Below are 121,183 nucleotides of genomic sequence, written 5' to 3'. Positions count from 1 at the left end.
TCCTACTTTTTCCTCCTCGTCGTGACCATTTTGGGGTACCCAGAGGCCTCCTGTTTACATTTCAAAAAGGTTTTAACATATTCCCGAAATAACGTGTTAGTCTTTTTCGGAAAATGCCACACTTCATCAGTGCTCACAAGCCGGTAGCCCTTCTCAATTGCTTTTTCAAGCTCAAAGGACACCCACGTCCCCGTGAGCTGTCTCTCACAGTCGGTGTGACTGCAGACGGTGTCCTGATTCAGCTCCTCGCAACACGTGCGACAGAGGGGGAACATGAGCTTGTGATGGGACCTGTATGGCAAAACAGGACGGTACAGACCTCTAGGGGGCAAAACAGTACACTTGACAAAGCCAAAATAATTTTCAATGCTGTCAAAATTACCTACAATTATCTCGGGATGGCCAATTGGATAATCTTTCTTAGCCTGGATGGTAGGAGGCTACCGTTAGGGTACAGGCTTGTGAAATCATAGTAATGCACTTTTTCTCCCTCTGCACACTCTGTCACATGCAAGAGCTTCATAGCATTTGTCCTCCCGCCGAATAGTGCATCCCTAGGATTCAGATGCTCAGGCTTCTTGTAGTCTGCAAGAAAGGCCCTGACGTCTGGATCTGTCTGCTTTATCAGATTCCACTCACACTCCCACATCACAACCACACTGACACCGTGACGGAGCCATAGAGCTTCAACTTTGTTGTTAAACTGTGCGTAGAGCCCTACATTATTCTCGGCAGCGGATTCTGGGAAGCATTTTATACACCTGTGATAATAGCAGCCTGAAAATTCAAAGCAAGTGTTTGAGGCAGCATCAAATCCATCAATACAGTAGGACCCAATCTTGTGTTCACTACCTCTCAGAGCATGTCTGATCACCCTCTTTTCAGAATAGGCCACGTATTCGACCCATTGCACAGACACATCTGAGAATACTTTATTACATTCCAGATACATCCCATCATAGGTGAGCGGCAGTGTGTCCTGAGGCTTCCTGCTCAAAAACACCCATACAACTTGATGCCAGAGTCGTGAACGCAAAAGGGTCAGTCTCTGTACACTGCATGAATGCTGTGCGGTAAATCTTGCAGGCCTTGAGCAATACCGCAACATCATTTCGACAATAATAAGCCAGCTCAGCCTGCATTTTAAAAGTAGCATCTTTAACTCCATTATACCACTGCATGAATTTCACCTGCGCACTCTGAGGCATCTTGTCATACCCATAATGCCTTCATAAAACTCATTTTCAACAGTGTTGAATTTGTGAGGAAAGTACCCTTTGGCCATGTCTTCAAAGCCTAAGGCGGCAGGTGTTTTAGCCAGACTCATAGGCAGAAAGCTGTATGAATCGATCCAGCGCTGTTTGTAGTCCTCGTCATACATCATAATGACTCGAATACCTTTCATGATGACTAGGGGAGTAATGCGTTGTCTCACGAGATACTCGAGCACAACATAACTGTCAAAACCTGCTGCATTATGGGCTATGAATGTGTACCCCTTGTACCTGTTGCATCTAAACTGCCTGATAAATGCTGCCACACAACCAGCACCGGTGTAACAAAACAGGTAGGGGTCAGCCTTTTCATCCATCTCCATGGCACAGACATAATTTGCTTCATGTCTCCCATCACACTATCTGGTTTCAAAGTCATACAGGATGTATTTTTCAGGGGGTTCCTCCTCTTCCTCTTTAGGCGGCAGCGGCTGGATATAGCACTGATGCACCATGTCCCCCCTAAGAGCACCGCAGTGTCTGCACCGCGGGGCTGCACATTTGTGTCTAGGGTTCTCTCTACATATCCTGTAAATTTTTCCACACCCCTCACAATATTTAACTGTAGCGCAGGGAATCATATTGTGTATAGGGTCAGGTAATTTGTGATTCTGGAAGCACAGCATTGATTTACAAATGCGCTTGCATACACCACATTTGATTGTGGGGCCAGGTTGCTGTTCACATGTGGTGAAGCAAACATTACACCTGTGTAAGCAATTATGCAGCAAGGGTGTCTCGTATGTGTTATAACAAAGTTCACAGACATACGAGCCACCAAAAAAACCTTTAGGGTTGGTTATCAGGTAATAGTGCTCAGCATGTAGATAAAGCCAGATGGTGCGGGGCTGTGGGGTTCCATGTGTCTGGAAACAGATTGGCCGTTTTCTAACAGCACCCGCCGTGATGAAAAATGATTATCTTTGCTTCTATTTCCCTCTCAAATCTAGTGACATCACTAAAACCCACCTGCTGTTTGGTGGAAAGACCTACAGATTCCTGTAGTTCTTTAGCTCTGTGTAATATTTCCAGAGCCCCCATTGAGGGATTTTCGGCTCTGATAATACACATACTGAAACATAAATTGTTGTCTGAGGTGTCATTATCAGGATCATACAAATGCTTTCCCTTCCTAGACAGAATTTCACTATAAGGCACCCTCCCAAGCTTGAGCCGTGTGCCTCCACCCCAGCCTTCTTGCGCCACGCTGACCACAAACTCCAGGTCCCTGTCTGACAATGAATCGTCATTGCTCTGGATCGCTTGAGCCACTTCATCAATGAAAGTGTCGACGTCATAGCCATTACTGGACCTCAAAACCACCTGCACATCGCTAACCAGGGAGAGCCCCCTCAACACCACATTCAGCACACTACCAGCCCGTGATACTTCAATAGCCCTATCTATAACACTGGTTAGACGTTCACTAACAAGCGCTGGAATCTGTTCAGGGTGAGTATCAATGTTAATGTTTCTAAAGTGTATAGGCTTACTCAACTCTAAAGCATCAAATGCCGGGATATCCCTGATTGTAATTAAACCGGCACCATGCTGAAGACTATTAGGACTGGAGGGAGTGTTAACAGTAGGCCCATCTGTCAGAGGAGGGTCTGAAATCAGTGAACCAGCCACAGAGGCCTGCTGCCCCTGCCCCCTGGTGGAGAGTGTGACGCCGATTTTTATGGTTTTATTATTTTTATGACTGTCATAAACAACGATCATAAAAAAGTGACCCCCCCGCCTGTACCCCCCGCTCCTTGAACAATTCCTATACTACTTATGTGTTAATAAGCTTGACTTGAGCCTTTATATTTGTTCTTGTAGCAACTTGATTTGTTATAATTGCTAGCCTGTTCAGTGCTGTTGTAATGTGTTACATACACGATAGAAAATAAATGTCTTTGAGATGATCACAGTGTATCATATCATTTATCAAGGTATTAGCTTGTTAAACCTTAAGTGGACTTGATTTAGTTATTAAATACAAATCAAACCAAGACTCAGATCAATTGAAATTAAAGTGTTAATATTTGAATGGGCCCCGGGCCACTTTGTACTGGGAAAATTGGGCCCCGGGGTCAAAATGGTTAAGAACCCCTGGTCTAGAGGAAACTAGAGGTGTGCTAAATATTTATCTAAAAATAGTTGTTATGTCTCAATAGGTGCTAAAATTATCCAAATTGGCCAGAAGGGGTTAGGCACGAGAAATAGTACCATATTGGTCATTTAATCCATCATCAGTGGGATTGTATAGTAGTTTTGTGCTCGACACTGTAGCCACCGAAACTACAGGAGATGAGACTACAAGTGGAATTTCTGGAGATGACTTGACTAAATCCTCCCATGCAATACGCTCTTTGATGTGCCATGTTGATGTGGCGTACATGTGTTTTCGTCTTTTCATCTGGGATACGGATTACATATTCAGTGTCACGTAGTTTACACTCAACTTCATAAGGGCCAAAAAATTTAGCGTGCAACCCAGATCAAACAATCGGCAGCAATACAGGCACGCGGTCACCCGGCTTGAACTGTTGTAGAACAGCCTTTTTGTTGTATTTTTCTTCCATTTTTGACTGAACGGCTGAAAGTGACTCATGCTGCTTCACAAGCATCCCGTAGTCTCTTTCTAAAGGAACTAAGATACTTCAGCATATTTTCCCCAGGACTTGATTTATTCTGTATTCTGTTTTCTGTAAGCCAACTTTCACGTAGCAGTGCAGTGGCCTGGTCCAACATTGGTCCAACAATGTGACCAAAAACTTGATTGGTTGTACTGAAAGGTCTCCAGGTCTCCTCTGTCCCCTGTGCCCCCCTTTCCATTTACTGGACATCACCTGTGTGATTCAGGTGAGAACAGTACAAGGAAACAGTTTAGGCTGAGGCCACACCTTTGTCAGAAGACAAGACACACACGCACACACACACTGATGCAACTTTTTCTTTGCATTTCCCACCAGGATCTCAATGTTATATACAGAGAACTTGTTTAACAAAAACCACAGCTATGTTTCATATTTGACTGGTTAGAAAAGGCTCTAGTGTCCAAATATAATTGGCCACATGTACAAAGTCTATGGAATAAATCAAGCCAAGCTTTGCATAAATTAATACAGTCAAAGACTGACAACACAGTTGTTTTCTTTCTAACTGATAAAAAGACCACAGCAGAAACAATAACACTCTGTCACAGGCCAATGTTGCATATAATGACATAAGCACAGGTTCTCATATATGTGAGAGAGTTGGGACTAGAGATCACACTCTACACTGCTTTGTTTGGCTAAAATGAGGATTATTCTCCAAAGTTCAGCTTCAGAATATATCACATCGAAAGTGTCTATTTATTGAATGTCATTCAAATGTGTTTATCTGTGGGTATGAGGAGCCCAGAGTCCATAGAGCTGCTGCTGGAAACTGTCTAATCATCAGGACTGGATTAACCAGGGACCTGAGAGTTCAGGGGACCTTGGGCCTGTGTCTCTGTATGAAGAGACAGACTAGTTTGAAAGTCACAGAACTCAGGTCAAAACCACAAAAGATGCAAAACTATTCAAGTCAGTTTTATTTGTATAGCGCCAAATCACAGTTCAATCATCTCAAGGCACTTTGCAAAACGAAAAAATCCAACAATCCCTTATGAGCAGCAGTTAGTGACAGTGGAGAGGAAAAACTCCCTTTAACATAAGAGCTCCAGGATCAGGGACACTTGCAGAAGGTACAGAGAGAGAGAGGGGGGAGAGAGAGCACAAGGTTAGTGACATTCAATGGTGAAATATACAAGTGTTCTATTGGGATAATATGGTACTATGAGGTCTTTAAGGCAGGCAGGCAGGCAGGCAGGAACAAAAACGCCACTCGTCGTAAAAACAAACAAGTACCCAACTAAAAACTCTCCTCGAACATTGGACCACAAACGTTCATGCTCCGACAAGGAACAAAGGAACATAGGAAGTATAACTAGCTTCAGGACAAAACTAATTTAACACAGGTGAAAGTAATCTAGCTAATAAACAAAGCTACCTCTGATAAACAGGAAAAAACAGGAAACCTACCAAAACAAAAGTCCAAAACCGGAACTCAAAAATCCATCCCCATAACAGGCTGCAGCATTTTGGATTAAATGGAGGCTTTTTCTGGAGTTACTGGGACATCCTGATCCTGATAGTAATTAGTTACAGTAATCTAGCCTTGAAGTAACAAATGCTTGGACTATTTTTTCTGCCTCATTTTGAGCTAGGATGCTCATTATTTTGGCAATGTGGCGTAAGTAAAAGAAGGCGGTGCTAGAGATTTGTTTTATGTGTGAATTAAAGGACATATCCTGGTCAAAAATAACTCCAAGGTTTTTCACAGTAGTTCTGGAGGCCAGGGCTATGCCATCTGAAGTAGGTATATTGCTAGAAAAGAAATAAGCCCAAATCCAATAACTTCTGTTTTCTCTGAGTTTAAAAGTAGAAAGTTACTGGTCATCCAGGCCTTTATGTCCTTTAGATACACCTGAAGTCTGGCTAACTGGCTAAATCATGAATTGTCACTAGAAAAGACCTTTAAAAATTATTGGGAAGTCCTTATTTTATCTTTGAAACTCAGTCTTTGTTGGAATCATGGATTTTCTTTAATTTCTTCTTCATTTGCAAACTTACAGACAAAATGATATTGTACAGTGCAAAAAGAAAAACAGAGTTGATGTATATTTAATAAAAGTGAATCTTCCATATTGTATTATTCTGCATTATGAGTTCTGAGTGTCTGTGCATCAGGAGCTGTGGCAAGCCCGTACCAACATGGTGCAGAGTTTGTCACAATCAATGTTCTATTTTCTTGATGTGGGACTTTTATTTTTGTTTTTTTATTTCATGTGTCGTCTGTGTTAGTCTCAGGTAGTTTTATGTTAATCCTTTTTAATTAGTTTCACCTGTGTCTGCCTCGTTCACTGGGTTTTCTCCGCCCTCTGGTTTCTCTTCCTTGTGTGTGTGTGTGTTCCCCCAGGCAACTTGGTGATCAGCCACAAAAGCAGTATTTATACCAGCTTTCCACTTCACCTATTTGTCAGATCGTACTATGAAAACCATGACATCAGACATCAGGCTACTGGCCGATTTCTGCCATACTGCATGACTGTGAGATTACTGTAAGTACTGAGAGCTTTCTGTGACCTGCCTGGGTCCCTGCATGTGGCTATACTCTCCTTTATCTCCTTGGCTTTATCCTGGTTCCCAAGTCCGGTATTTCCTGGTTGGGCTTCTAATTGAGAGAGCACACTCTCCATCAGCCTCTTTGTCCCTATTTTCCGTGTCTCCCGGCTCCATTTTCCCTGTGAGTAGGACTCACTCTCCTGAGTCTCCTCTACCTCTCTCTCTAGCGCTGAGCTCTATATCCCCGGACTCCAGCTTTCTTGGTTCCTGTTCCCATGGCTCCTGTTTCCCTAATCCAGTTTTTCCGGCTCCATGATTTCTCGATTCCTATGTCCCCCAGTCCAGCTTCTGAAAACCTGAATTAAATTTTTTTTTTCTTTTTTTTTGGCTTCAAAAACATCTTTTTATCTGCAACCTTGGGTCTAAAACAAAAATTTATTTAAACAATATCATATCAATATTAGCTATAATCACTTTTTGGCAAGGAGAATACTGAATTTTACAGGTTATACTGGGTTTTTACATGTACTTAGACTGTACAAAGGCACCGGATGGTTTATAGTCTACAGCAAAAAATTCAGAATGATTTCTAAAGCTTTCCTTTTTATTTATTTAATTTAATAATTTAATTTATTCTTATCTAACTCCATCATTATACAAAATGCATAAACTATAGACAGGTTTTACATGCTAGATGTTTGGCTTATGAAACTGGCTGAAACCTGTAAAAGCATAAAGAAGTTGACCTATGTCACAGGTAAATGTTGCATATAATCACCTCAGTGCAGACTACCACTTCCTTTGGCCACAATTATGATTATTCAGTAACAGTTTCCTCAGAAATGCAAGTTTTTCAAGGACATGTCTTTGTGCTACCACAGATACACACAGTGTCTATTTTCTAACTTTACTGCGGTTTGATTTAGACAAAATCAGCTGAATGCGGAAAAAAAACGGGCCAGTGTCTCATTTAACAGGCTGTCCATGCTCCTGCAAGCCGTAATCACTTTCTGACAGAGTCATGTTTCAGCAAAGAGGCCTCCGTTTTAAAGTATGATTAATTAAAATGATTAAAAACAATATTAATTTAATGTATTCTCCACAGATGACATTAACATAATTATGGCTAAATATTAATAGTCTAGAAATAAATGTATTTATTTTGCTCTAAATAGCAATGATAAGTGTTGATACATTGGTTTACTCCCGTAAACTCCCGTAACTTCCAGCTAGCGAATGCGAATGTTTCTGGGTACAAATCACGCAGTGACGGATTCAGCCATACTGTCAACGTTACTCTGAGCAAGCAGACTTAATTAATTGATAGTTTTTAAACTAGATAGTGGAAAAAAATAAATAAAAACATAACACTCTATGTAAAATAATACTCAACTTCATTACAAAAAAAGTAGTGAATCATGAAAATGAACTATATGAAATAAATATGAATATATTAATAAATACTGATGTAAATTAAAGACATGCATTCAAATTAAAACAAAAAGGGAGCATCAGAGCCACCATCCAAGATGAAACAGCAAAGATCCATGAGTACATCAGGAAGATGGCCCCAAGCGATGGAATACTTAGTGAATATCTCAGGCAACAGAAGCCCGATGCAGAGGACGAAGAGCGAGAACCATCATGGCTGGACAAACCCCTGCACGGCATGTACCACCGACAGATACAAGAAGTGGCTGATATCGAAAAGTCCTACCGGTGGCTGGAAAAAGCTGGACTGAAAGACAGCACAGAGGCACTGATCGTAGCAGCACAAGAACAGGCCCTGAGCACAAGATCGATAGAGGCCGGGGTCTACCACACCAGGCATGACCCCAGGTGCAGGCTGTGCAAAGATGCCCCTGAGACAATCCAGCACAGCAGGTTGTAAGATGCTAGCAGGCAGAGCATACATGGAACGCCATAACCAAGTGACCTGCATAGTGTACAGGAACATCTGTGCCGAGTATGGGCTGAACATCTGTGCCGAGTATGGGCTGGAGGTCTCATGGTCTAAATGGGACACACCTCCAAAGGTGAGGGAGAATGACTGAGCTAAGATCCTGTGGGACTTCCAGATACAGACCGACAAACAGGTGATGGCTAACCAACCAGACATAGTAGTGGTGGACAAACAACAGAAGAAAGCCGTAGTGGTAGATGTAGCGATCCCAAGTGACAGCAACATCAGAAAGAAGGAACATTAGAAGCTGGAGAAATACCAAGTGCTGAAAGAAGAGCTAGAAAAGATGTGGAAGGTGAAGGCAACAGTGGTCCCCGTGGTAAACGGCACCCTCGGGGCTGTGACCCCCAAACTGGGAGAGTGGCTCCAACAGATCCCAGGAACAACATCAGAGATCTCAGTCCAGAAGAGCGCAGTGCTAGGAACAGCTAAGATACTGCAAAGAACCCTCAAACTCCCAGGCCTGTGGTAGAGGACCCAAGATTGAGGAAGACACACACACACACACACACCACCCTGAAATCTGTCTCAGCTCCTGTGACTGTATCCACTCTGTACACTAGCCCCATAGCACCACAGGCTGGTCTGCTTAACAGAGGCTGTACTAGCCCTGACACAAGGTAGATCATCTTTGAAGTGCTGTGTCCTTTTGCCACCATATGTGCTTCAAAACAGCCTTTCACTTTAAGTGGATAACTACCTGGTCTTAGCAGTTTCTTTCTTGGTTTCTGCAGCTTACCATCACGTTCTGATTTATATAGCTTCTCAGGGATAGATGTAACATCTGTCCCTGTGTCAAGCATAAAATCAACCATTTCCCCATTTAGCTCAACTCTTTCTACCCATGGTTCTGACCTCTCTGTTCCTATTTCCCCTAGAAACACACATCCCTCATAGTCTCTATCCTCTTGGTTTTCTATGACCTCACGTATGCCTGCAGCTTCGCCAGACCTGCAAACTGCAGCAAAATGGCCCTTTCTGTTACACTTTCGACATTGTGCATCTCTGGCTGGGCAGTCTTTCCACGAGTGCATCTTCTTTTTCCCACAGCGACCACACTCTTTGTCACTGTGCTTGTCTGTCCTCTATCCTTTCTTTGTCTGTTGCAATGTCTGTGCCTTTATTTTCTTCTTATTTGTCATCATGGCATCCATGTGAGATGTTTCACCTTCTGCTGTACTAATGTGTAATATTGTTTGTTGTTTCTTCACAGTTTCACTCTGTCTAACCTTTTGTATGGCTTTTACGTGTGATAACTGAGTCCAGTTGCAGTTGTTCTGGTAGCTTTTTGTCTTTTATTCCAACCACAATTCTGTCCCTTATGAGTTCATCTTTGAGCACTCCAAAAACCACAATTTTCTGCAAGTTTGTGCACTGCTGTGATGAATGCCTCCGCACTCTCACCTTCATGTTGACATCTGGAATTAAAATGTGCTCTCTCAAATATTACAATGTGTTTTCCCACAAAATGTTGTTGAAATGCTGCTTTAACAGCTTCATATTTCTTTTTATCTGCAGCAGTCATTGGTAAAACAGGTAAAACAGAATTCAACTGATATTCCTGTTTTTCCCTCCAAAGCTGTTGCAATACGAAACCTTTCAAATTGTCTGATCCATCTTGGCCACTCTGCAGGACATGAAAAGTCAAACGGCTATGGTCAAGTTATCTGTACAGTCGTCACCATTGCTGTCGGCAAATCCCTCGTTTCTCCATGTTCAGGATCTGAATATTCAGCTGCGTCGTCACTCTGTACCTCTTCAGCCGACATGCGCCAAGTGGGGCCGTATACTAACACTCTCTAGCCGGCGGCTAGCAGCTAACTAGCATGCTCTTTTTACCGGGCGATCCGCCATCATGTTTTCCGTCTAAACTCCGCGAACACTTCTTCCGCAAGTTATCTACACTCGACTGTATCTGAGAACAGTGCGGAGACTTGCAGTTCGCCACTTCTGACACCATGTATAATCAGGACATGGGAGACTGTCTGCGTTCATGCACGTCTTGTCTTTTACCCCCCAACCGGAAACCCCATGACACCCTAGCCCTAACCCTCAGTTTGGGCGGCCATCTGCCTTGACCGGTTGAGGTGAGTGGATAGAGGAGAGAGAAAAGAACAGCAACAATAAACAACAAATAGACACTGCAGGTTGGTGGGGCCAGTAATTGCACATCAGCTCCAGGACCAGGGACACCTGCAGAAGGTTCAGAGAGAGAGCTCCCTCTCTCTCTGTACAAACTAGAGGAGAGAGAGAGCACAAAGTTAGTGACATTCAGTGGTGGAATATACATGTGAGGGGGGAGGAGAGGAAGAGAGGGGAAGGGAAGGGGGGGGGGGGGGGGGGGGATTAGGGTAGGGGAGCTCAGTGCACCGATGGTCCTTGGGCAGTCTAGACCTATAGCAGCATAACTAACGGATGGTTCAGGGTTGCCTGAAGCCAGCCCTAACTATATGCTTTGACAAAGAGGAAGGTTTTAAGTCTAGCATTAAAAGTACTGAGAGTGTCTGCCTCCTGAACCCAGGCTGGGAGCTGGTTCCACAGGAGAGGAGCTTGATAGCTAAAGGCTCTGCCTCCCATTCTGCTTTTGGAAACTCTGGGAACCACAAGTAGATCTGCTCTCTGAGAGCGAAGTGTTCTATTGGGATAATATAGTCTATGAGGTCTTTAAGGTATGAAGGAGCTTGATCATGAAGGGATTTGTATGTGAGGAGAAGGAATTTAAATTCTATTCCGTATTTTACAGGGAGCCAATGAAGAGAAGCTAATATAGGTGAAATATGATCTCTCTTGCTAGTTCCTGTCAGGACTCTGGCGGCAGCATTCTGAATAGCATATAAATGGTTTGGTTTGTGGGCTATTAAGGAGGGTCAGTTTTATGACAGTCATAAATCAATAAAACCATAAAAACGACGCCACGCTCTCCTCCCACCGGGCAGCGCTATTTCCTATTGGATGTGACGTTGTTTGTGGGATGTGGCGCGATATACTGTATAAATGTGGTTGTGTGTTGTCCCTGCAGTGTGATTTTATCTAAGGATGACTTCAGTAACCATGAGTCACAGCAGTGTGTCTAGCAGGATCGTTATCGGGAGCAGAAGCGGAAGCGGCGTTGGTCGTGTCGGCAGAAAAGGCGGCAACGGATGCGCGGAGTGCAGCTTAGGTATGTGTCGTTCTGTTGTTCCTAAAGCGCCACGTAAGCCGCGTAGAAGGCGTGCTTCTAGCGGGGCTGCAGGTCCCTGCGAGTTGCTGTATGAGGGCGCTACAGGTTACGTTTACAAGTTTAAATATAGTGAGGCGCGGGTGATGTTGTGTGTTGAAAACGTAGCCAGCGGTGATCAGTGGGATCTGGGAGGGACGCCTAGCATGCGCGTAAAGGATTGGGCGTTATTTCGCGATGTGGTATGTCCTGACCTCAACCAGCGGGGTGTTGAGAACGAGGCTTATGTCACCCAGTGGGCCAGTTCTGATGGTCTAGAGTTATACAGGGTGCTCGCCAATCATTTTGGCATGTATGCTAGAGATTTATTTTGATAAGAGTGTGCGAGAACAGAGAGAAAATTGTGGCGTGTCCTAATTATGCCGCCTGGGTCGCGCACCCATATCCGGTGTGGCACAGCGACTGTGTCCCATGGTTTAAGGAGTTGTTTTTCATGCAGTGGGCAGACTGATATGGGCTGCAACATGTGTTTGCCGAGATCGACAAAGCGATCGAGGAGGACAAGGGTATCACAGATCTTGAAGGGGTTAGGAGATGCTTGTTTTATGATAACATGGAAAATGATGGGTAAATGTGTCACTTGGCTGCTGAGAAAGTGGCCACTCTGAACCTGTGAGACAGGACGGTAAGTTTCATCCTTATCCTTATCCTCATCCTTATGCCTGTGCGAAGTATGATAGTTGGGGAGTGTGTGTGTGTGTGTTTAACTGTGTTCAATGGTGTTTCTTATATTTCTAAGTAGAGATTGATGGTCCCCGGTCCCTGGCGGAATTGTCTCGCGGCATTTACCCATCAGCATCGCCGCAATCCGAACATGGAGAGCAGTCAGTGGTCTTTGTGAAGACAATGGAATTGGCCGTGGAGCACCTGCTGAGGAAGGGAGTTCAAAAGGTTTTTGACCTTTTTTCCTCCCTCCACACCATGCTGGAGATATGTAGGGATCTGCCAGTGTCCTTCTCCGTGGCAAGACAGCTGTGCCTTTCCCAGCTCCAGGCCTCCCCGCCGCCCGATTCCTGGTTCCTTGCATCCCAACCACCAGAGTCTCCAGTCCGGCTGCCTCAGCCTCGCCGTCCTGAGCAGCAGGAGCCGGAACCTCAGGGGCCAGACGATCACGTCCCTGCCGAGGCACCCCTCCGGCTTTACTCCGTGACTCTCCACACCGCACCGCCGACCATGCTGCCTTCAACACCGGTTCCGCAGTCGCTGACGCCAGCGGAGGCGCGTGCAATCTGGCGGGAGTTGAAGGCAAAGCTCCTGGCTCCCTGGGATTTGGCTCCCATAGCTGCTGCCCAGCCCGAGTCCCTCCTTACTGCTGCCCAGCCACCTGAACCTCTTACCCGTATGCCTCTACGCCGGCGTCGCCACCGCCCTAAGAGGCAGAAGCCAGAGCCTCAGTGCGCCAACGACGACGTCCCCGCTGAGGCATCCGTCCAGGTTACTGAGCCTCAGTGCGCCGATGACGACGTCCCCGCTGAGGCCTCCGTCCAGGTTACCGAGCCTCAGTGTGCCGACGACAACGTCTCCGCTGAGGTTCCACCGCAGCAGCCCGAACCTCAGTGCGCCCCCGTCCCCGTCCCCGCTGAGGGCCAGTCCCTGTCTCCAGGGCGCCAGTTCCAGTCCCGGTCCCGGTCGCTGTCTCCAGGGCACCAGTCCCAGTCCCGATCCCAGTTCCAGTAACAATCGCTGTCTCCAGGGCGCCAGTCCGGGTCCCGGTCCCGTCTGAGAGGCGTCCTCCCGAATGGCTTCGGAGCCACGTCTGCCGGAGAGGCCGTGTTTTCTTTTGGTCATTAGTAAGATTATGTTCACCTGTGTTAATTAGTCTTGAGTCCTGTGTGTATATATGTATATGTGTCCCCCGGCTTCCTTTGTTCCCTGCTGGAATGATAAGTATAGCGTCTGTGTGTCATAGGTACGACAGCATGTGTTTTCCCGTTCCTGTTTCTGTCATGTCTGTCTGTCCGCCGACTGGCGGAGATTATTTTGTGTATGCCTGAGCCCTGGACAATCCAGGGAGAATTAAAGCCCGTTGAGTTCCGCACTTGGGTCCTCACTTCTTTCCTCCTTCACCGACACCACACAATATCATAACAGCTTGTATAACAGTATAAATTTGCTGTCCCCTCAAAATAACTCAACACACAGCCATTAATGTCTAAACCGCTGGCAACAAAAGTGAGTACACCCCTAAATGAAAACGTCTAAACTGTGCCCAATTAGCCATTTACCCTCCCTGGTGTCATGTGACTCGTTAGTGTTACAAGGGCTCAGGTGTGAATGGGGAGCAAGTGTGTTAAATTTGGTGTTATTGCTCTCAGTCTCTCATACTGGTCACTGGAAGTTCAACATGGCACCTCATGGCGAAGAACTCTCAGAGGATCTGAAAAAAAGAATTGTTGCTCTACATAAAGATGGCCTAGGCTATAAGAAGATTGCCAAGACCCGGAAACTGAGCTGCAGCACGGTGTCCAAGACCATACAGCGGTTTAACAGGACAGGTTCCGCTCAGAACAGGCCTCGCCATGGTCGACCAAAGAGGTTGAGTGCACGTGCTCAGCGTCATATCCAGAGGTTGTCTTTGGGAAATAGACGTATGAGTGCTGCCAGCATTGTTGCAGAGGTTCAAGGGGTGGGGGGTCAGCCTGTCAGTGCTCAGACCATACGCCGCACACTGCATCAAATTGGTCTGAATGGCTGTCATCCCAGAAGGAAGCCTCTTCTAAAGATGATGCACAAGAAAGCCCGCAAACAGTTTGCTGAAGACAAGCAGACTAAGGACATAGATTACTGGAACCGTGCCCTGTGGTCTGATGAGACCAAGATAAACTTATTTGGTTCAGATGGTGTCAAGCGTGTCTGGCGGAAACCAGGTGAGGAGTACAAAGAAAAGTGTGTCTTGCCTACGGTCAAGCATGGTGGTGGGAGTGTCATGGTCTGGGGCTGCATGAATGCTGGGGAGCTACAGTTCATTGAGGGACCCATGAATGCCAACATGTACTGTGACATACTGAAGCAGAGCATGATCCCCTCCCTTCAGAGACTGGGCCACAGAGCAGTATTCCAGCATGATAACGACGCCAAACACACCTCCAAGATGACCACTGCCTTGCTAAAGAAGCTGAGGGTAAAGATGATGGACTGGCCAAGCATGTCTCCAGACCTAAACCCTATTGAGCATCTGTGGGGCATCCTCAAACGGAAGGTGGAGGAGTGCAAGGTCTCTAACATCCACCAGCTCTGTGATGTCATCATGGAGGAGTGGAAGAGGATTCCAGTGGCAACCTGTGAAGCTCTGGTGAACTCCATGCCCAAGAGGGTTATGGCAGTGCTGGAAAATAATGGTGGTCACACAAAATATTGACACTTTGGGCCCAATTTGGACATTTTCACTTAGGTGTGTACTCACTTTTGTTGCCAGCGGTTTAGACATTAATGGCTGTGTGTTGAGTTATTTTGAGGGGACAGCAAATTTGCACTGTTATTCAAGCTGTACACTCACTACTTTACATTGTAGCAAAGTGTCATTTCTTCAGTGTTGTCACATGAAAAGATATAATAAATTGTTTACAAAAATGTGAGGGGTGTACTCACTTCTGTGAGATACTGTACCTGATAAATACTTCTAATCAAAGTATTGTCATGAGCTGGTGTGTGTGTGTAGGTGCGGGAGATAAGGTAGGACCCAAACGCAGACAAATCCGGCTTTATTCCTCCTGGGGCTTCCAGGGCAACGAATACAAACACAAAGGAACCGAGTGAGACAGTAGGAACAAAAGAAAGACCGGGTGGGATGGTCGGCACAAAAACTAACACAACAGCATCGACTATAACTGTGACAATAACAAATGCTTCGGCAGGGAACAAAGGAAAGAGGGAGGTATAAATAGGGAGAAACACAACAGGTGACTAAACACAAGGTGAACGGGATAAACAATAAACCACAGGTGAAACTAATGAACAGAAATTGCAAACGTGAAGCTGCCGGGGACCAGTGCACAGGGAAAAGGAAGTCTCTAAACAATAAAGGTCCCCGGCAGGAAGTCCCAAACGGGGACTCATGACAAGTATATTGACCCTAGACCACTAATGTTGGGGGTTTTTTTTTGTTAACCATTCTCAAAATTTTCATTCATTTTATTATTGTATAGGAGGAAAAAGAGTCCTTCAATTTGCCATGTATTCTAGTACTTTAATATATCTTGATGAGTATTTTTTATCTGGTATATTAGGCGATATTGGGTAAAATATACCCGACATTAATGAGGGTGTTACTAAATGGTAAGTTAATGTTCTAGGGTTAAAGTACAACAATACATGGCAAATTGAAGTAGTTTTCTTTTATTTCCCCCTATACAATGTCTCATAAAACAAAAAAAGGTATCATGGGGGACCATATAAAAAGTGTAAATTAGTGAAACCTTAGAAAACCGCTAATGAACAATTATTAAAATGGTAATAATAATAATAATAATAATAATAATAACAATAGTAATAGGAGAGGTGTTCCGGGCATGTTCCACCGGGAGGAGGTCCCGGGGAAGACCCAGGACACGCTGGAGGGACTATGTCTCCTGGCTGGCCTGGGAACGCCTCGGTGTCCCCCCAGAAGAGCTGAAGGCAGTGTCTAGGGAAAAGGAAGTCTGGGTATCCCTGCTTAGGCTACTGCCCACGCGACCCGGTCCCGGAAGAAGATGGATGGATAGATAGATGGATAATAATAGTGGAGCCCGTCCACCCATTCCTCGGACATAGGTGGGTGGAAATCACCCAACATTAGTGTTCTAGGGTTAACTACAGAATAATGTTTTCAAACAGTCCAAGTTGAACATTATAGATAATCGGCCCCGAAATTCATCATATCAGAGCAGCAGTGATCCAGCTCTGATATTGCTACAGAGCCAACAACATGGTGGAGTTTGTATGTACTCTGACGAAAACATAAGGTATGAGGTCACAGTACCAGACTTTGATTTGGAATGTTTGGTCTATTCTGTTGTTGCACACAAAATATTAGCTTTTGGTTGTTTACCATCCACCATCATACCCCATGTCTCTTTTATATACAATTTGTAAAAGGTATTGAATTGGCTCCACTTACACAGTGACACTGTAACTGTGATGGGAGATATTAATGACAACATATTGAAATCTTCAACTGTTTGTAACATGATGATGAAAAAAGGATACATTCAATATGTCACATCTCTCACAACAGAGAGGGGGGCGTTAACTGATCACATCTATGTCAAATTCACACTATTTGACATAGACTGTGTTGTGGTGCCAACCTACTAAAGTGACCATAAAGGGATTTTATGTTTTTTTAAATGAAATCAATATTTAAATATACCAATATTTGGCATTACATGTTTAGTTTATGATGGCTTATTGATCCTCGTCTATAGAGGATCAATTTGGTCATAAATTTTAATATTATTATTTATACTTACCTAATTTCAATGACTAATTCATCAGCTTTACTGATTAACTTTATTATGTAACCCCTATTTTCATGTTTATCAAATATTTATGCTCCAGAAGATAGGTAGGGTGTTAGGATTAGTGTGCTGTACAATCAGTGGCTATGTTGTAAAAACCTTTATCAACTATTTTCAATTCAATTCAATTCAATTCAATTCAATTTATTTGTATAGCGCCAAATCACAATACAAATCATCTCAAGGCACTTTACAAAAACTAAAACTAAAAACCCAACAATTTCATTATGAGCAAGCACTTGGCGACAGTGGAGAGGAAAAACTCCCTTTAATGGAAGAAAAAACCTCCAGCAGAACCGGGCACAGTTTGGGCGGCCATCTGCCTAGACCGGTTGGGGTGAGTGGATAGAGCAGAGAGAAAAGAACAGCAACAATTAATTAATTAATTGTCGGACTCCGTAGTTTTCTCTGGACCCCTCCCCAATCTGACCAGCGATGACATGTTTAGCCGCATGTCGTCGTTCCGTCGCTGGCTGTCTAGGTGGTGTCCAGCCAACGATGTGGGATTCATAGACAATTGGGCCACTTTCTGGGGAAAACCCGGTCTGATAGCGAGAGACGGCATCCATCCCACTTTGAATGGTGCAGCTCTCATCTCTAGAAATTTGGCCGAGTTTATTAGCCAACCTAAAGCCTGACAATCCAGGGTGGGGACCGGGACGCAGAGACTCAGTCTAAAACGCTTCTCTGCAGTTTCCTTAGAGCCGCCGCCCCCTTCAAACCACATAGAGACTGTGTCTGCCCCTCGAACATATAAATCAAACAAATCAGAAGTTAACAGAAGAGGAGTTATTCATAAAAACTTAATAAAAATTAAGACCACTCCTCTTATTGAACAGAAAAACAGAACTGTCAAATGTGGATTATTAAATATTAGGTCCCTTTCTTCTAAATCTCTGTTAGTAAATGATTTGATAACTGATCACCAAATTGACCTACTTTATCTTACTGAAACCTGGTTACAGCAGGATGAATATGTCAGTCTGAATGAATCAACCCCCCTCAGTCATAAAAATTATCATGTTCCTCGAAGCACAGGTCGAGGTGGAGGAGTAGCTGCAATCTTCCAGTCAAACTTATTATTAAACTTTCATCCTCAGAACAGTTATAACTCATTTGAGAGCCTCACTCTTAGTCTCTCACATACAAACTGGAAAACACAAAAACCAGTTCTACTTGTCATTTTGTACCGTCCACCTGTTCCTTACTCAGAGTTTTTAACTGAATTCCCTGACTTCCTGTCTGATTTAGTGCTTAGATCAGATAAAGTCATTATAGTGGGAGATTTTAACATTCATGTAGATGTTGAAAATAACAGCCTCAGCATTGCATTTAATTCTATATTAGATTCAATTGGTTTCATTCAAAACGTTAATAAACCCACCCACTGTTTTAATCACACCCTTGATCTTGTTCTGACCTATGGCATCGAAATTGAACATCTAATAATTTTCCCCCCAAATCCTGTTTTGTCAGATCATTCTTTAATAACTTTCGAATTTAAAATGATGGATCATGCAGCGTCTGGAAGAAAATTCCACTACAGCAGATGTTTATCTGACAACGCTGTTAATAAATTTAAGAAAATGATTCCATCTTTATTTACATCTATGCCAAGTATAAACATAATGGAGGGCAGCTGCCTTAATCCTACTCCCTACCAAATTGATCATGTTGTTGACAGCGCTGTAACCTCACTGCGTGAAACGCTTGATTCTGTAGCCCCTCTGAAAAAGAAGTTAGTGATTCAGAGAAGACTAGCCCCATGGTATAATTTACATGTTCGTACCTTAAAGCAGGCATCACGAAGGCTGGAAAGGAAGTGGCGTTCCACAAACTTAGAGGAAATTTTTCTAGCCTGGAAAAACAGTCTACTAACATATAAAAAAGCTCTCCGTAAAGCCAGAACTGCATACTATTCATCACTAATAGAGGAAAATAAGAACAATCCCAGGTTTCTTTTCAGCACTGTAGCCAGGCTGACAAAAAGTCACAGCTCCGTTGAGCCCAGTGTTCCCTTAGCTCTCAGCAGTGATGAATTTATGAGTTTCTTTACAAATAAAATCACAACTATTAGAGATAAAATTCAGCAGGTGCTTCCTATACCTGCAACAAATGAATCTTCTACTACAGTAGCTCTTGAATCATCTGTAGGACCTCAGTTATGTTTAGACTGCTTCTCTCCTATAGATCTCTCTGAATTTACATCAGTAGTTGCTTCATCGAAATCATCAACGTGTCTCTTGGACCCCATCCCGACTAGACTGCTTAAAGGCACCCTGCCATTAATGAACTCATCTTTATTGGACTTGGTAAATTTATCTCTAGTATCAGGCTACGTACCACAGGCCTTTAAGACTGCAGTAATCAAACCTTTACTCAAAAAGCCTAGTCTTGATCCAGGAGTCTTGGCTAATTATAGACCAATATCCAACCTGCCATTTATTTCTAAAATCCTAGAAAAAGCTGTTGCTAAGCAGCTATCAGACCACTTACACAGGAATGAACTATTTGAAGATTTCCAATCAGGATTTAGAGCACATCATAGTACAGAAACAGCACTGTTGAAAGTTACCAACGATCTTCTCTTAGCCTCAGATAATGGACTTGTTTCGATACTTGTCCTCCTAGACCTTAGTGCAGCATTCGACACCATTGACCACAACATCTTATTACAGAGACTGGAGCATGTGATTGGTATCAGAGGAACAGCGTTAAAGTGGTTCCAATCCTATTTATCGGACAGATTCCAGTTTGTTCATGTCCATGATGAACCTTCCACACGAACAAAAGTTAGTTATGGAGTTCCACAAGGTTCTGTGCTAGGACCGATTCTGTTCACCCTGTACATGCTTCCTTTAGGATATATCATTAGGAAGCACTCTATTAATTACCACTGCTATGCGGATGACACTCAGTTATATCTATCTATTAAACCTGTTAACACAAACCAGTTAACCAGACTTCAAGCCTGTCTAACTGACATAAAGGCTTGGATGACCAGTAACTTTTTACTTTTAAACTCGGAGAAAACAGAAGTCATTATATTTGGGCCTAAAAATCTCAGAAATAACTTTTCTAAAATTATAGCTACTCTAGATGGCATAGCCCTGGCCTCCAGCACTACTGTAAAAAACCTTGGAGTTATTTTTGACCAGGACATGTCCTTTAACTCACACATAAAACAAATTTCTAGAACTGCATTCTTTCACCTGCGCAACATTTCCAAAATTAGGAACATCCTGTCTCAAAATGATGCAGAAAAAACTAGTCCATGCGTTTGTTTCCTCAAGGCTAGATTACTGTAACTCATTACTATCTGGATGTCCTAATATCTTAATAAAAAGCCTCCAATTAATCCAGAATGCCGCAGCCAGAGTCCTGACAGGAACTAGCAAGAGAGATCATATTTCTCCTATATTGGCTTCTCTTCATTGGCTCCCTGTAAAATATAGAATAGAATTTAAAATCCTTCTTCTCACATACAAATCCCTTCATAATCAAGCTCCTTCATACCTTAAAGACCTCATAGTACCATATTATCCCAATAGACCACTTCGCTCTCAGAGTGCAGGCCTACTTGTGGTTCCCAGAGTTCTCAAAAGCAGAATGGGAGGCAGAGCCTTTAGCTATCAAGCTCCTCTCCTGTGGAACCAGCTCTCAGCCTGGGTTCAGGAGGCAGACACTCTCTGTACTTTTAAGGCTAGACTTAAAACCTTCCTCTTTGACAAAGCATATAGTTAGGGCTGGCTTCAGGCAACCCTGAACCATCCCTTAGTTAGTTATGCTGCTATAGGCCTAGACTGCCCGTGGACCATCGGTGCACTGAGCTCCCCTACCCTAACCCCCTTCTCTCCCACCTCATGTATATTCCACCATTGAATGTTACTAACCTTGTGCTCTCTCTCTCCCCTAGTTTGTGCTCTTTCCCTCCCTCTCTCTCTCTCTCTCTCTCTCTGTACCTTCTGCAGGTGTCCCTGGTCCTGGAGCTGTTTATCGCTGATGTGCAGTTACTGGCCCCACCAACTTGCAGTGTCTATTTAGGCCCGAGCAGGGACCAAGGTCCCAGCGCAGGGACTATTGTTATCGCTCAACGTGCAAGGGACGACTTCGCAAGGGGGCGGCTTCAGGCATCATCTAGTGTCTCCCCACACCCCACCATGACGTTACTGGGCATTAGACCTTTCAGAAAATGTATAGTGTGCCGGTGTCGCGCGGCCGTGGCCCTGGAAATTGTTAGGATTCTTTTTTTTTTTTTTTTTTTTTTTTTTTTTTTCTTATTCTATTTTTACCGATTCAACCTCAAATTTGACCCCCTGAACGTGTGTGAAAACTCACCAAAATTTGCAGGCCCCTCAGAATCGCGTGAAAATTTGATATTTTATGGGTTTCATAAACAGACTCAAAAGAATGGCTCTTCACCGCCCCCGACAAAGGTCAAAATACATTGGGCCTATGGGAGGTCATGTGACACTTTTTTCATCGTACAGTCGGAAAAACCTGGCACACATCTTCCTCATGTAAGGCCAAGCAAAAAAGCTTATCGTGTCCAGGCCGTGTGACCGACAGGAAGTCCACCAGCTGGGGGTTTATCTGGAGGTCATTGAGTTCGTTGATTTTGCTCACCTCGTATTCTTTCGAACTGCTCCTTGGGCTTTTGTCCGATCGAGCTCATCTTTGGCCGGCGTCACCGAGACCCATGGGACTGCAAAAGTTATCCAAATTCTTTGAATAAGTATTACGGTTTTCCTTTGGCGGGCGCTGCAAGTTGGCCCGGGTTTTTGGCTCGCCGCCAGTTCTTCAACGTGTAATAACTCTCACACGCATGGTCGGATTGGAATCGGACCAATTGATGAATTGTAGACCCCGGGGGCCTGAGTCCAGGTGATTGAACAAAATCACTGTAGGCCCTATAGCGCCCCCTATATAACAATGTGAATATTTTTACACATTTGTATTGAGAAATACACATTTAGTTTGTCAGAAATGGACCAAAGTTTGCACACAAATCCTTTAGGCCATTCTGAGCAAAAAGCCAATGAGAGCCATGCTCTATTTTCCATGCTGTTGCCTTGGAGATGACACACACCCACCATTCATTTCCTAAGGCTGTTTTACACTTAAAGATGCAAATGCTGCAGCAAGATCTGCAGCTGCTGTGTTGTCACATTTGAATCAATTACACTCCCCGCAGGCCTGAACCCACGTGACCGATCAAAGTCACAGCGGCAGTGGCGCTGCCTTTGTAAGGGCCTTCAAGTTTGAATGTGTGTCTGTATGTGCCTGTATCACTGTGGCCACAGAGATGTGACCTTTGCAGCAGTGAAAATCCCACACACACCTCACCTTTCCAGGAGACTGCTGCCTTCCTGCATTTCTGTGTGTCTGTATGTGTGTCTGTATGTGTCTGTATCACTGTTGCCGTAGAGATGTGACCTCTGCAGTGGTTAAAATCCCACGCACCTCACCTTTCCGGGTGCAAATTGTCCTCTCACTTAAAAGGCTCCCAGTGGATCCACAGTTTGACTTTGGCATTGAATAAATCTTGTGTTTTCTGAGAGACAATACTCTTTTCACTGTGATGTTGTGACATGTGAGCTTTTCATTTGTACTGTGGCCTTGGGATTATTCTGTTAATGTCTTAATATGTGTGTCAGTGTGTTTTTGTGTCTCAGGACATCTGGAAATGTGTGTTTACAACTGTTTAACTGTAAGTTTCAGTGCAGCGGTTTCACTGTTTTGAACAACAGACTTTTGACTTGAGTGTTGTTTGGGAGCACGTCCTCTGTTTTGCCAAAAGATGGCAGTAGAGCTCCATGTACCACATTCTTTCTGTGACAATGAATCAACAGACTTGACTTGAGTGTTGTTTGGGAGCACATCCTCAGTTCTGCCACCAGATGGCAGCAGAGCTCTATTTTCCACACTTTCTGTGACATCCAGCATTGCTTTTCAAAGGGAGTTTTAAACCAATGGACCACATTTGGCACAGACATCCTTTAGGGCATCCTAATCATAAAAGCCAATCGGACCCATGCCTTCTGAAATCAGCCATTGGCCACTCAGAATCACAGTTTGGTCTTGCTATTAAATAAATCTTGTGGTTTCATAAGAGACAAGACTCTTTTCACTGTGATGAGGTGAAACATTTCACTTTTTCATCTGAACTGTGGCCTCTGCATCCTGTGACTTAAAGTGACACAGTAGAAGGCAATACGGCCAATATGCAACATTGTAAAATATCAAAATGATTTCATGTTAAAAATGACAGACTCCACAACAAGTTCAACTGTTTCACTAACTCAACTTTATTATGTACAAAATACAGAAACAAAAGTAACTCATTTATTCCTTCAGCAGAGACTACTGGTGTAGAGGAAAAACTCCCTTTTACAGAAGAAGATCTCTGAGAAACCCAGGCTCAGGAGATGGGCACTATATGCCTCAACAAGACAAAGAAAAACACTGTAAATGACAGAGTCCACAGCAATTTCAACTATTTCATGAAGTCAACTTCATTATGTACAAAATACAGAAACTAAAGTAACCAATTCATTCCTTGAGCACTGACTATTGGTGTAGAGGAAAAACTCCCTTTAATGGAAGAAAACCTCTGACAAAGTAGAGGAAAACCTCCCTTTAACGGAAGAAAACCTCTTGACAAAGTACAGGAAAAACTCCCTTTAACGGAAGAAAACCTCTGACAAACCCAGGCTCAGGAGATGGGCTCTGATGCTGTGTTGTCACATTTGAATCAATTACACTCCCCGCGGGCCTGAACCCACGTGACCGATCAAAGTCACGATAGGCTGCCTTTGTAAGGGCAATCAAGTTTGAATGTGTGTCTGTATGTGCCTGTATCACTGATGTGACCTCTGCAGCGGTTAAGATCCCACACACCTCGCCTCTGTGTCTCGGTACGTCTGGAAATGTGCAACTGTGCTTTCAACTGCTGCTGTTTCAGGTCGGCCGCGCGGTTTGAGCTCGGCTTCGGCCGCGGGTCGCTCGCGGGGGCGGCGGGCCGGGGGAGGCGTTTCGTTCGGGGAGGCCGTTCGCCGGGGGAGGCGGTTCGTTCGTGGACGCGGCTCGCTGGGGGACGCGGTTCGCTCGCGGGGGCGGCGCGCCGGGGGGGGCGGTCCGCTCGAGGCGAGGGCCGATCATCGCCGCTTGCGGCTATATTTGTTGTTTATTGTTGCTGTTCTTTTCTCTCTGCTCTATCCACTCACCCCAACCGGTCGAGGCAGATGGCCGCCCAAACTGATCCCGGTTCTGCTGGAGGTTTTTTTCTTCCGTTAAAGGGAGTTTTTTCCTCTCCACTGTCGCCAAGTGCTTGCTCATAAGGGAATTGTTGGGTTTTTAGTTTTAGTTTTTGTAAAGTGCCTTGAGATGATTTGTATTGTGATTTGGCGCTATACAAATAAAACTGAATTGAATTGAATTGAACTTGACCCCCGCATAGGTCTGCAGATTCTTACCGTCCTGTCTCACAGGCTCGCACCTTGCTCAGCAGGCGAGAGACACATTTCCTCAGGAAATTCCATGTCATCATAAAGCAAGCATCTCCTAACCCCATCAGCATCTGAGATACCCTCGTCCTCTCTGATTGCATTGTCAATCTTGGCGAACACATCTTGCAGTCCCCACCAGTCAGCCCACTGGATAAAGTAAAAATCTTTGAACCATGAGATATTGTCGCCAGACCACACCGGATAGGGGTGAATGTTCCACTCTGTATGATCACGCCGCGATACGATTTGGTCTCTATCATCACACACTCTTATCAGAATGAAATCTGAAGTGTGCGCATCAAAACGATTGGCGAATACCCTGAATAACTGCTGACTGTCAGGACTGGCCCACTGTATGATATAAGTATTGTTCTCATCACCACACTGGTTGAGATCAGAACATATCTCAGTGTGAAATATCAACCAGTCCTCTACAGCCATACTTTGTGTCCCTCCATGCCCCCACTGCTCCCCGGTACACACATTTTCCCCGAGAAACACGACCCTCCCCTCACTATATTTAAACTCGTAAACGTACCCTAGCGCGCCCTCGTACAGCCATACGCGGGGACCTGCAGCATTGCCAGACATTGCATGCAGCACTCTACGGCGCTTGCGCAGCGCGTCAGGAACAGCCGCGGCACACGTACCTAGGTCACACGACGCATGTGCGTTGTCACTGTTTCCGCCGACGCGCTCACCACCGCATCCGCCCCTGATAACGACGTCGCTAGAGATTCCGTTGCTGCCCATGGCTGCTTGAAGTCGTACTTAGATAAAAATCATACTGAATGACCCACATACACCAACATTTATACACCATAACAGACACAGCCCACGAGTAACGTCATGACCAATAGGAAAATTGCGCCGCCCGGTGGGGGGAGAGCGTGACGGCGATTTTATGGTTTTATTATTTTTATGACTGTCATAAATAATGATCATAAAAAAGTGACCCCGCCCGCCTGTACCCCCCACTCCGTGAACCATTCCTATACTACTCACATAAATCAGAATTCCAAAAATATTTAGATAGATTTAGAGAAATTCTGATAAATAAAATTCTGTGGTAATAAAATACATTTAAAATAAAAGTTTTATATTAAATAAATAAACTGTAAATGAAATTTAAATAAAGTGCAAATTAAATATTGCCTTATAACCTGGTGATGAATTTGACAATTTAGCAGTCTTAATTTTTGCATGGCAGAACTAGAAGTTACTCTCTAAATCTGTGACAAATGAACAATAACAGTCACAACAGTGACTGTGTCATTTTTTTTAACATGCTACAACTTCCAATTTATGTTCGCCTTTTAATGAGACACTTGGGCCTGCCTCTCAGACATGATCAGATCCAGTCTGGGTGGAATGGGGGAAAGGCTCACTCTCAGGGTAGCCTCCAGTGATGCTCTGAGTCTGTTGCGAGCTTTGGTCTTAGTTGTGGCCACAATGGAGAACCCTGATTCACACAGGTATGTAGTCGTGAATGGGAGAAGGAGTTTCACAGCCCGCAGTGCTAGACGTGGGTACTCATTTGACACAACAATCCAGAAGGAACCTAGGTCCAGTTTTCCCCACTGCCCCTTTAACCCTCTGGGGTCTGAGGGGGTTTTTGGGGCCTGGACAAATTTTGACATGTCCTGACATTTGTGCTTTAAGTCTAATAACACTGTAATCAGCACAAAATTGGCTACAATAATATGTGAGCTTCAAGTTTATACATTATTGTGTTTTTGAGAAAAAAGTGTTTATGCATGGCTAGTGAAAAACTACAATTTTTTACTCACTGAAATAAGACCATAAAACACAAACAGAACATTGGTTCACAAGACTTTGGAGACCTGCATGTTGTAGGCTAAAGTGTTTACTTCAGAGTGCTGTGAACGTCATCTTGTTCACACATTCACAGAAAACAATACACTGATTTAAATTTTCTAAGACACTTTTTGTCCAGAAAGGCCATATGCAAGAGGGTGTGTCTGAGGATGAATAGTCATGTGATTTACCTGAGAACACAAAAGACGCACTGAACGTCCAGACAAAGCCGCGCATAATGAGCCTTTCAGTCAATGTAGATGGGACGGATTAGTGCTGTACAATACAACACAATGAGGAGCAAACGATCCTCATTTGAGTTAAAATCAGTGTTTTTACTCTGAGGACAAACTAAACTATTTGTCTCTGTGTGGAATGTAAGGAGCGCCGCTTCACGTGCGTAACGCGCCATCATCGTTTTAACACAAACCAGTTAACCAGACTTCAAGTGTGTCTAACTGACATAAAGACCTGGATGACCAGTAACTTTCTACTTTTAAATTCAGAAAAAACAGAAGTTATTGTATTTGGGCCTAAAAACCTCTAAAATTATAGCTACTCTAGATGGCATAACCCTGGCCTCTAAGCACTACTGTGAAAAACCTTGGAGTTATTTTTGACCAGGACATGTCCTTTAACTCACACATAAAACAAATCTCTAGAACTGCCTTCTTTCACCTTTCGCCAAAATTAGGAACATCCTGTCTCAAAATGATGCAGAAAAACTAGTCCATGCATTTGTTACCTCAAGGCTAGATTATTGTAACTCATTACTATCTGGGTGTCCCAGTATCTCCATAAAAATCCTCCAGCTAATTCAGAATGCTGCAGCCAGAGTTCTGACAGGAACTAGCAAGAGAGAGCATATTTCTCCTATATTGGCTTCTCTTCATTGGCTCCCTGTAAAATACAGAATAGAATTTAAAATCCTTCTTCTCACATACAAATCCCTTCATGATCAAGCTCCTTCATACCTTAAAGACCTCATAGTACCATATTATTCCAATAGAGCACTTCGCTCTCAGAGTGCAGGTCTACTTGTGGTTCCGAGTTTCCAAAAGCAGAATGGGAGGCAGAGCCTTTAGCTATCAAGCTCACATTAAAATCATTTGGGCACATATTCACCTCCTTCCCTGGACACAAAAGACCAGCCTCCCTTTGTTCAGCTCCAAGACCAGTTCCTGTGCTGGGGTAAAGTCCTACATTGGTGGACTACCCCTATGCCAGATTTATAGGCCTTTTTTTAACCTGCTAAAATCAGTACTAGTCATAAAATATCAGACACTTTGTGTTCCCCTCATTTATTACCAACAATCAAGTCACTTTCCAAATGTTCTTGATTTTGATTTGCTGCCATGTCTGTTTTTGGCTAGATGTGTTAGCTCAATAAAGTCAGCCCGATATTCACAGATTGGACCTTCTTGGTTCTGGGATGGTTGTAATAAAACCAGTGTCACTTTAATACAGATCTGAGAAGAAGGTTGATCATCAAAATGTCTGAATGTTTTTAACTTCAATAAATAGTTTAAATTTAGGTCATTTTGTGTCAGGGATACACCCAATAGGACAGTGGTAACTAAAATCAAGAGGAAAGACACCACTTGCTATGAAATGATCTGGTCTCCTCCAGTGGGGATAGAACCAGAACAAGAACGTGTCAGATCAGCTTGGCTGAGTGAAGCCGAGCACAACAGCAATTCGTATTTTTAGCAATGAATTCCTGCCTCAGTCTGTTGACATCATCTTGCAGTTGTGAATCAGCCTGTTTGCAGCTTTCACAGCCAGTCATGGTGAAGAAACTCTGGGCTACCTCTCAAGCCAAAAACAAACTAACATAAGCTGGTAGCTAAGCTAGCCAGTGGCCCATCCTCTCTTTGTCCAAATGTGTTTCTAAGGCAATGTCAATAAGTGTCAAGGTAAAAAATGATTCTACCGTATCTAAGTGGAGCAGGGTCAGTCCAACAAAGACACTGGGAACAGGAACAGGATGTTTCAAGAGGAACAGTCGCTTCACTGGTTTTAAATGACGCCAAATGATGGTGGAAACATGGAAACAGTTTGTTGGGTCTCTTTAGAAAAACCAAAGAAAAGTTCAGAGTGAAGCCTGAAGGCTTTTTGTCAACTTTCCATTTCCTTCCAGGCATCTGGAAACACTGAGCTTTAACCTGGATTTACACTTGATATCAATATTTCTACACTTCCTGCTGTTGGCCTGCTCTTTGATAAAAGGGGAGTCTTGACATTGCAGTACTTGTTGCGAGGGCCTGTACCATCCACAGTTGTTTTCCTTAGTGGGTCACAGAGAGTTTCATAGTCATAAATTGTGAAAGGATATCACTCCTGCCTCAATCAGGAATGTGAACATGTTCTGCTGTTTTAGGTTCGCTACACAAACTAAAATGTTTTTATTCAATAGCTTTAAAGATATGACATTGTAAACTACGAAAAAGTAAAGCGGAAACAATGGTGACAGAAAATTCAACTCTTCAGGGAAATTACTAAACTATTCATAGAGGGTGTGTTATATTTGAGGTTGCTAGTTCTCTGCCAATGTTAGGTGTGATGAATCTAATCTGCCAGCATTGAGAAGAAGACTGTTGTCTGACAAGCATCTGCAAACTCCATTCATTTCTACTTCACAGGGATCCCATCGACAGATAGTTCAAGAAAATATATACAGTGAACATCCCAATGTTATTCACTTATATAATTTCCAACTACTCTATTCATAATATAAACTGTCTGACTAGTGATTGAGAAAACCGTAACATTAATTATCAATCTAACACACCTAACACCTAAGAGCCAATGTTTAATTTCTCCCAAATCATTTTTGGATTCCTGTGAAGAATTATTGTATTAATGTATTTTACTTTAAATAACGGCTATTGTTTAAAAATGTCAAAATGAGTTAATTATGAAGGTACACAATCGAGATAATCCACAAAGTTTCAATTTTTAAACCTTTATTCACTTAAATTCTCAATTATTAAAGCAAGAACAAAACATTTATATTTACATTTCATCAACCTTTTATATGTAAACAGATTCTTTGATGCAATTGTGTTGCCAATATAAAAGAAAATAAACTGCACAGTTAAAATAATTTAACTGTAAGGAACAAACAAATATAATGCATTTGTATGTCTTGAAGTTATATTTTTTTGAGTCAAAGTCAGCAAAGAAACAAAAACATTTGCTTACATTAGCCTCCTCTTTTGTTTGCTGAGGCAAGAAAAGAAATTACAGATACACCTGTGTTTCCATGTTTCCATGTACAGGTGAAATCTATCTTCCAACCATGGTCTCAGGCAGCGTGGTGGCTGTCAAACATAAAGCTTTTATTTGAGATTCTTTTGGGAAAAAAGGCCAGAAAAGTCTTTCTAATACCTGTGCATCACTCAAATCAGACAAAAGTTTCTTTCAACCGTCATGTGTTTACACATCACACAGGGGAAATGAAGAAAAGTGACGGCGAGACCTCAAAGGAGAAACAGAAAGCTGTAGGGCAGGGGTCTCTAACCCTGGTCCTTGAGCACTGCTGTCCTGTATGTTTTCCAGATATCCCTGCCCACTGCTGATTACCTGGATCAGGTGTGTTCAGCCAATCAGAAACTGGAAGGGCAGGGATAGTAGGAGAACCTGTAGGACAGTAGCGCTTGAGGACCAGGGTTCCCTGTTGTAGCAGGATTAACATGGGCAACGTTTTTGTGTCCCTCCATCCACAATGGGCTAACGGCAAACAGTGACAGTTTCAGAGGCAAACATTTCCTATTCAGCATCTGTCCAGCCTATGTTAAGTTCCATAGGCATCCTATGTGCAGCCAGTGTTGACTCATGCAGGAGGTGATTGGTAGCCGCTTCTGTTGTGGCAATAAGAAAGGAAGTGAATGGGTCTGTCATCTTTGATTTTTGTGAAAGCAGTGAAAGGAGGTGTAATATCTGGTGTGGCTTAGATGGAGAGGGAGACTTACAGTTCGTTGCACATATTCTTAGTAGAATATTCTTTACAGTGCACTAGCAGAAGTTCTCTTTCAGCAGTGCTGAGCCCATCAGCAGCATCAGTATGAGAGAGAACGAAGGTGTCACGGAGACCTGGCCCAAATTAGAATTCCTGCAGCCCCCTAGATCAGACTCGCAGCGGACCTTCTCACACAGCAGGCCTGTGTAGGATGAGGGACAGCTGCAACGGCTGTTGCTGATACACACTCCACCATTTTGGCAGTGCAGGAATTCGTTGTCACACACCTGGGCTGCAATGTAAAGATGGGAGAAAAGTGAGATTGACAAATGCAAGAGAGCTTTGGGTGACACTCAAATAGTTTATTTGAATTATTGTAAGTTACTTATTTGCTAGGATGATACTCAAATCACTGTGAGGAATTAGGACAGTGGTAATTCTCACTGATCCTGATCAGAAGTGTCCACATTTTATTCCTCCTACAGGAGCAGCTCAGCATAATAGGAAATCCACTTAGTGACCACACTCGTATGAGTCAGATGATCACCACTATCTGACCTGTAGCTGTAGCTAACAGCTGGTTACCTTAGCTTAGTAAAGAAGGCAAAAAGCAATAAATGGTGAGAACAACTAGCGTTGTAACCCAATGTGCCAGCACCTTTAAAGTTCACTCTAAATCATTTGTTTGATTTTTACATAAACCACAGTACCAACAATTTGCTGACCAGGACATGACATCTGTAAAACTGCACTTCATAAAGATTTTTCTACTTTAAAAGACCAAACAACAAATGTCATGTTAATAAGAGAGAGCAAGTGTTGATAGCAGCAGTGTGACATGGAAGCCAAGACATTATGAGGGACATAATGTTAAACTTGTACAGCCACTGTAACTAGATAAAGTATTAGCTCATCTGCCTCATTTACACTGAACTATATCAGGACTTGCTGCTTCGCTGAGACACGTGCACACACATATATTCTAGCAAACACCTGCATTTATTATCTCTATCTCTCTTTACCACACAAACACACACACTGTACAGAAATACATGGTCCTATGCATGTGTAGCAGCATGCCATAGTTACGTGGCATCTACGGCTATCAGGTAAAGAGGCAAGGGGATAAAAAGAGGCTGTGTCCTGTTTTGGATTTCAGCACACTTAAAACAGTTTCTGACAATGTTTTCGATTGCAGCGCTCATGCCTGGACAGTGTAACACTTCGCATGATCACTGTTTGCTTTTCACCATCACAAGGTGAGACTATTGTATGAGGCAGGTGTTTTCACATGATGGGAGGCACTACAGTGCACATCCCTTTGTACACTATGCCATCTGATACAGCTAGTTGACTCCTTGAGGGATGTGCACCTCCTTCCTATTGTCTGGCCTGTCACTCACTGACAGGGAGTTGAGCATGGAGAGACACTCTACACTGCCTTTCTCAGCATGCTGTCTGACAGTTGTGTTCTGGACAGTGTATTGGAAAGCTTCATGTCTGTCCCTCCAAGCACATTCTCTGGATGCACACTGGAGCAGACAGCAGCGGCTTCTTGTAGATGTCCTGTAGCAGCATGTGGTCATTGTACATCATGATATTCAGAAAGAATATGTAGTAAAACCTAAGTGCAGTCATAAACAATAGAGAGCATGTCCTCAATTTACGCATAGTAGTCTCTGCATCAGTCATTGATCTGGATGTGCTGCTGGCATCTCAGTATATTTCTACGGGTCTGCTTTCAGATGATCAGCTGTTGTCAGATGGCCCATATTGCACTGCTGACTGCTGGATGTAACTCTTATTGAAATTAAGCCTCAGGTAGTAGCTGCTGGCTCTCTCAACCACTTTGCGGAGTATTTCATCATGCTCCCTCATTGTGGGTGCTGCTATGAGAATGTCATCCATTATTCCAATGGCTCCACTGATGTCCTTAAGCAACTGGTCCATAATGCGCTGAAATATCTTAGGGGCACATTTTATACCAAAAGGCAGTCTCAGTCACCTGAATCTCCCACTCAGGGTATTAAATGTTGTAAGGAAAGATGAAGCTCCAGCTGCTATAGCATCAATCAGAATGTCATCTGGGTCAGCATACTCACAGTCCATTAGAAGCAGCTTCAAGTTCCTCACAAAGTGGTCTAGACTCTCTGATGTACAACTGATGATGCAAACTTATCCAAGACTTTAGTGGGACTGTCCTTTTCACCATCTCATTTCAGTGTCTTGTATATCTCCCTGCCTTGCTCACCTATCCACGTTCCTAACCAGCCAGCTTCCTGTTTGGGTTGAAGCGTAGAGAGTGGACCAGCAAAAAAACCCAATTGCAGCAGAATGTCTCGAATTCCTGATACAAATCCAAAGCGTCCCAATCAATCTTTCTGTGGTCTAATTGTGTGGTCATGGCTGTGTGTTTATTCTTGATAGCTTTCTCCACCCGTTTAGAATGTTGTCATACAAATAACCCATTTGGGCTTCCCTTCAGATTATAGTTATGGTTCAGTAGGTCCCTACTGAGCTACTGGACCCTACTGGATGGTTCATTAGGTTATCATCCCACAGATCTTCATTGTCATCATTATGTACATTACATAAGTGACGTCCTTAGGTTTAAACAAACTATTCAGTTCTATTTAGCCATTATAAGATATTCGTTAGGTTTAGGCATTTACAAATGTCTTGGTTAGGTTTAGGCATTTACAAACGTCTTGGTTAGGTTTAGGCATTTAAAAAAAAACATTTATTTATTTCCTAATGCTAATCGACTCTAATTGCCTCCAGTTGGTGTAATAAGCTACTACTGACCTATATAAATGGGACTGATGTACGCTGATAACGCCTATTCAATAGAGGCAACAGTGGCATCGGCTGGTTTCTGACGTCTTGTACTTATATTGAACAGACACAGTTTGGAGACATTACTGAGGCAGGGAGCAACTTGAGACTCATGTGTCTTTATTTCCAACCCAGAAGTTACAACAGTTACAGGCAGCAATGGGGGCCATACAAGGCAAGTGCAACAAACATAATAGTGCAAAAAGCCACTATTGATGAGAGTGTAGGTATGTGTATAATGCTCACCTTCAACCATCTCTCATTTGCATGTATGCTGAAAACAGCTATCCGCTTGTATTCATCGAATCCTGGTTGCACTTCTGGTGCATGATTACTGCTTCCTGCTACAGTGAACAAGCATGGTTCTCCTTGCTCCTCTCTTTGCTGAGGAAGACGCCAGCTGGTCTGGACACTTGGCTGGAACTTGTTAATTAAAGATAATTATAGAAACACTGCTGCTTCGCTAACCCACAGTGTGGGTTCGCCTGGGTCTGTCAACTGCTTTGCAGACCTGTTACTGCTGGTGCTTGCTGTTGCTGCTTTGCTTGTCTTCTGTTGCTGTGTTCACCCCCCTGTCTTACCAAGGGGAGCACCTGGCTCCTGGCCTGCCGGCTGCCAACACTCCCTGGTGAACAAATGTCATTGACAGTCGTTCTTTCGGACTGTGTGAGTGTGGTGTGTGTGAGGAGCAATGTTGGTGTGCTTGTTTTAACTCTGTTTGTCTGTTTTAGTTTTTGGTTGTTCATTTATCCTTCAATGATGTTATGTTTGACCTGTTAAACCCTGGACCATTTTTCAGCTTTGTTTATATAAAAACAACTTATGATCAAAACAGGTAAGACAAAATTAATAATCATTTTCCCCATGGTAAATGGCACTCTCGGGGCTGTGACAAACTGAGAGAGTGGCTCCAACAGATCCCAGGAACAACACCAGAGCTCTCAGTTCAGAAGAGCGCAGTGCTAGGAACAGCTAAGATACTGCGAAAAACCCTCAAACTCCCAGGCCTCTGGTAGAGGGCTTGAGATTGAGGAACACACACACACACACACACACACACACACACACACACACACACACCACCTGTAGAGGTGAGAAGGGAATTTTCATTGACATTCATTTGTGCTTTTTAACGCTACTCACCTTAATGATGACCTGTTAACTGCTGTGTGCAACAGCCTTAGCCAGCTAATTGAATGTCGAATATGAATTCACTCAAGGTAGTTTTGAAATAAATGCTGGCCATTAATAGCTAGGTGACATAGCTAACTGCTAGCAGCTATTCTCAGTAGCATGCAGGTTTCATTTGCCTTCATCCTCAACTTAGAATTGAAATGAAATCTTTAGGAAAGCTGAGTCTAAATAGATAGAATGAAATGGCTAATACACTTAATTAATTGAAGAGACACTTGGATCTTTTTAAAGGCTCAGGTCATGTAGACTTGGAAATGTCATGGAAATTGTCATCAAATCTCATTAAGGTTTAAGTAAGGGAAAGCACTCTTAGCTTGATGTGTGCTATATTCCCCTTTAAAATATGAGAATGACATTTTTATTTGAAATTCCCTATGAAAATTAATTCTGCATGCAAAATTAAAGGAAAGCTTAAGTAAAAACCAAGTCACCCACATATAGCAATCGTTTGGGGGCCTCAAATGAATCAGAAATATGATTTAAAAAGAAGAATCAATAAGTTTGATGATTGATGTAGCACTTTAAACCGTCATGCAAACCTTCTAGGCTCAGGTTTAGGACTGAAAACATGCTTCTAATACTTTGAAGATCAGTTTACAGAAGCAAGTGGAAAAACAGACTTAAAAAAATCGGCACTTCCCTCTCAGGGTGTTTGTACAAGTGTTTTAATAGTGAAGAATTGCACTGAAAGAATTATTCTCAACACCCTGTGCAGGTAAATAGAGCCTCCACTAGCAGTAAATGATAAGATTTGCTGTGTTTGCTTTTGATATGCAATAATATTTAGAGAGATGGGCTAGGTGTGCCTGTCTGGGCCGGGGTTTGTTTTCAGTTTTGATTGCATTTTTCAGTATGCATACAGATAGAGTCCTTGGGAGCATGTAAATACAGCAGCAGGCCAGTGAAGGTCAAGACTACAAAGTTTTTAAACTTTGTCAGTCATGAAGTAACTTAGCAGTGAAATCTCTTAGACCAGGAATGACAGTGGCAGGTCTGGTCCAGAGCTACCAAAAGCGCAGGCTTGAAGTCTTTGTTGTCAAAGGGGGTTCAACCAGCTATGAACTATACCACTTTGAGGGTTTAATGGGTGTGTTCAATAAAGACACAAGAAATTAGAATTGTCTGTGTGTGGGAAAGGCAGCACAATGGTTATCATTGTTGCCTAACAGCAAGAAGGTTTTTTGGTTTGAAACCCATCAGAGTGTGTGGAGTTTGCATGTTCTCCCTATGCTTGCGTGGGTTTTCTCCAGGTACTCCGGTTTCCTCCCACAGTCCAAAAACATGTATGTCAGGTTGATTGGTGACTTTTAAATTGCCCATAGGAGTGAATGTGAGTGTGTGAGGTTGTTTGTCTCTATGTGGCTCTGTGATGGATTGGTGACCTGTCCAGGGTGTACCCCTAAATTGACGACAAAAATAGAGTGTGATCAGGATGCTTTTATGTCTACAGAGTTATCAACGGATTTCTTTAACTGTCAGAGAGGTAAAAACTTCATCATGAGGTATGCACTTAGTTACTTACATTTACATTTACATTTTACAAATTACATTTGGTAAATAAGCAGCATGCTCAATATCAAAATGACTTCACTTCCCCTTGTTCCCATCCGGGACATTGTCCTAGGCTAAAAAGGATTCCTCAAATGGTACTGACTTAACTGCTGTGTTGTTAATGTCAGACATGGCTAGATAGCTGAGTTACTAAGCAGCATGCATCCTGCCATGTCAATGCTTTTTCCCTGACATAGAGGGTACCTGCTGATAGTACATTGTTACAGCAGAAATCAGAGGGTCTGAGCTGACGAGACAGAATAAGGGAAGCTGTGTAGGCAGGGTTGTGGTTCTACTTACATTTACAGCCATCGTCCCAAAAATATCCGGGTAGACACTCCTGACACTGAGGCCCAGTAGTGCCCTCCTTACATGTACAGAATCCTGTGTCATTACATCGATCACTGACTGAGCCAAAGGGATTACAATTACAGTCTGTAAAAACAAGACATAGACAATCAGGCTGGAAATAGGGTTGTACAATGATTCCCATGTTTCACAGTATGGACCACAAGCCCTGAGCTCATTAGAAGGCCAACAAGATGCTTTAATGTTATAACTGGTAAAAGCATGAATATACAGTACCAGGTTTGGACACACTTTCTCATTCAATGCAATGGTTATCTGTGTCACACTTTTAACTTGTAGTGTATTTTAATGCTTTTATATAAAAAAATGCTTCCATATTAACCATAAGCTAAACAAAATGAGAAAGAATAAGCTTGATTTTAACACTATGTCAGCTTATTTGTAAATACTATATAATGTATCTTAGAGTTAGATATGCCTGTACAATAAACAAATATGCAAAGCAAACATGCACTGCTAAAATCAGATTCAATTGTACAGTTGGAGATAAAAAGACAAAGAAGAGACAAGAAATGTGATGAGCACATCCTGGATGGATCATGGCACAAAACAAAAACAAATGTTAAATCTTAAGATGTTAGAAGAATGGATATTAAATTGTTGTATGCTTGCAATTTTATATTTTTAAATAGAACTAATGATTAATGTTATAACTTCCTCATAAGTTTTCTTATGTAAATTGGTACTACAGTGGTTGCAATTCAAAACATTATACTTTTTCAACATGTTATGTTTGTGGTGGTATTACACCAGGAATGCAGTGGTTTTAGCCTCACCAGGCAAAAAATTTCCAACATGCAGTTCTCTTTTCTGCCACCAGGTGTTGCAAAACTTCTTAGCCTGTGTGTAGATGCACAAACCTACACATACAATAGATAAATAAAATCTAATACACTGGGTCTATTAAACATGGAAGACCATAAGTTACTAAAAGAGTATGTACAGTTTGGTAGAAGGAAGACAAGTTTAGAGTCATACTGTGCTAGAAAACAGCAGCAGCTCCCTTCAACACACAACATTTTCACAGTTTTAAAGTCAGTAAGGCTAACCCTAACAGAAACTTAAAACGTTTTCAGTCCTGTCCACCAAAACCTAAATGGTCCTCAGACCATAAACTTAAAAATAAAGACGAACACAACTGCATGTAGTACATACAGTAGGCTACAGTAAAGAAACTCATCTTTTTAATGGACTAAGTGTACACACAACACACCCTACAGCAGGGGACTCCAGCCCTGGTCTGCTATTGCCCAGGTTCTCCAACTATCCCTGCCCTTCCAGTTTCTGATTGGCTGAACACACCTGATCCAGGTAATCAGCAGGGATATCTGGAAAACAAGTAGGACAGTGGCCCTCAAAGGTGTGAACTCCTTTTCATGACTGCATTTAAATGTAAGTGCCTTAAGTGCCTTATACAGCTTCGTTTAGTTTCTGACGGGGACTACATTACTGACCTAGTCTTACATCCCTGCCCAACAAAACTGCCCCTTTAGCTTCCAGTGTCCACATAGAAACACTTTTTGGTGTTGATTTAACATTTTTGCTGTGCATATGTGTACAAACTACAGCTACACATACATTGACACATCAGTAAAGTGTTTCCAGCCAATAGATTTTTACTGTGATCTTCCAGCATTAAAGTCAGTTTTCTGTCGATAGCTTAAATTTGATTTGCTTAGAGTGAAGCTTCATGTGGTATCAAACTCTTGAATGACAACTGCACGTTGTTCACCTCTGGCAAACCTTCCCTGGGCATTATGGTTAAGGAAACAGCAGAACATCATTCATTCAAAAGGCATGTTATGTCATGCCTTATGTATGTATGTATGCATGTGTATTAAATATATATACAAATATATATATATATATATATCCATACACATTCCATACAAAAACATATCTGTTTGCAGTTTAGTTGCACAGGGATGTTTTAGGAAAGAGGGTTGGCTGTCCTTGTGATGACTGTGAAAATGTCCAAAAAGTCACTCTTAGCCTCAGATGAGGGACTCGTTTCTATACTAGACCTTAGTGCTGCATTTGACATTATTGACCACAGCATCTTATTACAGAGGCTGGAGCATGTGACTGGTATCAGAGGAACAGCATTAAAATGGTTCCAATCCTATTTATCGGACAGATTCCAGGTTGTTCATGTCCATGATGAACCTTCCACGTGCACAAAAGTTAGTTATGGAGTTCCACAAGGTTCTGTGCAAAGACAGATTCTGTTCAATTCAATTCAATTCAATTCAATTTTATTTGTATAGCGCCAAATCACAATACAAATCATCTCAAGGCACTTTACAAAAACTAAAACTAAAAACCCAACAAATCCCTTATGAGCAAGCACTTGGAGACAGTGGAGAGGAAAAACTCCCTTTAACGGAAGAAAAAACCTCCAGCAGAACCGGGCTCAGTTTGGGTGGCCATCTGCCTTGACCGGTTGGGGTGAGTGGATAGAGCAGAGAGAAAAGAACAGCAACAATAAACAACAAATAGACACTGCAGGTTGGTGGGGCCAGAAACTGCACATCAGCAATATACAGCTCCAGGACCAGGGACACCTGCAGAAGGTACAGAGAGAGAGAACAGCGAGAGAGGGAGAGAGCACAAACTAGGGGAGAGAGAGAGAGCACAAGGTTAGTGACATTCAATGGTGGAATATACATGTGAGGTGGGAGGAGAGGAAGAGAGGTGAAGGGAAGGGAAACGGGGGGGTTAGGGTAGAGGAGCTCAGTTCAACGATGGTCCCCGGGCGGTCTAGGCCTATAGCAGCATAACTAAGGGATGGTTCAGGGTTGCCTGAAGCCAGCCCTAACTATATGCTTTGTCAAAGAGGAAGGTTTTAAGTCTAGCCTTAAAAGTACAGAGAGTGTCTGCCTCCTGAACCCAGTCTGAGAGAGATCATATTTCTCCTATATTAGCTTCTCTTCATTGGTTCCCTGTAAAATCCAGAATAGAATTTAAAATCCTTCTTCTCACATAGAAATCCCTTCATGATCAAGCTCCTTCATACCTTAAAGACGCCATAGTACCATATTATCCCAATAGAGCACTTTGCTCTCAGGGTGCAGGTCTACTTGTGGTTCCCAGAGTTTCCAAAAGGAGAATAGGAGGCAGAGCCTTTAGCTATCAAGCTCCTCTCCTGTGGAACCAGCTCCCAGACTGGGTTCAGTCTGGGTACAGACACTCTCTGTACTTTTGAGGCTAGATTTAAAACCTTCCTTTTTGACAAAGCGTATATTTAGGGCTGGCTTCAGGTAACCGTGAACCATCCCTTAGTTATGCTGCTATAGGCCTAGACTGCCCGAGGACCATCGGTGCACTGAGCTCTCCTACCGTAACCCTCCCTTCCCTTCCCTTCCCCTCTCCTCCCTCCTCACATGTATATTTCACCATTTAATGTCACTAACTTTGTGCTCTCTCTCTCCCCTAGTTTGTGCTCTCTCCCTCTCTCTCTGTACCTCCTGCAGGTGTCCCTGGTCCTGGAGCTGTATATCGCTGATGTGCAGTTACTGGCCCCACCAACCTGCAGTGTCTATTTGCTGTTTATTGTTACTGTTCTTTTCTCTCTCCACTATCCACTCACCCCAACCGGTCGAGGCAGATGGCCGCCCAAACTGAGCCCGGTTCTGCTGGAGGTTTTTCTGCAGTTAAAGGGAGTTTTTCCTCTCCACTGTCACCAAGTGCTGCTCATATGGGACTTGTTGAGTTTTATTGTTTTTTGTAAAGTGCCTTGGGATGATTACATTGTGATTTGGCGCTATACAAATAAAATTCTGAGGTATTTTTAATTTAATTTCTGATGGGTTGTGTGATTTCCATGTAACATTTCCTTTTTCTGGGTTGTCACATCAGGTTACGAGCAAAATAGTAACATTACCTGTGACCAAGTGTCAATATATGAGGCCCTGGCAATGCTCTGCTTTAAGTGGATATTCTACCATGCTATTTCAAGTACTAAACGTCTGTGATGACCTCAGGCCTACAGTAAATCATTGGGGCGTGTCCCTTATTTTTTCACATTGAAGGTTTGTGGTTGTGCTCTGCTTATCTAACTTTTAGGAATAAGGCAAATAAGTGTATTGCCCAAGATGGTGAAATATTCCTTTCAGGTCAAAATTAATATCATCTAAACTAACTTGCAAGATGCCAAATTATGTCATTAATGTAGCAAGGTAATTTGTATAGAAAATCATATTAGGTACTAAAAATAAAAATGCAAAAGAAGATGTTGAGACCAGACATGAAGGACATGGAGGGTGTCCAAATGATGAAGCACTGTAGAGCATGAAACACATGACACTTTTCACATGATGAGCTAAAGACAGAAGGTGGGGGGGGACTAACCTATGCACACATTTTCATCGTCCAGTTCTGCTGAGGCATTACGGTAGTAACCCAGCTTGCACAACTGGCAGTGCTGACCTCTAGTGTTGTGCTTACATCTCACGCAAATAACGGTGTTCAGCAGCTCGATGTAGCTGCAGCGATTGGAGTGGCTGAAACATTCGCAGTCTTGCAATGAATGACAGTAGTTGAAGAGAACAGAGATAAAGGAAGGTAGATGTAGTGGAGAGTGTAGGAAGAGCTGCTGTTGATGTGAGTGCACAGTGGGATTAGCAAGAAGCACCATAGCATGCAAGGTTAAAAATGGAGACTGTGTTGTGGAGATGTTGGCCGCTAATTTAGAAAAACACAGCATTAGTGGGACTCACAAATGACATATCACTTCAAGCACACCACAGCATGAAATAAGGAAGGCACTGAAATGATGGCACAGAGACAGTCACATCAAACCAAGAATTAAATGGAACTTTCAATCCAGGCAATGGCAAAAGGTAATTCTGAATTTTTCTGTGTGAGTTCTTAAATTTCTGGTCAGAACAGACTAATGTGAGAATTAGATAAACCTTCAGAATCTAATGAAATGACATAGATTCTAAAGTCAAGAAATAAGTATTTCTAAAGGCTATTTTTGTCATGATCCGCGTCTTGTGACTTCCTGTTGGTCTTTTATTTTGGCGGGTCATGACCAGAACTGGTTTTTGTTTTATTCTGTTCTCTTTACTTTGCCCCAATTAGTTAACGTTTTCACCTGTGCCTTGTTTTGTCCCTCACTTTATATACCTTTGTTTAGCCACAGTGTGTTGTCGGGTTGTCTGCTCACAACTGCCGAAGCCTTCTCTGACTAAAGAGTTTTTGTTTGCCACGCTTGCCATGCTTTTTTCCCTTTTGGATTTATGTTCATGGATCACCTCGTTTAGTTAAGTAGCCTTTGTTCTTGTATTTGTTTTCCAAGCTTTTTCCAGTCCCAGACTGGGCGCATCATTGGTCCAACTTTAATATTATAACCCGACACATGACAATTTTTATAGACCAAAAGTGACTGAGTCATTTTAAAGACTAAAAGTGATCGAGTGGCTCATTTTAAAGACTACAAGTGTTTTGGAGTGAGGTTTAGTTCCGGTTCTGGACTTTTATTTTGGGTAATTTCCTGTTTTTTCCTGTGTTGATCTTGGTTAGCTTTGTGTCTCGTTAGTTCATTAGTTTCACCTGTTGGTCATTAGTCTCAGTTTTGTCCATATATACCCCTGTATTTCCTTTGTTCTCTGTCGGAGCATTGTTGATGATAAAGTGATAGATGTTATGTTTGTCCAAGGAGAGCTTTTTGCCCGTCTCCAGTTTTGTCTGTGCCCGGTGAGTCCAGGCTAATAAAGAACTGTTTTGTGTCCTGCATTTGGGTCCTCACCTCTCCTCCTTCACCACCACACCACTTGCATTGTGACAGATCGAGTGGCTCTTTTTAAGGACAAAAAGTGACAGTCACTCATTTTAAAGCCTAAACATGACTAAGTAGCTGTTTTTTAAAAACTAAAAGTGATTGAGGGGCTCTTTTTAAAGACCAAAAGTGATTGCCTCATTTTAAAGATTAAAAGTGACTTTTTACAGACTCACTCATTTTAAAGTCTAAACATTATTGAGTGGCTCTTTATAGACTAAAGTGACAGACTGTTTTTAAAGACTAAACATGATGGAGTGGCTCTTTTTAAAGACTAAACATGATGGAGTGGCTCTTTTTAAAGACTAAAAGCGACAGTCACTCATTTTAAAGCCTAAACATGATTGAGTGGTTCATTTTAAAGACTAAAAATGTTTGCCTCATTTTAAAACCTAAACATGATGGAGTGGCTCTTTTTAAAGACTAAAAATGATCGAGTGGCGCCTTTTAAAGACTAAACGTGACAGCCCCTCATTTTGAAGCCTAAACATGATTGAGTGGCTCTTTTTAAAGACTAAAAATGACAGCCTCATTTTAAAGACTAAAAGTGACTGTGTCTTTTTAAAGACTAAAAGTGACTGACTCATTTTAAAGACTAAAAGTGACTGAGTGACTTTTTAAAAACTACAAGTGATTGAGTGGCTCTTTTTAAAGACTAAAAGTGATTGACTCATTTTAAAGACTTGCTACAACCCACATTTTTCAGAAAGTATTGCGAATGCAAGTAAGGGTGGTGAGTTGTAGATTGGATAGTACTGTATGTCAGTGCCTGCAATATGCATTGACAATGCTATGCTAATATGGAGCTGGACTGCAAAATCTCCTATTGCAGACTATTATAAGTCACTGACTGCCTTGCGCAAAGGGGTGCAGGGTCAGTCTGATATTTTGGTTGACCACTGAAACCATATGGCTAATCCACTGGTTAGTGCTCCAGGATTATTGAGGCTACACTTCAGAAGAAATATTGGTTCACACAGTGGGCTTGGGTGTCACCTAGTGGGGTGGAGTTCATTGTATTACAAACCTCCTATCTTACCTTTAAAAAGAAAAAGAACAAAAGAAAATCATGACTTCCAATTAAAGACCAGCCTGTCAAAAATAAAGAACACAGCACAATCTAATTTCTAATAAAAAACAAAAAAAAGAAAAACAATAGATGGGAATGAGTGGCATTGGTGCTTTGTATAATTCAGTTCTGTCTTTTTCTGCAGACAAAACCCATCCCCTAAGTCCTCTTTCCCTGCAGGTGTCCCTGGTCCTGGAGCTGTATAGTATGGCCTATGTGGTGGGAGAGAGAGCTCTCTGTTCATTAAACACTTCTGCCAGATCTAAATACACAAAAGGGACTCCTGACAGATCAGGAGATTTGTGGTCCAGCCAAGAAGGTACTGATCGTGCATTGGGTAAGGCAGAGAGAAGACAATGACAGTGACAATGAGGACTCCAGCTAATAATGGAGGTCAGAGATGAGTCAATATGTAGATTATGTGTGGTTAACTAAGAATAACCCAAGATCAGAGGAGAAATAATCATGATTCTCTGTGATTTCCTGAAAGAATGACTTGAAATTCTTGTGTCCTTTGTTTTATGTCAGTCAATGCTTGGCCATTAAGGGCTTTAACCAAAAGAGGGGTAAGACCTCACATTTAGTATGAGCAATCAAGACCTCATCAAAAATTCCCCTTAGCCCCAGAATGAGTAAGAGCTGAAGTGGACAGGGATGATTTTTAATGACTAGCTTCTAGCTTCTAACAATGTTTTAGTGGGTGAGGCATTTGACTTCACATAATTCCCCAGTATCCTCACCATTACTGGGAAACTGGGGGTCCTACTGGTTTATTACACCCTGCCACATAGTAAATATACTGTTAGGGTTTCATGTTCGGTTTTGTCTGATGTCCTAATAAATTAGAAGATAGAGATCTAAAGATCTCTATCTTCTTACCCATGAGTGAATGAATGTGGGTGGTTCCCTCTCTTAGCAGGTTAATCGGGATAACCGGCAGCACCTGGGACTCCCGAGCGACCCTGCAGGCCTGCTGGTCACCTGTCAGTCTATTTATAGCTCGGCACGATAGAGAGTGGATGTCGGAAGATTTCTTGGGCCACCAGAGACAGCAAGCGACACTGGGATCCTGCCTTAGATTAGCCACTTACCTTATTGATGTTTACTTTTGTTCGTCCCCAGTGAGAAGCTGTGTTGTTTTCCTGATTTGTGTTATTAAATACTTCTCGAACCTGCTTCCCGACTTCCCAGTCTACTCCATTCTGCACTTGGGTCTAGAATTAAGACAAGCGTAACAGAATCTTCCGACCAGCACAGATGGACCCAGCGGAATTGGAACAACTACGGGCCACACTTTCCGCCCAAGGCACAGCGATCCAACAACAGGGTCGAACTTTGCAAACACTCATGGATCAACAACAGAGTCTTCATGACATGGTATCCCACCGCGCCACCCAGGTTGCTCAGTCGGGGACACCGCCTTCCCTAGCTTTGGCCGCCGCACCTCTAGCCCGGGAACCCTACATCCCCACACCTCCACGATATGTAGGGGAGATCGGGAAGTGTGACAAGTTTATTCATGCCTGTACCTTGGTTTTTAAGCAACAGCCACTCATGTACAGTACGGAATCCGCCAAGGTATCCTTTGTCGCAAGCCTGTTAGCGGACCGAGCATTGGCGTGGGCGGTGGCGATGTTGAAGAACAAACCCTCATTATATGAGGACTACGGGGCCTTCATTATTGAGATGCGCCGGGTTTTTGATCATCCCCGAAGAGGTAGGGAGATTGAGGCTTCAACAGGGAGATAGTTCCGCAGCTGACTACCCCATCTCCTTCCGTATTCTGGCCGCGGAGCTGGGCTGGGACAACCGCGCCTTGCAGGCGATTTTTCGGCGGGGACTACGAAGTGAACTCCGGGCTGAGCTCGCCGTTCGGGATGATTCTCCGTCCTTGGATAGTCTCGTCACCCTCGCCATAGCCGTCGATGACCAACTGACAGCCTCTCGCCGCCACCTGCTTCCGGATAGGGCGGAGCCAGATGGGGTATCGGCATCAGCTGAGGTGGCTCTTGCTCCGGAGGAGGCCATGCAGCTAGGCAGGGCCCGGCTTTCCGCCCAGGTAAAAAGACACCGTATCTCGGCAGGCCTCTACTGTGGTAAACCTGGTCATTTCCGCAGCTCTTGCCCAACACGACCAAAAGATCAGGCCCCTCGGAGTTAGAGGGAATCCGAGTGGGCCAAGCTAATATTCCTCCCTCTACGACGGAGCAGTCCACGGTGGAGGCGTCGGTGAGTTGGGCAAATTGTCACATAAACACATATGCCTTAATAGACTCGGGTGCTGATGGTAGTTTCATCAGTTCGGTTATTGTAAATAAGCACCACGTTCCACTAGAATAACTTCCTGCACCTCGGGAAATTAGGGGTTTGGATGGCACTGTTCTGGCTATAATAACACATCGCACGCTCCCTCTCACTTTAAGGGTGTCAGGAAATCACAGTGAACTTCTAGTTTTTTGTTATGGATGCTGCCGTCACGCCGTTTCTACTAGGTCTGCCGTGGCTGAAAACACACAATCCCATCATAGATTGGCGCACCAGGCTAATCACTTCGTGGAACACCTTCTGTTATGCCCATTGTTTAGCTTCCGCGCCCACAAGCCCTGATAATTCCATTTCGGACTTGTCTACTGAGAATATTGACTTGTCCTCGGTTCATCAGCAGTACCATGATCTGAAGCTGGTTTTTAGTAAGGACCGAGCTAGAGCCCTACCTCCGCATCGGCCTTACTACTGTACTATAGACATTATACCCGGTTCCACGCTTCCGTCCAGCAGATTATATAAATTGTCTAGACCCGAAAAAGAATACTTAGAACGATACATCAATGAATCCCTGACATCCGGCTGTTGCCCGGGTTGCTCTCCGGGTAAGCGAATCATTTTTGTCTTGCAAGCGTATCGTGTTGTGTGTGTTGCATAGTTCGTCTACAGATTAGCAACAGACTAGCTATAGTTTAATACCCCTAAAAACTAACTAAACTCTAAACAATTCATTAACTGCTACATTCCGGTACTAGTCAAGTACCTTTCTATTTTGACCGGTATTTATTGCTATTTCCTGACTTAGCGCTCGTTAGCCTACCGGTTAGCTTAGCTAGCTAGTTAGCTGAGCTAACATGGCCTCTCCCTCTCTCTCTCTTTCTCTCTTAGCCTAGTCCCGTTAGCTGGTGTGGAGCCACCGAGCTCAGGGTCTGTTAGCGGTCCAAGGGCAGCTCCGGAGCAGCCCGGAGAATTAGCCTGGGCGACGGTCCGACGGAAACGTACTCCTAAGCAGAAGCCCACGGCTCATCACCTGCCTGTTCACGTTTCTAATAGATTTTCCCCGCTCAGCGACACACCCGCTGAGAAACCGACTCTGATAATTGGCGATTCCATAGTCAGGAACGTGAAAATAGAGACACCAGCGACCATAGTCAAATGTATTCCTGGGGCCAGAGCGGGCGACATCGAGTCAAATCTGAAGCTGCTGGCTAAGGCTAATCGTAAATATGGGAAAATTATTATTCACGTCGGCAGCAATGACACCCGATTACGCCAATCGGAGGTCACTAAAATTAATGTTGAGTCGGTGTGTAACTTTGCTAAATTAATGTCGGACTCCGTAGTTTTCTCTGGACCCCTCCCCAATCTGACCAGCGATGACATGTTTAGCGGCATGTCGTCGTTCCGTCGCTGGCTGTCTAGGTGGTGTCCAGCAAACGATGTGGGCTTCATAGACAATTGGACCACTTTCTGGGGAAAACCCGGTCTGGTAGCGACCCGGTCTGGTGGCATCCATCCCACTTTGAATGGTGCAGCTCTCATCTCTAGAAATTTGGCCGAGTTTATTAGCCGACCTAAAGCCTGACAATCCAGGGTGGGGACCGGGATGCAGAGACTCAGTCTAAAACGCCTCTCTGCAGTTTCCTTAGAGCCGCCGCCACCCTCAAATCACATAGAGACTGTGTCTGCCCCTCGAACATATAAATCAACTAAATCAGAAGTTAACAGAAGAGGAGTTATTCATAAAAACTTAATAAAAATTAAGACCACTCCTCTTATTGAACAGAAAAACAGAACTGTCAAATGTGGACTATTAAATATTAGGTCCCTTTCATCTAAATCTTTGTTAGTAAATGATTTGATAACTGATCACCAAATTGACCTACTTTACCTTACTGAAACCTGGTTACAGCAGGATGAATATGTCAGTCTGAATGAATCAACCCCCCTCAGTCACAAAAGTGATCATGTTCCTCAAAGCACAGGTCGAGGTGGAGGAGTAGCTACAATCTTCCACTCAAACTTATTATTAAACTTTCATCCTGAGAACAATTTTAACTCACTCTTAGTCTCTCACATCCAAACTGGAAAACACAAAAACCAGTTCTACTTGTCACTGTGTACCGTCCACCTGTCCCTTACTCAGAGATTTTAACTGAATTCCTTGACTTCCTGTCTGATTTAGTGCTTAGATCAGATAAAGTTATTATAGTGGGAGATTTTAACATTCATGTAGATGTTGAAAATAACGGCCTCAGCATTGCATTTAATTCTATGTTAGATTCAATTGGTTTCATTCAAAATGTTAATAAACCCACCCAGTGTTTCAATCACACCCTTGATCTTGTTCTGACCTATGGCATCGAAATTGAACATCTAATAGTTTTCCCCCCAAATCCTGTTTTGTCAGATCATTCTTTAATAACTTTTGAATTTAAAATGATGGATCATGCAGCGTTTGGAAGAAAATTCCACTACAGCAGATGTGTATCCGACAACACTGTTAATAAATTTAAGAAAATGATTCCATCTTTATTTACATCTATGCCAAGTATAAACATAGTGGAGGGCAGCTGCTTCAATCCCACTCCCTACCAAATTGATCATATTGTTGACAGCGCTGTAACCTCACTGCATGAAATGCTTGATTCTGTAGCCCCTCTGAAAAAGAAGTTAGTGAATCAGAGAAGACTAGCCCCATGGTATAATTTACATATTCGTACCTTAAAGCAGGCATCACGAAGGCTGGAAAGGAAGTGGCGTTCCACAAACTTAGAGGAATTTTTCTAGCCTGGAAAAACAATCTACTAACATATAAAAAAGCTCTCCGTAAAGCCAGAACTGCATACTATTCATCACTAATAGAGGAAAATAAGAACAATCCCAGGTTTCTTTTCAGCACTGTAGCCAGGCTGACAAAAAGTCACAGCTCTGTTGAGCCCAGTGTTCCCTTAGCTCTCAGCAGTGATGAATTTGAGTTTGTTTACAAATAAAATCACAACTATTAGAGATAAAATTCAGCAGATGCTTCCTATACCTGCAATAAATGAATCTTCTACTACAGTAGCTCTTGAATCATCTGTAGGACCTCAGTTATGTTTAGACTGCTTCTCTCCCATAGATCTCTCTGAATTTACATCAGTAGTTGCTTTATCGAAATCATCAAAGTGTCTCTTAGACCCCACCCCGACTAGACTGCTTAAAGGCACCCTGCCATTAATGAACTCATCTTTATTGGACTTGGTAAATTTATCTCTAGTATCAGGCTACGTACCACAGGCCTTTAACACTGCAGTAATCAAACCTTTACTCAAATAATTGACTTGTTTCAATACTTGTCCTCCTAGACCTTAGTGCAGCATTCGACACCATTGACCACATCTTATTACAGAGACTGGAGCATGTGACTGGTATCAGAGGAACAGCGTTGAAGTGGTTCCAATCCTATTTATCGGACAGATTCCAGTTTGTTCATGTCCATGATGAACCTTCCACACAAACAAAAGTTAGTTATGGAGTTCAATTCAATTCAATTCAATTTTATTTGTATAGCGCCAAATCACAACACAAATCATCTCAAGGCACTTTACAAAAACTAAAACAAAAACCCAACAATTCCCTTATGAGCAAGCACTTGGCGACAGTGGAGAGGAAAAAACTCCCTTTAACGGAAGAAAAAAACCTCCAGCAGAACCGGGCTCAGTTTGGGCGGCCATCTGCCTCGACCGGTTGGGGTGAGTGGATAGAGCAGAGAGAAAAGAACAGCAACAATAAACAACAAATAGACACTGCAAGTTGGTGGGGCCAGTAACTGCACATCAGCGATAAACAGCTCCAGGACCAGGGACACCTGCAGAAGGTACAGAGAGAGAGAGAGAGGGAGGGAAAGAGCACAAACTAGGGGAGAGAGAGAGCACAAGGTTAGTAACATTCAATGGTGGATTATACATGAGGTGGGAGAGAAGAGGGGGGGGGGGGTTAGGGTAGGGGAGCTCAGTGCACCGATGGTCCTCGGGCAGTCTAGGCCTATAGCAGCATAACTAACTAAGGGATGGTTCAGGGTTGCCTGAAGCCAGCCCTAACTATATGCTTTGTCAAAGAGGAAGGTTTTAAGTCTAGCCTTAAAAGTACAGAGAGTGTCTGCCTCCTGAACCCAGGCTGAGAGCTGGTTCCACAGGAGAGGAGCTTGATAGCTAAAGGCTCTGCCTCCCATTCTGCTTTTGAGAACTCTGGGAACCACAAGTAGGCCTGCACTCTGAGAGCGAAGTGGTCTATTGGGATAATATGGTACTATGAGGTCTTTAAGGTATGAAGGAGCTTGATTATGAAGGGATTTGTATGTGAGAAGAAGGATTTTAAATTCTATTCTATATTTTACAGGGAGCCAATGAAGAGAAGCAAATATAGGAGAAATATGATCTCTCTTGCTAGTTCCTGTCAGCACTCTGAACGTGCTGTTCAGTATGTCCGATTAGTCCTGAAGAGACTTTTAGAAAATAGGCTCTTCGTAAAGACGGAGAAGTGTGACTTCCACAGGACCTCCATCAGTTTCCTGGGTTACGTGGTGGAGGAAGGCCAGATTAAAATGGATCCTGCCAAGGTCCAGGCTGTGGTCGACTGGCCTACTCCTACAACAAGAAAACAACTGCAGCGCTTCCTGGGGTTTGCTAATTTTTACCGCAGGTTTGTGCGCATTTACAGTTCGGTTGTCACACCTCTAACGGTGCTTACCTCGCCCAAGGTACCATTTGCCTGGTCATCGGCAGCGGACCAGGCTTTTCAGGACCTGAAGCGACGGTTCTCGTCTGCCCCGGTGTTGATACATCCGGACCCAGATGCGCAGTTTGTGGTAGAAGTGGATGCTTCCGATGTTGGGGTGGGGGCAGTATTATCCCAGCACACCAAGAAGGACGGAAAATTACATCCGAACGGAATTACGACGTGGGCAACTGCGAGCTGCTGGGCCTTGTCCTGGCTCTTCAAGAGTGGAGACACCATCTGGAGGGGGCGACTCACCCATTCTTGGTTTGGACTGATCACAAAAAAAGACTGAGCCCACGCCAAGCTCGGTGGGCCTTATTTCTGACCCGATTCAGGTTCCAACTGACCTATCGACCAGGAACTCAAAACCAGAAGCCGGATGCTCTTTCCCGGATTTTTGACTCAGACCATTCAGAGTCAGGTACCCCAGTTCCAGTTCTAGATCCAGGCTGTATTGTCCGGCACATTGAGTGGTGGATAGAGACGGAGGTCCGGCGGGCTTCAGAGGGATTTCCGATCCCAGACAATGTGCCAGAGGGAAGAATCTTCGTTCCACCAACCGTGTGAGCCTCTGTGTTGGCTTGGGGACATCAAGCACGGGTGGCCTGCCATCCTGGGGCACGACGCACCCTACATCTTCTTCAGCAGCGCTTCTGGTGGCCTGGGATGAAGGGGGACACAGAGGAGTTTGTTGCAGCCTGCTCCGTCTGTGCCCGAAATAAATCTTCCCACCGATCTCCGTCTGGACTTCTGCAGGAAGGTCTGCAGGAAGGGTTTCTGTAAGGCACTGGGGGCCATCACCAGCCTTTCCTCAGGGCATCATCCCCAGTCCAATGGCCAGACGGAGCGGGCCAACCAGAGTTTGGAGGCAACTCTGTGTTGCGTCACGGGGAAATACCCCACCTCATGGTCACAGCATCTACCGTGGGTGGAATACGCTCACAACTCTCTGGTATCAGCAGCAACTGGTGTTTCTCCTTTTGAGGCAGCCATGGGGTACCAACCGTCCTTATTCCCATCTGCGGAGAACCATGTGGCCATCCCTTCAGTCATGGATCACATCCGTCGTGCCCGCCGGACATGGGTGGAGACCCGGAGAGCGCTGAGCCGATCGGCGGAAAGGAATAGATACATTGCTGACCGTCGGCGCATTCCAGCCCCTGCTTATTGTCCTGGCCAGAAAGTATGGTTCAGTACTAAGGATTTGCCCCTCAATGCCGCTAACTCTAAACTGTCGCCCCGCTTCGTTGGTCCTTTTGCGATCGAGAAGGTCATCAGTCCTGTGGCAGTCCAACTGAAGTTACCAGCTACCATGAAAGTGCATCCTACATTCCATGTTTCTCTGCTCAAGCCCGTGGTTATCAGCCCACTTGCTCCGACTGGGGAGCCCCCACCCCCCCCACCACGCCTGGTGGATGGGGTACCGGTCTACGCTGTGCATCGACTTCTAAAGGTTTGAAGCCGGGGCAGAGGGTACCAGTTCCTGGTGGATTGGGAGGGGTATGGACCGGAGGAGAGGAGTTGGGTTCCAAAGTCCGCCATCATGGACCCGGAGCTCATCCGTGACTTCTACGCCCGTAACTCAGGTCAGCCGGGGCAACCCGGCAGACCGCCCTGTGGCGGTCATTGAGGGAGGGGTACTGTTAGGGTTTCATGTTCGGTTTTGTCTGATGTGCTAATTTAGATCTCTATCTTCTTACCCATGAGTGAATGAATGTGGGTGGTTCCCTCTCTTAGCAGGTTAATCGGGATAACCAGCAGCACCTGGGACTCCTGAGCGACCCTGCAGGCCTGCTGGTCACCTGTCAGTCTATTTATAGCTCGGCACGATAGAGAGTGGATGTCGGAAGATTTCTTGGGCCACCAGAGACAGCAAGCGACACTGGGATCCTGCCTTAGATTAGCCACTTACCTTATTGATGTTTACTTTTGTTAGTCCCCAGTGAGAAGCTGTGTTGTTTTCCTGATTTGTGTTATTAAATACTTCTCGAACCTGCTTCCCGACTTCCCAGTCTACTCCATTCTGCACTTGGGTCTAGAATTAAGACAAGCGTAACATATACTGGTTTACTATGTGGCAGGGTGTCTAAATCACATAAGTCCAGACTGCCGCTGAAAAACAAATGAGCATTGATGCAGTAGTTGGACAGGAGAATTGTTGGTTGCAAGTGGATGACAGTGACTTGCAGCTTCTGGGAAAAGAGTAGAACATGGGGTTACTAAGAGTTCACTGAGACAGCAATGTCAAAGTTGGCCAATGATTGCTACCACAGATGGCAGAAGTATTATCTGGCATCGAGGTGCTGTAGAACAGAGTTATTCATATGTGATGCATTTTACAAATGGGGAGAGTCTGGGAAGAGACTTCTTGGTAGGGAATACACACAACTGTAGAAATAAAGATGTTCCACATGACTTAAGGCAGTAAGTCAGGAAACAACAAATACACTGGGGCAAGACTGACATGGTGAGCAAAGTGAATGCATCCAAAGAATCATTAATATGACCTTAGAGAGACTATGTATGTGCTTACTGTGACTTGCTGTTTTATGTGTATGTTTTGGCAATAGTAATGACTGAATGGAAGAAAAAAGGATAATACCCTCTTAAACTTTGTATTCAAATCATGATTTAGCAAGCCAAGCTAACCACAAATTCTGTTCATCTTATCTCCTAGGTAATCAATATCTAATTACAGTGTTTTTTGATGGAGGAATAACAATGAATAAATAATGACAGTGTTGGGACTTGGAATAACAAACCTCTATGGGTAGCATAACCTCCTAATTACATACAAGTCAGTATTTCTGTCACTGATGTACTTTGCTGTTGAAAATGGAGAGAACTGGAGGGAGGAATTCAGATCCTTGTCATGTCTTTGTTTCTTCGTTTGAGCATTATTTCCAGTGATACTGACCCTATTAATCATGCAGTCATGGCTAACTACCATCCAGTGGTGTCTTGGCAGGAGTACCTTGACTTGTGTGAACAGAACATGTGACCCCTGTTCATGAGGTTGAGAAATGCACTACATCCTTTTTTCTCTGCCTTGGAGAATAATAATGTGTGGATGGGATGGATGTAAAACACTTGTGGGCCCATTAGGGGTTAAATTCCTTCTTGACTATTCTCAATTCTATTTCAAGTTCATTAAGCCAGACAGATTTGGTTTATGCCAACCAGTAAAGAAAAAATCTATTCTGGCTCTGCAAGATAGCATTTCTTTAGGGGCATTTCACTGATTTAAATCAATCACCTCCCATTTTGCTCAACCTACCTGAATATTCTCTAACTTTAATTAGCTTGAATAACAACAGAGAAAGTGTTGTACTTCTTTTCCATGTCAGCTTTGCCTGTAGTCAAATTTAACAACCTCAGTTTTGATTAGTCTTCATTATTCTTGCTTTAAGTGATGCACATAAACTTGGGTTGTGCTGCAAACAGCCTCACCATTTTCATTGAGTTTTACAAAACCAAGTCAGTCAGTGTTTTGTGTTTGGGGTGCATACTGCTGTCACTTGCCCTTCAACATACATTACCATATACATAAGGCATGCATGCAATGTTCCAGGACAGTCAGGCCTCGCATTTTGTATATGACAGAGAGAACTGATGTGAATATACATGTAGATACAGCATATATGAAGAGCATGCACACACACTAAGGTCTAGGCAGACTGCATGGGATAGAAGCATCATTTCTAAGGTTTGAGAAGGTGAACGTGGAGGCAAGCAATGGAAGATTAGTAGGCAGAGGAGGATGGATGTGGTTTTGTCTTTGTAGCCATGTGTCCATTTCTGACTTATTGCATATCAGACTTTATATTCATTGCTCATGACCAGTCTAAGCTATGCTTCAAAAACTGACCACCTGGGATCAGTGTGCTTCCTCCCTGCATCCCTCACAGCAGGTTTGTGAAATTTGGACTTTTTTGGGAAAGACTGTATAAAAGTCAGCATGAAGCAAAAGAATTCCTATTCATTTTAACTGTAAAATGCATTATGTCTGTAATTATGACTGTAATGTCTTAGTTACAGGCTTGACCATTTAATGAACATGGTGTGGCTTTATCTTTCCCTAAAAAAATCAATTATTGACAAGGAATATTGTAATAAAAAATGAACAAATGGCATGAAGTTCAGGAATCTATGGAGAACCAAGCAAAACATCAAGCATTCCAGTTTGTAAATGTTTACTTACTAACTGGACCAATGCTATTAGCAATACCTGCAAGTGAAAGACAAAAGAACAACTTAAATTAAGACAGAAAATGGACTTTAGAGCAGTAACTACATAAATTCTTCCTGGGACTTATAGTCTGTTTATGATTTGACTATCTGTAAATTATCTGCATATTTATTGTTTTCCTTCTTCCTCCTTTTTGCTTCAAAATGATATAAAAATCATCTTGTTCACTCATTCACAGAAAACAATACACTGATTAGACTTTTGTAAGGCCCTTTATTGTAGTAAAGGCATTGATTTAACTTTTCTAAGACACTTTTGATTTAGAAAGGGCATATGCAAGAAGGCATTCCTGATCATGAATAATCATGTGATTCACCTGAGAAGACAAAGACCTGCATAATGAACGTATCAGTCAGGAATGTGGCTGAGACGGAATTACTCGTCAGGAATTATATCCTCCGCTAGAACTCAAATATAAATGTTTGTCATCTGAGTTGCATTTTTCAGGAAGACAAAGTAAACTCTTTGTCGCTGCCCAAAACCATCCAAAGTGCTTCTTCACCTGCGTAGTGTGCCATCATCCAAACGCACAGAAAAAGTGAGTAAATTCTATGATGAAGCTTGATGTTTCATGCCATTTCTCGGGGGTGTGTACAGAACTACCTGGTTCACCTCAGATTATTTCAATTGAATTCAACTCAATTCAATTTTATTTGTATAGAGCCAAATCACAATACAAATAATCTCAAGGCACTTTACAAAACAGAAAACCCAACAAATCCCTTATGAGCAAGCACTTGGCGACAGTGGAAAGGAAAAACTCCCTTTAACGGAAGAAAAAACCTCCAGCAGAACCGGGCTCAGTTTGGGCGGCCATCTGCCTCGACCGGTTGGGGTGAGTGGATAGAGGAGAGAAACAAGAACAGTAACAATAAACAACAAATAAACATTGAAGGTTGGTGGGGCCAGTAACTGCACTTCAGCGATATATAGCTCCAGGACCGGGGACACCTGCAGAAGGTACAAGAGAGGGGAGAGAGAGAGTGCAAGGTTAGTTACATTCAATGGTGGAATACACATGTGAGGTGGGAGGAGAGGAAGAGAGGGGAGGGGAAGGGAAGGGAAGGGAAGGTGTGTGTGTGGGGGGGGTTAGGGTAGGGGACTTCAGTGCACCAATGGTCCTCGGGCAGTCTTGGCCTATAGCAGCATAACTAAGGGATGATTCGGGGTTACCTGAAGCCAGCCCTAACTATAGGCTTTCCATATGAACAGTGCACTCAGTGCAAGGTGGGATCACATTAGCTATAACAATGTGAGACAGGTCTCCTGTCTCACCGTACCTCTCCTTACTTTCCTACAGATTACATAAAAAGAGATTGTTTTTTTTACTTTAATTGTGTCATTTAAAGGACATTTCAAGCTTTCTATAATGTATATTTTTCATGTCATTGAGGCAAGTATTCACTAAGATTCTGTTTTTTTTAGTTACGTGTCAGTGAAGAGAGGCAACAGAGGCAGAGAAGACAAAGAGCGCACCCTTTCTTTATTTTACAAAAGCACAGTTTTGTTATTATGAGTGTATATAAATAAAACTAGATCCTTTACAGATTAAAATGATGTATTGCTCTTATCTTTACGATCAAAACTGATGAGTAATTTAAGTTCTTTTCAGCGTTATCAGGAGAAGATGCCACAGACTGCTCCAATTTCTCCCTCTACAAGCCATCCCTTGTTCCAGACAGCCATTGCGCAGTATGTTTCATCTACAGATCTGTCCCAAACCTGGACTTCACCAGCTGTTTAATTGAGGGGATTGAGACATTACCAGCCTGATTATTTCAACATCTGAACCAATCACCAGTATCTTGGTTTTGGTAATAATTAGGTTTGTACAAATGAATGAATGGCACAAACATTCAAATTTGTGGCATCTTCAGGGAACACTAGAAAGCACTCTATTTAATTTGAGTCTTCCAAGGCATATGATTACACTTTCTGTGTATTTTGGTTAGCATTTGTTTTCAGATGAATTTGCTTTCAGGACAATGATCTCAGCTCCACTTTTCCTAATCATCTGTTTCAGTGTGGGCCCTGCCTCCCATTCATTGTGCTTCCTATCCTGAATAAGAGTCTCTAGAAGTGAGTCGCCTGACCAATCTCTGCCACTTTGGGTTTGATGGTCTAGACTCACATGTTGTGTAGATATCATCTGCTGAGTGATGGCTTTGTTTATCCCATGCCATCAAGTTCTTTCACTGGTGAGCAATATGAAGTATCTGTTGACTACAAGCCACATATAATAGCAAAGGTTTGGGTAGGGGAGCTCAGACCCAATGGTCCTCGGGCAGTCTAGGCCTATACCAGCATAACTAAGGGATGGTTCAGGGTTGCCTGAAGCCAGCCCTAACTATACGCTTGGTCAAAGAGAAAGGTTTTAGGTCTTGCCTTAAAAGTACAGAGAGTGTCTGCCTCCTGAACCCAGGCTATGAGCTGGTTCCACAGGAGAGGAGCTTGATAGCTAAAGGCTCTGCCTCCCATTCTGCTTTTGGAAACTCTGGAACCACAAGTAGACCTGTACTCTGAGAGTGAAATGCTCTATTGGGATAATATGATACTATGAGGTCTTTGAGGTATGAAGGAGCTTGATCATGAAGGGATTTGTATGTGAGAAGAAGGATTTTAAATTCTATTCTATATTTTACAGGGAGCCAATGAAGAGAAGCCAATATAGGAGAAATATGATCTCTCTTGATAGTTCCTGTCAGGACTCTGGCTGCGGCATTCTGGATTAATTGGAGGCTTTTTATGGAAATATTGGGACATCCAGATAGTAATGAGTTACAGTAATCTAGCCTTGAGGTAACAAATGCATAGACTAGTTTTTCTGCATCATTTTGAGACAGGATGTTCCTAATTTTGGCAATGTTGCACAGATGAGAGAAGGCAGTTCTAGAAATTTGTTTTATGTGTGAGTTAAAGGACATGTCCTGGTCAAAAATAACTCCAAGGTTTTTCACAGTAGTGCTGGAGGCCAGGGCTATGCCATCTAAAGTAGCTATAATTTGAGAAAAATAATTTCTGAGGCCCAAATCCAATAACTTCTGTTTTCTCTGAATTTCAAAGTAGAAAGTTACTGGTCATCCAGGCCTTCATGTCAGTTAGACAGGCTTGAAGTCTGGTTAACTGGTTTGTGTTAACAGGTTTAATAGATAGATACAACTTAGTGTCATCTGCATAGCAGTGGTAATTAATAGAGCACTTCCTAATAACATAGCCTAAAAGAAGCACGTACAGGGTGAACAGAATCGGTCCTACCACAGAGCCTTGTGGAACTCCATAACTAACTTTTGTTCGTGTCGAAGGTTCATCATGGACATGAACGAACTGGAATCTGTCCGATAAATAGGATTGGAACCATTTTAATGCTGTTCCTCTGATACCAATCACATGCTCCAGTCTCTGTAATAAGATGTTGTGGTCAATAGTGTCGAATGCAGCACTAAGGTGTAGGAGGACAAGTATAGAAACAAGTCCATTATCTGAGAGAAGATTGTTGGTGACTTTTAACAGTGCTGTTTCTGTACTATGATGTGCTCTAAATCCTGATTGAAAATCTTCAAATAGTTCATTCCTGTGTAAGTAGTCTGATAGCTGCTTAGCAACAGCTTTTTCTAGGATTTTAGAAATAAATGGTAGATTGGATATTGGTCTATAATTAGCCAAGACTCCTGGGTCAAGACTAGGCTTTTTGAGTAAGGGTTTGATTACTGCAGTCTTAAAGGCCTGTGGTACATAGCCTGATACTAGAGATAAATTTACTAAGTCTAGTAAAGATAAGTTAATTAATAATGGCCCACCATATCAGGCGTATGAGACATGGTGATGGGATTTATTTTAATTTCTATGTAGAGTCATGGCCGGCAGTTAATTTCAGAATGTTTCTTTCTGACATATTAATGTCCATCTGTAAAAATATTTGCATAGAGAACTGGTAAATTATAAATCATACTACATTATTCAATAAAATTGACAAGGATTCATTTAAATACAAACAGTCTAACTTTAAATACTAACAGTCTAACACTCCCTTTTAACATATTATTTCACACACACCGTTCCACAGAAATCAATATTTACTACGTGAAAATCACAGGCAAACATAAAAAATAGGATATTTCTATAAATACCATGTGGCTCCAATTTCGTGTAAGATATAATCAATCATGATCATTTTTGGTTGATTTGCCATTATTTCCATATTACATGTCTAAAGTTACAGTCAGACAGTGGCAAATTGATGAAACGAACAACAAACAGATGCCCATAATTGAAACCCGTTGATTTTTGTTTGACCTTTGTTAATGTCGGGCGGAGTGAATAGCCAGCGCTCTCTCCACCTTCAATACCAACGACTGAGATGAGATCCTTGAGCAAGCCACCGAACTGCTCCCCGGCAATGGCTGCACACTGCTCTTGGTGTGTGTTCACGGTGTGTGTGTTCACTGCTATGTGTGTGCGCACTGTGTGTGTACACCATGTCAAAGGGTCACTTGGATATATTTACTTAACCCATGCATGGTATGTGGTTTTTATTGTTTTAGGGTTTTAGAGCCCTGTAAATAACTGCCAACAATTTGTTTAGTGCTGGTAGAGGCCTGAAGCTAGAAGACACCTGTTGGGTCTTTTCCAATATGAGTCCACCCCTTTTGATAAAGATATATAAACCTAATCCTGTAACACAAAGTCAGAGGATTTCTGCAAAGACTCCATCCCATCTTAAACCTGAGATGATTCATCACACTTGTGGTTGTTGTTGAGAATTAGCAACTCTCAAACTTAATTTCCACGACAGCACTTTGGGTGGTAATGCAATTTCCCCATTGTGGGACTAATAAGAGTAATAACTTAACTTAAAAAAGGTTGGTTTAAGTGTGATAATATACATCCTTTAGAAAATAAGCATTTTGGCAGTTCTGTGGTGCAGTGTGCAAGGGTTATTAGTTAGTCATGGTGGCTAAGCTTGTGGCCTGACGTTGATGGCTAAACAAGACATTTTTTTCTGGCTCGAGCAGCAGCTGTCCAATGACTACACCAGCATTATTGTTGGCTTCCTGTGAAAAATAATGTCAAACAGTTCTATTGACTTTACAATGGAAACACACAGGTATTGGCAAGCCAATCTGCTCAACCTGGAAAAGTTAAACTGGTGCTGTTTCCACCAGGTCAGGGGATTCTCTTCTCCATCAATTGTTGATGCAGTTAAGTAGCTGCTTAACTCTGCTTCCACCACCTAATGAAAATTAGGAGGTTCTTCTGGAGACACAGAGGAAATCTTCAAATAGCTGCCAAGCGTCTTTGCTTTCACAGAGAGGCTGCTGTTAAGTCCTGTGACTATGAATCACGTGATCTTTTCTCCTGTAACATTCAAAAACAGGGCAAGCAAGTTACTTAAGTTTTAACATTTTCAGTACATAAATGAATGCTCAACACATTTCCTCACAGGTGCCATTTTCTTACCTGTCTTGCAGCTTCTTCCATCTCTGTCATTCTTTCTTTGATGGTCGGGATGTTGTCTTGACTGATGTAATTTGTTTTGAAGCGAGGATCTAAGCATGATGTTACATCCAGACGTTCTTGAGTGGCTGGGTCATTGTATTTTTCCTTGAGGTATTGAAGGACTCTGTTTTTGATTGCCCTTGTTAGATTAGTGTCGTCCTGATCTTCAGCGAGTGTCTTCGTCCTCAGAAGGTGAAGAACTGGCTTAAGATAGGAGACACTAACATAATCCTCTCCCGAATGCACATCTATAAACTCTTGGAGTGGATGCAGAGCTTTGTGGATGGATTCTAATACCTCTATGTCTTGCCATGTCAGCGTTAGATGTCGTGTTTTCTTGTCTGCAGACAGCACATAATTCAGAGCTTTACACTTCTCCAGAACCCTTGCAATCATTTTTCCTTTGGTTCCCCATCTCGTTGGGCACTCTGTAATTAATGAGTGCTCTGGCAGATTCAGCTCTTTTTGGGCTGAAGTCAATGCCATTCTTTTCTTCCAGCTGTAGGAGAATTGACTGACCAGCTTCTTGCAAATGCCTACTGCTCACTGCACCCTGTCATTTTTCAGTGTGTTTTCTGAAAATATACCATTATAAGAAGCTTAGAATGCAATTTTCTCAGTTAGCATTAGTTAATATCTAATATCTGTGAATGAGCCTACAATGAACAACATTTTTTAAGAGTACTTAAGTTCATTTTAATTTATATACACATACTTCTTTAGTTTATAAACATATAACTCCTTATTAATAATTCATATTTGCTCGTAATAGTTTTTTTAACTAAGAAATGTTAAACATGCCTAAGTTTATGCAGTGAATTCTATTATTAACAAAGCTCAACCAATGCTGTAAAATTATTTATCATTGTTATTACAATATGGTTATGTATTTGTATGTATGTATTATGTATTATATCTCCAATATTATTATGTATTATGATTATTGTATATGAATAATTCCCAATTATGGAATGTATATTATGAACACTTACCAATAGCAAGATGGAGTCTGTGACCGAAACATTGCATCCTGGTCCATCCATTTATTTCCACTGCCCTTATTATGTTGGCTGCATTGTCAGTTGTGATGCACACCTGGCCTTCTTCGTTCAGACCCCAGCCAGCTAGAGCATCTTTCAAAGCAGAAGCAATGTTTTCTCTGGTATGGTCAGTGGGAAATTATGACGTTTGTAAACAACGACTCTTTAATTCAAAATCCTCACATATGAAATGAGTCTATACAGTGAGACTTTGATATGGTTCGGTCGTCCTGCTCGACCAAATGTCAGTTGTCGTCGTGTAATATTTCACCTCTTTTAGCTCAGCTTCGACCTTCTTCCTGCACTTAAGGTACAGGTTTTGGATGGCTTGAGTGAAGAACATAGGAGAAGGAATGCGATGTCTTTTATCGAGCGTTAGGATAAGTTCTTAAAAGGTAATTTGCTATAGCGTCTGTTATTTCATCGTACTTTCGTGAAGATTTGTCATAGGGTGTGCCACTTTCTAACGCTTGAGCAATTGAAGTTTTCTTGGATGTTCATGTAGATGTTGAAAATAACAGCCTCAGCATTGCATTTAGTTCTATATTAGATTCAATTGGTTTCATTCAAAATGTTAATAAACCCACCCACTGTTTCAATCACACCCTTGATCTTGTTCTGACCTATGGCATCGAAATTGAACATCTAATAGTTTTCCCCCCAAATCCTGTTTTGTCAGATCATTCTTTAATAACTTTTGAATTTAAAATGATGGATCATGCAGCATTTGAAAGAAAATTCCACTACAGCAGATGTTTATCCGACAACGCTGTTAATAAATTTAAGAAAATGATTACATCTTTATTTGCATCTATGCCAAGTATAAACATAGTGGAGGGCAGCTGCTTCAATCCCACTCCCTACCAAATTGATCATATTGTTGACAGTGCTGTAACCTCACTGCGTGAAACGCTTGATTCTGTAGCCCCTCTGAAAAAGAAGTTAGTGAATCAGAGAAGACTAGCCCCATGGTATAATTTACATGTTCGTACCTTAAAGCAGGCATCACGAAGGCTGGAGAGGAAGTGGCGTTCCACAAACTTAGAGGAAATTTTTCTAGCCTGGAAAAACAGTCTACTAACATATAAAAAAGCTCTCCGTAAAGCCAGAACTGCATACTATTCATCACTAATCGAGGAAAATAAGAACAATCCCAGGTTTCTTTTCAGCACTGTAGCCAGGCTGACAAAAAGTCACAGCTCTGTTGTACAGTTTGAGTTTCTTTACAAATAAAATCACAACTATTAGAGATAAAATTCAGCAGATGCTATACCTGCAATAAATGGATCTTCTACTACAGTAGCTCTTGAATCATCTGTAGGACCTCAGTTATGTTTAGACTGCTTCTCTCCCATAGATCTCTCTGAATTTACATCAGGTAATCATCAACGTGTCTCTTAGACCCCATCCCGACTAGACTGCTTAAAGGCACCCTGCCATTAATGAACTCATCTTTATTGGACTTGGTAAATTTATCTCTAGTATCAGGCTACAAACCTTTACTCAAAAAGCCTAGTCTTGATCCAGGAGTCTTGGCTAATTATAGACCAATATCCAACCTACCATTTATTTCTAAAATCCTTGAAAAAGCTGTTGCTAAGCAGCTATCAGACCACTTACACAGGAATGAACTATTTGAAGATTTTCAATCAGGATTTAGAGCACATCATAGTACAGAAACAGCACTGTTAAAAGTTACCAACGATCTTCTCTTAGCCTCAGATAATGGACTTGTTTCGATACTTGTCCTCCTAGACTTTAGTGCAGCATTCGACACCATTGACCACAACATCTTATTACAGAGACTGGAGCATGTGATTGGTATCAGAGGAACAGCGTTAAAGTGGTTCCAATCCTATTTATCGGACAGATTCCAGTTTGTTCATGTCCATGATGAACCTTCCACACAAACAAAAGTTAGTTATGGAGTTCCACAAGGCTCCGTGCTAGGACCGATTCTGTTCACCCTGTACATGCTTCCTTTAGGATATGTCATTAGGAAGCACTCTATTAATTACCACTTTTACTTTTAAACTCGGAGAAAACAGAAGTCATTATATTTGGGCCAAAAAATCTCAGAAATAACTTTTCTCAAATTATAGCTACTCTAGATGGCATAACCCTGGCCTCTAGCACTACTGTAAAAAACCTTGGAGTTATTTTTGACCAGGACATGTCCTTTAACTCACACATAAAACAAATCTCTAGAACTGCATTCTTTCACCTGCGCAACATTTCCAAAATTAGGAACATCCTGTCTCAAAATGATGCAGAAAAACTAGTCCATGCATTTTTGTTACCTCAAGGCTAGATTACTGTAACTCATTACTATCTGGATGTCCCAATATCTCCATAAAAAGCCTCCAATTAATCCAGAATGCCGCAGCCAGAGTCCTGACAGGAACTAGCAAGAGAGATCATATTTCTCCTATATTGGCTTCTCTTCATTGGCTCCCTGTAAAATATAGAATAGAATTTAAAATCCTTCTTCTCACATACAAATCCCTTCATAATCAAGCTCCTTCATACCTCAAAGACCTCATAGTACCATATTATCCCAATAGACCACTTCGCTCTCAGAGTGCAGGTCTACTTGTGGTTCCCAGAGTTTCCAAAAGCAGACTGGGAGGCAGAGCCTTTAGTTATCAAGCTCCTCTCCTATGGAACCAGCTCCCAGCCTGGGTTCAGGAGGCAGACTCTCTGTACTTTTAAGGCTAGACTTAAAACCTTCCTCTTTGACAAAACATATAGTTAGGGCTGGCTTCAGGCAACCCTGAACCATCCCTTAGTTATGCTGATATAGGCCTAGACTGCCCGAGGACCATCGGTGCACTGAGCTCCCCTACCCTAACCCCCCCCCTTCCCCTCCCCTCTCTTCTCTCCTCCCACCTCATGTATATTCCACCATTGAATGTTACTAACCTTGTGCTCTCTCTCTCCCCTAGTTTGTGCTCTCTCCTTCTCTCTCTGTTCTCTCTGTACCTTCTGCAGGTGTCCCTGTTCCTGGAGCTGTATATCGCTGATGTGCAGTTACTGGTCCCACCAACCTGCAGTGTCTATTTGTTGTTTATTGTTGCTGTTCTTTTCTCTCTGCTCTATCCACTCACCCCAACCGGTCGAGGCAGATTTGTATTGTGATTTGGCGCTATACAAATAAAATTGAATTGAATTGAATTGAATTGAATTGAATTGAATGTCAGTCGCGGTGTTTGTGATGAAGTGTTTTCATCGGGGGCCTTTTGGCCATGCATTCATCATAGAGTTGTCTGTGATGCTTCTGCAGGTGCTGATACAGGTTGGTTGTGTTGCCTCGCGAGGTCGACACAGACGTTCGGCATGCTTTACAAAGTACTTGCCTTTGAAGTACATTAGAACTTCGAAATCCAAAATAATTCCACACATATGCGGTGCTTTTTTGTTTAGGTACCAAGTCGTCTGCAGGACTTTGCTCGTCTGCACACGCACTTTGTTGGGAAGTTGAGCCATAGCTCTCGCTCATCTTTTCCAAATGGCGTAAACGTTATTTACTCATTCAGTCTGTACATGCAGTGTTAAAATGCCTCCTTATTGGTTAAACATAATATACGCATGAAGACGTAATATGCACATAAAGCGAACTGTCAAAAACTACGTATATGCTTGTTACCATATTTGACAGTCCATCGAAAAATCGCAATTTTGGTTTACAAACAATTAATCGTGCAGGCCTAATTCAAAGAGATTACTTCATTTTAATCCTGCCTTGGGTTTTCTACTTTAAGAATCAAATTGTTACAGGCTTAAGGAAAACATAGGGTAAAAACTTCTAGTATCTGTTCAGACACAGATATCAGTCTCCCAAGGTTTCTGTTCTCTGGTTGTGGTCTCAGGAATCAAGGACTTAACGTGATCTGAGTATTCCTTGCGGTCAGGTCAGCAGTTTTTCTAAGTCACATCAAAGAGGGTTTAACCTTTTTTTAGAGACGGGACATCTGTTGGAGTGGTACTGATCTCAGCTCTTCTCCCAACCATTCACTACAAGAACCTTTTACCATTATAGATACATTCCAAGATTTCAAACTACACAATAAACCGGAAAACAAATCAACCATACTAGCATTATCTGAGGATGCCTGGGATTCTTCAAATCTCCCCCTGCTTCTCCACACAGGTAACATTAAATGTTATTTCATTTAAGGGGAATGTGTTCAATTTTAACCAGAAGATGGCAGGAGTAGCCTTTCTTGCAATGCTTACTTGTGGAATTGCACCTTTGTCAGATGCCTCAGACAACTGAACATTTAAACATTAAGAATCAAATTGTTGCAGTCTCAAGGGAAACATTGCAGGTAACTGTTGGTTTCATTACAGTTTGTATTCAGATTCAAAAAGGAGACATTTCAGCTGCAGAGAAAAGGCTCGTGGTAAGTTATATGCATGTCATAATGTTCCTGAGAGAACCACTGGTCACTAATTTAGGCTTCAAAATGGATGCGGATCTTAAATTTGATAAGCAAATTGGTGTTGTGGTAAAATCCAGTTTTTTTTCATTTAAGGCGTTTAGCAAAAATATGACCTCTAGTGTCTAGGCAGCACTTTGAGTTAGTAATCCATGCCTTTGTTACATCACGCCTTGACTATTGTAATGCTTTGTATGTCAGGGTTAGTCAGGCATCCCTTTCACATCTCCAGCTGGTCCAAAATGCAGTGGCTTATCTTTTAACTGGAACGCAAAAAAACAAGCACATCACACCAATCCTGGCCACCCTTATACTCCTAGCGGCTCTCTTAGATCAGCTGACCTCCTGCTTCTTGACGTGCCAAAGGAGGAGGAAGCTCCGTGGAGCTAGAGCTTTCTCTATTGCTGCCCCAAGGCTTTGGAACGATTTGCCTTTGCACATAAGACAAGCCCCTACATTACCAATGTTGGATTACCCAACATTACCCATGTTCAAAGTACAGCTTAAAACTGTCATTTAATGTTCCCCTGGTTAGTTTGGTCAGAAAAGATAGATAGTAGGGATAAGTGCACATTTCACGGCATTCTTATACGGACCACATGATCAATTGCAGCACGTATTGAATTGTTTGATAACATTCAGATACAGCATATTTTTTGAATGAATAACATTCTGCCTTTTACAGTACCAGCCCGGGGGTGATAGGGAAGATTTGGCAGAGCTGAACATTTCTGCGCTGAACATTTCACTTTTTTGGGAAAGTGGTGCAAATAAAATGCCTAAACCACATTTTGAGACTGAGCCATATCACATACTGTATGCTACATTTTTGGAACTATACCAATGATAGTTGTTTTGTAAAAGGTCATCTTTGATCTTTGAAGTTTTAGATGGTTTATCTAATGATTCAATTGTAGCAGATGAACAAAAAAAACTTTTTTATGTTTTGGTATATTAGGGCTGTCAATCGATTGAAATATTTAATTGTGATTAATAAGCACAACTGTCAAGAGTTAACTCATGATTAATCACAACTTAATCGCACATTTTTATCTGTTCTAAGTGTACCATAAATTAATAAATTTTAAGTTTTTAATACTCTAATCAACATGGGCATGGGCAAACATGGATGTTTTCTGCAAATGTATGTTTATTATTAGTGAAACTACCCTAAACATACAGCAGAAAGAACACAGACATGTTCCAAAGACAGTAGATATGTTTTTCAAAGAACTCGTTCATGTCTATTAAACACATAGAAAAAACACAAGTTCCTATTATTTCTTTTCTTTCTTTGCACTGAGCCAGTTGCTCAATCAGACAAGCTAACTTTACATTGACAATAAACGCAGACAACTTTTGTCTTGTCGACAGAACCATCAGAAATCGTTTTGTAAATCAATTTACCGTTCAGAAGACCTTTTTCTTTCTCCATTTCTGTTTGCTGCTGCACAAAAAAGGTGGATTCTGCATTTACCATAAGAGCAATACTAATTCCTCTGCTGACGTATTCTCTGACTTAGTAATTATGCATGTCCATGCATGTGTACTCACATATATTAGGCGTACCCTTGGGGATAGGAAGATAGGAACCAGCACTCCAGGCTCGCCCTTGGTAATTCCTCTTACAACGTCCACAGTCGGGCCCAGTAGTGTTGTGCTCACAGTCACACCTCAGTTTCTCTTTGTCATATACACAGTTGTTGGCATGAAGGTTGCACTTGCACCTGTCAAAGGGAAGTGACAGGGGATGTTTGGGATGGAGTAAGGAAGGAGTTGAAAGAGTAATAATAACTACAACAATATGAGTGAATCTTCCAGATTTTACTTTGTTAAACTGTCACTGAAAGACAGCATGTAGCATGGCCTTAACTACTGCTGGTATTGGAACACAGAACAGATACTGTTAAACAGCGCTTTCAACTTCAAAGAGCTGTTAGTATAAAGGAAGCATCTGATTGGCAAATATGTTTCTGGCATAATTATTTCCAAACAAACAGTTGAGGCCAAGAGAAGAGAAGAAGACAGAGCGATAAATACTGTAGCAAACAATCCAAGCTGAATGGTGGAACAAGCAATGAGAGAATGAAGCCATTAAGAGTTTGTATGAGGGCTGCCTAAACCCTCACCTTTATTTTACAATAAAATTAATGGAATGTTTCTGATACAGAACTTGGAAGATTGCATTATTTGAAACGCAACACCAAATTTTTCGGTAAGCCAAAGTATTGGAACAGATAAACTTAAAATAGATTAAAGTGAATAAGCCTTAATATTTGTAAATTCTTTGCTTGTAATAACTGCATCAAGCCTGTGACTGATATTAAATATAATATTACTTTGGATTCCAAATATTATATTTAATAATATATCTAACATTGATGATGTCAATATCATTGACATCACCAAACCTTTGTATTATTCTTTTGTGATGCTTTTCCAGGCTTTCACCACAGCCTCTTTCAGTTGTTTGTTTTGGGGGTTTACTCCTTTCAGTCTCCTCTTTAGCAGGTAAAATGCACGCTCTATATGGTTTAAGTCTGGAGATTGATTTGGCCAGTCCAAAACCTTCCACCTGTGTGCATCTCCACCACTGCAGCTATGCCCCCTCCTTCACCTGGACACACTCCACCATGTCGTAGTAGTAGGGGTGAGGCTGCAGTTACAAAAGACTACAGGCCTGTGGTCTCACATCCCACATTATGAAGGTCCTGAAGAGGATGATTCTGTGCCTACTAAGCACTGAGTTTGAACACACCATAGATCCCCTACAGTTTGTTTACAGAGAACACATTGGTGTGGATGATGCTGTCCTCTACATGCTTCACTGTGTTTTGTCTCATCTGGAAGAACCAGCAAGTTATGTGAGGATTATGTTCTTTGAGGATGATTGGTTGGATGTTACTGATTGCACTTGAAAAATCTAAGACAAGCTCAAAGGAATGGGGGTGGACCTCTTCTTTCTTTCCTGGATCACATTACCTGACAGAAAGGTCACAGTTTGTTATACCAGACTCTATATTATGAAAGAGTCAGTGGAGGTGGTGAGTGTTATGAAGAGAAAAAGTCCAGTAAACTTTCAGACTCTAGATGTTCTCCTGGTTGAGGGCCCTAATGGCCTGCAAGAAGAAGCTCCTGCTCATTCTCTCTGTGGTTGCTTTCAGTGAGTACTTTCCTCGTCACAACAGAGACAAGAGTCCATTGTTGGGATGGCTGAGATCCTTCACTATCTTTCTGGCCTTTGTCCAGCATCGCTTCCTGTAGATAGTCACCAGGTCAGTGAGCTCAGTGCAAATAGTACACTGCTTGGTGCTGTCCCCAGACCAGGCTGTGATGTCAGGATGCTCTCAAATTTATATATTCTTTAATTGTGGATCTCTCTTGAGATGAGTCATCTCAAGGGGTTTATCTTCTTAATAATTAAATACAAAATATCCATCCACCCCACTGTCACCTTCCAGTCCGTTGAAGCTCTCATAGCACGTATTCACGGCCACACACCAACCTTCTTTGCCACTATCTATCGCCCACCTAAACCTAACCCGACCTTCCTGGACGAGCTGTCAGACCTCTTAGCTAACCTCATCTCTCAGTCACCCAACATAATTCTTCTTGGTGATTTTAACATCCGCTTCAACAATCCTAACAACACCATAACAAAGGATTTAATTTCCTGTCTGGACAGCTTTGGGCTCCAACAACACATCACCTCCCCCACACATTCCCTAGGCCACACCCTCGATTTAGTCTGGTGCTCTGTTGTCACAGCTCGATCATGTTCTACCTTCGACACCTTCTTTTCTGACCACAAACTAGTCTGCTTTAACTCCAAACTACTTCTCTTCAAAACCCACCTCTCCCGCACCATCACCTTCCGTAACTTAAAAAACATCGACCTCCCCTCTTTCACAGCTGCTCTCAATAACCTTCCATGTACTAATTATACACCCTCCCTCTCCGACATGGCATACAATTTCAACCGTGAGCTACGTAATCTACTCGACACCTTCGCCCCACTCAAAACTAGATCTGTCTCCTCTACGCACTATGCTCCATGGTACACTCCCGAACTCCGCCTCATCAAAACCCAAGCCCGTCGCCTTATGCGTCTCTTCAAAAAAAACGGTTTATCCACCCACAAGGACTTATACCTAAACCACATACTGAAATATAAGCAAACCATTACTCAAACAAAATCTGACTCCTACACCTCACTTATTGTTCACCTCCTACCTCTCTGACCACACACACTCCATCCACCTCCAGAACTTCCACTCCCAGCCCTCTACTATCAGTTGTGGCGTGCCTCAGGGCTCTGTCCTGGGGCCCCTCCTCTTCATTATCTCCTTCCTCTTGGCAATATAACATCAATTTCCATTGTTATGCAGACGACACCCAGCTGTACCTCTCTGCTGCTCTTCCACCCTCCCCCCTCCCTCCCTCCTTACCTGCTTACATAATATCAAATCCTGGTTCACCCATAACTTTTTGAAACTCAACCCCAATAAAACTGAAATTCTCCTCGTGGGCACCAGATCCACACTTTCTAAAACCGGCACCTTCTCCATTCAAATCGACAACAATACTGTCCTCCCCTTCCCCCCCAAGTTAAGAGCCTGGGTGTCATCCTGGACAGTACTCACTCCTTCACTCAGCATATTAATACCAATACCCGGTCGGCCTACTCCCAGCTTCGTAACATAAATCGCATCCGTTCTTCACTCACCACCGATAGCATGGCAATACTCGTTAATGCCTTTGTCACCTCTCGTTTGGATTTCTGTAACTCCTCACTGGTCTACCTCTCAAATGACTTCACAAACTCCAACTTGTCCAGAATTATGCTGCCCGAATATCACCATCCTCACATCATATCATCCCTGTCCTTAAACAACTTCACTGGCTCCCCATGTCCTTCCGTATAAACTATAAAATTCTCCTTCTCACCTACAAAGCCCTGCACTCTCTAGCCCCACCATACATCACCGATCTACTACATATCTATTCTCCACCTCGTACTCTCCGCTCTTCTGGTTCCACTCTCCTGTGCACCCCTACGGTGCGCCTGGCCACCATTGGCGCTAGATCCTTTGGCCACACTGCGCCCCGCCTTTGGAACGTTTTCTTTTATGGCATCCGGCCGTCTCCGGATTATCAACCTTTAAATCTTCACTCAAAACTTATCTGTTACGTCTAGCGTTTTCCACCTAACTCTCTCAACTTCTGATCTTTTACCTCCAGCCTGTGACGTTCTACTTCCCTCTGCTTGTTTCTTATTGTTTCATATTATTACTCTGTCCTCTGGTTTCTGTGTTTCAATCTACTTTATACTGTACATCATCCAATTCTTAGATACTCTACACCTTTGCCTTTACATTTTGGCCCTCTATTTATGTATTGCTGCTATTGTTGTTTTAATGCACTCTATGTATTTCATGCTGTATACTCGACGTTTTTCTTTTTTCTCTGTAAGGTGACCTTGAGACTTTGAAAGGCGCCATGAAATAAAATGTATTATTATTATTAAATGTATTATTATTATTATTATTATTTAATGGTCACAGGCTCCAGGTTGGGTGAGCAGGAGCATGAAAGAGCTCACAGTATCACACCAGCTGACGTTTACCATCAGACACACTCAACCTTCCCTTGATTTTCCCAAATCTATTGTTCTGTTCATTCCATTAATCGAGAAAAATTCGACTGGCTGAATGCCATGGTCCCATGCGTGAAGACCACAATAAAAGTAATTAAATCTTCATTCCATCACTGGTTACAAGCATATCTTTTAAATTGGACAACATCACACCCCAGTGATGTTTGTGTCATTAAGAGACAGATAAATCCCCTGTTGGCCTTTCCTCTAATAGTATAATGGCATCTTGTTTTAATGTAATCTGAGCCCCTGTGGATTCAATAAATCAAACAATAATGATCTATCTATTGACTATTATATTTATTATTTATCTTCCATAGTCTAATAGATAACTCAGTAAATATAGCAACCAAAGCAGAGTGCTTCAGCACGCTATTAGCAGCTTGGTTTAACTGATGAACTCCACACACCATTATAGATCCATTGGCTAATTGATTTAACTGCTATGGCATCACATTTTTTTAAAATTCCTATTAAGCCCCTAATATCTCAGCTTTAGCTGATTTCAAATTTGCCATTAATCAAATTTGGAGAGCCAATTAGAACTTCTGTGGTCACTAGGGTTCTGGGGAATTTGCCCACTTTCTTTAATCCACGATAAATTCAAGTCTTACCTCCCCTGCACTTTGATGTCAGAAATTGCATAGAAGTATCTGGACAGGTTGTTCTCATCCACCAGTGTAGCTCCAGTGGCAGGCCGAAGTAGGCGGATTCTAAGGTCTGTGATGGTAAAGAAGTCCCTCAGGTTCTTAGTTGTGTCCAGTTGTCCATAAAGTGAGGCCATGTTGTGGAGTTGGGGCCCAGCGAACAATGCAAAGCGCTCCTTGATCTCAAAGTGTACAGTTTTGTCATACTTCCACACATAACCTCGTGAGTATTCCTCAGTGCAGATGATGTCCAGCAAGCTATTCTGGGTTAGGTCCTGCACTGTTTTGGGCTCCATGGTGAAGGCGTCCAGGCAGTCAGTGGCATAAAACTGGTAGGGTTGCCAGGTTCGTCCATAATCCAGTGACTTTTCTAGGACCATCTGTTCGGGACGGCCTGACTCAAAGGTGAGGACGATGTCATCTGTCAACTCTATGGTCTTGTTCCAAGACAGCGTGATGTTGACCAGGAGGGCCTTTGGGTACTTCTTCCATGATGTGGACTGCCAGAAAGTGCTGGGGTTACGGCCTTCGTTGTCAAACATTAGCTCTGGTGGGTGGGCAAGCTCTTCAGTGCTGGCGTCACATTCATTATTACACATGTAAGGGTTCTCCTAGAGAGAACAAGAAAAACAAAACAGAAATAGAGAGTAAGGAAACGCCTTATTTAAGCCAGAAGAACAAATCAAGTCATTTCAGAGTTGATTAATAAAGGAACTACAGGTAAGCATGGCATTGTATCTCTACCATGTCGTTAGGAAAGTCTGTCAGTGAGTGACTGAATCCCATGAAATCATTCAATGTATTGCACATATTTGCTTCAGTACATCATTGCACTCTGTGTGTGTGTATATGTATGTATATATATATATATATATATATATATATATATATATATACACACATATATATATATATACACATATATATATATATATATATACAGTGGGTACGGAAAGTATTCAGACCCCTTTAAATTTTTCACTCTTTGTGTCATTGCAGCCATTTGCCAAAATCAAAAAAGTTCATTTTATTTCTCATTAATGTACACTCAGCACCCCATCTTGACAGAAAAAACCAGAAATGTAGAAATTTTTGCAAATTTATTAAAAAAGAAAATCTGAAATATCACATGGTCATAAGTATTCAGACCCTTGTGCTCAGTATTGAGTAGAAGCACCCTTTTGAGCTAGTACAGCCATGAGACTTCTTGGGAATGATGCAACAAGTTTTTCACACCTGGATTTGGGGATCCTCTGCCATTCTTCCTTGCAGATCCTCTCCAGTTCTGTCAGGTTGGATGGTGAACGTTGGTGGACAGCCATTTTCAGGTCTCTCCAGAGATGCTCAATTGGGTTTAGGTCTGGGCTCTTGCTGGGCCAGTCAAGAACGGTCACAGAGTTGTTCTAAAGCCACTCCTTTGTTATTTTAGCTGTGTGCTTAGGGTCATTGTCCTGTTGAAAGGTGAACCTTCGGCCCAGTCTGAGGTCCTGAGCACTCGGGAACAGGTTTTCTTCCAGGATATCTCTGTACTTGGCTGCATTCATCTTTACTTCAATTGCAACCAGTCGTCCTGTCCCTGCAGCTGAAAAACACCCCCACAACATGATGCTCCCACCACCATCTTTCACTGTAGAGATTGTATTGGACAGGTGATGTGCAGTGCCTGGTTTTCTCCACACATACCGCTTAGAATTAACGCCAAATAGTTCAATCCTGGTCTCATCAGACCAGAGAATCTCATTTCTCATAGTCTGGGAGTCCTTCATGTGTTTTTTGGCAAACTCTATGCAGGCTTTCATGTGTCTTTCACTGAGGAGAGGCTTCCGTCGGGCCACTCTGCCATAAAGCCCGAACTGGTGGAGGGCAGCAGTGATAGTTGACTTTGTGGAACTTTCTCCCATCTCCCTACTGCATCTCTGGAGCTCAGCCACAGTGATCTTTGGGTTCTTCTTTACCTCTCTCACCAAGGCTCTTCTCCCACGATTATTCAGTTTGGCTGGACAGCCAGGTCTAGGAAGAGTTCTGGTCGTCCCAAACTTTTTCCATTTGAGGATTATGGAGACCACTATGCTCTTAGGAACCTTAAGTGCTGCAGAATTTCTTTTGTAACCTTGGCCAGATCTGAGCCTTGCCACAGTTCTGTCTCTGAGCTCCTTGGGCAGTTCCTTCGACCTCATGATTCTCATTTGCTCTCACATGCACTGTGAGCTGTAAGGTCTTATATAGACAGGTGTGTGCCTTTCCTAATCAAGTCCAATCAGTTTAATTAAACACAGCTGGACTCCAATGAAGGAGCAGAACCATCTCAAGGAGGATCAGAAGAAATGGACAGCATGTGAGTTAAATATGAGTGTCACGGCAAAGGGTCTGAATACTTATGACCATGTGATATTTCAGTTTTTCTTTTTTAATAAATTTGCAAAAATTTCTACATTTCTGGTTTTTTCTGTCAAGATGGGGTGCTGAGTGTACATTAATGAGAAATAAAATGAACTTTTTTGATTTTGGCAAATGGCTGCAATGACACAAAGAGTGAAAAATTTAAAGGGGTCTGAATACTTTCCGTACCCACTGTATATACATACACAGTGCTGCTTGAAAGTTTGTGAACCCTCCAGACATGATCAGGTTTTGTGTAAAAAAAAAAAAAAAAGAATAACCTAATTAAATGTACATCCAAAACCCAATTTGTGAAGTAGACTTCCAAATGATGGACACAAACAAAAAAAGGATATATTGTCATTATTTATTGAACAAAGGCAGGAGATTCTCTTCAAGAATTTGTTGATAGGACTGAGAATTCAAGTTTCCCTGAATAATATGGAGTCGCCCTTGCCCGGAGGCAGAAAAGCAACCCCAGACCTTCACATTTCCACCACCATGCTTAATTGTTGGTGTTGGGGTCATGAGGTCAAAAGTATAATTGTTGCCATTGTGTAACATGATTTGAAGACAATAACATGTTTGTGTAAGACGTTTTCAGGCTATCTTACTAGATAGGCCACATAACCTTTTTACCTGTGTAAATGATGAGCTGAAATTCCTAACTGCACCCACGCATCATGTGCCTTGTTTGTTCCTCACTATAAAAATAAAAGACTGCTGGGTGAAGAGGGAGTCAAGGTCGCATGGGGGAGAGAAGAAAGTCTCTTCTCTCCGTCTGCAACTGAGGCCTTTTTCACTTGCAGGCGTGAATCTGTGCACAGTCAGCCGTTAGTCGGTTGGAGAAAATCCACCCGCGTGAATTCGTTGGGAGGTCGGCAGGTCCCCGTCTGGAAAGATCCTCTCAGCCCTACTGTCTGACGGAAACCTTGAAGGCAACCTTCGCGTCAAATCAGGTAAAAATCTGCGGGTGAAATTTGTGTGAATGGACGTCAGAAAAAATAACGTGTGAGTCTAAATTAAATACCGTTGCAGAGCGGGATTAGCATCAAATTGATTCGAATGCACGGACGGTGAAACACTGTTAGACAAGACCACTTGATGTCTGGCAGGGACAGTGGGATAAAAGACCATGGCAAAATAATCTCCCATGTCAGGGACATGGTTGAGGTGTATCCAGTGTCAGGGACACTAGGAGGGCATTAAAACAGTACTGTGGAGTGAATGTGAATGCTTATTTGTTTGGTTATTGATGAATATTTGTTGTGAAGGGGAAAATTTGACAGATAATTGTCAACCGAATAGGTCGGTGTCAATTTCCCAATAAAAGTGTGTATTACTTACGTGGTACAAGCAAAAATCGAGAAGTTGAGTGTGTTGGACGGCTGTATCCGCAGGTAATTAGTACCTGTAGAAGCTTGATACAGTGGACGATCCACACACTGTTGTGACTGATCGTTTGCTTGAACCAGAGTATAACCATGGGAAAGGGAAATAGTACACTCCAGTTAACGGGGAACCCTAAATTTATGAACACTCATTCCCCAGGATCAGTAAGATATTTGAGTGAATGGAAGAAAAAGTATGAGTTTCCAGGAAAACTGGAAACCAGCGCATGCAATAAACTAGTAACTCAATTAACCCTCTGGGGTCGACGCACGTGCCGGCACGTTTTGACGCATCTTTTTCTGATAAGGCCGAAACAAACTTAAATTACTCCGTCAATTCTGATCGTACAGATAAAAGAAGTATATCATTCAAATCTGTAAAGGGTCTAGTTTTAGTGGTATACCATCATAATAACAACAAAACGTTGTGCTTTTTTTAAATAAAGAAAGCCGACAGGGTGCGCTCTCGGACTTTTCTGTCTCTGCCATTTCTCTTCACAGACGTGTAAATAAAACAACCAGAATCTCAGCGAATACTTGCCTCATAAAAATAAGAATTATATGGCTAGAAAGCTTGAAATGTTTTCTTTTGAGTGAAACAATTCAAGTCAAAAACAAATCACCACTTTTGATTTAATCCGTATGAACGTAAGGAGAAGTCCGTTTTTTCCTGTCTCACCTCATTACAGGTAATGCGGTCCCGCCTTGTACACTGTCCACTGTTCACATGTAAATAATCTCAGGTGAACTAGGTAAATATGTGCACGCCCCCGAGAAATGACACAAAATATCAAACTTCATCATAGAATTTACTCACTTTTTCGGCGTGTTTGGATGATGGCGCGTTACGCACGTGAAGCGGCGCTCCTTACATTCCACACAGAGACAAATAGTTTAGCTTGTCCTCAGAGTAAAAACACTGATTTTAACTCAAATGAGGATCGTTTGGCTCCTCATTGTGTTGTATTGTGCTGCACTAACCCATCCCATCTACATTGACTGAAAGGCTCATTATGCGCGCCTTTGTCTGGTCGTTCAGTGCGTCTTTTGTGTTCTCAGGTAAATCACATGACTATTCATCCTCAGACACACCCTCTTGCATATGGCCTTTCTGGACAAAAAGTATCTTAGAAAATTTAAATCAGTGTATTGTTTACTGTGAATGTGTGAACAAGATGACATTCACAGCACTCTGAAGTAAACACTTTAGCCTACAACATGCTGGTCTCCAAAGTCTTGTGAACCAATGTTCTGTTTGTGTTTTATGGTCTTATTTCAGTGAGTAAAAAATTGTAGTTTTTCACTAGCCATGCATAAACACTTTTTTCTCAAAAACACAATAATGTATAAACTTGAAGCTCACATATTATTGTAGCCAATTTTGTGCTGATTACAGTGTTATCAGACTTTAGACATTAATATGTTTAAAAAACACTGAAAAAAGCACAAATGTCAGGACATGTCAAAATTTGTCCAGGCCCCAAAAACCCCCTCAGACCCCAGAGGGTTAAAAGCAGAAGCGGCTATAGCAGGACCTAAGAAAACTGATAAACTTAAATTGCAAATTATAGAAGCTGTTAAAGGGCAGGAACAGGCAGAAAGAAGGCAGCTTTGTGGGTTACAGACAAGAAAGGGAAGAGATAAAAAGAAAAGCGAGAAAAAGTCCCTCATAGCAGCTCTCCAAGAGGATCCAGCTGATTTTGTAGGGCGCCCACAAGCACTAATTCAACAGGAGGAACGCAGAGAACAGCAGAGACATCTGCTTGCACAAGCCGCAGCAGCGGCTGCGGCCGGGGCAGGAGCAGCAGGGTCAGCTGTAGCCCCGGCTCCCCCAGCCCCCCCCAGTGGGATAGTGGGACCTGTCCTACCTAGCCCCAGTCACACTAGAACGGGAAATCCGTACAGTCCCCTGGTTAATGAGGTTCAACAATTGGCAGCAGCTATGTCTGACACGAACCCATTTAAAAACTCCCAGGGTGATGGGTCATGGCTTGGGCCCTGTCCTGACCCGCCTCCCTGGCCACCGCTGGAGGATCCTACCAGCATCTTTCCAGCAATTGAAGTGCCCAACCCTCATTTCGGGGTGGGGAGAGATAACAGACCTCTCCTTTTGGTGAGGAGACCCTGGTCCTGTAAAGAATTAGAGGATGCAGTAAAAGGACTGGGGGACCCCCTCGCTAATGTTCGCCAGTGGATTGTTAATTTGCAACAACTTAGACAGACTTATAACTTAGATGGACAGGAAATAGACTCAGTATGTAGAAAAGTCTTAGGGCATAGGTATGGGGGAGTGAAGGGAGGATACACAGGGCGGACCCCCGCAGGAGTGGTCCTGCCTCCTGGAGACCCAGTGCTCGGTAATAAAGTTACGGCATTGATGGATAGAATGCGAGTAGCATTTGTTAAACCTCCTGATTACCAAATCATTGCTCAGTGTAAACAGAAAGATGATGAGGATGTCCAGGAATATAGAGGAAGGTTAGAGGAAGTGTTTAAAACAAACAGTGGATTGGACCCTGAGGAGGCCCCTGAGTCAGCCTATCAGCAGCAGTTAAAGCAGGCCCTGCTGAGTGGTTTCCGCCCTTCCATTATGCATCACATACGAAAACTTAACATTAATACTCCTACAGATGGAGTCACTCAGATAATGAATTATGCACAGCATGCACAAGATATGCAAAAACAAAAAGCAAACCAGCAGTCAAAAGCTGCTGTGTTTGCACTTCTGGACGTGATGAGCAGTGGCGGAACCCGGGGGGGCCCTCAGAGGTACAATGGAGAAAGATTTAGGGGAGGTGTCAGAGGAAAAGGAGATAAGTACAGAGAGGAAGAACAGGGAGAAGAAGTATGTTACAACTGTGGTCGACCAGGACATTTTGCACGAGAGTGTGATCGACCACGACAGAGACAGAATAGGAAGAGGCATAGATGGCCAGATGAGTACAACCGACCAGAACCCCATAATTCTAATGCATGACTAGACCCCTCAAACACCGAAGTATTGAATCTCAGTGAAATAGTGGAAACATATTATGCTGCAGAGGGGAACAAAGTAAAGGGTCACCCTATTACTGGTGGTCTCTAGACCTGCCCACGCCTGACCCCAGACGGACAGGGGAGGATCTCCTGCATCTATTGCGTAATCCTCAACCACCCCACACAGAGAGCCTCACTCCAGAGCAGATGCATGTTACTCTTTACTATAAGCACACTCCAGGCCCTGACTTAGATTATGCACAGAAATTTGAAAAACTAGGGCCACAAAAAATAACTCTTAAGACTCTTTACACTGACAGAAAAGGAAAAGCAGTCTGTTCTGTAGGACTCACCCAGGAAGTTAAACGTCTTGTAAAAGGTTGGACACCTAATCCTCATCTGTCAGTGTCTAAGACTAATGACATTCACTGGGAGGAGCTGAAACAGTTTTTAAATGAGGCAGAAAGCATTTATGATTGGCACGAGGACGAGGGGGGGTGGTTCAGTAATAGTGTGGGAAACTGCTTTTACAAAAACCTAAATTGGATTGTAACTGCCACTCCCCGTGCCCACATGGGGGAAAGTGACCGAGAATGAGTGTTGCTACTGGAGGACCTAGATCCGTGCTTGGCTGAAGTGCCCAGCAGTTTCTGGTCCTGAGGCAAGACTGATGTAGGCTTAATGACCACTGCCTCAGAAGTCATGATAAAACCCAAATCAAACTACAGGCCCAGAATAAAACAATACCCATTGAAGCATGATGCTTTGGCGGGAATTAGGCCCGTAGTTCAGGAAATGTTAGATGCAGGAATTCTAGTAAGGGCCCCACAGGCCCAGTGCAACACTCCCATATTTCCAGTCAAGAAAGCCGATGGCAAAAGCTGGAGAATGATTCAAGACCTGAGAGAGGTCAATAAGGCAGTTGATAGCAGAGCACCCTGTGTCCCAGACCCCCATAACCTGATGAATCAGTTGAAACCCGAAATGAAGTGGTTCACAGTAGTAGACCTTAGCAATGCTTTCTTTTCTATACCAGTACATTCAGACTCACAGGGATGGTTTGGTTTCACCTTTGAGGGAAAGAAGCTCACATACACTAGGTTACCCCAAGGCTATGTAGACAGCCCCACCATATTTGCATCCGAGTTAGAAAACTGTTTGTCTACATTACACATACCCCCACACAGCCAAGTTTTGACTTATGTTGATGACATCCTAATCGCATCAGACACCCAGCAACACAACAAAGACACTGCAATAGCGCTGTTCAAACACTTAGAAAGAACAGGTAACAAAGCATCCCCAGAAAAATTGCAGTGGGCTACCTCTGAAGTTGTATTCCTAGGTCATAAACTAACACCAGAAGGCAGAGCCCTGACTGAATCCAGGAAAACAGCTGTTCAGCAAGCCTGTAAGCCTATCACTAAGCAACAGATGATGCAATTCTTAGGGCTGTGTAACTACTGTCGACAGTGGATTCCAAATTATGCCCAGGTGACACAACCCCTGTTAGATTTAATTTATGAGACTCCAATGGCCATGAAGCAGGAAATAAGGTGGACTCCCGAAGGCGAGAGGGCTTTCAGTGAGTTAAAAGGAAAATTAGTGACCACACCAGTTTTAGGCCTGCCAGACTATAGTAAACCTTTTGTCCAGACAGTAGACTGTAAAGGGAAATTCATGACCTCAGTACTGACCCAGATGTCAGGTGGAAAGCAGAAACCTGTAGCCTACTATTCAAAGAGGTTAGATCCTGTAGCATGTGCTTTGCCAGCATGTGTTAGAGCTGTGTGCGCAGCTGCAATGGCAGTACAAGCCTCAGCAGAAGTGGTACTTTTTCACCCACTTACACTGCTAGTCCCACACTCAGTTGACTTGCTCCTGACAGAGACCAATATGTCATTTTTGTCACCAGCCAGACATCTGTCTGTCATGGCTCTCTTAATGTCTCAGCCACAATTGACCATAAAAAGATGTTCTGCACTTAATCCATTGTTGCATTACAAACACTGAGGAGACGTGCAAGCCTCGTAGTGATTTGAAAGATGTCGCTCTAGCTGAAGGAGAAGTGTGGTTTGTAGATGGCTCCTGCTCTAAAAATGAAAAAGGAGAAAATATGTGTGGGTTTGCTGTAGTATCACAACAGGACGTTTGTACAGCAGGTCAACTCCCCTCACATTTCTCAGCACAGGCTGCAGAGATAATTGCTCTAATTCAAGCATGCAGACTGGCAGAGGGAAAAAGTGTTACAGTGTACACAGACAGCCAGTATGCTTTTTCAACGCTCCATTTCTTTGCTGCACAATGGGCTCGCAGAGGAATGAAGACAGCTGGAGGACAATCAGTTAAACATGCCTCCCTCCTAAAAGAGTTATTGCAAGCTATCATGTTGCCAAAGCAGGTTTCTATCTGCAAATACGCTGCACACACAAAAGGCACAGACTCTGTGTCAAGAGGAAATGAGAGGGCGGACGCAACAGCAAAGGCAGCTGCGCAGGGACAATTCGGCAAATGTAATCTATATATTATAGATGTGGAATGCAGATGCACCTATGGGGGCTTCATATAAGATAAAGGAAGTAACTGGCCTTAGTTTGCTCGAGCGACCCCCACTCAGAACACATAGAAGACAGTTGGCAATAACAACTCCATATAAGGTAATATCATAAATTCCTTTTGGCGGGGCGCTTCCCAACAGTTTAAATATTGTATAGTTTCCATCTATTGTTTAGATCTCTCTGCCTGCGTGTGTGAATGGATCTCCGGAGACGTCTCTGTACTTTTAAAATAAACCGGTGTGTCGATTCCCAACTTACATTCCGTCTTCTTTTATCCCTACATTAATGAACCCGGGGAAAGTCATAAGGTAAGATTTTCCAACAATTTGGGGGCTCGTCCGGTCTTTGAGGGGGAATGAATTGGACTGAGGAACCGTCCGAAAGACAACATTGACAGTCTCTGAGGCGCCAAACAAAAGGTAAGGCAGAAACCTATTATATTAAATTCTGCTCAATTGAATACCACTAAAATTGATACTGTCGATGTGTATTTCGGATTGGTTATAAATTCTGACGGATTGAAAGTTATAAATCAAACGTAAAATATATAAAGAAAATACAATAAAAGGGAAAGTAAACTCCGGGCGTGTACGATCGACGGAGTATAAATATATAAAGAAAATACAATAAAAGGGAAAGTAAAATCCGTGCGTGTTCGATCGGCGGAGTATTTAACTATTTATCTCTCGGATTGTGGTGGATCCCACCAGTTCTCGACGGGGAGCTGGGTGAACTGGGTTGAAAGACCCGGCGAGATGGGGAGACCCCGAAACAGGAATTAATAAAAGTCTGTGCATGTTCGATCTGCAGACGCAGTGTGAGTGTTTATCTCAGCCTTGTTCGATAGGGAGATATGAGTATGAATCTGAAATTGTGTGACTGGCAAGTAATATTGCATTTTTTTTGATGTAGTTATTGTTATTAGACAAAGGGTCTAAAGTGTCTCTAACCGTATGAATATTATGTGACTTGTGGGGGAATAAGATGCATAAATTGTTATAAGGTCTATAAGTACAATATCTGTTATAACATAGGAATATAGACGTATATATGATAGTAACTATCAACTGATTGAGGAGGTAAGTATGAACAGGAAGTGTCTCTGAGGGGACCTTGATTCACACTGACCACAGAACCAGGAAGTAGAGGTGAAGTGATTCAGAGGTAGCTCCTCCCACTATTTGGCTCCCTCTAGTGGCGCCGAGCAGAGTTGCAGGAGACGCTGCTGACACCCGCAGGAGGCGGGAGGTACTGCAACAGGAATTGGAAAATTGCTCCATCTGGTGGAGGAAACACCGAATTACAACTAAATATAAATAAATAAGGAAAAGATCAAAATGGATGGAGAATTTGATCATGAGATGGATAATGACAGGTGGGGCCCACCAGAAAAATGGGTCAACCTGGGGATTCAAGTTGAATCTATTTTAAAGGCAGGAAGAATGACATGTAGGGAAGAGGATTCCCAGGCAGAGATGGACAAGTATAAGGAGATGCTGATGCAGCTCATAAAGGATAAAGGTAAGACACCAACGGATCACACTGCCCTCATCCCATGGCTATGGGCGAAGGCAGAATATCACAGGCGTTGTGCCAAGGAGGCTAAGAAGGATGGGGATAAGGCCTCTCCTTTCCACCGGAGTAAACTGAGACAGAGAGCAACAGAAGAGGAAACTGAAGCACACCGATGGACCAATCTAGCCCTCTGGTGGCAGGGGACTCAACGCATGCACAAGAACAAGGAATGGAAGAAAACAGTGGAAACAGAAGTGAAGCAGTCACCACCGCTTTATTTTGCGAGGGCCGACTGCACCCCCTCCAGCAGGACTAATTACAGGTGTCGGATATGCCTCCTGTGCCCAGAACCTCCTCCCCGGATCACCGGAATGGGGACTGCAGACAAGGGGAACACCCCCCTCGTGATAAGAATTCTGCCTATGACAGCGGAGAGGACAGTCACCCATTCCAGGATCGGGTCAGACGTGAACAGCCCTCCAGACAACCTACACCGCAGCTTCAGGTAGAGAAGCCTGCAAGAAGGGAGAGAGACAGAGGCGAGCGAGAAGTCCTGTTAAGGTTCATACCACAGGAGGGTTTTCGACCCCCTGGGTCCATACTATTATGGGCAGAAGGAAAATGGAGACCTGAGGAGGAACCTCTGGAGGCAGATGAACACGACACGCGGTCTTGATTTCCATACAGGGACTGTGAGTCTCAAAGACAAGAGACCAGGAAGAAACCGGTAAGGACAGGTAAGGAATGGAGACTACAGCGCTCGCCCCCGCCGAGTCAGACACTAACAGTAAGATCTGAGGAGGAGGAAGACTGGGATATGGAGAACGGAGGACCGAGCTGTGCGGGACCGAGGTCCCAGAATGATGTGTTGATGTTCCCCTTGATGGCCACCGGAGGTGGGTTTAAATACCGGCCTTACGGGTTGGGGGATGTGCAGGCTTTGGTGGACCAACCTCCCCCAGTAGCAGAGGGGGGAGGCCTGTGGCTCGGCAAATTGGACTCGCTGACCGCAGGACAGAGACTAGCTATTGGGGATTTTCGAGCTGTGATTCAGAGATGCCTGACCAGCATGGATGCAAGAGATATAGAGAAGGCTGCGGGCACCCTCCGCAGACCGGATGAGGAGCCGTTTGCCCGGTGGGCTGGTGACCTGAGCGAGGCAATCCGCGAGAAATATCCGCTGCCAAATTCAGCAGCGGTCCCAAAGGTGAATTGGAACGTTAAAGACAACCCCAGAGTCTTCTTAGACCAGAGTAAAGAGTTGTGGATCTGACAGACAGGGTGTCATCCAGGTAAACCGGGTCCCCAAAGGGAGTGGTACCGACAGGTGGTATTGGAGGGGGTCCCAGAAAAGGTCAAAACGGCCATGATTGATAATCCAGATATGCAGGGGGCTGATTCAGTGGTGTGGGAGAGACATTTGGTGCATCACCTCACCCGCGCTCAGCAGCAGATGCTGAAGGAAGGGGAGCAAAATCAGGAGCTCCAGACTCAGCTGCTGAAGCTCCAGTTGTCGGAAGCAAGGCAGAAAGTGAATGCCGAAAAGAAAAAAAAGAAAAAAGAGGAGGCCAAGAAGGTTATGTGGCAGTGGGGCATGGATGCTCCGGATACTCCCGATCTGTTCCCGGTACCTCCTTGGGAACCGCAACATTACTCTCCAGGAAATAGGGGAGGATACAGGGGAGCTCTGAGGGGAGGCCATGGGTGGAGAGGACGCGGTGGTCGTGGGGGCCCACCTAGTAGGGACTCAGCCCTATGTTTCCTCTGCAACGGAAACGATCATTGGATCAAGGACTGCCCATACAGGGGCTGTATGGCTCAGGGGCGGCAGGGAGTGCAACCGCAACGTGGTAGGGGTGGCCCACCACCGGCTCACAATATGCCTGTGATGGATTGGGGTCCTCCATCCAGTTGGGAGGACTCCTACCAAGAATGACACACCCCGCCGAGAGGTCTGGACAGCGGAACGAACACGGCAGATCCACTGCTGTCCATGAAGGTGAACCATACGAATCTGTCGTTTTTGGTTGACACAGGGGCTACGTGTTCCACTCTCAACACCACCCCTGCTTCCACCTTGTCGAACCACGAGACCACCGTCATTGGGCTTCTCGGGGGAGAAACGGACTCTGCCAGTAACCCAACCTCTGCTCACTTAGGTGGGCAGCCAGCAGGTACGCCACCCCTACATTTATTCACCTGGCACTCCTGTCAACCTCCTCGGCTGGGACTTATTGACTAAGCTTGGGGCCACTATTTTGTGTGCCCCCGAGGGACTTACAGTTACTCTGCCAGATGGCCTGCAACTACCATGTCGGACACATTTAGACAGGCCACGAAAACTATGCTTGGTGAAGCCGCTGGCCGACGAGGTAGCTGACATATACTGGGCTAGGTTGTGCCCGGAGAGTCCGGGACACAAGGGCATATGGTCCGCGTATCAGTCTTGGCGCCCCTGGATCTCGCTCCTCGAGCCCTACATACCTCCCCCGGACCCTCTCCATGTTACCCTCTTCTATGATAAGATCCAAACCGATTGGTACAAGGAGGCGTTTGAACAGGTGGAGGGGGACTCCTGGAGCATCGACGCCAAGAATATTTATGTCGCCCCCGAGGGGGTGGTGGCGGGAGTGCAGCTTCTCCCGACCCAACAAGACTGGTTTCGCATGAGTGAGGATATTGCACCACATGTGTCTCTCGCCCTACATCCTAACCATGAGGCTAAAGAATTGGGGGGTATCCTCAAGAGGGCGTTGGCCCACAAAGACTGGCAGACCACCCCCATACCACAGGTCTGGTATGCTCCTCAGATTAAAACTTTTTGTATTCAGCTGACGGCCACAGACCCTGCTATATTAGAACACAGAGAGGTGTCTAGGTACCATGACATGTCACGCACTGACCATCACCTAGCGGCAGACATGTTATCTCAGCTGCCAGACTATTTATGGGCTCAGTCTCCCACGGACGTGGGCTTAACGGGCTGTGCCCCAGTCACCTTCCAGGTCCAAGGGGGGCTTCCCCTTTGGATCCGTCAATACCCACACAAACCCCAGGCAGAGGAGGGGATCAGGGATACTATTGAAGGCCTAATACGAGTGGGGGTGCTAGAACCCTCCTCGTCACGGTGGAACACACCCATTCTACCAGTTGAGAAAAAGGGTACAGGTAAGTTCCGTATGGCACATGATCTTAGGGCCATTAATTACATATTGGTAACTTCCACCGTTCCGGTTCCTAACCCATATGTGGCCCTGGCTAACCTTGACCCTAGCCAGACTTGGTTTTCTTGTATTGATCTGGCCAATGCATTCTTCTGCCTCCCGTTGGCAGAGGAGTGTCGTGACATTTTCTCTTTCACTTATCGGGGACGCCAGCTCAGGTACACCAGACTCCGTCAGGGCTTCACTCTCTCGCCCGGTATTTTCAATCAGGTTTTGAAACAGGTGCTACATTCCTGCGCTTTCCCAGTAGGCACTATTTTAATCTAGTATGTTGACAACCTTCTGCTCGCCGCACCCTCCGTCGCGACCTGTCTCCAGGCCACGGAGTCCGTGCTGCGTCATCTAGCCGAGAGGGCTAGAGGAGGTGAAACAGCCCATAGACCATGAGGTACTTTCAGACATGCAGAACAGAGCCCCACCAGCTGAACAACAACTCTGGCTCAAAGAAGGAGCCACAATAGAGCAAGACCTTTTTAAGATCAAAGATAAACTTTGCCTACCTAGAAGTCTCTATCATACAGCAGCTATTTTGACACATGGGCCTTGCCATGTGTCAACAGGAGGGATGGTACATGCAGTGGAAAAGTATTTCCACGCACCAGGATTCAATAACTACTCAAAAAAATTTTGTAAATCCTGTTTGATTTGCTGTAAACACAATCCACAGGGAAATCTCAGACCAAAGAGAGGGAGATTCCCCAACCCAGACTATCCATTTCAAGCCATTCACATGGATTTTATAGAGTTGTCACAATGTCAGACATACAAGTACTGCCTCGTTCTGATAGATGCATACTCTAAATGGTTTGAAATTGTGCCCAGCAAAAGTGCTGATGCACTAACAGTGGCTAAAGCGCTGTGCAAAAACATTATTCCAGATCATGGGATCCCACAGCGAGTTTACAGTGATAATGGTCCACATTTTGTGAATGAAGTAGTTACACAAATGTCAAAACACCTGGGGTTCGAGATAAAAAACCATTGCTCATACCACCCCCAGAGTGCAGGACTGGTTGAAAGAACTAATGGCACTATAAAAATGAGATTGAGAAAATCCATGGAGCAAACGGGAAGGACATGGGTAGAATGCCTCCCCCTGGTAAAAATGTACATGAGGGTTACGCCAACAGACAAAGGTCTGACCCCATTTGAAATCCTTTATGGAAGGCCTTTTACACTTCCCATTTGTGAAGATGTCTGTGAAAAACCCCAAGGAGAAACTACTCTTGCAGAGTGGATGAGTAAAATGCTAAAGACTAAAGAAGTTGTGAGTGCAAATAATCTGCCAGATGACCTTTTGTCTCCCCTGGTCCACACCCAAGTGGGAAGGACTCTACACTGTGATCCTGACTACACCCACAGCTGTAAAGATCCAAGAGAGACCAACGTGGATTCACCAGAGCCACTGTAAGAAACTGCAACACTTGGTGACTGTCGAGTAGAGGTGGAAGTCGGCCGGTACCAAAACCCTTGGCTGCTGAAGAAAACACCTGATCCTCGCTCCCAGCTATGGCACCCACCGCCTGCCCGAGAGGGTGGGAGTGTGTATGTGTACTGTTATGGCTCTGTCTGACTATTCTAGTGATTTTCCTCACCATGGCAGATCTGGAGACGACAAGAGGCAATCACACCATGGAACACGAGAAACAGAGTAAAGCGATGGACATGGACAGATCATTATGAAGCTAGTAACACCTTTTATTGTAGTTCTAATACTGTTTTGCTTATTTGCTACATGTATTCTGCCATGTATTAAGTCAATGATTACCAAAATGTTCACCCAAGCCTTTGTGTCTTATACTCTCCTACAAACAATTCCACCAGAGGAAGAGGACCGAGTGTAAGAGAGAGGTGTATATATTTCCTGTTATTTTTATCTTTTTTACTTTTTATCTATATAACGTTTTAAGGTAGCAAGCCACAAGGTGACTGCCCTGGCGAGGGAGTCGGCTGGGAATTTTCCCCTAAAGGAGGGGTTTTTCGCCCAGCCTTGCTACATACTCATCTATATGCATTATCCATTTTTATTATTCATTTTTATTATTCAAAAGTTTGATTTTATGCCATTTCTAGCATTGACACTGTTAGTTTAGGACCCATGATTTCCTCCACCCCCTCCATAGTCCGCCTCAAATGACGGCGGCCCAGAAAATCTTATGAAGTTGGGTTAGCCTGATGTGTGTTTCACAATGGCAAACAGGAGGGAAATGTTGGGGTCATGAGGTCAAAAGTATAATTGTTGCCATTGTGTAACATGATTTGAAGACAATAACATGTTTGTGTAAGACGTTTTCAGGCTATCTTACTAGATAGGCCACATAACCTTTTTACCTGTGTAAATGATGAGCTGAAATTCCTAACTGCACCCACGCATCATGTGCCTTGTTTGTTCCTCACTATAAAAATAAAAGACTGCTGGGTGAAGAGGGAGTCAAGGTCGCATGGGGGAGAGAAGAAAGTCTCTTCTCTCCGTCTGCAACTGAGGCCTTTTTCACTTGCAGGCATATACTCGGTACAAAGTTGTCATGTGTTTCATTGCCTTAAGGGAAAAGAACCATGTCAGTGTAGCGTAAACCTGACAGTTGGGAGGAGGTTCTTTTCCTGGAATTCAGTGTTGACTTTTCTCCAAACATGGCGGCTTTGATTATGACCAAATAAATCTATTTTGGACTCATCTGTCCAAGGAATGGACTTCCAAAAGGCCTCTGGTTTGTCCAAATGCTCTCTGGCAAAGTTGAAACGGGCAGCTTTGTTCTTTTTTGAGAGCAGAGAGTTGGGAGAGAGATTAGTTAATGGTGTTATCTAGTCACATCACTTGTTTGTTGTTGTCACGTGTTCCGTGTTAAAACCTAATAAAAGAGGAGCAGAGCGCGCGAAGCAGCTCTGGGTCCCCGGTCGTTGTCTGGAGAGAGACATGGTGTCCTGTGATGTATTTTATGTATAGCGTAGCAAGCCAGCCCCTTCCACCAGTTTACCCTCCTGTGACCTGATTCACCTTACTTTAGTATAACTGAAACACTTCTGAATGGGGCCTATTGTGTATTGTGGAAATATAATTGTTGCTCTCAGTGAGCACAGTTTGCTCCAACCTTGACTATTTGATAAGGGCCCTGATGTCTTTCTGTGAGAAATCCCCTCCCTTTTGTATTTCCATGAAAACTGATGTGTTAGGCTGCAAGCAGCCAGGGATCCTCATGCTGTACCAAGGTGCTGTGTGACTGTTACTCCTTGCAAGTAAAACTTCTATATAATCTTACCGAAGTTCGTCCTCTGAGTCTATTTGTTAAAAGAATTACCCTAACATTATTAAAATTAAGTAATTATTTGTAATTTTTCTTCTTAGTTTTGTTTATATATACACAACTCTCAACTTGTTGTAACATTAACTTTGAGTTATTTACTCTAGGTTATCCTAAGAGTCAAAAAGAAAAACAAACTTTACCTGATTATAAAGGAGGGGGTTAAGTCTGATACCACTATGCACTGTGTATATCCCAACCAATTGCCAGAAAAGGGGAAGTGGACCAAACACTGTCTCCTGTCCTTTGTTTTGTTTAGTGAACCTAAAGCAGCAGAATATGGTCACATTCCTGATTGAGGCAGGAGTGACTATGAAACTCTTTAACCCACTAAGATAAACAACCAGGGATGGTACAAGTACTGCAATGTCAAAACTCCCCTTTTGTCAAAGAGCAGGCCAATGGCCCTCACAAAGAGAACCCCTCTTAACGAACAGACTCCTCCTGCTCACCTCCTGCCATAAATACCTTAAGAGTATTCCCTTTTCTGGCAAGACCTTAAACCTATACAATGACTTATGAAATGGTCTTTATATTCTGTTCTTGTTATATTTGTGGTTTAGTACACATGTAACATGTGTGACCAGACCTACAGAGCATCGCTGTCAGATTGCGGTGTGATATAGAATCTGTGTTATTGTTTATGTTATTCCCGCTTGTAGTTAATCTCTATATAACTATGAAGTTTTATTGATTTTCATTTATGTTGTGCTGAACTATTCTGACTGACTCTGAATAGTTATTAAGTTTGTCATATGATTAAACTTTGCTGGGTGGATGGGGCCCCAAAGAGAACAGAAATGGACAAAGTTCCAGACAGATTCATATAAAGTTAAGAGATTTCCAGACTCATCGAGACCCTCTCTCTTCCTGAGGAGAAGATTAGGTAGAGATTGTTTTACTGCCCAGCAGAGGAGAAACATTCTCCCTGCGTGTGGCTGTCCTACAGCTGTCCATCTCACATCAACAAACTCCATGAGACGACCCTGCATCGGCCAGAAGGAGAGCGGGAAAAGGCGACGAACGGACTCAGGCCCGAAGCCCAAGACTCCAGGCAACATCTACTCTCTCTTGCTCCCACTGGCAGACTGCAGTGGGACCAGCTCACAGATGAACGGACCAAGCCAAGCAAGTAACCTGTGGCTGTACTGGTTGTCTCACACTAATCTAAGTTGGTCTCCATAGTTACTAGAGCTTCCTCCTAAACCGTGTTTAGACCTCAGACTCGGACACAGAACATAAACTAATTTCAAGATTTCTTTTCCACCACTGCAAACAACCTACTGTTAGACTGTTCTAATGTTTTATTCGTTAATTCAGCTAATTTCTCTGATCAGTTCTACCTCCATTTCCTCCTGTGTAAATATTGTAAATAGCTGAATAAATCTTAAAAAGACAACTGTGACTGGCATCATTAATGTTATTTCACACAGTAAATACATCACTGAATCAGAGAACTCTCCCTCACTTGTAGACTGATATCCTCTATTACTCATTAATTGACTGGTTGATCCACCATCAAAGGATCTGGTGCCCATAAATTATGAAGATGGTTTATGATATTCATAATTTATAAACTAGACATAAGAACCCCCATGTTCAATACATGTATATATTTAAATTCGCTACATTAGTCACATCACAGCACAGTGCGCATCTTGCAGTCCAGATGAGGAAAGGCTGAGGCAAATGGCAAGACAAAAGGTGGAGGACTGGCTGTATTTGTGAACAAGAGATGGTGTAACCCTGGTCATATTACTGTCAAGGAAAGTACATGTTGTCAGGACATTGATCTTTTGGCAGTTGGTCTCAGACCTTATTATGTTCCCAGGGAGTTCAGTCATATCATCGCCATACTTGTTTACATTCAACCAAGAGCTAATGTTTCATGTGAAGTCATCATGAGACTGTTGCCAGGATACAAACTCAACATTCAGCAAGCTAGGTTTTTTTATTTTTTGCGAGAAGAAGCTTTTGGGCAATGAGCAAAACCCTGCAATGACAACCCCTTTGTCAGGCTTAGGGGCATACAAATGTGAATATTGTAAAAAAAAATAAGAGAATATATTGCATTTTTCTATAATTTACCTAAGGTAAAGCAGGTACAGTAAGAATAGTATTGTACCAGAGATCAAGCCCTGTGGAATGTCATGAGTGAGAGAGGTCTTAGAAGAGGATTGGCAGCCTACTGTTCTTGAAAAACTTAGACTGAAACTACTTTAACACTTAAACACCTTACATTTCACTTTAGGGATTAATACAGTTTATCATCTATCTATTTAGCTATACATTATTTCAAGAAATAAGAAATACTCAAAAAGTGGGAAAATCATTGCATCTTTTGAGGGCAACAGGAACACCCTAAACTATACCACTGATAAATATTTAAAAACACACATGTTGAATTAAAAACTCCTTTGAACAATAGTTGGTGTGATATCCAGAGAACAGACTGTCTACTATGCACCACTTTAGAAAGTAAGGGAGAGGATACTAGGTCAAGCCAATTGAAAACAGCCAACTGAGTCAGCATTAGACACTTGCAGATATGCCAATTTGCGGCCCCAACCAGAGGCCCATGGGTTTTGGAGATAATAAAAGGCTGCCAGAATAAGACGAAAATACAGGAGAAAATAATTGGGAGGAGTGGCCCACAATAGGAGGGCACACCTATAGTTGGCTCACCATTTAGTAACAGTAAGTGATCTTATACCCGACATTTGCCCATTCACTCATCTGCACACACAATTGCTCACACAATCATACACCTTGGGGTTGAGTGTCTTGCTCAAGGACACAATTTCATTGCTGTATGCCTACAAGCTCTCCGGGTTACTCCTAGCCTGGAGCCTGCCAGTCATGCTGACAACTGTTGTGACATAGCCAACTCTCCTCAGCCTCAGCCCGGTCCTCCGTTAGCTCATGAGCCACTTGACATCATAGCTTCTCTGAGGCCAGGGGAGTCCAGACAGATTTGGGCACACAAAACAAGCCCAGGCCACAGGGTTCCTGATTCAGGTTTTGAGTACTCTATAGAAATCAGTTTTTCTGAGAAAAAAAGCACCCATACAAAGGTCGCTTCAGCCACAATTTCTTACAATGCCGTTGCATGACTCGGTCAAACAATATCAATAGTGTGGTAAAGCTTGGCATTCCCTTTGTAGATGTGTAACTGTGCAGAATGTAGTTGGGATTCAGCACGAGGCATCTTTGTCATATCTCAGAAAGTCTGTTTAGTCATTCTGTGAGGGGACTTTCTTTTTTTATTTTCTTTTTATTATTCGTTCTCTTTTCCCTTCCCTTCATTTATGTCCTGGCCACTGAATCTGAGAAATGATTGGCAGACAACTCCTGGGAAAAAAGTACTGGGGCTCTCCCTGTCTGGAAGCTCACAATATCATTCAAAGGCAATGACAACTAAAGTGGTGTGTTCAGACACAAATTCATCTTAAAGACAATTCACACCAAAGAGTGAAATAAGGACAAATATAGGTATACACACTGCATACTTCTTTTACATCTCTTATTCTTTTTATTATGCTCAATTTATGAACAATAAACCTCTATTACAATTGTACCATATTTTTTAATAAATTAAGCAGAAATTATTATTTAGTTTGGATAACCACTGACTGGTATATCTTAAATATTAGCCAGGTCAGCCAGGTCAAAATTGACTGATGTAAATTGGATTCATAAATAGAGAACGAACATATGATTTGCAAAGCACAACATTTATTTCAAAACTGTTTTTAACATCTTTAGAATACAATCAACAGAAAATCTGTGTATGTGTGCATGTAGCTCCATGAAGGCAGATCAGAAGTTGTGAGCAAATCAGCAAATTGGTAGCCTTGAAGTTGTGTGTGTGTGTTAGAGGTCATTTGAGAGTTGGGGTGTGTGTGTAAATATGTTCATTGTGCTGTAAAGCGCAATAGTATATATATAGTACAGGGGTGGGCAATCCATGTTCCTCAAGGGCCACTGCCCTGCTTGTTTTCCAGCTTCTGATTGCCAGAACACACCTGACCCAGGTAAGCAGTATTGGTAAGGCAGGGATAGTTGGAAAACAAGCAGGGCTGTGGCCCTCAGTGCCCACCTCTGGTATAGTATATAACTCATTGCACCACTAAATGTGACCGGGTCATGATGAGAGCGGAACCATTAGGCACGTAACTGTGAGAACCTTCCCTAGCTTCATGTCTCAACTAAAAACTCGATCTTCGACAAAGCATCAGATAATTGTAAGAAGAAACTCCTGACAAGAATCCCTGCTACAACTTTAACTAGGGATGTCAAATGTCTGGTGATTTTAATTCCCATAGAAGAGCAAGAAGAAGATGATAAAAAAGAAGGGACTGAAACTATTGAGTAAGATTGGGAGGTTGCTGTGACCTCCTTTGGTTTAGAACCTGGAGCTCAAGTGGGAGGTGTTAAGTCAATTTTCTTAATCTGTGATTTTGCTCATTTCTTAACTTTATTTGTTCAGTATATGATGTTAATGTGAGCTTCGTTCGACTCCGTAAAATTAGGTGGCAGCACTGGGTAAAAATGTCAACCCTTAATGAGCAAAGTAGAGAGGTAGTGACAAACAGAAACGGGTGTGTATAAACTTTTTTCAGTGTGTGTGCTTCTATGACAAGGAACTAGACCGAACTCTTGACTAAACGGCATCAATGTTTAGATGACCATAGAGACACCCTTGGTATGTGGATTTGTTTGTTAATATTAATTTCAGTTAAAGTAAAAGGGTATCCAAAGTGTGTAGTAATTTCATTTAGAGTTTGGACCATGCTATTTACCAAAGATCGTTAACTTTAGATCAACAGATTTAATTTAAATGTTTGGTATCTATGACTAACTTGTTTAGTAAAACATCACTGACTATAGGAAACCATCCTCCCATGCTGCAGAGAACCAGTGACTACCTGACCTTAATGTATTTTACTGTAGATATGAGAAGCAACATTTCACACCGCTCACCCAGTCCACTTCAGACACACTAGCAAGTGCTCTCCACCCCCCCCCCCCCCCCCACCCCAGAAGATCTGTGAAGAGGCAGAAGATCAGGAAAGCACCAGGTCCAGATGATGTTTTCCCCTCCTGCCCGAAAGTCTGTGCTGACAAGCTGACAGACAAACAGATCACTGGAACTGTATGCAGTCCCATTCTGCTTCAAATGCTCCACCATCATCACAGTCCCCAGGAAGCCTTCCACCACCAGACTGAATGACTACAGACCTGTCGCCCTGACATCTGTGGTCATAAAGTCCTTTGTCAAACTGGTGTTGACTGCTAGAAGGACATCACAGGTACAATGCTGGACCCCCTACAGTTTGTCTACTGGGCAAACAAGTCAGCGAAGGATGGAGTTAACATGGAACTTACATCCTGAAACACTTTGACTCCTTGGGAACGTATGCACGAGTTGTGTTTGTGGACTTCAGCTCAGGATTCAACACTATCATCCCAGAAATTCTTAAGTCCAAACTCCACCCGCTTACAGTGGATACACCAATGAGTATGTCTGAAAGAACCCCTCTGTTAAACTCCTGAAATCTGCAGAGATGGCACAACAGTCATAAGTCCTATGGTGCAGCTGCAAGAACCTGGAACTGAAAAACACTCAGAACTGTGAAGATGGCAGTAGACTTCTGCATGACCTCAATGTTTGCTATCATTTATGTATTCCTTGTTTTTAATACACACCCAGAGCTCTTAAATGTTCTCTGCCCCCTAAGCAGTTGGCTGGGGCTCGCTGGACACCAGGTTCTTCACCAGGACTGCAGCGTGACGGCATGTACAGTAACCACTGACTGAGTAGATGGCAAATTTTTCACTTTGGTTTGCCTAAAAATCTCTTGCATTCATTCCTGAAATTCCTCTAGATCACCTGGTTCTTGTACTCCAGCCTGTGATTCAGTTATTCCCTATGTTCCTCTGTTGCCCTGTTGGACTCTGCTATCTCTGCTTGTTAGAGCACAACATCCACACTTACCAGTAGAAAAAAAAAAAAATCAGCATTCACCTATTACACAAAAACACCTGTCTAGCTGCATATTCTCTGTTAAAAATTAAGAACATGTCTAGCTTGTGATTCTTAAAAAATGTGATGGTGCCTTAATTTAAACTGAGCTTTCATTATGTAATCAGCTCCATAAATACTAAATATAATAAATAAATGCTTTCAACCACTCTCCGTTCTTCATTTGTATTGCCTGCAAGGTGAATCAAATGAAAATATACTTTTTATCCATCAGTGTTTCAACATGACAGTTCCCTCTGTGCCAGGGTTAGGGATGGTTCTGGTTCTGGTTCTGGTTTGGTATGGAACAATTTACCTGGCCTTATTCGCCCAACCTGTTGAAAATTTCTGTTTAAAGGCCAAAAGTTAGTCATGGAGTCCCACAGGATTCTGCAGACTGATACTTTTTCTACTTACTTTTTTAAACATGTTGTGGACAGTATTATTAGGAAACATAACTTTCCATTGGCATGCAGATGACACCCAATTATAGAGCTACAGCTATGAAATCAGATGACTCAAAGCAGTTCACCCAACCTGTTATAATTCCAGTACTACTGTGAAAAATGGTTAAGGTATTTTTAAGCAGTATTTCCTTTAACTGACATGTAAAAGAAGTCCTCTAATGCTCTGACCAGCTCCTCTCTCTTCTCCTCTCCTGTCTTCACTTCACTCTATATTTTTCTGCCACCCATACAAGACCTTCTTTATCCTGTGGTCCCTGCTCTTTCTGCCTTTGTACCTTTCTGCAGGTTTCCCTGGTCCTGGAGCTGTATATTGGAGCTCAGATGAGGCAGGGATACGACACTGATATCAAATAGCAACCCTTTCATGCACCCACGTCATATTTACAGTGGTGGTAGTAGTCTGAGTCATTGTAAAAGAGATTTCAATTTGACAATAAAGTAGCAACGAACACCTATCTCTTACTAAATTATTTCATTTATGGCCTCAGGGGATTTAAAAATCATTTCCACCCCAAGCCCCTTAGTAACTCAGTGTCATTACAAACATAATGAACAAATTACCTCTGCATCCTGCCTAGCATCTTGCGGGACATGTTTTCAGTGCCTCAGACGGTAAGAAGGTAAGGCCTGGAATAAACCGTCTGTTTCGAGTTTAGAAGCCACAGGAAATAAAACAACCTTATAATTAGGGGTGCAATAGACTGAGGCAGGCAGCATTGCCTGGGAGATGGAGAGATTGAAATGCCAAATGTCTGTATCCTGGAACACTTAGGTCAAAGTCCAGCAGGCGCTGCAAGTCTACACCCAATTCCTCTCTCTGTCCTGACTTATGCTTAATGAAACACTAACCATCTCAATATCCATGATGGCACTTTGCTAACGACCTCCCCTCTAGATGAATTCAGCTTTTCTCTCTCACAGAATTGTAACTCCTGCTTAATAAGGAGGACTGCTTATTAAGGAAAAGCTCTAGGGTACTTCCTAAATTGGACAGAAGACAGCCTCCCCAGTAGAAAAACTGCAGATTTATGTCAGAATTAGGTGGAAGTAGCAGTGCTGGTTATTGTCCTTCTTTAATTAAGCATCACATTTTCCAAGCTTTTGTCTTGTGCACTGACCACTCTACATCTTTCTAGATCCAAAGCAATTACAAAGCAACTCAGCTGGTAGGCATTTCAGAAGCCTCCCAGAAGTAAAAACCTCAGCAACAGATCTTGTATATCACTGTTTGAGTCTGACAGCATTTCCGGTAGCAATGTCACTTCATTTTAGCTTTGTTTTCGGTCTTTTTGGAGCAAACAGCTTTGTTGCATAATGCCTAATGACAGCAAGTGTCCAATCAATCAGTTGTCAATCGATCAATTAATTAATCAAGCTGTGCACACAAGAAAATTACAATGCTCTTTGAGGGCCACCAGTGGAACTAGAGCAGTGTTAATTTTGACAGCAGATTTTAATTTATTTTTAGTCATAGTCTTTTGACTAGAATGCAATTTTAGTTTTAGTCATATTTTAGTCATCTGCTTTGTTTTAGTTTTAGTCGACTAAATAGCATAAGATTTTGATTTAGTCGACTAAAATATTAAGTGTAATTTAGTTAAACTATTGTAATATACAAAATATTCTAAATTAAAATTAAATAAAAACAATGTTCATTAAATATATTGAATATAGCCTTTCCATAAAAGACCAAAAACTAGATATGCATTGTTTATAACTTGCATATGACATTCTTTATTCTTTAAAGCAAAAGTGCGACTCTTTCAAAGAAAAACTGTATTTGGCAGAAATGCCATTGCAAACGTGAAATTGACCCATATATCTTCTCTTTGTTTTCTCCCAGATGTTGATATTTCATCAATTTAATTCAGACAGAAACCCAATGTAGGCTATGCAAGATGATGTCGTGCACCTGTGTCGCCAGGTGGATCAGTTACTTTTCAAATGTGGATTAATTCAAAGATTAATTCTGATTGGATCTTTTCCAAAATCGTCCCTCACTCACATTTTCGTATCATTTCTATTAGTTAACGAAAATGTCAATATATTTTAATTATAGTTTTCATCATCATCAATTAATTATTACTTAGGTATCGTCTGGTTTTCGTCAGCGAAAACTTGTCTTTGACGAAAATTATAACAAAAATATTTCGTCTACGAAATTAACACTGAACCAGAGGGCGAGCAGTGAAAAAATACTTTCGTGTAGTTCATTCTAAATTCAGATTCATCATTCACTGATAGCACTGCTATTGATTCCTGATGTTATCCAGTTTCCCTGATGTTAATACAGGCCAGACATGAATGGTAAATGGTCTTATACTTGCATAGTGCTTTTCTACACACAAGTGTACTCAAAGCGCCCACACAAAAAAAAAAAAAAAAAAAAAAAAAGGGCAAATACTTTTTCACAGCACTGTACAACCTCATTTTTTTAGATGGTCCAAGAGTTTTATGAGAAATGCTCCAGAAAGGAAAATCTCACAAAATGACACAGGAAAGAAAAATATCTGTGAAAATGGCTTACATAAAAATATCTCCCCTGTCTTTTGTATTAAATATACAGTCCTTGCCACCTCAAGTCAACAGCATCAAGTATTGTCACCATAAACATGCTTCCTTAGGCCATGTTACTGGGAAGTGCAGCAATATTTATTTTATAGTGTGAATCCTGATTCAGCAGCTTTTACACTATTGTTATCTTCACTCTGATCTTATTCTTCTACACCATTTTCTGAATGTACGGCTGACTGACTGTACTGCTGAATGTACGGCTGTCACACCAATAGCTGAAGTTTGATTCCAACCTGAGTTTTGCTCTGGCAATAACGTACTGGTCAATTTTAATGTTTTATTCTCTCTTAACTTCGTTATTTTTATAGCCAATAGAACAGAAATTGTGTAGATGGACACATGGCATTATCCATATTTCACATTTAATGGGATGAATTCATTAATCATTTTTATTATTAAATATCTACATAATCACATTATCTAGGTTTACACAGTGGTTTTTCCAAGGTATCCTCTTTGTTACAGAGGAGGCTGACACATATCAGGTAAAAAGAAAAAGCAACATCCAAGGTAAACAGAATATCCAAAACTATATTGGTCATTTACTTTTGATAAGCTGAACATTTTTACAGCCAGTAGGTGTGTATGTGTGTGTGTGTTTATGGGAAGGGTTGGTAAAATTAGGCTATACAGAAGACTTCTTTAAAAGGTCTGCAGGCGAGTGTCCCATTGAGTGACTGAATAAACAGGCTACCAAATAGTTATATTAAATAAGAATATATATTAGACTATAGCAATTGCAGTGCAAAGCATGCAAAAGTATTGTTGGAGGAGAGGGAGGAATCTGGTGTCTGGTGAAAAGTCCCATAGAACATAAACCATCAACCTTAAATTAATACTTTTCACGTTTTTAATATTCTAATCGACATGGGCATGGACAAACATGGATGCTTTATGCAAATGTATGTTTATTATTAGTGAAACTACCCTAAACATACAGCATAACGAACATAGATATGTTACAAAGATGGTAGATATGTTTTTCAAAGAACTTGTTTTTCAAAGAACTGTTTGTCCTATACCAGTGCATACACTGCTCACCCACAAATAGTGTTCATTAAGTGCTGAAAGATGTGCAATATGCAATAGAAGAGGTGCGCTTCTATTTATTTTTACTCTGACTGTACTTTTATGTGATTCTGATATTTGTGATGATGATGATGAGTGTTTTGATTGGTTAAACCACATTACACAGTTTGTTTTTGTGGGTAAGCAGCATCAGTAGCACAGGAGACAAAGCAGCTCTCTGAAGAGCCAAACATGACATCAATGGGCCCTAGCCTCTAATACTTCAGCAAAGCACGTACGCTCTGGAGGTTTCACACATCTGGGGTCACACCAAAGCCAATTAAATACACCAAACACAGATAAGACACATGCCTCAACGTATTTCAAATTAAGTCTACAGTTATTTAAGATTTTAAAGGGTTAAGAGGTTTTACTAAATTGGATGGACTCACCAGGGTGCAGTATGTTTCTGGTGGATCTCCACAAGTGATGTTGGTGGGATCCAAAGTAACCTTCAGATACTGGGTCATGTCCGCCGCCTCGGGCTGGCAGGCCATGTAGTCCCAGCTTAGGCCATCATCTGAGTAAACTTGGGACTTACACACATCATAGTGGCCCCAGGCTGTTGGGTAATGCTGCATAGATGTCTGGCAAACACTGGTCCACAGTACCTGCACCGTCAATGCCAAATGAAAATGCATGACTAGTCGTTTCTCAGGTCCTTCTCAAGGTCTGCAAATAATCAATCCCTCTTCTCCTCCCACTTACTCCAACTCACTCAACTGGAGGGAAGAGGCATACCAAACTCCCTTCAGGTGGAAACAAGGGTTATTTAGGACATGTTTTACTGTTTATGTATTTTTTCAGGTTTCTGGAGCCTTTGGGAACATAGAGTGAAGGAGACGAGAAGGAGATAGCCCTCTGACACATCTGATTGTTCTCCTCAGCTCCTCATCTGGCTGTCAGTCATGGTCCTCATCCTGTGTGGGGATCTGGTGCAGCAGAGCAACAAGAAAAAGAAGAAAGGAGATGAGTATTTTCTTATTGTAATAGAAACATACAGTAAGAGAGTATGAGATAAAGGTATATGTGTGAAGGTTTGATGCTACAAAAATGTGCCATGTTTATTTTGTTGTCCATCGAAACACAGAAAACCAGTAAGGGAAGCCAGCAGGGTGAATTGGTTCCTGGTGCTCCCATGCCAAGCCCTCATCATTATCACAAATACAAAACTATAGCTATACTTACCCCCTTGTCCTCTTAGTACCCCCTGACAGAGCCGAACAACCACCCACTACGTCGATAACAATAACAAGCATCCATCCATTCTCTATTCCACTTAGCTGACACTGGACAGATCGGCAGTCTACATCAAGATAAATGAACATGAAGAAATGTCATGTTCTATGTTAACCAAGAAAATTGCTTTTCCACTTGGCACTTTACAATGAAATACCGCTTTGGCAAGAAAAATCTGAGCCCCCTGGAGAACCCAGAGACTGATGTAAGAATGGGTTTCACTCAGCACAACCCAGTGTTGTGGGTATACTAGTGGATAAGCTGTATAACCTGGACGTCCCCTGATCTATCTGCACCGTCGTTACAGACCACCCACAAACTGTCAAAATGTGCTGAGCCTCCTTCTCTACACTGTACAGACATGGCATGACTCACAATGACCACCCAGTCCTCCAAGTCAGCCATCAAAGCTACAGACACTCTACAGTGGTTGGTCTCATTGCTGGTGGAGACAAGTGTGCACATAGAGACCAGGTTCATCAATTGTCCAAATATTGTCGGACTTGTAACCGGAAAGTCACGGGTTCGAGTCTCAGGTCCGGCAGGAATTGTCGGTGGGCAGAGTGAATAGCCAGCGCCCTGTCCACCCCCTATACTCTGACTGGATTCCAAATTCATGCACTGGGAAGAAGGTTGATGCTTTAGTTTTGGATTTTAGAGGGAATAATAAATTCCTTCTTTTTCGTTAAAATGGTTCATATCAATGAATAACTATTGTTTTCCACCATGGCTCAAATTTAAATTTATGATAAAAATGTTTCACAACACACATGGCATAAGCACCATAATCTAAACATTTCTACATTACTTCACAACATAAGCATCAGATATTATTTTAAATCAAACTGATATTGGTTATAGACACAAATAACAGTAACAATATGAGCTTGCATTAGGTCGAATGGATCACACCCTTGATCTTGTTCTGACCTATGGCATCGAAATTGAACATCTAATAATTTTTCCCCCAAATCCTGTTTTGTCAGATCATTCTTTAATAACTTTCGAATTTAAAATGATGGATCATGCAGCGTCTGGAAGAAAATTCCACTACAGCAGATGTTTATCCGACAACGCTGTTAATAAATTTAAGAAAATGATTCCATCTTTATTTGCATCCATGCCAAGTATAAACATAGTGGAGGGCAGCTGCCTTAATCCTACTCCCTACCAAATTGATCATGTTGTTGACAGCGCTGTAACCTCACTGCGTGAAACGCTTGATTCTGTAGCCCCTCTGAAAAAGAAGTTAGTGATTCAGAGAAGACTAGCCCCATGGTATAATTTACATGTTCGTACCTTAAAGCAGGCATCACGAAGGCTGGAAAGGAAGTGGCGTTCCACAAACTTAGAGGAAATTTTTCTAGCCTGGAAAAACAGTCTACTAACATATAAAAAAGCTCTCCGTAAAGCCAGAACTGCATACTATTCATCACTAATAGAGGAAAATAAGAACAATCCCAGGTTTCTTTTCAGCACTGTAGCCAGGCTGACAAAAAGTCACAGCTCCGTTGAGCCCAGTGTTCCCTTAGCTCTCAGCAGTGATGAATTTATGAGTTTCTTTACAAATAAAATCACAACTATTAGAGATAAAATTCAGCAGGTGCTTCCTATACCTGCAACAAATGAATCTTCTACTACAGTAGCTCTTGAATCATCTGTAGGACCTCAGTTATGTTTAGACTGCTTCTCTCCTATAGATCTCTCTGAATTTACATCAGTAGTTGTTTCATCGAAATCATCAACGTGTCTCTTGGACCCCATCCCGACTAGACTGCTTAAAGGCACCCTGCCATTAATGAACTCATCTTTATTGGACTTGGTAAATTTATCTCTAGTATCAGGCTACGTACCACAGGCCTTTAAGACTGCAGTAATCAAACCTTTACTCAAAAAGCCTAGTCTTGATCCAGGAGTCTTGGCTAATTATAGACCAATATCCAACCTGCCATTTATTTCTAAAATCCTAGAAAAAGCTGTTGCTAAGCAGCTATCAGACCACTTACACAGGAATGAACTATTTGAAGATTTTCAATCAGGATTTAGAGCACATCATAGTACAGAAACAGCACTGTTGAAAGTTACCAACGATCTTCTCTTAGCCTCAGATAATGGACTTGTTTCGATACTTGTCCTCCTAGACCTTAGTGCAGCATTCGACACCATTGACCACAACATCTTATTACAGAGACTGGAGCATGTGATTGGTATCAGAGGAACAGCGTTAAAGTGGTTCCAATCCTATTTATCGGACAGATTCCAGTTTGTTCATGTCCATGATGAACCTTCCACACGAACAAAAGTTAGTTATGGAGTTCCACAAGGTTCTGTGCTAGGACCGATTCTGTTCACCCTGTACATGCTTCCTTTAGGATATATCATTAGGAAGCACTCTATTAATTACCACTGCTATGCGGATGACACTCAGTTATATCTATCTATTAAACCTGTTAACACAAACCAGTTAACCAGACTTCAAGCCTGTCTAACTGACATAAAGGCTTGGATGACCAGTAACTTTTTACTTTTAAACTCGGAGAAAACAGAAGTCATTATATTTGGGCCTAAAAATCTCAGAAATAACTTTTCTAAAATTATAGCTACTCTAGATGGCATAGCCCTGGCCTCCAGCACTACTGTAAAAAACCTTGGAGTTATTTTTGACCAGGACATGTCCTTTAACTCACACATAAAACAAATTTCTAGAACTGCATTCTTTCACCTGCGCAACATTTCCAAAATTAGGAACATCCTGTCTCAAAATGATGCAGAAAAACTAGTCCATTCATTTGTTTCCTCAAGGCTAGATTACTGTAACTCATTACTATCTGGATGTCCTAATATCTTAATAAAAAGCCTCCAATTAATCCAGAATGCCGCAGCCAGAGTCCTGACAGGAACTAGCAAGAGAGATCATATTTCTCCTATATTGGCTTCTCTTCATTGGCTCCCTGTAAAATATAGAATAGAATTTAAAATCCTTCTTCTCACATACAAATCCCTTCATAATCAAGCTCCTTCATACCTTAAAGACCTCATAGTACCATATTATCCCAATAGACCACTTCGCTCTCAGAGTGCAGGCCTACTTGTGGTTCCCAGAGTTCTCAAAAGCAGAATGGGAGGCAGAGCCTTTAGCTATCAAGCTCCTCTCCTGTGGAACCAGCTCTCAGCCTGGGTTCAGGAGGCAGACACTCTCTGTACTTTTAAGGCTAGACTTAAAACCTTCCTCTTTGACAAAGCATATAGTTAGGGCTGGCTTCAGGCAACCCTGAACCATCCCTTAGTTAGTTATGCTGCTATAGGCCTAGACTGCCCGAGGACCATCGGTGCACTGAGCTCCCCTACCCTAACCCCCCCCCCCTTCTCTCCCACCTCATGTATATTCCACCATTGAATGTTACTAACCTTGTGCTCTCTCTCTCCCCTAGTTTGTGCTCTCTCCCTCCCTCTCTCTCTCTCTCTCTCTGTACCTTCTGCAGGTGTCCCTGGTCCTGGAGCTGTTTATCGCTGATGTGCAGTTACTGGCCCCACCAACTTGCAGTGTCTATTTGTTGTTTATTGTTGCTGTTCTTTTCTCTCTGCTCTATCCACTCACCCCAACCGGTCGAGGCAGATGGCCGCCCAAACTGAGCCCGGTTCTGCTGGAGGTTTTTTTCTTCCGTTAAAGGGAGTTTTTTCCTCTCCACTGTCGCCAAGTGCTTGCTCATAAGGGAATTGTTGAGTTTTTAGTTTTAGTTTTTGTAAAGTGCCTTGAGATGATTTGTAATGTGATTTGGCGCTATACAAATAAAATTGAATTGAATTGAATTGAATCACTTCAGCTGTTAAGAAAAGAGGAAGAAAAAGGAAAGGAGTTTGTTGATAGTCATAATACGCTAATGAGGGGTCTTTACTTTAACAAAGCTTATAGTTAGGGTTGGCTCATTTGACCCTGAATCATCCTTTAGTTATGCTGCTATAGGCCTAAACAGCTGGGGGACTTATTTATTTGCTTTCTATGTAAAGTGAGAATTTCTGCCACTATGCAATTGAATTTAATCAAATTTGAATAGAATACAACAACAAGCAGGGCCAGGGTTGGGTACCTAACTGTTTCCAGCTGTGACCTCACCTTTCCTTTAGTGTAAATCCCCAGGGACAGCTTCTGTATCCATTAATATAATAATACCAAGAAAATTGCTTTTCCATAATATTGTAAAAAACTCAATGTGTGTTTGTTTCACTGCCATATCATGAGACAGTGACCTTAAACTTAACTCCCTTTACTAGTCCCACAATGGGGAAATTCTATTACCACCCAAGTGCACACACAAACACAGCGTGCACACACATGCTGTAGCACCCATGGTCCAGTGCCTTGCTCACCAAGGACAGGGTGCTGGCTATTCATTCTGCCCACTGACAATTCCTGCCGGACCTGAGACTTGAACCCGTGACTTTCAAGTCTGACTCCCTATCCATTAGGCCACGACTGCCCTACCTCTTTGCAAAGACAATAAAATACATAAATTTCCCATAGGAGTGAGTGTGTGTGAAGTTGGTTGTCTCTATGTGGCCCTGTGATGGACTGGTGACCTGTCCATATAGAAACTAATAATGGATGGAGAGATATCAGCAAGTGAGGAAGCAGCCAATTATTCAGAGGAACTGACTGTTCCTAATATGACATATAATATTGCTGTGTTACTGTACACTGCTCAGATCGGTCAAGTCATAGCACAAATCACAAACCTGGCTCAGCTTCACACACACAAGCCTTGACGATGAATCACATACTCTCTGTTCCAGGGGAATGTGGACTATCATGTTTTCATTGCCATGCTTCACTTTCCTTGTATTTATTGATGAGGACGGTGACCATATTGCCAGAGGAATCTGGTAAGTGGAGAGCAGGCAGAAGGAGTTCTGCATGTGTGCGAAGCTGAGCCAGTGTTTGGCTTCATCATCAGTTCTGACTGTCTTCCTGTCTCACTGATGTGCTGGCTTCTCTTTCAGTAATGGCACTGGTGGGGAATCTGAGAGAGACAGACAGGACAAAAGGGCGGTCAGAGTCTTTTCCATACCGTGAACTGGCAGGCTTACAATAATGAAGACAGCTGGGTGGAGTCCTAATAATATATTTCTAATCCTGGACAAATTTCATTTGTTTAGAGTTTCTGTGGTCTCTTCTCAAATCCAGTGTCTACTGGAGTTAGACAGGTCGAACTGCTTGACATTTGCTTTTCTTGCCACAGTGTTGCTGCCACATGCACTCTGCAGTGTATGTGTGCAAGAGCAGCACATTTGACTGAAGCATCAGCTGAGCACCCCTGGGAATCAGTTACTTCAGTGTAACATCAACTCATGGATACCCAATGAGACAGCCAGGCAAGATCCCGACCCACCCTCCCTCCCTATGAGCACCAACCATTCACTGGCACACTGAATGCATTATTAAAAGCACTTTTCCTGACAGACACTATCTCAATGCTCAGCAAACACAGTGACATGTCTGGATCCTAAAATGTGCACTTCAGATCTAAAGCATGTGCTCACCAACCCAGGTGTGTCTGTCAAGCTGAGAGTGCTGTAAAATGGTTTAAAGTGACAGCTGCTGTAACCAGCAACTGTTTTTAGCATCACCTTACAACATGAACAAGAATTAAAACATATTAAAATCCTACTGATTAGGGGTTGCAGCCTGAGACCTGTCTAATGAATGAATTCACTTTTACAACCACTCAGAGAATTCACTATGTACCTTGACATATTACCCAACACACAGCAGTGAGAAATATACTGTATATTATAAATATACTGAGAAGACCATGCACAGCCACAGCGCACTGTGTCAAACTACAGCCCCCCCTGAGTGTCCGCCTGCTGGGCTCTAAGGCGTTATAAGGAATTAAGCAGCTTTGAATTCAACGACCCAGCTACCAAAGTAAACCTACCAATAACAGGCTGTTCATGTAGTGTCACATTTCAGGTGGGCGACTGGCCACCCTATAACAAGTACAATTATTTGTAGCCAAAGAATAGGTTCAAATTTCCATAAGGGGGCGCCGCGAAAATCAAGTCCGGACAGTGTGTAGGCTGAGTAGTAGTAGCTCAGAAAGTCTTGTTGCTTCTTTGTCTTGTTTAGGAGGAAAACTGCCCAAAGTAAATGCAGCCAAGCCAGAGTCGATGCCAACGGTCACTCCGAAGTTTCAGACTGAACAAGTCAACTTTACAACCAAATGCAAACACTTACATGTGTTGGACCGGGTCCTCTGTGTCCCCCTTCGCTTTACACCGCAGAAGAAGTCACGGGCAGCGAAATGAAAATGAAGCTCTTCAAGGTGCGCTCCTTCACGCTGAAGTGATGAGTACGCACGTTGGTCCGGGGACTTGCTGTGCGCATCATCTCGCTGCGTTTGTAAAGCTCTAAATCACATTAGGGCGGGGGTTTCCTGCCACTTCAGAACAAATGACTAATCACTGTCTTGGTGCTCGGTCAGCACGGCGGCTGCTGCAAACGGCAGTATGGCTGAACCGGAGTTCCGGTGCCAAAGTCTCCATTCCGCCGATCTGATGCACAGTACAGTCCACAGAAAACAAAAACCAGAGCACCTGAATAAAAACTTTGACCTCTTATTTTGCCCTGTCGTCAATTTCCTTCGTTTTCCCACGCGCTTGTCTGCGTCCACACCTTCTCCGTTTCTTTGAATGCGTCTCACTCACAGAGGCATGAATTACACGTAACACTCGGCACCTGAAAATATCTACTCACATCGACGCATCTACTCTTGGACCGTTCCCCATACGGCACGGCACGTAGATGACGAGGATATTAAGGCGGTTCGGGTCTCTGTTAGATAAAACGCAGACCAAACGCACACTATCACGCCATCTGAGCGCGATTATCTGTAGTGAACTTTTTTTCATCAGCGATCTGCCTGATGGGATTCACTATCCAAAGGCTGCAGGCTGACGGACGTGGAGAAATGACAGATAAATCTGGTCATTATTTCTCGACAGCCGATAGCAATCGAAGATATGACAGAGATGTCTCTGTCTCTAAAGTCTGTGACAGGGCTGTCGTAGCACATTATACATTGATATACATATACTGTATATGCGCTGCGCTGGTGTTTAATTACAACAATAAAAAAGGAAACCCAGTCGTCTTATCAAAGGAGAGAAATAAGTAGGTATCAAACGTGACAGTAAGACTGTGTGTGTTATTGCTCCACACATTTAGAGCCATGACAGCATGACACAATAATCCAACACCATAGCTTTCCTTGTAGTTAAGGTACCAGGTGCTTGTGCTGATCAGTAACAGCCCAAAGTAAATGCACAGCTGGCCACCCCAGAGAAACTCCACTCCTTTAATAAATCATGTTCAGTGCATACAAACCATACAGTCATCTTCAATCAAAACATAAATGCATAGCCTAAATTAATACATAAATAAATCATAAGTAAATGATTCATGAAGAGAATATATATACAACCCTGGGTTGCTGCCCACCAATTTCAACTGACTGGTAACAGCAAATCCAACCTCCACCTGTGGGGGGCGATAATGTCCCAAAAGGCGTTTAGTGCTTCAACAGAAGAAGAAGCATTGCGTCCTACATCCATAAGGTATATTAATTAGAACGCACACTTTTTTTGTAATCTGTAATAAATGAATTTAGTCGCCTCCCACATTTTCACTCTGATTTCCTCTCTAGGTTGTCCGTTTTCTGAATCTGCTCTTTGTGTGAGAAGGACACTGCGGCAGGCTAACAGCCTACTATTCAGTCGAAGCTAATACAGTCCAGAAAGCTAACCACTATGTAAATGAATGCTGTAATATTAATTTTAAGTAGTGTCGGCCCTAATGTTATCATGTCTTTTTAGTATGATTTTTAAACAGTTGAAAGAGTAGCGTTAGCAGACGCTGACAATGTCTATGAGCTATTTTAGTCAATGTGCGTTCTGACCGCGGTGGTGTGTCAATTTACAGACACGAACAGCTACAACAAATCAAGCTGTTTTAAAAAAATATGAAACGTGTTTTTTCAAAATGATTGTGTGTTTCTCAAAATTTAGGTTAAAGTGTTTGATGCATATTGTCTTTTTAATGGAAAAGAGTCAAGGAGTATGCACCGACAGCCATGAGCTGAACTCAATCTGAGGTACCACTTAGAGGCCCAATTTGGTGTGCCACCCCCAAAGATTTTCTCCCCCCTCTGGCCACCCCTGTGAAAATTTTCTGGGGGTGCCACTGCAGGTCAGATCCACTAAATGAAGACAAATAAATTCTCTTACTTTTCTCTAATTCACACTGTGGCTCCACTTCCCGCGCACCTGTTCTAGTAAGGCTTCAAAAGTTTACACGCCCCACCATCCACACAAAGATACATGGAAATAGACTTCTAAATAAACCTCTCAGCTTAGTCTTCAGGCGATCATGAAGCTTTTTGAAGCCACATGAATCCGCTGCAACAAAAACCCACAATGAAAACACATGGCTCTTTTTATCTTTACATCCTGTCTTGTATTATCATATCTTATCTTATGGGATGAGAACAACTGACTTTGTTATGCTAACTGAGACAATGAATTCCCAGTTTATCAAAGTATTGTCACATAATGTCAGGGGAGCTGTCTGCAAGCTAAAGCTCAGAAGAAGCTGGGTGATGCAGCAGGAAAATGACCCTTAAAATGAAAGTTAATCCACTACAAAATGACTTCAGTAACATAAAATCCATGTTTTGGAGTAGAGAACAGTCAGAGCCCACACCTCATCCCAACAGAGAATGACCTTAAGAGAGTTGTTCACCGAATATGGCTGAGGTGAAACACTTCTGTGAGGAAGTATGGTCCAAAATTCCATCTAACTGTTGAGCAAGTCTTAACCAGAGCTACAAACGGTGCCTGCTTGTGGTTATTGTGACCAAAGTTGGTTCAACCAGTTAACACTTTTCCCATTACCTTTTCCACCATCACTCTGTATGTTTAACAGGTGTGTTCAGTAAAGACATGAAAGCTCATGACTGCTTGTGTTTTATCAGCTTAGAAATTACTGTTCATTGATATTTATGACTTTGGTGAAGAGCCAATCACATTTCATAATTGTTGTATTCAAAAACCCTGAAAATTGCAAACAGAGCCATTAATTTTCTTGTGTGCCACAAGCAAGCGCCACACCGAGAATACCAAAAAGGACCCCTGCTCCCTCAATGATGGCTCCAACCTGTAGAGACCTCCATCTCTGGCTTTGCTAACCACAAAGATGTTGAGGACAGGTGTATTAAAGGCCTCTTTGATGACTGCATCATCATCATCAAAAACCTGTGAAATATACTACAGAATAAAATGTTTGCAAAAGGCATACAACCTTTACCACTTCTCAGACACAAAAGGGGAAGGACAGAAGCTCTGCAGCTGAGAGATCATGAGCTATATTAAATGGAGATAAGCACCTAAGTAGCATTGAGCTGCAAAATGAGTCTCAAACCATCAGCAGTAAAGTGAACACAGGTGGGGAGGACAGACAATGAATGTAAATATTTTCTGTGCTTAGTGAACAGTAAGGCCAGGAGAAATATACTTACTGTTTTATTTTTATCATTGTGCCTCTAGCACTAACAAGTCCTATGAGGGAACAGCGAACCGACCCCCAGTCACTCTTTACTCAAATTCAATGTGTAGTTAGGCCTTGAAGATTTCAAATATGCCTTTAAATTGATCAAATTGATGAATATCTAAGTATAAACATATATACACGATACCACTAAGCCATCAGCTATCCTAGATTACACTATCTCATACAGTAGGTCAAAGATACAGGAAGGTCAAACATTTTACTTGCAAGGTAATCACAATTTTAAAACTTTGTGTTCCAAAAACTCTGAACACTGAAACTTTTTCTGTTTCCCGGTAAAGACCTCACATTGAGCATTTCAATATTTTTTCATGTAATTGTCCATTCTCTGTGACTTATCAGCCTGTAAATTGCAAATGTTGAATGAGACCACAAGGTCTTACTGTATTGGGGCCTAAAAACCTCAGAAATAGCTTAAGGTAAAGATAGTAAGAGGGCATAGCTCAGACCTCCAGATCTAGTATGAAAAACGTTGGGGTTAATTTTGACCAGGATATGTCCTTTAACTCACACATAAAACAAATCTCTTGAACTACCTTCTTTCACTTGATAAAATGGCTCTTGAGCAATTCAATTCAATTCAATTTTATTTGTATAGCGCCAAATCACAATACAAATCATCTCAAGGCACTTTACAAAAACTAAAACTAAAAACTCAACAATTCCCTTATGAGCAAGCACTTGGCGACAGTGGAGAGGAAAAAACTCCCTTTAACGGAAGAAAAAAACCTCCAGCAGAACCGGGCTCAGTTTGGGCGGCCATCTGCCTCGACCGGTTGGGGTGAGTGGATAGAGCAGAGAGAAAAGAACAGCAACAATAAACAACAAATAGACACTGCAAGTTGGTGGGGCCAGTAACTGCACATCAGCGATAAACAGCTCCAGGACCAGGGACACCTGCAGAAGGTACAGAGAGAGAGAGAGAGAGAGGGAGGGAGAGAGCACAAACTAGGGGAGAGAGAGAGCACAAGGTTAGTAACATTCAATGGTGGAATATACATGAGGTGGGAGAGGGGGGGGGGGGGGGGGGGGGGGGGTTAGGGTAGGGGAGCTCAGTGCACCGATGGTCCTCGGGCAGTCTAGGCCTATAGCAGCATAACTAACTAAGGGATGGTTCAGGGTTGCCTGAAGCCAGCCCTAACTATATGCTTTGTCAAAGAGGAAGGTTTTAAGTCTAGCCTTAAAAGTACAGAGAGTGTCTGCCTCCTGAACCCAGGCTGAGAGCTGGTTCCACAGGAGAGGAGCTTGATAGCTAAAGGCTCTGCCTCCCATTCTGCTTTTGAGAACTCTGGGAACCACAAGTAGGCCTGCACTCTGAGAGCGAAGTGGTCTATTGGGATAATATGGTACTATGAGGTCTTTAAGGTATGAAGGAGCTTGATTATGAAGGGATTTGTATGTGAGAAGAAGGATTTTAAATTCTATTCTATATTTTACAGGGAGCCAATGAAGAGAAGCCAATATAGGAGAAATATGATCTCTCTTGCTAGTTCCTGTCAGGACTCTGGCTGCGGCATTCTGGATTAATTGGAGGCTTTTTATTAAGATATTAGGACATCCAGATAGTAATGAGTTACAGTAATCTAGCCTTGAGGAAACAAACGCATGGACTAGTTTTTCTGCATCATTTTGAGACAGGATGTTCCTAATTTTGGAAATGTTGCGCAGGTGAAAGAATGCAGTTCTAGAAATTTGTTTTATGTGTGAGTTAAAGGACATGTCCTGGTCAAAAATAACTCCAAGGTTTTTTACAGTAGTGCTGGAGGCCAGGGCTATGCCATCTAGAGTAGCTATAATTTTAGAAAAGTTATTTCTGAGATTTTTAGGCCCAAATATAATGACTTCTGTTTTCTCCGAGTTTAAAAGTAAAAAGTTACTGGTCATCCAAGCCTTTATGTCAGTTAGACAGGCTTGAAGTCTGGTTAACTGGTTTGTGTTAACAGGTTTAATAGATAGATATAACTGAGTGTCATCCGCATAGCAGTGGTAATTAATAGAGTGCTTCCTAATGATATATCCTAAAGGAAGCATGTACAGGGTGAACAGAATCGGTCCTAGCACAGAACCTTGTGGAACTCCATAACTAACTTTTGTTCGTGTGGAAGGTTCATCATGGACATGAACAAACTGGAATCTGTCCGATAAATAGGATTGGAACCACTTTAACGCTGTTCCTCTGATACCAATCACATGCTCCAGTCTCTGTAATAAGATGTTGTGGTCAATGGTGTCAAATGCTGCACTAAGGTCTAGGAGGACAAGTATCGAAACAAGTCCATTATCTGAGGCTAAGAGAAGATCGTTGGTAACTTTCAACAGTGCTGTTTCTGTACTATGATGTGCTCTAAATCCTGATTGGAAATCTTCAAATAGTTCATTCCTGTGTAAGTGGTCTGATAGCTGCTTAGCAACAGCTTTTTCTAGGATTTTAGAAATAAATGGCAGGTTGGATATTGGTCTATAATTAGCCAAGACACCTGGATCAAGACTAGGCTTTTTGAGTAAAGGTTTGATTACTGCAGTCTTAAAGGCCTGTGGTACGTAGCCTGATACTAGAGATAAATTTACCAAGTCCAATAAAGATGAGTTCATTAATGGCAGGGTACCTTTAAGCAGTCTAGTCGGGATGGGGTCCAAGAGACACGTTGATGATTTCGATGAAGCAACTACTGATGTAAATTCATAGAGATCTATAGGAGAGAAGCAGTCTAAACATAACTGAGGTCCTACAGATGATTCAAGAGCTACTGTAGTAAAAGATTCATTTATTGCAGGTATAGGAAGCATCTGCTGAATTTTATCTCTAATAGTTGTGATTTTATTTGTAAAGAAACTCATAAATTCATCACTGCTGAGAGCTAAGGGCTCTGACTTTTTGTCAGCCTGGCTACAGTGCTGAAAAGAAACCTGGGATTGTTCTTATTTTCCTCTATTAGTGATGAATAGTATGCAGTTCTGGCTTTACGGAGAGCTTTTTTATATGTTAGTAGACTGTTTTTCCAGGCTAGAAAAATTTCCTCTAAGTTTGTGGAACGCCACTTCCTTTCCAGCCTTCGTGATGCCTGCTTTAAGGTACGAACATGTAAATTATACCATGGGGCTAGTCTTCTCTGAATCACTAACTTCTTTTTCAGAGGGGCTACAGAATCAAGCGTTTCACGCAGTGAGGTTACAGCGCTGTCAACAACATGATCAATTTGGTAGGGAGTAGGATTAAGGCAGCTGCCCTCCACTATGTTTATACTTGGCATAGATGCAAATAAAGATGGAATCATTTTCTTAAATTTATTAACAGCGTTGTCGGATAAACATCTGCTGTAGTGGAATTTTCTTCCAGACGCTGCATGATCCATCATTTTAAATTCGAAAGTTATTAAAGAATGATCTGACAAAACAGGATTTGGGGGGAAAATTATTAGATGTTCAATTTCGATGCCATAGGTCAGAACAAGATCAAGGGTGTGATTAAAACAGTGGGTGGGTTTATTAACGTTTTGAATGAAACCAATTGAATCTAATATAGAATTAAATGCAATGCTGAGGCTGTTATTTTCAACATCTACATGAATGTTAAAATCTCCCACTATAATGACTTTATCTGATCTAAGCACTAAATCAGACAGGAAGTCAGGGAATTCAGTTAAAAACTCTGAGTAAGGAACAGGTGGACGGTACAAAATGACAAGTAGAACTGGTTTTTGTGTTTTCCAGTTTGTATGTGAGAGACTAAGAGTGAGGCTCTCAAATGAGTTATAACTGTTCTGAGGATGAAAGTTTAATAATAAGTTTGACTGGAAGATTGTAGCTACTCCTCCACCTCGACCTGTGCTTCGAGGAACATGATAATTTTTATGACTGAGGGGGGTTGATTCATTCAGACTGACATATTCATCCTGCTGTAACCAGGTTTCAGTAAGATAAAGTAGGTCAATTTGGTGATCAGTTATCAAATCATTTACTAACAGAGATTTAGAAGAAAGGGACCTAATATTTAATAATCCACATTTGACAGTTCTGTTTTTCTGTTCAATAAGAGGAGTGGTCTTAATTTTTATTAAGTTTTTATGAATAACTCCTCTTCTGTTAACTTCTGATTTGTTTGATTTATATGTTCGAGGGGCAGACACAGTCTCTATGTGGTTTGAAGGGGGCGGCGGCTCTAAGGAAACTGCAGAGAAGCGTTTTAGACTGAGTCTCTGCATCCCGGTCCCCACCCTGGATTGTCAGGCTTTAGGTCGGCTAAGAAACTCGGCCAAATTCCTAGAGATGAGAGCTGCACCATTCAAAGTGGGATGGATGCAATCTCTCGCTATCAGACCGGGTTTTCCCCAGAAAGTGGCCCAATTGTCTATGAAGCCCACATCGTTTGCTGGACACCACCTAGACAGCCAGCGACGGAACGACGACATGCGGCTAAACATGTCATCGCTGGTCAGATTGGGGAGGGGTCCAGAGAAAACTACGGAGTCCGACATTAATTTAGCAAAGTTACACACCGACTCAACATTAATTTTAGTGACCTCCGATTGGCGTAATCGGGTGTCATTGCTCCACTCACTGCTCAAGAGCCATAGTTTGTCCGTTGTGGGCTAACATGTAAACATGGCGGGCTCCTTGGAAGAGAACCCGCCTATCTAGATATGAAGGGCTTGTTCTAAATCAGGGGTGTCAAACTCCAGTCCTCTGCCCTTGCAGCATCTGATTGACTGAACACACCTGATCCAAATAATCAGCAGTGACTGTAATCAGCAGGGATAATGGGAAAACATGCAGGACAGTGGCCCTTGAGGACTGGAGTTTGACACCTGTGTTCTAAATTAAAGAGAACACCATTCTTAGTTTACGGCCTTGTAACATAGTTTAACCCGCTGGAGTCAGTGCTGAAACTGCAGGGGTCAATCCAGAATATTCTCATCCAAGTGGTAGCACCTGCAGCTTCTGCAGCACCTCAAAATGTCCACAGATGGTGATCACTGGCTGGCTAATGAAGAAAACTGCACCCCACTCCTGGTACCAAAATCGTATAACCCAGGCACTTAGCTGACCCAACACACAATACTGGGGTTCTTGCAGTTTTATCTCAAACAGCGCCACGGGCCGACATTTGTCAAAAACCACACATGGCAAACAAAATTAATATCCTGAAATAGAATCACATTAACAGAACAAATCTGACAAATATGACAGTGGGTCTGGCTTAACTTCTCCCCTGCAAACAGTCAACGTCCTCGGTGACTGCAAAACTTAAACTGAATCAAATGCTCCTTGTAATGCTTTCTCAAAAAGCGCAGTCCCCAGACTTGTTAAAACCTGTGAAACCATGTCTGTGCTCACCACTACAGCATTACAAGCTGATTTTGGCAGGCGAAACGGATTGTAATGAGCTCCAGCAGTGGCTCATTTGCTTCTCATGACTGCAGGTACTGGTACATTGAGTCCATGATAACCATCCATCAGTCCAGTAGATCTGTCCCTTTGTTTGAATGAAGCACCAGCCCTACCACCAGAAGGCAATGCCTCGTGCACACTGTCTGTTTCTGGGTCAACATTTCCCATACAAGTTAAATCAGTCTCAGGAGTTTTAAGGTCACTTCTCCGAGCCGGTGCTGGCTCCGTTGAAGAAACATTTTCATATGAAGCAAAAATTTCCAAACCCACCACCAACTCAGGAGCACAGACCTCTTCTATGATCACAAACTCCAGATCAGGCTGGCCCGGCAGCTCTGCCTTTCCTTCAGGCACTGGATGGGTGTTAATCTGCCCTCAATTCTTTATTCTGGGCTTGGGGACTGGGGGCACACAAGGTCGCAAGTATGTCTGATTAACTCTTTTTGTGGGACCCCCCTCAACAGGTATCTATGTATGAGTGGTCCCCTGTATGTCCACTACCTTGTAAACTGTGGGGCACCAGGAGTAGTATATAATGGTTTATGTGGCGGGGGCTATTAAGGGGGGTCACTTTTTATGGCCGTTATTTATGACAGTCATAAAGATAATAAACCATAAAATCGTCGTCACGCTCTCCACCCACCGGGCGGCGCAATTTTCCTATTGGTCATACCTATGTCTGTGGGTTGTGGCGTGGTGACGCGCAGCCGAGGTGGGTGTGAGGGTCTGTGTCATGTGTGGCGGGTATTTAAATACCTGCAGAAGGCGCCTGAGGGCCTTTTCTATCGCTTGTTTTATTAGCAAGAATTGTAGGGAACAACCATGATGATCTTTCCGTCAGGTACGTGCGTCGTTTGTTCCTCGATTCAATAGCGTGTATATCAGACCGTCTGCAGCGAATACATTGTATTTCAAAATAGCGTGACTCCGTCAGGTATCGCATCCATTTCGTTGGTGGATGAGGATTCTCCACAATCATCATCATCATCTGCTGGAGGTATGTATCCGTCATTTATATATATATATATTTTATAATATGTTTTATCTTGGGTGATGCTCTTACTGTGGGGATCTAATGGAAATATGGGTCCGCTCAACAGTGACCATCGCTGTGTCGGACGATCGTGGCGAAGCATACCTGAGTGATAAAGGTGAGAGTTATTCTTACGTGTATCCCTGTTTTAAAGCAGGATCAGAAAGTTGTGGTTTTTACAAAATGTTGGTGTGCTTCACAGAAAATCCTGGAGGGTCGCAAAGAGGTCGTCTGTCTTTAAAGAGACGCAGAGAGCATGCTATTTTAACTGAAATAAACAGTCAGGGTGAGTATGTATGTGATGCCGGGGTTTTATATTAAAAATAGTAATGGTGTGTGTATGTGTAGCTGATTATCTTTTATCCTATCTGGTAATGTAGAGGGTGTCGAGAGCGCGGTGAGCGGAGGAGCAAGCCCCAGCGGCCCTGTGCTACCCGGCCGTTCGAGAGTCGCGGAGCGACCGGTGGCTCCGGAGGGCCTGCAGAGGACGGATGAGCTGTGTCGTGAGCGGGTGATAAGCAGACAGCTCTGGGATTACGATAGTGAGGGTATGAGATTGATATAAAATGCATTTCAACACGTTTAAATAAACGCTGTTTTTAAATGGTTTTCAAACGGTTTGTCTGTCTTTATATCTAGATGATTTTCAACCGGCCAAGAGAGTGAGAGCTGCCCCTGCGAGATCTGCACAGAAGAAGGAGGAGCAGAAGAAGAAGAAGCTTGTGTTACAGCGACACCGGTGGTCGATAAGGAGAGTGAACTTTGGGGATCGGAGTGGGTCGCTGAGACTGCAGCCGCCACTTTCTTTTTGGAGCAACAACAGGTGGAGGACGCTACAGCCTGGCCGCTGCATCTTCAGGAGGATTCCCCAGCATCTGACTCAACTCGGGGTGTGCTGGAGGATGCGGCTGTTTCATCTCAAGGTGATGTGGCTGTGTGTTTTCCTACCATAAACTTTGATGATTTGTTGCTGAACAGTCAGGACACCGCACCACCCGCCGAGGTGGAGCGTGAGAGGTCGCTGTTGTATACGCCTGATGTTACTCCTGTTGATCCAGTCCGGAAGGGTGGGAAGCAAATTTCTATGCTTGAGTGGCTAGCTGATGGTGCTTATAGCTGTAGTAGTAGTGACTCTGACTCTGAGAGTGCTCCTTCTCCTACTCCACCTCCTGTTGAACCACTCCGGAAGGGAGGCAAACAGATTTCTATGCTTATGCGGTCGGCTGATGCTGGGTACACTAGTGACTCTGATACTTGTTCTTCATCAGATAGCGAGTCAGACAGTGATTGTTATTCTGCGGCTTCAGAGATTAGCGGTGTGTCAGCTCTAGATATTGATTCTGCTGGTGGTGATGCATCAGCTGTAGCACCTGCTGGTGCTGCTGTTGCTGCTGTCGCTGCTGCTGCTACAGCAGATGCTAGCACACAGGCCAGTGCTGACAACACGGTCCTGGTAAACCAAGCTGTGTTAGAACTATTGACAAATCTCTGTGCTGCAGTGAAGCACAATGACACAAAACTCACGCGTCTAGAATCGTATGTCACGCATGCTGTACCAGTTTTAGCCGACTGCATAACAGACGCTCAAATTCTGTAGTCTACATCTCTAGACATAAATGGCAGGGTGTGATAACCTGTATGGTGGGGGTGCTGCTGCTGCTGATAATGGCTCAACAACAACAATGAGGGCAATGACACATGATCAATTCTCATGCTGGGCTGCTGAAATGCGTACCAAAAACACACAGTTAATGAACATGTTGAACATCCATCCGCCACCAAAGACAGAATATCTCAATGCCTCATTAAGCACCACAGATTTTGACAGATGGGCTGAAAACACACGCCAAAAGTTTGTGCAGCTCAAGAGAAGAATTGGCCTTCTTCCACAGGGCGGCGTGGCTAAACGCCCTGCTCTGACGTCTGATGTCCCCCGTGTTACAGTCATTGTTCAGCAAGAAAACAATCAGAGGGCTGTGTGTGACATTGCAGATGATGATGATGATGATGATGATGAAGTATCTGATGATGCTGGTAATGCTGTTTCACAGCCTGCTTGTCTGATGCATGTCACTAGTCCTACATACGAGCAGGGACAGCAGGCCCTAGTACCTGATGCGATTCCATATGATCATGGTGTGCTATGTGATGATGATGCTGTTGCTGCTGATGTTGATTCAGAGTCTCCTCGACAGCTGCAGGGGCAGCAGGCCTCTGTGGCTGGTTCACTGATCTCAGACCCTCCTCTGACAGAGGGGTCTACTGTTAACACCCCCTCCAGTCCTAATGGTCTTCAGCATGGCGCTGGTTTAATCACAATCAGGGATATTCCGGCATTTGACGCTTTAGAATTGAGACAACCCATACACTTTAGGGACATTGACATAGATACTCACCCTGAACAGATTCCTGCGCTTGTTAGGGAACGTCTAACCGGTGTTATAAATAGGGCTATTGAAGTATCACGGGCTGGTAGCGTGTTGAATGTCATGTTGAGGGGGCCCTCCCTGATTAGTGACGTGCAGGCGGTCTTGAGGACCAGTAATGGCTATGACGTCGACACATTTGTTGATGAAGTTGCTCAAGCGATCCAGAGCAATGATGATTCAGTTTGTGGTCAGTGTGGCACAAGAAGGGAGGGGTGGAGGCACACGGCTCAAGCTGGGGAGGGTGCCTTATAGTGAAATTCTGGCTAGGAAGGGAAAGCATTTGTATGATCCTGATAATGATCCAGGCGCTCAGGCTTCTTGTAGTCTGCAAGAAAGGCCCTGACGTCTGGATCTGTCTGCTTTATCAGATTCCACTCACACTCCCACATCACAACCACACTGACACCATGACGGTCCCGCAGAGCTTCAACTTTGTTGTTAAACTGTGCGTACAGCCCGACATTATTCTCGGCTGCGGATTCTGGGTAGCATTTTATACACCCGTGATAATAGCAGCCTGCAAATTCAAAACATGTGTTTGAGGCATCATCAAATCCGTCAACACAGTACGACCCAATCTTGTGTTCACCACCTCTCAGAGCATGTCTGATCACCCTCTTTTCAGAATAGGCCACGTATTCGAGCCATTGCACAGACACATCTGAGAAAGCTTTATTACACTCAAGATACATCCCGTCATAGGTGAGGGGCAGTGTGTCCTGAGGCAGGAAGAGCTTCTTAAAAACACCCATACAACTTGATGCCAGAGTCGTGAAACACAAAAGGGTCAGTCGCGGTACACTGCATGAACGCTGTGCGGTAAATCTTGCAGGCCTTGCGCAACACCGCAACATCATTTCGACAATAATAAGCCAGCTCAGCCTGCATCTTAAAAGTACCATCCTTAACTCCATCATACCACTGCATGAATTTCACCTGCTCACTCTGAGGCATCTTGTCATACCCGTAATGCTCTGGTGTGGGATAGGGGCCTTCATAAAACTCATTTTCAACAGTGTTGAATTTGTGAGGAAAGTACCCTTTAGCCATTTCTTCAAAGCCTAATGCTGCAGGTGTCTTAGCCAGACTCATAGGCAGAAAGCTGTATGAATCGATCCAGCGCTGGTTGTAGTCCTCGTCGTACATCATAACGACCCGACTACCTTTCATGATGACTAGGGGAGTAATGCATTGTCTCACAAGATACTCGAGCATGACATAACTGTCAAAGCCAGCAGCGTTGTGCGCAATGAGTGTGTACCCTTTGTACTTTTTGCGTCTAAACTGGCTGATAAATGCAGCCACACAACCAACCCCTGTGTAACAAAACGGGTACGGGTCAGCCTGTTCATCCATCTCCATGGCGCAGACATAATGTGCTTCATGTCTCCCGTCATGGTATCTGGTTTCAAAGTCATACAGGATGTATTTTTCAGGGGGTTCCTCCTCTTCCTCTTTAGGCGGAGGCGGCTGGATATAACACTGATGTACCATCCCCCCTCTAAGAGCACCGCAGTGCACACACCGTGGGGCTGTACATTTGTGGCTGGGGCTCTGTTTACAGATCCTGTAGATTTTTCCACACTCCTCACAATATTAACTGTAGCGCAGGGAATCATGTTGTGTTTAGGGTCAGGTAATATGTGATTGTTGAAGCACTGCATTGATTTACAAATGCGCTTGCATTGATCACATTTGATTGTGGGGCCTGATTGCTGTTCACATGTGGTGAAGCATACATTACACCTGTGTAGGCAATTATGCAGTAAGGGTGTCTCATATGTGTTATAGCAGAGTTCACAGACATACGAGCCGCCAAAAAAACCTTTTGGGTTGGTTATCAGGTAGTAGTGCTCAGCGTGTAGATAAAGCCACACGGTGCGCGGGTGTGGGTTCCGTGTGTCTGGAAGCAGATTGGCCGTTTTCTAACAGCACCAGCACCAGCTCTGGCGTGATGAAAAATGATTATCTTTGCATCTATTTCCCTCTCAAATCTAGTGAGATCACTAAAACCCACCTGCTGTTTGGTGGAAAGACCTACAGATTCCTGTAGTTCTTTAGCTCTGTGTAATATTTCCAGAGCCCCCATTGAGGGATTTTCGGCTCTGATAATACACATACTGAAACATAAATTGTTGTCTGAGGCGTCATTATCAGGATCATACAAATGCTTTCCCTTCCTAGCCAGAATTTCACTATAAGGCACCCTCCCCAGCTTGAGCCTTGTACTCCACCCCTCCCTTCTTGTGCCACACGACCACACACTCAG

General features: G+C 42.9%; 1 protein-coding gene across 1 annotated transcript; it reads right to left on the bottom strand.

Moving 5' to 3' along the window:
- Positions 1–23,971: 23,971 nt before the first annotated feature.
- On the bottom strand, positions 23,972–100,123 carry ntng1a (netrin g1a). The gene is made up of 9 exons (XM_026305675.1): positions 99,596–100,123; positions 71,695–72,338; positions 66,979–67,151; positions 54,402–54,428; positions 40,674–40,841; positions 36,255–36,389; positions 30,442–30,666; positions 24,199–24,218; positions 23,972–24,010 (listed from the first exon to the last, which is right to left on the bottom strand). The coding sequence occupies exons 1-9, from the start codon at positions 99,842–99,844 to the stop codon at positions 23,972–23,974; spliced, it is 1,680 nt and encodes a 559-aa protein (XP_026161460.1). The 5' UTR covers positions 99,845–100,123.
- Between the last annotated feature and the right edge of the window lie 21,060 nt (positions 100,124–121,183).

The sequence above is a fragment of the Mastacembelus armatus genome, unplaced genomic scaffold (assembly GCF_900324485.2).
Source record: "Mastacembelus armatus unplaced genomic scaffold, fMasArm1.2, whole genome shotgun sequence".
NCBI lineage: Eukaryota > Metazoa > Chordata > Actinopteri > Synbranchiformes > Mastacembelidae > Mastacembelus > Mastacembelus armatus.
This window is presented reverse-complemented; position numbering and strand designations above follow the sequence as displayed.

Bases quoted from the DNA above. Each gene is read 5' to 3' on its own strand.
- ntng1a (XM_026305675.1), bottom strand. From the start codon at position 99,844: ATGCATTTTCATTTGGCATTGACGGTGCAGGTACTGTGGACCAGTGTT. The intron at 36,390-40,673 runs GTTAGTCCCCCC...TTGTTTTTACAG, and splicing joins CGATGAAAATGTGTGCATAG to ACTGTAATTGTAATCCCTTT. The intron at 24,011-24,198 runs GCGAGCGAACCG...GCACATTTCCAG, and splicing joins CCCCCCGGCGCGCCGCCCCC to ACGTACCGAGACACAGAGGC.